The sequence below is a fragment of the Thamnophis sirtalis genome, unplaced genomic scaffold, assembly GCF_051295495.1.
Source record: "Thamnophis sirtalis isolate CommonGarterSnake01/CBP01778 unplaced genomic scaffold, rThaSir2_p1.2 scaffold_6, whole genome shotgun sequence".
Classification (NCBI taxonomy): Eukaryota; Metazoa; Chordata; class Lepidosauria; order Squamata; family Natricidae; genus Thamnophis; species Thamnophis sirtalis.
The window spans coordinates 38,208,654-38,339,617 of NW_028261386.1; the positions used below are offsets into that span (position 1 = coordinate 38,208,654).

The 130,964-nt window shown below is 38.3% G+C and overlaps 3 protein-coding genes across 13 annotated transcripts; 2 read left to right on the forward strand and 1 right to left on the reverse strand.

Annotated features, from left to right (window-relative positions):
* Window positions 1–7,541: 7,541 nt before the first annotated feature.
* Window positions 7,542–59,553, forward strand: PPP2R5D (protein phosphatase 2 regulatory subunit B'delta). 5 transcript variants are annotated; one of them, XM_014052365.2, is made up of 16 exons: window positions 7,542–7,681; window positions 11,726–11,812; window positions 26,889–27,096; window positions 28,567–28,766; window positions 29,979–30,089; window positions 32,000–32,092; window positions 33,101–33,231; window positions 34,046–34,105; window positions 34,440–34,548; window positions 37,915–37,968; window positions 41,283–41,453; window positions 41,872–41,999; window positions 42,518–42,619; window positions 50,957–51,029; window positions 53,843–53,959; window positions 56,446–59,553. In XM_014052365.2, the coding sequence occupies exons 1-16, from the start codon at window positions 7,655–7,657 to the stop codon at window positions 56,581–56,583; spliced, it is 1,809 nt and encodes a 602-aa protein (XP_013907840.2). In that variant the 5' UTR covers window positions 7,542–7,654; the 3' UTR covers window positions 56,584–59,553. The 5 variants fall into 5 exon arrangements, with proteins under 5 accessions (XP_013907840.2, XP_013907842.2, XP_087573763.1 ...); XM_014052366.2 differs by lacking the exon at window positions 7,542–7,681 and adding an exon at window positions 11,509–11,577; XM_014052367.2 differs by lacking the exon at window positions 53,843–53,959.
* Window positions 59,423–67,489, reverse strand: MEA1 (male-enhanced antigen 1). Of its 3 annotated transcripts, none has more exons than XM_087717643.1 (4): window positions 67,376–67,489; window positions 65,547–65,829; window positions 65,332–65,434; window positions 59,423–60,054 (listed from the first exon to the last, which is right to left on the reverse strand). In XM_087717643.1, the coding sequence occupies exons 2-4, from the start codon at window positions 65,817–65,819 to the stop codon at window positions 59,891–59,893; spliced, it is 540 nt and encodes a 179-aa protein (XP_087573769.1). In that variant the 5' UTR covers window positions 65,820–65,829; window positions 67,376–67,489; the 3' UTR covers window positions 59,423–59,890. The 3 variants fall into 3 exon arrangements, with proteins under 3 accessions (XP_087573769.1, XP_013907843.2, XP_087573770.1); XM_014052368.2 differs by having other exon boundaries at window positions 65,547–65,861; window positions 67,376–67,467; XM_087717644.1 differs by lacking the exon at window positions 67,376–67,489 and adding an exon at window positions 67,315–67,336.
* Window positions 67,490–68,817: 1,328 nt separating this feature from the next.
* KLHDC3 (kelch domain containing 3) lies at window positions 68,818–119,035 on the forward strand. Of its 5 annotated transcripts, XM_087717639.1 has the most exons (12): window positions 68,821–68,977; window positions 69,350–69,438; window positions 81,655–81,909; window positions 82,813–82,989; window positions 88,687–88,802; window positions 89,971–90,042; window positions 90,225–90,438; window positions 90,703–90,789; window positions 95,425–95,533; window positions 113,934–114,007; window positions 114,171–114,249; window positions 115,932–119,035. In XM_087717639.1, exons 3-12 carry the CDS (start codon window positions 81,756–81,758, stop codon window positions 115,996–115,998), a joined length of 1,149 nt encoding a protein of 382 aa, XP_087573765.1. In that variant the 5' UTR covers window positions 68,821–68,977; window positions 69,350–69,438; window positions 81,655–81,755; the 3' UTR covers window positions 115,999–119,035. The 5 variants fall into 5 exon arrangements, with proteins under 5 accessions (XP_013907845.1, XP_087573765.1, XP_087573766.1 ...); XM_014052370.2 differs by lacking the exon at window positions 69,350–69,438 and having other exon boundaries at window positions 68,818–68,977; XM_087717640.1 differs by lacking the exon at window positions 69,350–69,438 and having other exon boundaries at window positions 68,821–69,054.
* The last annotated feature ends 11,929 nt before the right edge of the window (window positions 119,036–130,964 follow it).

The following is a 130,964-nucleotide window of genomic DNA, read 5'->3' on the forward strand; positions in this document are numbered from 1 at the left end:
TGACAAAGCTTTGGGATGTAAATCACCCCTTCCCCTTTGGCCAGACTTGCACTAATGTAGGGAGGGGGAAGCCATTAAATTGCTCTGAGCATTAAGAAACACAAAAATGTGTAACATCTACACACTATCCTTATATCCTGTTTTCTTCTAATTTGACAGCACCGCTTTCTATTATTCACTTCCATTTGCTGCCCCATTTCCTCTCTCTCATTTGTACCTACCCTACAGTATATTTTCCCTTCATTCCTCCCCCACTTCCTTAAACCCATCCCTTGCAGATGGTATTCAAGGCTCTCTAATAAAATGTTAAATGTTATTTTTCCTCTTCCACTCTTCAACCATTCCTTTTCATCTGGCCAGAAAAACAAAACACAGAAAAGGACAGCCACACCTTGGAAGACACAAAGTTTCTTTATTGACAAGAAACTCAGACCAAGGGAGGTAACCTTTCTGCTCTGTTCAAGCCTTACATAAGGGAAGATGAAGAGGTTGGGGGTGGGGGTGGAATATGGGAGAATAAGAAGAATAATAGAGCACATGCTGGCAACCTGTAGGAGACTGGGACAGCTGAGAAAGTAACAGGAGAAAAGTTGGACCTATACAACCAAAAGATAGGAGAGACATTAATAGCTATTTTCATAGATGGCAGTCCAGTCCAGGTTTCAAAAAGCTAAGAAAAGAGATTTGAAATATTCCAAGGCGGTTCTGCTTATTGAATTAGATTGGGGAATGCCTATCATGATTTTCAAGATTCTGTACTTACCGTACTTAAAAGAAACTGGATTTTTAAAATTGTGCTCTGATGTGAGGGGTTTTATACATCCAGGACACATTGATGCTCTATTCGACATGTAACTGAATTAGCAGGTTTACATATTAAATAGCATAACGCAGACTTGGCAGTCCATGCCCACAATTCAGTACATAGCCCAAATGCTAACTACATACAAGCAAAATGTGGATTGCATTGGCTGGACGTTATTGTAGCTTGACACTGAAGACAAAGGCATCAGTGAAACTTATTCAGAGGCCCAAATGTTCACTCTCCTACCAGATGCTGTGACAATTGTTGGAGGCCCCTGGCTCCCATCTACTGTATACATAGGTAGCCACAGATACTATTTTCATTCTTCTTCCCTGCAAGCAGGGAGGTCCAGAACATCAGAATGTCACAACTTCACTAGACATCCCTGACTAGAGCATCAGGCTTAGGAAAATAGCAAAACACACTCTTGGCAGATTATGACTATCTCCAGTTATACATCCTTAAGAATTAGCACTTTTCTGGAATGCCTTCTTGCAGCCATCAAGCCTGTAGCACCATGCAATATCCGTAGGGTCGATGCTTGTTATATATTCAGGACCATACGTTTCTGAGGCCACAGCACAGCATATTTCCTATTAACTGAAAGCCTCCTCTTGAAGCATACATCCTTTTCATGCCCTACTTTGGCAGAATCTCACTCTGTACTTTGACTCATCACATTCAAGTTGTGTACAATCTAACAGAAAATCTAATAGGAAGTGTAATTATTCATGCCAAATGTCTGCTTAGGAGAAGGTGCTAGTTGTAGTAGCACCTAATTAGTAATTAGTAATAATGAGGCATTGTGGTTGATCATTTACACTTTCTGTGTGGCTCATTAGAAGGGGCATCCAAAAACGTTTTCCTGGAAAGTGGAGGTTTTCCTGTTTGTAATCTTTGTACCCGAATAGCTTCTAGTTATACAAAGGATTAAAACGTCTCATAATTACTTGATTTTGGTAGTCTCAGTGACAACTTCTGAATAACCCATTAAAATATGGGAATAGTCACTAGCAAAGGGTTAGTAGGGACTTTGCATGCTGACTGTGGAAATAGCTGGAAATTGTTCACAGGTCCATCAATGTGATATGTATGTATGTATGTATGTATGTATGTATGTATGTATGTATGTATGTATGTATGTATGTATGTATATTTTTCTAAGAGCAAAGCAAGTTTGACATTTCACTGCATTTCTCATTCACAGGAGTTATGCTCTTCAGGATTGGTCAGGATTCCCAACATAACACTAATGCCACCTGCTAACCTTACCTGAGTGTAGAGAAAGATTGTCAGGGGAAGATATAGCTGGAAAATATATGGTACCATGGCAACCTGTTCTGAGCAATATGGAGATAACCTTCAGGAAGAAATGCAAAAATGATTAAGTAAAGATCCATATAGTTTTGGGAAAGAAAATAGGTGAGAAAGAAACTCAAAATAAATCTCCCTTGATTCTCTTTGATATAAAAGCAGGGAAACTCTGTCAGGCTTTAAAAATTCTGTTTATAGTATATTTTATAATGATAATGTTCTGGTACCTGGCTTGCCTTGATCACCGAAACATAGATACGTGTTCTCATCAGCCTCCAAAGGCCAGGACCAGGGATCAGACAGGAAATTAGCCATTATTCCTATGAATGCTCAGAAATTGGGTCCCAACTGAGGTAAAGAATAAGAGGAGATCAGTTACACAAACCATCCATGGTGACTTGTTACCAGAACCATGTATTTAGAGATGTGATCCAAGCCATATTCAGAATGTTTAAAATAGCACCATCTCTATTAGTTTCGTGTATAATAGTTTGGAGATGCAAATTATGAAGTGATCAATCTTTAAACCAATCCATTTTATGAGTTCTATTGAAGTAGCTCCAGGCCATCTGGCCAGGAAATCATCCATTAGCCAAAGGAGTTTTGGTAGGCAGTGGGATCAACACTATCCATATGGAAGAGTGCATTGGCAAGGGCCTCCTCAGTCAGATTAATTGCTTGGTAAATGCATGTAGTAGTTTCATTGCAAAGAAAAGGAAGTATTGAGCATAAAATAACAAGTATCCTCAACATCCCAAATCCATACTGCTTGCAGGATGTTCTCTTCAGTGCCAGATGCTTGTTTTTTTCATGCCAGACATGGGAAGCCTTTGTTTCCATAATTGGGACTAGCAATTTGACATGTGGTAGCTAGGTAGCTCTTGGTTTTAGTCTCTTGTGGGAGGGAATGATGATATCTGGATATATATTTAGTGCTCTAAAACTGACAAACAACATTCATATGGGATACATGAAAGAGGAAGATGTTTTCAAATGCCCATCCATCCTAGACACTACTCTGCCCAAAGACCCTTATAACTGGTTGGCACATGTGAGACAGGCTGGCCTTGGGATTTGCATCATGCATAATGCAATCATTTTCTAGCCACCCAGCAGATACTGCTGAGCTGCCGAGCTGCCAGAGTATCCATATTTGGATGAAAGCCAAGCACACTGAAATCTATCAAGAAAAGTGGCAGCTGCTACTGTAATGCAAGCCAATAAGAGAAAGCTTGCCATAGCAAGCAAGAGCATCCATTGACGTTGTTGCGAGAAGTATTAGTGGGATCAAAGCATTTTAGAAACCCATAAATATGTTCCAAAGATTGTCAACATCCTGTCCTTAACATCCACAAAAATAGACATTACAGAGCAGCAGGAAGTTCTCTTTCTACATCTTTTCATATATGAGTAATATGAAGATACATTTGGCCAAAACAGAAATTGGCATAAGACTGTGGATAGAATGTGATATTTGTGCATAAATGCACATTTTTTATTCTTTTGATTACTATTCTACACAACCAAGCAGGAGCTCTTCACTTGACTTTTCTTTTTATTTCCTCTTTGGTAGATCCCCTGACTCTAATATTTGCTGACTTTTCTGTATTTTGGACCTCAGAGCGATATTTTGATCTTGGTTTTTATCCAAGAATGCCAGACAGATTGAAAAGATCAGGCAAAATCATGATAACCCAATGTATATCACCCAGTTGTGAACTTCTTTCTCTACATCTCTGAGGATGCAGTACCTTTTTAATCATGCTATCCTTAGTAATTTCCTTACTTAAGCCTGGGTCACAGAGTTTGATCTGTTTTGTCTATTCTTATGCTGCCCTGCAGTATCTGGACAATCCATGGGTGGCATATACCTTCCTTGTCTGAGCCTTCAGCCTTCAGAGATAGAGCTGCTATCTTTGTCATGCCCTCATATTAGAAGTTCTGCCTCACAGGGGAGACTATTAATATATATTCCTATGGTTTTACTCATTTCCTGATCACCAGAAGGCAGGGTATGACTGGTTTGTTCTTATTGGGACTTATCTGACAAACATATTGTTAACCTTAGATTCTATATGCTTCAAATCTCTCTATTGCGAATTGAATTCTTGGGCGCATTGTGCCTTATAAAGTGTCTACCTTTATAACTTTTGACAGCCCTTATTTTCAAACTCTGTTGTGGTCAAGTCATTTCAGCAATATATACTGAAATAAGTTCCCCCCTGGATGATGAAGTCATGGAATTTCTAGCATGAGGATATGGCATAAATAATAGTCTCAGATATCAAGCAAGAAAAAGCCTTCTCTCATTCCCCTTCCTCCCTTCAGTCCGAGAAGATCTGAGAATCCTTTGGCTGGTTCCATTTTAGAACTGTTGGAAGAAATGTCCTTCTGGGCTCAGTTCCAAGTGGGGGAAAAGACACTGGAAACATGGAGGCTGCTTGGAAAGATGGTTTAATGGTGGACAGGATCACATGGCTTGAGTCCTGAACAGAAAAGGTGATCACATGCTTCAAGATGTTGGGTGAAGAAGAAAAGGGGGACTGAGATGCAGAAAGTCCCTGGTTTTATGCCCTCTCTGGCCTTTGATCTGGAGCTTGTATTCTGATTGGTTGTCAGACTCCCATGGGGCCATGCAGGGGCAACTCTATATACTGCTTTGAGTCCAAGTTTGGTTGAGCATTGCTTCTTCCCATGTGCCCTGTGGTGAGATGAGTAAAGGTCTAATACTATCATGCCTTAATCCCATCACCCTGGAGATGAAGTGGGGAGATCTTTGTTATGTAGACTAGACTGACTCAGGCCTGTAATGACCCTTTGACCAAGTTGGAAGCTATTAAGAGTGAGTCTGTTTCCTGCCTAAAAATAAGTTTCTCCATTTATTATCCAGGGAAATATAATATTCTGCCTTTTCAATATTTCCCAGGATATTTCATTTTTCTAGGAGAGGGGTGGGTTATAACTTCCTACAGAACCATATTTAAATACTGTAGATGAGAGGTATCAAACTCATTGAGGGCTGCATTAGAGTTGTGTTTGACCTTGGAATGTGGTGTTGCTGGGGGTGTGTGGCCAGCTCAACATCAGTCATGTAGGGGGCACCAGTGGTGGCCAAGTGCCAAGGTAGGACTTCCCTCAGACACTCCCTCACTTTTGTTATAATCTCCTTCCTTCCTTCCTTTCCTCCCTCCCTCTTCATTTACCTTTCTTCTTCCTTCCCTTTTCTTCTTTTTCCTTCCTTGCTTTCTTCCCATCTTCCCTTCTTTTTCTTTGTCTTTCCTTTTTCCCTTTCTCCTTTCCCTTCTTGGATGCCCTCTGCAGTGAAAACGAGGTTCCTCTGCCAGTGAAAATGGAGCCTGAGAGGGCTACACATGGCCCTCCCAGGCTCCATTTTCAGCTACTGCAGCCTTCTGTAGCCCTTTGCCAGTGAAAATGGAGCTCAGGGGCCACACACGCCTCCCTGGGCCCCTTTTTTCACCGCAACAGCCTCCTGCAACTCTCTGGGCTCTGTTTTGACTGGCAGAGGGCTGTAGGCATTGTGACCAAAAACGGACCCTTGCGGGGGTGGGAACAGGCATGGCCCCCGAGCTCCATTTTCGCTGGCAGAGGGCTGGAGGCCATCATGGCCAAAAACAGAACCTGGGAGGGCCATGCGCAACTCTCCCGGGCTCCATTTGCCCTGGCAGAGGCACCTCGGCTGGTCCTTCCCTGTTCCTAGAGCGGCTCCACAAGCCAGATCTAAGTATCTGAATTCGGCCCACAGGCCTTGAGTTTGACACCCCTACGTAGATCATTCTGTTCAACCATTTATTTCTGCTAAGTATGCTTAAAAATAATGCTCAAGGACTGATCTTTCTGCCCATTCTTACACCATCCATTTTAGTATCTTTGTGATGTTCAGAATCTGTGCAAGTATACAATATTTGTTATAATACCACAGGAATATTACTGTTGATCATAACATTTTTGTGGGTTTATCTAATCATATAGCTATTGCTACGAATCCTTTTAAACTGGCATTGTATACTTACATTTTGGGGAATAAATTCTATTAAATATTATAGAATGCATATATTTGCCACATATGTTGCTGATCTAGTCCTTTGTATTTTTAGTTAGAAATAAATTTAGCTGAACTCAATAGAGTTATTATAAACTGCACATGCTCATTTAATTTCAGAAGGGAAAATAAGTTTCCAAGATTGTAATATTTATAAATCTTCACAATTTCTTCTCAAACTACTTTGAGTATTTCGATCTATTGTTTTTCATTATAATTTCTATACAGCCCATCTAAAGACTAGATTTCTAACTGACCTAATCATGTTGATGAAAAAGTCACTGAATAGCTTGGCAAAATTGTATTAATCTGTAACATTTATGATTTGGTTCTGTTTGCTTAACATGTTTTATCACAGCAACTGAAGTTTATATGGTAAATAATAGCACTTAATAGAACACATTTTCATGATGTGTGAATAATTATTTTAAGTGTAGATATACTTTTTCCATAACATTTGAATTCTATTTAATTTTATATTGCTTTTCTCCAATGAGTATGAGATCCATAAGCCCAGCAAAGGTGCTTTAAATTCCAGCCTTGTTTTCATTTTCGGCCCAATGAAAACCAAGGCCTAATGCAACCAACTGTGTAAATCCAGCCTGGATGACGTTTATTGAACCCTATACCAAAAAAGTGGGGGGAAATCATTTCCAGTGGGTATGGAATAATCTAGTTTTTTTTCTTATAAATTTCCATGAAATTTAAACTCACTAAAATTACTCTGCATAAATTTTAATTTGCATTGTATCAGAGAATAACTATAGGATACTTTTATTTTCATATTTGTAAGAAATGATTGTACCGAATTGGCACAGTGTCAACAAATCAGCAATACCAAAACATCACGAGATAATGAAGAACATATATTCATATCAAATTTGTAAAAAAAATGCTAGCAAAATTAACTGCAATGCAGTTGTCATTCTTCCCAGTAGCTTCCTGACGAATTTCTCCGAGGAATTTTGTCTATTGGGCTGTTTCTCCTTGACAATGACACAGAAAACCTGTGTTACATTGTACCGATAGTCCGCTATTTCACAAATGACTCCCGTGTACTGTACACATTTCACGCGCCCCTTCCAACTTCTTTAAAGCAGGAATGGCGACCCCGATGCACATCCTGCCAATCCCAGCACTGCCCAAAGCCGCCGAGCATTTTGTGCCCCCCCTCCCGCAATCACAATTGCTTTGCAAACTGGCAAAACCTCTCCCAGTCTCTCCCGCCTCTCTCCTGTCCTTCAAAAGCCTCTTGAGATAAGCAGCCAATGAGAAAATTCATGGCGATGACCTCTGGCCAATGAAGTAAAAGTGACGAATCAGTCGTCAGGCGGTTTTGGGGCAGTAGGCCCAATCGCCACGATCTGCCACTCCTGCGCAGAGGGAGGCGGCGACAGTGAGGACAACCGAGAGAAGGAGGCCGAGCCGGCGGGAGAGGCCGAGCGGGTCAGCTCGTAGTTCTTTCAAGATCCGGGATGCCCTACAAGCTGAAAAAAGAGAAGGTGAGGGGGGCAAACGGGTAGGTCGGGAGGATGCTATGTTAGGAGGACGGAAATGCCCTAGTGCAAAAAACATGCCCAGGCCTGGCAAAGACCGACTCCGGGGCCTCCGCCGGGAGAGGAGCCTCCCCACCCGCGCGTCTCAAGCCGCAGGCTGGCAGGGCGGGTACGGGGGCTGCTGCAGCACTTTTATGTGCAAGAGTCACGGCAGCCCTTTTCGGGCGTCGCAGGCAGGATCCGCGTCGTGCAACAGTTCCAGGAAGCGATCAAGGCATACCTGCGTGCAATCAGACCTAGGTTTGCCACACATACAAACGTCGCCCGGCGCGCTTATACTGACACGCACGGTGCAGACAATGCAGTTTAGATTACCTCTGGCGAAGGCCTTTGGCGGTGGGGTTTGTGTAGAGCGAGGCGCTTGGAGAAAAAGCCGGCTTACGGGCGCCGCTCCCGCAGGAACCTCCAAAGAGGAAAGGCGGATCGAAGTTGTGCGTTTCAGTGGCCTGTTCATAAATAAAAGGACCGTGGATGTACCTGCATCGCGGAATGGAAAATGCCGGGGGCTCGTACGATTACAGCTCAAGATTAAGATGTGCAAAAGCGGCGGGGTGGGGGTGTGTGGGGGGAGACAACTGCACGATGCATAGACAATTGCGGAGGTGGGGAACAGAGGAGGAGGGTTGGTTGAGGAAACATGAGAGAGGATTTAGTAGAGATTGGCCCGGTTTTGCAATACAGAAGATCATGCTACAAAGAGTGAAAACAAAATGCACATTCTCACTTTGGTAGTAGAGATTTTTAATAGGCGAGTAGTTGCAAAAGCGCTGTTCTCTTTGTTAGGCGTGTATTTACTGGCCTTCCACGTTCATGCAGGTTTTTGCATGAGATAGACACTATGGCATAGATAGGCCTTACATTCATCTTTATGGAAGGTACCATTGGTAGTCTTAGAGAGACTCTGCCCTCTTATCCAGCATTGCACACTTAGGAAGTTGTAGAACACATCAGAGCTATTGTTGCCATTCTTACTAGATTGTGCAGTACCTAAGATAGATATAGACAAAACTGTGTACTTGTTCCAAAAACATTGCTAAGTAAGGAGCTGGAGATTAAGCAAATTCAAGGGCTGTGCATGTGCAGGCTGACATAATGCTCCAATGGTGCACGTACTTGAATAGCATACAACAATACAAGTGTGTGGGCATGCTTAAGTTGGTATGTTTGAGAAAGGAGCATTTTGAACAAATAGTATTGATAGTATTTTGTGTCAGCAAATATTTTGTATGCCATATGTGCAGATAGATGCAAAATACATTGTGTAGATGCTGAGGATACTGGTATAAGTGGACCTTGATTTATGGTCACAGTTAGGACCTGAACTTCCATCACAAAGCAATGTGGTCATTAAGCGAATCTGTCATCCTTCCTAACTTTGCTTGTTGGAAACCCCTGGGAAGGTTGCAGATAACGATCATGTGACCCCAGGATGCTGCAACTGTCATAAACATATGCTGATTGCCAAGTGCTTGAATTTTGTTATATGACCACAAGGACACTCCAATGATCATTAATGTAACTCACTTTTTTCAGTGCTTTCGTAATTTGGAATGGTCGTTAAATAAATGGTTGTAAGTTGAGTACCTGTAGATTTTAAATGGGCACATGTAATGGACATTACAAAATCATGTAATGGACTTTACTTATGCAGTTGTGTACAGTTGCAAGTAGATGGTAGGCTTTGTTTCTCTAGGTGGCAGAAATCTACAAAAGGTACATCAGGAAGATGAGTATAAGCACAGATCTGATCAAATAATAAAAGGGCACACCAATAAAGAACATTAATGGAATGCAAGTTAATATCTGTAAAGTTCATGAATGCATATATAGTACATGGCAGAAATGCATTGATCAGTTGCAGAGAAGAGATACCCCTTGTAGAGTACATAGTCATGCTAAGTCTAAGATTGAGAAATATGGCATGTCCAGTAATGGAAAATGATCATGCTTTCCTTGCAGATTTCAAGTTTATGTCTAAAGTACAATAGTTCTGTCTAGAACTAGCAATAGTGCTGTCTAAGTTGTAAAAATCTGGATGTGTCCTAGATAGCAACAAATATGTCTTTGTATTATTTGAGGTCGGCTGTGTTTTTGTAATCCAACTGAGAAAGATAGCTGTTTAAAACCTGGAAAACTGCATCTTAGCAGTGTAAAAGAGACTACAGGTGTCAACAGTTTGAGCTGGCAACAAATGGCTTGATACCTTTGACTTTGTATATAAAACATTTTAAATTCAAACATCATTGAAAGTGCTTTCAGTGCTAAATGGCCATTTTAACTTTAAAGTAGGTTGGAACAGTTCTGGTAGGATTGGAAAAGCTTGTTTCAAACTTGAAACAGGTATTTCGAGCTTAATATATTTTTCATGTACTTAGTCTTGACACATTTACTTTTAGTCTTTACACATTTTTACAACTATGCTCAGTTGATTTCAGCAAGGCTTTTGTCTTAGAAGACATTTGTAGGACGTCTTCTGCTAGTATATTGTGTGTGTTCTAGAGTTTTCTTCTACATTTTATATTTTTCCTCTTTTAAATATGTTTCTAAATATCAACTTTGTAAACTTTTGCACAGTCTTAACATAATTTGGGTGCATCCTATTAGTTAAGAAGAATGATACAAGTCTAAATTAAACTAAGAAAAAAAGACACAATTCATAGCACCTAAATAACATACATGCAGTTTAATCCACTAGCAGGCTATGTAGTCTGTAAGGTGAAACACAATATTCAAATTTTTTGAACAAAATACAATAACATACATTATTAGAATTGTGCTGTTGCCATAAATGACAGATTTTTTAAAAAGTCATTTAAAAAACTACTGTACATCTGACAATGTGTTTTGAAAACTTAGGGGGTAGGTGGGAACTTTTTTGCCTTTGCTTGGAATGATGATAGTTATACTTTCTTTTTTCTTGTCATAAAAGTAGAATTATGTCAGTTCTAGTTTCTCTATCTCCACAACAACCAGTAGTACCAATTCAGCTATTATTATTTTCATTGCCTTGCTCTCTTTGGTAGCAAAACCTATCAAATCTCTTCTGGCAATAAGTCTAACAGATTTATTGTGGACTATATTTTTGTAGATTGTAGTTTACTTCAGAATATGCAACTGTTATGTACCTTGTGATCAGGGGTGGGTTTCAACCGGTTCGCGGCGGTCCCTGCGAACCGGTTGGTCGCCGAACCCGGAAGTAAGTAACTTCCGGGAACGGCAAAGGGCCCCCCCCACGCGCGCCCGCGCACCCGCTCCCGCTCCTTACCTGGTTTTGACGAATTCTGCGCTTCCACGCATGCGCAGGATGCATACAGCGCCTGCGCGATCCTCCAGGAGCAGCTGGAGCATCGCACAGATGCTAGTGCGCATGCGTGCGCCGTGCACGCGTGCGCCGTGCGCGTGCGCGAGGACGCCGCACACGTCCGCGAGGACGCCGCCGGCCTTGTTCCAACCGAACCGGTTGGAACGGGGCGAGAAACCCACCCCTGCTTGTGATATTTAGAGGTGACCAAACTTGATAAATAATGTTGATGTTTAAACCACCACAAATCTCTCTCTTAATTTTTACTGTCTAGGAAAATACAACTATCCCACGGGAAATATCAATTAGATTCACTTGTCTTGGCAGAGTCCAGCAGAGACTCAACAGTTTAGTTTAAAACTACAGTCAAAAGGCACTTTTGCAGGGTGGGGTAGAGGGAAGGGCTTAACAAAATTGGGTGACCATTCTAAAAGGAGAAGAATAAATCATTCTGGGGAACTGCCTCAAGAGTGATTTGCTTTGCCCAGATCTATCCTATGCTGGGAAAAGGATTTCTATTTGCATGAGTTTGTGCAATATGGTACAGTATAGCAGTTTTGTTTATAGGAAAGTGCCTGTTTTTCACTTGCATGGTACCTATCTTGAGGACAGTTTTGTGGATCACTGCATCTAAATATGTTTGGCTGGTTCTGCATTTGTATCTTTCATTTCTTCTGCCTTTCTTCTAGGAGCCTCCAAAATCTACTAAAAGCACTACAAAGGCCAGCAGCAGCAGTGGGAAGGATGGAGGTAATGCAACAGAGAATTCAGAAGAGGTAATGGATTGAATTAATATCTTTTTTACTTTTCTAGATTTATTTTCTGAGCCTCTGATTAGGGTGACAAATTGATTCAGAGAGAGAAAACGACAACTATTCTTTTTCTTATGCCTTGATAAGGTTCTAACCTACCTCTCCCTACATTAATGCTGTTTAGAATTTCTTGACTACAATTCCCGTAATCCCCAGTTTGCTGGGTATTACAAGAATTGGGGTCCATTACATCTGGAGTACATAGTATGGAGAAAAGAAAGCCAACAAAGAGACTTGTAATAAACAACTATCCTAAATTCTCTTCTAGTTATAGAATCAAGATTTGGATAACTTGTAGCCTTTGGCCTAAATTACAGAGTGGTTCACAAGCAGATAGTTCAGACCCCTACCAAGTATGATCTTTCTCTCTTTTAACAATTTCTGGGGCTTGTCTGTGCATCCTGCACTTTGGGGCTTATGGGCCTCTGCTTCTATGGACCTGGTGCTTAGTGCTATTCTTGGGCTGCTATGATCAGTGCCTCAGTGCTGTCTTTTAGTCCAGCCTTTTCCAGCCACTGATAGGATTTCCCAATGTCTGTTACCTCAGCTATCTGTCGATGGTATATCCCATGCAGGGTCTTATCTTGCCATGGCACTTCCTCTGCTTGATCTTCCTCCCACATCTGCTGCTGCCTCAGGCATTCTCTCAGCAGCTCATCTTTAGGTGCCATCTTACTGATGTAGTCGTGCGTGCTCTGGGTCTCATCTGTGACTGTGGCTTCGGCACTCACCAGATGGTGAGTGTGTGTGTGTGTGTGTGTGTGTGTCTTGTGTGTAAACAAGACACATTTTTTTTTCCAAAATGAAAATTATTCAAGGAAAAAAACCTACAACTGTTCATAGAGTCATAAAAGGTGTATCAGTACAATGGTAATCTCAGAATGTTTTCAGTTTTAGTGCTTTTTTGAAGATAATTAATGATAAGTTCAGAAAGGTACATGTGGCAGAATAAATGTATTACTTGTTGGTGCATGAAATATATTCTGCTGATAAACAGCAACCAATGTTTGAAAAAGTTTGGAATAATTTTCTTTGACTGCCGAAAATAGCACAAGCAAGTAAAGAAAGACTAAAAACTTCAAGTAATTCTAGCGGAGCCTTCCCCAACTTGCTTCCTCAGATATGTTTGAAGACTCTAGAACAGTGTTTCTCAACCTTGGCAACTTGAAGATGTCCGGACTTCAACTCCCAGAATTCCCCAGCCAGCATTCGCTGGCTGGGGAATTCTGGGAATTGAAGTCCGGACATCTTCAAGTGCTGGCTGGGGAATTCTGGGAGTTGAAGTCCGGACATCTTCAAGTTGCCAAGGTTGAGAAACACTGCTCTAGAATTCCCAGCCAGCATGGCTGCTGGTTCTGAGAAGTGGTAAGGAAAGCAACCAAAGCAGAGCAGTAGTTGAGGTAGAGATGAAAAATGCAATTAGCTCTGTGTGGTTTGAGGAGGCTTTTGTTGGACACTAATACATGCTAGCTTTATGTAGCTATCAGCCCTTATAAGTAAACTATACAGGAAGCAGGACAATATGCGCTAATTCTTTCTTGTAAGGCTACATTGCAAGTCTGAAGGCACAAACTTCCTGCCTTCACTTTTTACTATTTGAACCATTAGAGTGTATATTTCCTTTTTTTTTTTTCTCTTACTGTTAAGTGACTGCAGGCTCCTGCCTCTCGCAACAGAATATTTCCTTCACTCCCCGAGGTCATTCATGCATTTCATTACATCAGTACATGGTGTAGTTTGCTTATTCATAATTTGTTCATTAATCTGAAATTTGTTATGTTCGTGCTGCATTCTAAATTTTTAAGTCATTGTGCACAAGCTACAGTAAGTGTATGGGATTGAAGAACATATTAAACCAAAAACAAAGCAGCTACTACCTTATATTTAAAATAAAACAAAATACTTCCCTGCACTTTCAAAGCATGTGGTGGGGAAGGCTAGGCTAGGCCTTATTTCTTTGCCATGACCTTTCTGTCAATCAAATAATTGTTGACTGCTTTGCACTGACTTCTGGGTAGATCAACCCTTGAATACTCATTTGTTTTTAGAGTAAGTACAGCTAAGGAAAGTTCTTCACAGCAGAAAAGAAAGCTTGGCTTTTAAAAACAGGTATAAAAAGAACAGTGGATAAAGGCCCAAACGCACAAGTAAAGGGCGAATATTGAAAAGAAAGTCAAGAGAGCAAAGGCAACTTCAGAGCCAACATTGATAACAAGCCCTTTGTCCTGTACCCCGTAAGTGAGAGCAGGATGCTGGTAAAATGTAAAGAGTTAGAAGAAGGAATCCAGTCTCTGCCAGAAAACAACCATTTCTTACCGATTCTGTCAACTTCTGCATTCACAGTGCAGTTTTTATTTAGTTCTTTTATGTGGAACTAGGAATCTTCAACATTGCGTTGTACCTCCTTTCCCTAGCAGTGTACAACAAAGAATATACGGTACTCAAACAGGAGTGCTGATTATGTTTTTTGATTTTTCTTTTCTTTTTGTTAAAAAGAAATAGTTCCTTTTTCATACGTTAGGTATGAAGACGGCATAGGAAATACCCTTTCATATAAAAAGGAGTGAAGGATACTCTATCCTCTTTACCTGTTTAAATTGGGCAGCTTGTCACCCAAAAGGTACTCGTAATCTTCTGTCTAATTTCCAATGGCTTCTGTAAGAGATCATTAAAGAGGCTATTTGCCAGTTATTTTATCTTGAAATCCCATAGTTATCTTAATTCCTTCCAGCTGCATCATTATAGAATCATAGAATTGAAAAACATCTCAGAACTCATCTAGTCTAGTCCTCTGTTCAGTGCAAGGTGTTTTCCCAGACTTTTTCAGAAATTGGAAGAGAGAGTGCTGTTTACTATATTTCACCCTATCCTTGCAGATGAAATATGGGAAATAAATCTAATAATTAATGACATAAAAAATGAACTATTTCCCACATGCAACTTATCCTGATTAGAACAGTTGATCAGTGGAACAACTTTCCTCCAGAAATTGTGAATGTTTCAACACTAGCAGTTTTTAAAAAGAGATTGGATGACATTTGTCTAAAATGCTATAGGGCTTCCTGCTTGAGCAGGGGGTTAGACTAGAAGACCTCCAAGGTCCCTCCCAACTCTGTTATTCTCTTATCTGTCTGTTAGTGTGTGCTGCTTTTTTTAAAAAAAGAGAAAGTGGTAGGAGTCTCTACAGTTTTTAACAGTACCTGTATCTTTGGTTCAAAAGAGGCCATCCTTTCTATTTCTTCTTGTTCTCAAAATAGGACAGGGAGTATTTAGCCAACAAACTTTGAAAAAATGTATTGCTGAGCGAACTACAATAATTTACATGAAAACACTTCAAAATATTCTGAACATCTCTTAAAAATAATATATCCAATAGATGGGCTGACTCTATCAGAAATTCTCTGGTGAGGCCATATTAGTAATAATATTCCGGATGTTAACTGTTTGACATTTTGACTGCTTAAACCAATACAGTGTTTCTCTCCCTTTTTAAGGCACTTTGTTCAAGTTTCTGGAATTGAAAAGTGGCACAAGACCTCTTTGGATTTATAATGAATTGGCTGTGGTGAATCTCGTTAATATGCAGTGGGCAGCCCTGTAGACTGGCAAGCTGCCCTATTGTCCTTGGAAAAAAAGAGGAGAGCAAGTATTATGCAGGGAAAAAAAGAGGGTATATGCCATCCATTTCCTAATGTCACTGGAAAGCATCATTTTGTATCAATTGTTTCACACATTATTTTCTAGTCCAGGGAATCAATATGTTTCTCCCACTTTTTCTTATTATCTATTTTTCATTCTAGTTCCTAACCTATGATGACTTCTCTGCGATCCATTGTGGGAGTGTTTACAAGCTTATAGGGACAGCTGCTTCCATTTGAAATTTCTTTATTGTACTGCTTTGAATTAGCCAGCAAGTTGCTAAGGGATAGATTTGTGAGGGGAAAAAAATGAAGTCAGAGCCATTGGTATAATTCCAGTAGATGTTTTGTCAGCGTTGGTCACTGAGCCTCTGTTGCAAAATGAGGGCAGCATTTGGGAATAGATCCAGCTGAATTCTTTTTCATTTGGTGCTAGTATTTTTTGTCTCCTTAGTTTCCATGTGCCTGTCAGTTTCAGCCTTTTCTTTTATTAATGTACGGGTAGTCCTTGAGTTACAACCACAATTGAGCCTGACATTTCTGTTGCTAAGCCAAACAGTTGATAAGTGAGTTTTGCCCCAGTTTATGACCTTTCCTGCCACAATGATTAAGTGAATTCCTGCAGTTGTTAAGTTAGTAACATTAATAGCTCCCCCTGTTGACTTTGTCTGAAGGTCACAAAAGGTGATCAGACACTGCAACTATCATAAATACATGCCAGTTGTCAAGTACCAGTGGTGGGTTTCAGCCGGTACGTCCTGGTACAGGCGTACCGGTGGCAGCTGGGAGCAGTGGCCACCGTACCAGAATGGTGTTTTGTTGCCCCCTCGCGTGTTTCTTACCTGCTTTTAAGCCAACCGTGCCATTTGCACATGTGTGCGCAGCATATGGTGCCTGTGTGACCTCAGCCGAGCAGCTGGAGTGTCGCAGGGCGGTGGGTGCGCATGCATGCACAGGGTGCGTGCCCGAGGTGGATGCCCGGCCTCATCGCAGCGTACCGGTTGCGACGGGATCTGGAACCCACCACTGCCAAGTACCCGGACTTTGGTCACATGACCAGGGGGATGCTGCAACAGTTGAAAAAAACAGTTGAAAAAAAGTGTGAACAAGGGTCATAAGTAATTTTTTTCAATGCTGTTGTAATTTTGAATGCTCACTAAATGAATGGTTGCAAGTCGAGGACTACCTGTAATTGTTATGCCAAGTCCTCTTTCATTCCCTTGATTTGGCAGAATTTTGAAAAAGATGTGTGGCAGCAATACCCATTTCTGCATAGAATTTTGTGTTGATAATTCTCTTGTGTTATTTTATTAATATATGCATTGTTCTGGGAACCAACAAAGGAGAATATTTGTAGCTCAGGGTTGAAATGAGGGGTTCTTGATGCTCTCTGGGCTTGTTTGTTTTCTTGCAAATGTTTCCTTACCCGAACTAGGCAACATCATTAGTTGTCTAGCAAGGAGGACTGTTTGCTGTCGTTTTGTATTCTGGTGCCTTGCCTGTCTGGGTGGGCGGGGGAGGTCTTAGAGAATCTTTGGTTGGGCTGTTTACTGATGATTCTTTGGCAGTTTCTTGATTGGGGTATTGCTTATTTGATTGCTGGTATGGAATTAATCTATGCTGATCTGAGTGCTGATTACTGGTGGAGAGGTGCTGGAGTCTTTTTCTCTTTTGGGCTGGTTGATTATCTCTTTTGCATATGCAAAAAAGATAAGACCACCCCCACCCACACAGACAGGCAAGGCATCAGAATATAAACTGACAGAAAACAGCACTGATGATATTACCTAGTTAGGATAATGAAACATCTGCAGGAAACAAGCAAGCTCAGAGACTATCAAGGACCCATCATTGTTCTTGGTGTGAAATGAAAAAGAAATAGCAATCTTTCTAATATTGTTCCAAGAAAACCAAATAAATACTCACAACCTGGACAATGATGATAGGATATTGGAATGTGAGTTCCATTGGTGAGAATCTATCCAACAAATCTGCTATGGAAGAACCGAGGATCGTTATAAGGCACTGTATGTGTGTGATTGCTGTGATTGGGTTGATGTGTCCAAAGGCAAAAGGAAATATGCTGCTGAAATATATACCTGCTACCGTGTTACCGTGCTTGGCCTTATTTTCCGGAAGGTCTTAATATTTTAGAGGTGACAAGCGTGGTCACTTCATGGCTGCTGCTGTGTTGCAATATTTTTTGGGAAGGCTTATTTTAGCGCATGTGCTCAAAAGCCCGATTGGGCTTATTATCTGATGAGGTCTTATTTTCAGGGAAACAGGGTATTGATACATTGAAAGTCAGAACCATATCAGCGCAAAAATGTCAAGACTGAACGCTGAAATTCTGGCATTCAGTGAACTCCAATGGTTCACTTAACATAAGAGGAGCATCTACTGTGGATATTAAAATTGTGGAAGCAACAGTAGATGTCATGATTAATAAAGAAGTGCTAGACTCAATGACAAAATAATCTTGGTTTGAGTCATGGTAATTCTTTTGAAATTATAGTGATCCAGATCTGTGGTATAACTGCAGATGAAACTGATGCCCAACAGTTCTATGCTCCTTTGTGGCATAATAGAAAGTAGTACCTACCTATAGAAAGTTAGCACCCACCCCTCTTAGAAGAATGAAATATTCTAGGAAATATTATATTTCCCCTAAAAGAGAAATAGAAATATTAAAGAAGACAGAAACTCAGAGCTTCTACTTCCTGCCCCCAGCAGATATTTGGTGCCCATTGAGAAGGACTGGGCCAGCCTATCTACAAAACAAAAGGCCTTCAGCTCCAGGGTGATGGGATTAAGACATGACCCTCCAGGACATAATATGATTATCTAGCAGCAGGACTCACTGCATTGCAAAATCACCTGAGGACATTGCATCACCCTCCAGGCTTCAACCAAACTTGATTCAGACAAACCTGACCCCATGGGAATCTGACTACAGCCAATAGAATACATTTTTTGCACAGGAACAGGAAGCTTAAGGACAAGGCCCAAGAGAGGGTATAAATAACCCTCACTCCACTCCATGTGGTCAGCTGTCCAGGACCTCAAACATATGTGCTCCTGTTTATCAATAAACCATCTTTCCAATCAGCCTCCATGGTTCCAGTGTCTTTCTCCATGCTTAGAACTGAACCAGATGTACAAAGGTGATTAGGGGATTGGAGACTAAAACATATGAAGAACGGTTGCAGGAACTGGGTATGTCTAGTTTAATGAAAAGAAGGACTAGGGGAGACATGATAGCAGTGTTCCAATATCTCAGGGGTTGCCACAAAGAAGAGGGAGTCAAACTATTCTCCAAAGTACCTGAGGGTAGAACAAGAAGCAATGGATGGAAACTAATCAAGGAGAGAAGCAACTTAGAACTGAGGAGAAATTTCCTGACAGAACAATTAATCAGTGGAACAGCTTGCCTGCAGAAGTTGTGAATGCCCCAACATTGGAAGTCTTTAAGAAGATGTTGGATAGCCATTTGTCTGGAATGGTATAGGATTTCCTGCCTAGGCAGCGGGCTGGACTAGAAGACCTCCAAGGTCCCTTCCAACTGTGCTATTGTATTGTATTTCTTCCAACAGCATCAAAAGAAAACATAAGTAGTGCTTGATTTCTGACCATAATTGAACCTAAAATTGCAGTCATAAGTTGAAGTATCACATGACTGGATAAATGTTTTGGCATTTTTGTTTCAGAAATTTTTAAGCAAACATGATGGTAGTTAAACAAATCCGTTATACCTAATGGGCATTTTTTTTTTGCCCGGAATTGGAGGTAAGTGAGGAAACTGGCAAAAAAGTAAAAAATTGCAGTCATGTGACTGCAGAACACTACAAATAGTCATAAAGTTGAGCCAGTTGTCAAGCACCCAAAATGCGATCATATGCCCAGATTCTGGCATTCATTTCATAGGGAATAAATTAAGAATTTGAAAGCAGTTTGAACTGTTTTCCCCAGAATATGAGACGGAAGGACTAACCATCCTTTTCCCAAATAAGACACTGAAACTTCTATTTGTTTGTCTTTAGTAATGTATTTTGTTGTTGTTTAGTCGCTATGGTGTTGTATAGTCACAAAGACTAAACTTTTTGTGACCCCAGGGACCTCCCTAATTTGCCCAAATTCATGTTCATTGTGTCGATGATGCTATATCTAACCAATGTTTTATCTGTTTCTATTTATTTTCTGACCCTATTCAGCCCAAAGATCTCTGTTTCAGTATCTTGACTGAGCTGGAACCAAATATTTTAGAATATATATTTATTTATTAGATTTATAGGCTGCCCATCTCACTATCGAGGTGGCTCTGGGCAACTTAATATGAAATTAAGTGAACCCCAGAAAATATTGGGCAATTTGGAAGAGTTTTATGAAATTCCAGCAGAACAAGATTTTGCTTGTTTGTTTGTTCATTCATTCATGCATTCATTCATTCAATTTCTATGGCTGCCCATCTCTGTCAATGACTTTGGGCAACTCTAGATACTGCTCTTGAGATGCTGCTTGCAGTTTGTAAGGAAGAATGGAAAACACAGTGTCATCCTGTCTACCGGTATTTAGCTTATATGCAGAATATACCGGATAAAACTAGGAGAGAATCAGAAATAGAAATTAAAATGACTGGAAATAGTATTAAGATATAATGTTGATATCATTTGAATGGCTGTGAGGGGAACTTAAAAAAATCTCTTAATAGGTGAAAGATGGACGTGCAAAAGCTATTCTCCAATGATATTAATTTTTAAAAGCAAATGTTATATCAACTACTAGTGCCAATGCTGTCACCGAAGCAGTAGGCATGAGCTTAAATGGACTCTAGAGCAGTGTTTCTCAATGTTGATCAACTGAAGATGCGTGGACTTCAACTCCCAGAATCCCCCAGCCAGCAGAGATGGCTGGGGAATTCTGGGAGTTGAAATCCACGCATCTTCAGGTGGGCCAAGGTTGAGAAGCACTGCTCTAGAGGATGGTAGAGGACAGGAAGGCTTGGAGGAATGTTGTCCATGTGGTCGCGATGGGTTGGACACGACTTTGCAACTAACAACTATAAGTGCCAATGCCATGCAAATTAGTGAAGAAATACTGTAGGGAAACCAATACTCAAAAATCTATGGAGGTGGTAACTTTAACCATGAAATAAAGGTACCTGCTACTTGGACTAGATAGCTAAGGATTATGACAAATCAAGACAAAATATTGAATTGTAGAGAGATTATAGTACCAACAAAGTTACTATTAATTATAGGTAGTCCTCGACTTACAACAGTTCTTTTAGTGACCATTTGAAGTTATAACAGCAATGACAAAAGTGATTTATGATCGTTTTTCACACTTATGACCATTGCAGCATCCCATAGTCACATAGTCAACATTCAGGCACTTGGCAACTGACTAATATTTATGACCCAGGATCATGTGATCCCCTTTTGGGAACTTCTGACAAGCAAAGTCAATGAGGAAGCTCGATTCACTTAACAACTGTGTTATTAACTTAACACCTGTTATGATTCACTTAACTGTGGCAAGAAAACTCATAAAATGGAGCAAACCTCACTTAACAAATGTCTTATTTAATAACAGAAATTTTGGGCTCAGTTTTGGTTGTAAGTAGAGGACTACCTGTGCATGGTCTTCAGAAAGGTTAAATGAACTTTGAACTATGATGCTGAAGAAAACATGATATTTTGTATAATAATAAGAACAAACCAATACTGAATACAGTAAAACCAGATAACTAATTAGAAGCACTAACAGTGACAAATGATGCAGAAGGAAGCCTTTAGAGATGCTCCTGATGCTTAGAAAATTTGAAGACAATAGAAGAAAAGGGCTTGCAGAAGACAAGATGACTAGATATTTTCAGTGATATCACAAACTTGAATTTAGAGGAACTTAAATAAGTAGTTACTGATGGGTAAGCATTGCTCTTTAGAAGGCCAAATCCTGAAGATGAAACTCAAATACTTTGGCCATCTAATGAGGACTCACTAGAGAAGAGCCTAATGCTGGGAAAGATTGAGGGAAAAGAATAATGGGACAACAGAGAATGAGGTGGCTGGATGGAGTCACCGAAGCAGTAGGCGTGAACTTAAATGGACTCCAGAGGATCGTAGAGGATAGGAAGGCCTGGAAGAACGTTCTCCATGGGGTCGTGATGGGTTGGACACAACTTCACAATTAGCAACAACAACAAAGCATGGTGAAATGTTCATTGGTTCACAAGGATCACAAGTGAAAGACTACTCAACATTCTATAACTAGAATGCCAAGTTTCTTTTTTTTTGGTTTGGTTTGTATTACATTTTCAGAAGCATCTGTCTTGGGAGACTTTTAATTAGTTCTTTATGAAGTCCCAACTGAATTTTCACAGAGAAAAACAATATAAGAAGAAGAAGAATTCCTAACATAGTAAACACACTTTACTATTCAGTGACCTGAGTTGAAGGCCCTGGATTCAAACTTTTTCAAAATTCAGTGTAAACTGCTATGTTAGGAGTAGAGCAGGAGCTTTATTGTCCAGGGTCCTGGATTCATTTCTGGACTCAGGAAACCTAATATCAGTCAGTTTAGAGATGCTAGATAGATTAGTGATCTTGTATAGTATAATATAGCTTTAGTATGAACTCTGTTCTTACTATGATGACACTGTTTTTGCAATTTGACCTTTATAATTCCTTGGAGCTTCAACAGGAACATTTTTCTTATCCTCTGTGTAGGTAGTAGAGTTTTTATTCACACTTCTCACAGCTGACAATTCTTAAAGCAAATAGAACTTCAAAATTTATATTGTCTGTGCAATTTAGTTCTCTTTTTTTCTACTATATCTTTTCTGCTTTTGGTGTTATTTGATATGAAATTAATCTCTCAGATAAGAGACTGCTTATTAATAATCAGCAAGGATGAACTTAACACGTCATGGCTGAGTCATGCATGGGATGCTTGCCATTACATTTCTGTTGTTTTGATGACTTAGTTGGATGCATGAATTGTTGCCTTTTGAAGCACTGTATTTGAATTTATCTGGAGCAGTACAAGTATTCTTTCTATAACAATCTGATCATTCGTACATGCATCGGATAATGATGTGTTGTTTTAGATAAGAAATAGGGGATATGCAAATTTGAATCAACTGTGAAGAAAAAATACTGAACATTTTGATCATTGGTGAAGGGTGTTATTCTTGCCTAACCTTTTCCAAAAATACGGGTGCATTTAAAAACTCTTTTTAGCAGATTGATTTTGTAAGATTTTAAAAAGAAATACATAATTACAAAGTGAAATACACTTTTAAAAGAGAGGGCAGAAAGATGAGCTCATCTTAAAATTACCTTTCCATGCATATTTCAACATCATAACATGAAACCAAAGGCAAGGCAAGTAGGTAATGTGTTTTCTGATTTCCTTTTCTTCCCTAATAGGTAGCACCATGTGAGCTTCTTTTAAGGTGGGGGGTTTCTTAGTTTTGAATAAGAAAGGTAATGTAGAGCAGGCAATTCTGGATTACAAAATACCTGAATGTTGGCCATATGGTATAGAATTTGTAGTTCAAAACATCTGGAAGGTACTAGATTTGTATCACTAATTTAGAAGTTCAAATGTATACCTTGTATGTTTGCTGCACAAGAAAATAGGGTGTAAGTTGATTAAATAAATAAAATTCAGAGCGTGCTTTGAAATAATTTTATTTTTATTGTCTGTAGTGGCAAGAAATCAAACCTTATTAAATGTAACATGACTGAATATAACTAAAATCCCAAATTAATTAGCACATTTCTCATCTGTTGTGGGCATACCTTGATGAATACACCATATAATGGAACTACATATTATAAATATAATTTCAATGGTCATTTTTATAGAAGTATTGTTTTGAGAATGTAATATGCTTCCTGTTTGTATAAATAGCCCTTTGCTGTGCAAGTTAAGAAAAGGCATTATGAATTGTCTTAGTGCCATTTTTTTCAATTTGTTCCCTAATATATTTCAGAATCTATATCTATTTTACTTTAAAGAGATTAATAGGTCAAGTAACAAAATAAAAAACTATTTGTTAATAAGTGCCTGTTGTCTTATTAAAGATACCAATGAAACTAGAAAACTATTGTTTCCCATTTTATCGAAACCATAAGGCTGTGATTATTAGCATTAGATCATACCAATTTATTAAACCAACTTCAAATTATGTGAATTAACCTTCCCTTGTTCCAAAGCTGGTACTATAACTATATATGTTTTGGTTTGGGCAGGATAAAAATCAGTGCTTAATTAAAGCACAAAGAGGTAGTCTTTGGTTAATGACCATCTGTTCAGTGACAGTCAAAATTTCTGCAACACTGAAGAAATGGTATTTAAGGTCTAGTGTCTGTAAAGTTAGGTTTTGCAGCTCTCCTGGCAGTCATACTAGTCACATGTAAGAATTTGGGCCAGTGCTTCAGCCCCAGTGCTGGTTTTGCTACAGTTGCCATTTAGGGGGTGCCACCTCAAACCCAGTGCCAGCCTCAATCACCTCTGCTAGCCCTTCCTGTCCCAAATGACCTTCAACTACTCGTTCTTCCCATTGCTAATAAGGTGCCCTGTGAAAGGCAATTTCTGGCCACACCAGGCCTTCTGCCCTTCCCCATATTACACACATGTGCAACCTTCTTATGATACTTTGGAAACCCTCAGAAACCTTGTGAAGCAACACAAAGAGGCTGTGTACAATTTGGAGTACATGCAATTTGGAGAAGAGCACACACCGCCTTGTTAAAGATATGTTGGGCAGAGCCATTGGAGCACAGGGTAGCAAGAATGGCTAAGCTTTGTTCTGGGGTGGCTGGCTTGAGGTGGCACACCTTGGTAGTAATTGGGCTGAAATAGAGGCCTCAGGGTGGCAGCAAGGTCTTTTCTTCAGCCCAGTGCTGCTGTTATTACCACCACGGAGTGCTGCTATGTAGGGTGGTCAAAAGAGGAGAGATGAGGGACAAGATGAGGGGGGAGTTCAAGAGAAGGCAGTCTCCTACCTAAGGCTCAGGGCAGGGATTGACGAAGCTAAAAATGGCTTGGATTGGGGTCGGTCCTTACCTAATAACTGCTGGAATTTGGTTAATGATGGCAATAGGGACTGCCAGGATTGTCCTTGCTATGTGACGTGATCACGTGATGTTGTGCTTTATAACCACATTGCTTAGCAACTGAAATTCTTGTCCTAATCACTGTTGTTAACTGAGAACTTACCTGAATAGAAGAATGATTTTTCTGTGAAGAGCACTGATGAGTGAGATTTTACTAAAAATTACAGTCTTTGATTAACCTTGCACTGTTCCTACATTTTTCACTTACCGTATTTTTTGGAGTATAAGATGCACCAGAGTATAAGATGCACCAAGGTTTTGAAGAGGCATTTAAAAAAAAAAAGGTAGGTAGATAGAGGAATAGAAAGAGAGAAAGAGAAATACAGTATGTAGGTAGGGAGAGAGATAGAGTAGTTAGTTAGGTAGGTAGGTACTGTAGATAAAGGGATATATAGAGAAAGAACTAGAGAGAGAGAGAGAAATATAGTAGGTAGGTAGGAAGAGAGAGAGAAATAAAGAGAAATACAATAGGTAGGAAGAGAGAGAGAGTAGGTAGGTTGGTAGGTAAAGGGATAGAGAGAGAAAAATAGAGAGAGAGAGAGAAATACAGGAGAGAGAGACAGAGATAGAAATACAGTAGGTAGGTAGAGAGAGAGAGAGAGTAGGTAGGTAGGTAGGTAGTTAGATATTTCAGGTGTATTTATCCATGTGCTGGAGAAGGAAATCGCTGACAATCTGCAGCACCTAAGACTTTGTTTCTGCTGGCACAGCACTTGATCAATGTAATTCTCATCAATCACTCTAACTAAAGAGCTTTCCAAAAGGAAAAAAAAAGTTTTTGCACTCTGCAAACCTCCCCAAAATGGCCTGTTTTTTTTAAAAGGCATGAATAGCCTTTGAGGGGCTTGCAGAGTGCTCCTGGGAGGTGTGTGGGGGATGGGTGGTCAAAAAACGAGCAAAAAGCGGCCCATTTTTTGCTCATTTCTGCCCTCCCCAACCCCCAGGAGCTCTCTGAAAGCCTTCATACGGCTATGCATGGCCATTTTAGTGAAGAGGCGGGGCTTTGGGAGGCAAAAATGCTGTATTCAGTGTATGACGTACCCAGATTATCTGCCTCTTTTTTGAGGGGAAAAAGGTGTGTCTTATACTCCAAAAAATATGGTATGTCTATCTACCTGAGCTGTACCACTCACAATTGCAGTATAAAAGAAGTAGGCTGGGAAATTTGTCTTTGATTTAGAGTCTTTCTAGTATGATTTCTTGAACTATGAAAGGAGGAATGAATACATACATACACAAAACTTATTTAAGAATACCAATATTGTCTAGACTGGGCCTCCTGGAGCAGTGTTGCCATCTAGATAGAAATAATACCAAGTCTTTTTGGGTGTTGGTAAAATTAGTACTGTATTGTATATATATCTAAAATTAAACTCCAAATTGCCACCTTTTAGTAACTTTGTGTGTGAGAGACACAGTTATATATGTGTTCATAAATGTATTTTTTTCTATGTATCTGCTAGCGATGCCACACTAAAAACTGGCAGTGCTAGGGCAAAAAACTGCTGCTAATTAAATGTAGTTATCTATATGCTGCAATTCAGTAACAAAATATAACAATAACACAAATCAAATATACTGCACCAGGGAATGATAGCTTAACTATCCATTTCTGAGCTGGAATCCCAGCTCTCAAATCAGACTCAAAGTGGTTCGCTGTGGAAATCAGATCTTAATAGCTTTTCTGAATGCCAACAGGGTTGGTGCTGATGTAATCCTAGGGTGTGCTGTTACGCAGAAGGAGATAGTAACTGAAAGACATTTCTTCATGTTTGCAGATGTTAATGCTTTTTTAGAGGGACCTTTCAGATTTATTTATCAGCACTGATTCCTCAATACTGTGTGAGGGTCTTCCAATGGATCATTCCCTAGGAGATTTAATTCCAGGCTTTGAACCCCAAATGGCTACTACTGCACGTTCCACAAAGTAAATATTTTTGAAATCCTAGATATATAGTAATAGCAATAGCACTTAGACATATCCCGCTTCATAGTGCTTTTACAGCCCTCTCTAAGCAGTTTACAGAGTCAGCATATTGCCCCCAACAATCTGGGTCCTCATTTTACCCACCTCGGAAGGATAGAAGGCTGAGTCAACCTTGAACTGGTGAGATTTGAACTGCTAAACTGCAGCTAGCAGTCAGCAGAAGTAGCCTGCAGTACTGCACTCTAGCCACTGCGCCATCTCGGCTCTTAATTTAAATAGATAATTAAAATATAATTCAATTTTTAAAAAATATATATTAACAAAAGCCTACACTCTGTGTTTTTCTTCAGATCCAGCAGCAGCAGCAGCAACAACAGCAGCAGCAACAGCAGCAGACCTCAAATAAGCGTCCCAGTAACAGTACCCCTCCACCAACCCAGCTGAATAAGATCAAGTACTCAGGGGGACCCCAGATTGTAAAGAAAGAACGACGGCAAAGTTCCTCTCGTTTCAACTTAAGCAAGAACCGGGAGCTTCAGAAGCTTCCTGCCCTTAAAGGTGAGAACAGATTTTCTGGGCAGGGGCAACGGGTTGTTAGGAAGATTTCAGCAGAGGAACAGATGGCTTTAACAGCCATGCTAATTTGAGTGGCTGTAGTACAGGAAAGAAATACCTCTTGAGTCTGACAAGATATCACACTGCATTGCATTGTATTAAATTTTCCAGGGATTTGTCATTTAGAAGATATAAATAATTGTACTTATTCTCTCATGTGGTTAAGGAATTTACAAGGAGAGCATTGCTGAGACAATTAATCAGTCAGAAAACTGATGATGTGTAGTAGTTAAGGTTTAAGGTTTAAGTACCCACTAAATAATGATGCAGCTCATTGCATGATTTGGGGGTCAAACATTCTTAGTCCATTTTTTTCACAAAGTTAGGATAAAATGAGAGGAATTTCCTTTATGGATCACTTCAAGCTCCTAGAGATGGTCATAAATAAACTATATTATGGATTAGCCAAATTCCATACTCAGCACAAGTTGCTTCCATATATTTGCTGAGAAGTAAGGTAGTAAAGTGTATGAAAGATTTGGCTGTCAAGGGCATTTTGCCATGCGAAGTCCCTGGAAATCTCTATGCAGAAGATACTAGGACCTTGGATGGATCTGCCTCGTGCCTGGGATGTCATATGGGTTTTGTATTTGCATGCCATCGTTCCCATGCAGGAGACAGACTGTAACACCTCATTGCATGAAACGGACTAAATACTTTTAAGAGGTAATACATGTATTGATTGTGTTGAACCATATAGTATTTTGTGTGAGCTCTCGGTGCAGAAGTTCTGTGTCTTCGGCAAGTAGTATTTCCTTGCCATGAGCTCATTTGGTTTATCATAAAGATCATCTTCACAACCAAAATACTGAGGCCCTGCCAGTGTTACCTGATGGTTGTGAAAGAAATCACAAGTAGTACTGCTTTAATTATTTACTAAGATTTAAGGTGTGGTTCTGAAGGAAACATGGAATATTTAAGGTGTGGTTCTGAAGGAAATGCATGGAGGATAGGGAAATGAATTGAAAGAGACCTGTTGAGAACAGAATTGTTGACTAGACAGATGGACAATTAACTGACTTAGGAGAACTTCTTTTGATGATAAATAGTACAGATAAGTGATACATTTATTACTTGAAGTACTACAATTGTTTTATTTTCTCTTGCTACTATTAACTTATATTCCATGGCTGTTTAACCTATTTTGCAAGACCATTTGTTTCCCTGTTGGATAAGAGAGGGGCTGGGTGTAGGAGATAAAACTTAAATTCCCACATGGTTGATAACTGGAGAGCAATATGAACATCTTATCTATCACAACAATATTGCCTGTGAGCCTAGGGAAAGCAGAAGAGACCTTATAATGGTTCAAGGAAGAAGAAGAAAAGCTGCTATGTGGTCTTTTTGGATTTTGGAAGATCAAAATACTTAGAGAAGAAAGGAAATATTTTTGTCTTTTATCTTCTCCCTCAGATGCTCCTCCTCATGAACGGGAAGACCTCTTCATACAGAAGTTACGACAATGCTGTGTCCTCTTTGACTTTGTTTCTGACCCACTCAGTGACTTGAAATTCAAGGAGGTCAAACGAGCAGGACTCAATGAAATGGTGGAATATATTACTCATAATCGGGATGTTGTCACAGAAGCTATTTATCCTGAAGCAGTTATCATGGTAAGTATTGATCTGCTTCTTGCTGCTGCTCCCAGTAAAGCATCTTAAAAGAGGGACATGCAACTTTTTTTCAACTTCAGGATACCACTGTACCTTCTGGCTTATGACACTTAAAAACAGAAACAGGTAGAATTAAAAAATGATAAGGGACCAAAGACTAAGACTTATAAGAGCAGGCTAAGGGAATTGGATATGTTTAAATTTGAGAACAAATATAGTAGCGTGCAATAATAATTTAGGAATATAAAAATACTTTCCCAGTTCTTGAAGGGATGTTACCCAAAAAGAGGCCAAACCTGTTCTCTGTCATCCCAAACCATAGGACAGTGATCTTGAATTACAGGGAGTTGGTTATCAGTTGAAAAAGAATAAATTCTTAACAATAATACCAATTCAACAGTGAGAAGTGATGAGCTGCCCTTTTCTTGAGGAGAAGCTAAACAGCTGGTTGGAAACCAATCCCTTTTGTTGGAATGCTTTAATTTGGATTCCTATGTTGAAGAGGGAGATATAATGGCCCTCTCCTGTTTTAGTTCTATGAAGTCCCAAATCTTTTGTTCTGGGGGCTCACTTAAGCTCTTTTTATCCAGCTTTTTAAAGTGTGGAAAAGAGATAACAAAGTAAGCTCTAGCTCCCCTTTTCCACTTCAGACTTCTGGCAGAGCAATATGAAATGGTATTGAAGCCATCTTTGGTTGAATGAAGTTATAGTGAATCACAAAGCTTGTGTACCTAGTTACATAAAGCTGTTGTAGTTCCACTTCATACATTTTTGTTGAGACAAACTGGTGAATAGCTACAGGTAGAACTAATGTCTCTGATTCCATATTTAGAATTTGACAATAGTTAAAGAAGCTTATGAATAACATTCTAAAGGGGGAATTGGCAAAAGCAAACACCTAAATGTACTGACTAGATGATATTAATCATTTCTTGATAAGCTGAAGGTGATGTGCATTAATAGCATGAGAGATGGGTACACAGTAATGCATAGAAATAACCAGTAATTCATGGAATATTGAGAATGTTTCTCATTGCAGACTTAGAAAGTTTTTTTATTTTTAATGAAGATTTTTCCTTCCTGGAATTGGGGAGCGTGTATGACTCTAGAGACAGTTAATATTTGGTTAGCAGTTTTTTAATAAGGAGGAATTGCACTGAGTCATTGAGTCAATCTGCAGAAACACCTCAATTTTATTGTCACATTTCTCAGTTTTCAGTGAATCTCTTCCGGACACTTCCACCATCATCTAATCCTACAGGAGCAGAATTTGATCCCGAGGAAGATGAACCTACACTAGAAGCTGCTTGGCCACATCTCCAGGTAATAAAACAGTATTTTGCCATGTTACAATCCCTCTTTTCTCCTTATGGAAATGTTTAAGCAACACTTGAGTTAGTAGTTATTTAAGGTTTTTTAAGAGATTTTTTTTTTAAAGAAGAAATTGGACAACCATTTCTCTGAAATTGTATAGGGTCTCCTGCTTGAGCAGGGGATGGGCTAGAAGACCTCCAAGGTCCCTTCCATCTCTGTTGTTCTGTTCTATTCTAGAAATTTGATGTTTAGAGATGTTGCTAGCTCATATGAATTTAAACATAGTGGTCAATGTGAAGATTGCATCATATTGCTGGTCTTCTATTCAAATGTTTTGGCCTTTTTGCCCAGGAATAGCCAACTTTTTCCAATATGATTATGCCCATTTATTTGAGTTCAGCTGTTAGTTTGCAAAAAGTTATTTACCCTGCTTTAGATAATGACCTACTGCTTCTTGGATCAGTTGAGAACTAGCTTAGATAAGAAACTATGCAATTTTCTTTCATCAGCTGTGGTGTGGCATCAATTTAGTTCTAAAAGGGGACTAAAAATGTTCATGGAGGATAGAGTTTGACACAATCAATATTATTTGTTGGATATATAAAGCTGCCAAATCGAGGCAATCTGGAAAGCATACAGAATTAAAACTGTGTATTTGCCTATTAAAAGTATATTTAAAAGAATAAAAATCCTTCAATATGTTTGTTAAAGACAATCAGACCCTTATAAAACACTGTATAAAAATGCAACTATAAAATCCAATTGATATTATACAATGCATTGTATAATATCAATTGCATGCAATGCATCATCCACCGGCCAGGATCACAAATTATAAAGATGTTAAAGAAAATACAGGTTATAATACAGATTGTAAGAATGCTCCTGCCTCTTTTTTTACAGCCCTTGGAGGTACATTCTAATAATAATTGTTGAAAATTGGTGGTGTTATTTTTAGTACTTAATACTAAATCAACTGAATTCACTCAGACAAACTTGGGGTAAAGAAGGGATGCCCCGCCCATGGATGTGATTCAGCTTTACTAAATCACCCAACCCACTACAGTTCCCTTCCCACCCAAAATTCCCCAGCCCTGCTTGAGGGGAGTGGAGGAAATGCTTTAATGATTCCCATAAGAGCTATTTACTCAATACTTTGTCCTGTACTTTTCACCGTGTGGGGGTGGGTGGGTAAAATTGTGATTGTCACAAAAACTGGTCAAGCAGTACATAGTTTTGTTTCTGCTAAAAATATAAAGTTTTTCTAGGGTGTAATTCAGATTGGAAAGTGTGTGACTCCATAATGGATTAATGTTTTATATTTACATCTTCAGTCTAAATCAACAGACTGTCTTAGTCTACATACCACTTCTGCTTTGGCATTTGTTCAAGGAAGGGTTTCCATTTGCAGACTCGGTTATTTTTGTACTATAGAAACACAGCCCTCAGAGTTTCTACTAGAGAGAATGAACAGCCATTGGTATGAAGTAGAATAAGTAAACAGTAACAGAGTTGGAAGGGACCTTGGAAGTCATCTAGTCCAACCTCCTGCTCATGCACAAGACCTGTACTAGGGATTCGAACTGCTGACCTTTCTGATCTACAAGCTCAGTGTCTTAGCCACTGAGCCACCTACACCTGGTCTGCTATATTGAATTTAAAAAAATCCAAAGGGGTTAATACTTGGATGGGAGACCACCGGGAAATCTCAAGGCCCTAAGCCTAGTCTGTGCAGTTGAGAAAATATTCTAGAAGACAGCTAATCTTTTCACCATTGTTGGCAGGAAAAAACAAATACTTCCCTGAAATATGCCTGAGTCAAACTCACTAGTCATACTTGACTTGAAAAATATATATATATATAATTTTTCTATAATAATTTTGTAAATAATGGGTTTTTTGTGTCATTCTTTTTTTAGCTGGTATATGAATTCTTTCTGAGGTTCTTGGAGTCTCCAGACTTTCAACCAAACATAGCCAAGAAATATATTGACCAGAAATTTGTATTGTCGGTAAGTAATCATCATTTCCTTCCCCCCGCCTTCCTTTTAGCCCCAGTTTATTTTGCACCTCAGTTGAAAAGAAGTGATGAGGAGAGTGCAGAGAAGCAGGTAGAAATCTCTCTTGGAAATTCTGTAGTAGATAATTCTGTAGCTACAGATCCTATAGAAGATAATTTTTGGATTATGCTGCTGAGTTGCTTATTTTTCATTTTAGCAATAATTGACATAAAAAGAAATGTAGGCCATCCATGATTATTTTCTTTTGTATTTAGTTTTACAGATAATTTACCCTGATAGTAATATGTATTGTTTCCTAATGATTTTTGTTGTTGTACAATCAGTTAGATGTTTAGACTGGACCTCTAATTTTATCCACCTATTGAGTCATTCCCAAAGAACTGGGATAGGCAGATGTTGCTTGATATTCTAATTATAATTATTACTTAATTAAATTTGTATGCTGCCTAATTTTTAATGAGTCTAGGTTGTTTATGACAAAAAATTACAATAAAACCAAAATCATTAAAAAGTGTATAATTTTTCTTGATAACGATAAGGTTCTTATTTATTGTTTTAACATTTTACTGTTTTATATGTTTTTTTAAAAATTATGACTGTAAGCCACTTTGAGTCGTCTTGGTGAGATGGCTGGCATAGAAGTCTAATAATAAATAAAAAATAAAAAATAGATGAATACCTTGTCATATGAAAAGGGCAAAGGAGGCTAGAGGTACAAGATACTGTACTTGTTGATGTAGTATTTCTCTATTTGTGATCCATCCGAGTTTTAAGTAAAGTCACTTCATAAGAATTGCAGTTTGTGCACTTTTGGAGTCTTATGAAAAACTTCACAGTTTGTTTTCTGGGTAATTTAGAAATCTTCATGGCTAAAGATGTTGTTGCCTCCTTGCGCTAACACTTTTCAGCTGTGCTTATCTCCAGATTGTTAACCTAGCACACGATAAGAAATCTGGAGTAGGTTGGGATTATGGATTTTACTCAATCCTCCTTTTGCAGCTGCTGGATTTATTTGATAGTGAAGATCCCAGAGAACGAGACTTTCTGAAAACAATTTTGCATAGGATTTATGGGAAGTTTTTGGGACTCCGAGCATATATAAGGAGACAAATAAACAACATATTTTATAGGTAAGTAGTAGTCATAATAGGTAACTATTTACTTACTAAGTAGTTGAACTATCTTGAATGAGGAGGTGAGTTGAATTAGCTCCCTAAGTTAAATGAGAAGGTAAAAACCTGTTGAATAAGATGATGTTGGGCAGGGATAAGTAAGCTGAAATACCCATAGCCCTTTGCCATTGGTTATTCTGGCTGTACCTGGGAGATGAAGAGATAAGTTACTTAGAGAAATGTGACAATATAATTTTTAAATTGGATTAAAAAAAAAACTACTGATAGCAGCCAGGAATGGCATAGTCTAGTTTGTGGGCATTGGTTTGGACAGAGTAATTTTAAATTGGATACAGAATCATATACCAAATAAATCTTTCATCTTGAGGTAACATTCACCTTTATTGTCCATTTATATATTGCCTAACTGTTCAAAAGATGGCCTTACTGTATGAAGCATCTTCTTAGAAAAATCTCTAAATCAGAGCTTCAAATGAAAATCTTCAAATAGCTGGGCAGAACTTGACAGAAGAGTGAAGAGCAGAGCTATATTCTTATTAGTTAGAGTTCCTCTTTTCAAAGTTCAGCGCATTTTCCATCACTCCACTTGGTTCTTTTTGCCCCTTCTAACATCCTGTCTCTGGGTCTTCTAGTCTTAATTCCTTGTTTAAACATTATCATGTCCTTATATATATATATCTGCTTTGGAAACAGAAGAAAGTCAGCAGATGTGTTTATTTGGGTTTTCTGCACTAGAAAATGAGAATCATATCACCTATCTCCCTGAAACCTGCTTCTTAATAGCCTAACACATGCCTTCTCTATGTTCCAGGTTTATTTATGAGACAGAGCATCACAATGGGATTGCAGAATTGCTAGAGATTTTAGGAAGGTAAGATAATTCTGCATTATTCTATTTTTTTTATCAGCAGGTTTTTTTTTTGTAATTTTATGATTACTGCCAGGCAGTTAGGTGAGTTTCCGTTTGTCATGTTGCAAGAGGCTTTCCCTCCTGCACACCATGAATAATGCCATTGAGTTATTTATTATCAAAATTTATATGCCGCCCAATCCCGAAGGACTCTTGGGGAATTGTGTAACAATATTCTATAGGATATCCTGATGATGAGGCAACAGCATGGAGGGAGTTGGGAACAGTTGTTTTATATATGTGTATACACAGATAAACACAAGTCCTTGGTATTCATGATTCTTTCCTTTCTCAGTATAATCAATGGATTTGCTTTGCCCTTGAAAGAAGAGCACAAAATGTTCCTCATCCGGGTCTTGTTACCATTACACAAAGTGAAATCTTTGAGTGTCTATCACCCTCAGGTAAGGCATTCATTATGGTAATATGCAGTACATTCTGTAAGTGCTCTGAAATGACAGGTAGATTTGCTCCTGTTTGCCTGTCTTTAAATTTTAGAAGCATTGCTTCTAAACTTTTTGGACTTTCTGTAGGGAAGCAGTTTGCAACTTTGTCCAGAACTCCTGCTTTTGTTTTTCCGGTACACTCCCTCAGGTTTTCCAGTTGGCTTCTCAACTCCTAATATTATTTCAACTAATGTGATTATATTAGAACTGTAAGATAAGACCTCAACAAATTAGACTAAACGCCTATCTAATGGGCTATCTTGCTTTCCCAATAGAAAAAGTATGCATTTGTTCTAAAGATGCCATATAACCTTGATAACTGGTAGTTATTTTTTATCTTTGCACTTCATGGATTTTTTTTTTTTTAGAGATGTAAATCAATGTCTGTTACCCTGATGCTGGATTCTGTTCTTTGGATCCAGATCTAATCTTTAAACACAAGGACTGTCTTGTCAGTCCTTGTGTTTGACAAAACCGCGCCAACAAAACCGCGCTGACGAATGAGCGCTAAAGCGCGCCGACAACAGCGCGCCGACAGAAGCGCACTGTAACCTAACCCTAAACCTAACCCTAAACCTAACCCTATACCTTACCTTAACTTAAATCGTGCTTCTGTCGGCGCGCTGTTGTCGGCGCGCTTTTGACATCATGGTTTTAGCGCCGCGGTTTTGTCGGCGCGCTTTTGACGTTCGCGCTTTTGTCGGGTCACGGTGATATTGTATCTCCCCTGAAGGTGGAAGGCAGTGATTTTCTTTTAATGTTTAATATTTGTTACTTCTTAGTTGTTCTAAGCTAGGGGATCTGAGACAACTTTCTATTGGCAATTGTGGAGGTTGATCTATATCAGATATGGAATCTATTAATCATATACATTGTATACAAACAATATATATGATTAATAGATCTAGTTGTTCCCAGCCAAGTTCTTATTGTATAATCTCTGTTTTATTTTGGATTACCCTGCCTTAACAGAGAAGCAAGACCAGATTCTTTATGGCTGGAACCATATCCAGAACCTTATTGTTGAGAATACTATGACAGTAAAATTTAATTTAACAATTTAGAGGCTGCGCAATTCCACAAAATTCTGGGCAGTTTACAACTTTAAAACAAAAAACCAGTAATAAGAGAACGTAGTTCATAGACATCAGAGGGAAAACATTACAGATAATATATTCTATAAGAGGTCAACATTTACCTACCTCAGGGCCTGGGAGAATTACTTGGTTTTCAGCAATTTCCTGAATATCATCAGGATGGGAATAATATAGATCTTTGGGAGTTTGCTGTTCTAGAAAGTAGGTGCTCTAATGCACATTTCAAAAGTTCTACTAGATTTTATGGTTTAATCAAAGAGACCTGGAGGATGCCCACAGTATCCGATTTTACAGAACAGGTGGAAACTGTTGGAGATTTAATTGTTTAAATGACTAGTCCCTCTGCTATGAAGGGCTTTTACAGCTGAAACCAAATGGCAATCAGCACAGCTTTAGGAGCAGTGACATCCTACCAGCGATGGCAAACCTTTTTTGGCTCACGGGCCATAAGTGGGGGAGCGCAGGGGGGGTTGTGCATGGGCACGCCGCACTTATAATGCAACGTGCGACCCCCCCAGTGTGCATGCATGCATGAGAGGCCCCCCCCCATTTTTTGCATGCTTTTTTTGCCCTCCCCAGGCTCCAAAGGCTTTATAGGAGCCTGGGAAGGCCGAAAACAGTCCCCCCCGACCCGGAAGCCCTCTGGAGGCTTCAGGGGCTTTAAATGGGTAATTGCTACCCCCTCCAAGACTAGAAATGGAAAGTCTCCCAGATCAGGAACCCAAATATTCATAACCATTTGATCCTGTTAGGATTAAGCTCGTGTTTGTGCTTCCATAGCCAGACTTACATAGCATCTAAAGAATGGAATAGGGCATCCACAGCATCACCTGGGTGGCCTGGAATGTACAATTGAATATCTCTCGACCAGTGGGATTTTGTCCAGGATTGTTGGGTCCAAAGACAATGTTTTGAGCATACCACCATTCCTTTTAAGACTGCAGGAACCACTCCCTTTCCTCAAAAAGGCTGACATCGTCATGTGGAACCAAAACCACATGGCATTTCTCAGACAGTTTAACAATCCAGGAAATAAACAGGTGGCTGAGCCCACAGTTTTCAAGACTCTTCAAAGTTGCAGTCTCAAATTCAGGTACCATATCTTAAACTGGTCTTACCCAGTCAGAATCACTGGATCCCAGTGACTTTATCTACCTTATGGGTAGAATATTTTTACAGTGGCCTTCTAGTGATCTGGCCTTTTCTGACAAAGATTGAGTTGCCTTGAATTGGGCAAAGGCAAGAAGGGCAATGAATAATGATATTTTACTGGCCTTATTGCCATAATGTAATCCTGAATATAGGCTCTTGATCACATTTATTCTTTGTCTTCCTCTAGTGGAACTCCAGGTATTTTTTTTTGAGTGTTTGGAGCTTCTCAGAAAAATAAGGGCATTATGGAATCAGCTTACAGGGAGGGACTGCAATAAAGTAATGCAGTCCAAGGCCTCCGTCATCAGCGTGTTCGAGACTGTGACTTAAAGCCTTGGCCAAATTTTCTATCAAGTCCTCTGGGAAAACCCAAAGTTCCCTATGCAACCCAACAATATCTGTTAAGTTGCCAGAGGTGGGCAGTCTAATTGACCCTGTTTGATTAAACTCTTTTCTGGTAATCTGCAATATGTATGTTCCTAAATTACTGTGTCCTTTTTCTCCTCCAAACCCACCCACCCACCATATCATCCTTGGAACACTGGCCACCTCATTAGCCAAACATTTAATTAGTTCTCAGATTAAATGCCAAAATCATTTTTAGTACAAAACCGTCAACTCTCCAATTGCTTATCCATCTGGCTATAAATGTAGGCCTTCTCAAAAACAGTCAGTGGCTGGATAACTAACCCAGAGCATCCTCAACTGTTTCCAAGCAATGAGGTTTTTACCTTAAGGCCAAACAGGCTGCAATCCAGGTGGTTCGGAAGAAGGAGCAGAGGTAAAAAATAGAAATTTCTTTTAGTTGCTTTGCTGGTGTTTCCCATTGCACCTCCTCCTTTCTTTTGCTAGATGTTTTATGCAGAAAACATCAATGTATATAGAATTAGGGAGGAAGTTCATTCTCTGAGCTTGTGGGTATATAGAATTGCAGCCTTAGTCGGTTAGGAGACATAGGATGCCTAGGAACAGATTTAATTTGCAGTTTAATATCAAAAATTATAAATACCAATACTTAGAAGTTGTTTCTGGCCAGTCATTTTCATAATACTTGAACTCTGTGTTCTTTCTGCAGTTGGCATATTGTGTTGTGCAGTTCTTGGAAAAAGACAGCAGTCTGACTGAACCGGTAAGCTTTTCTTTGTGAAGCTGAGATGGTTGTAATATTATTTTTGTAGATTTTCATGGCTATTCAGGAAAATACAATTTAGAACAGTTTATATAAATTAATATATTAAAATTTTCATTTTCAGTTAATGAATAATAGAATGGAGCACTTTGGGAACGAGCATGATGGTGTTATCCATTGGGGGACTACTGGTTCGGACCGGTTTGGACTGGTTTGGTGGCTTGGGTTGCTGGAACTGGCAGCGCCCCAGCCTGCCACGCCCCTGAACTGGTTCTCTGTAGGTGCTACTGTTAAGTATACAGTTGCAAGAAAAAGTATGTGAACCCCTTGGGATTACGTGGAGTTTTGCATGAATTGGTCATAAAATGTGCTCTGAACTTCATCTAAGTTACAACAATAGAAAAACACAGTCTGCTGAAAATAATACTACACAAACATTAGATGTTGCCATGGTTTAATTGCACATAACATGTAAGCATTCACAGTGCAGGGAGGAAAAAATATGTGAGCCCCTAGCCTAATGACTTCTCCAAGAGCTAATTGGAGCCAGGAGTGAGCCAACCTTGACTCCAATCAGTGTGATGATATTGGATGTGTTGCTGACAGCTGTTCTGCCCTTTAAAAACACACACATGTTTTGGGTTTACTGGTTTCAAGAAGCACTGTCTGATGTGAACCATGCCTCACAGAAAAGAACTCTCAGAAGACCACAAATTGTTGACTTGCATGAAGCTGGAGAGGGTTACAAAAGTATCTCCAAAAGCCTTGATGTTCATGTGTCCATGGTAAGACAGACTGTCTACAAATGGAGAAAGTTTAGCACTGTTGCTACTCTCCTTAGGTGTGGTCATCCTGTAAAAATGACTGCAAGAGCACAGTGCAGAATGCTTCATCAAGTAAAGAAGAATCCTAGAGTGTCAGCTAAAGATCTACAGAAATCTCTGGCACATGCTAACATTTTTGTTCACACATCTACAATAAGGGAAACATTAAACAAGAATGGAGGACATGGGAGGACACCACGGAGGACGCCATTGCTGTCCAAAAAAATATTACAGCACCTTTGAAGTTTGCAAAAGAGCACCTGGATGTTCCATAGCACTACTGGCAAAATATACCATGAACAGATGAAACCAAAATTGTGTTGTTTGGGAAAAACACACAACACCATGTGTGGAGAAAAAAAGGCACAGCACACCAATATAAAAACCTCATCCCCACCCTAAAACATGGCGGAGGGAGCATCATGGTTTGGGGCTGCTTTGCTGCCTCAGCGCCTGGACGGATTGTTGTCATTGATGGGAAAATGAATTCCAGAGTTTATCAAGACATTTTGCAGGAAAACATATACCATCTGTCTGCCAACTGAAGCTCCGCAGAGGATGAGTGATGCAACAGGACAATGACCCAAAGCACACAAGTAAGTCAACACAAAAATGGCTTCAACAGCACAGAATATGCCCTGTGGAGTGGTCCAGTCAGAGTCCTGAAATGCTGTGGCATGACCTTAAGAGAGCGATTCACACCAGGCATCCCAAGAATATTGCTACACCGAAACAGTTTTGTGAAGAGGAGTGGTCAAAAATTACTCCAGATCGTTGTGCAGGTCTGATCTGCAACTACAGGAAACATTTGGTTGAAGTTATTGCTGCCAAAGGAGGGTCAACCAGTTATTAAGTCCAACGGTTCACATACTTTTTCCTCCCTACACTGTGAATGTTTACATGTTATGTGCAATTAAACCATGGCAACATCTAATGTTTGTGTAGTATTATTTTCAGCAGACTGTGTTTTCTATTGTTGTGCCTTAAATGAAGTTCAGAGCACATTTTATGACCAATTCATGCAAAACTCCATGTAATCCCAAGGGGTTCACATACTTTTTCTTGCAACTGTATCTCCTTTTGGAGACTAGAGTTGAGTAGCAGAAGGTAGAAAGGAATGTGCCGCTGAATAGTCACATTTATCAATCACAGTCGCCTAAGTTAAAACAAGGATAACTTTACTTGCGTTAACAAAAATAAAGTAGGATAAACATTCTCCTAAACAAGTGATAAGTAGTTTTGAATTATATACACAGTGTATGATACAACACGTTGGTATACAGATGCTCAACTCACATTTCACCGCGTAGACAGGTAACTAACATACAGAGTAGCCACCATCCAATATACAGTATTCAACTCCAATAACAAGCACGGAGAACATACAGGAACAAATAGTAGTAGTTCCTATTCCCTCTTATGGCTGATTAAAGCAACAGCATCCAATCACATCTCACTTGAGCATTTAAAGTGACAGATACATTATTTCAATCATGGCATATGTATGTATGTATGTATGTATGTATGTATGTATGTATGTATGTTGTATTTGTGCTGATAAATAAATAAAGGGAGACTAGTATAGATCTATTTCAAGCTATTTAGCTCTCATCAGCTAGCCATACACTTACTGGGAATCAAACTAGCTGATGAGAGCTAAATAGCTTGAAATAGATCTATACTAGTCTCCCTTTATTTATTTATCAGCACAAATACAACACACACACACACACACACACACACACACTCTTAAAGTCACAACCCCTGGTATGCCTAAATATGGGAGGAAGATCACTACTTCCATTCTCTGTCCTTCGGCTCGTCACAAGAGACCATCCAGACAGAAACCCAATATTTTTTACTGTTACCTTTAAAAAAACAAACAAAAAAAACCCTTTTCAAAAAATTTACCTCTTCAAAATCTTGGTACATCTTATACTCCGATGCATCTTATAAATCTGGTAATATAAATGCTTATTATTATTACAGTATTATGGTTGATCACACAGTCAGTCAGATCAAATTTTCCCCAACAATCTGGGAAATGAAGATGTTATTATTTAGATTTTTATCCCACCTTTTGTATCTATCTGTTTTGTCTGTCTCAAAAAAGTTAATATGCTTCATATTGCTGCCTCCTATAGACAATTCTGTGAGATGGGCTGAGCTGAGTTCTCCAACTGGATTTCATGCTTAAGGCAGGCCTAGAACTCAAGATCTCCTTTTTTGTAGGCCAGCACCTTAACTATTACACTGAACTGGTTCTGAATGGCAATTAATATTAATAGCTTTTAAAATAACATGGGAAACAAAGAGGTTAAAAATCCTGTTCTGTTACATACAGAAAGAGATATACAAGAGTTAGAAATGTTCTATAAAGGTATCTAATATGTTTCATGGGATATGTAAAAATGTTGTAAATTAAAGGTTTCTAGATTACAAAATTAGTTGCATATAATATATTTAATCTTCTTGCTTTTTTTCTTTCAGGTGATAGTGGGGTTGCTAAAATTTTGGCCAAAAACCCACAGCCCCAAGGAAGTTATGTTTCTGAATGAGCTAGAAGAAATATTGGATGTCATTGAGCCTTCTGAGTTTGTGAAAGTTATGGAACCTCTGTTCAGACAGTTGGCCAAATGTGTCTCTAGTCCACACTTCCAGGTGAGTTAAAAGCTAGGAGAGATGATAGCAGATTTTAGTATCAGTACTTGGGCAGTAGACATTTTCAATTTTTCGTAGGACATTGGCAAATAACAAAAAACGTATTGACTGCTATATACTTAACTGGTATTAAAAAAGGCATTTCTTTTCAGAGAAATAAAACTGTTTTCCACTCACCATAGTTTTCTATTCTGATTTATTAAAAAGAATGTAATTTCAGTTATAAACCAAGCTAACAAATACTCATATAAACAGATTGAATTTTAATTTTGATAAGCATTTACTACCGTAGCTTTTCATCTATTTAAAATTTATTGTCAAATTCAGGTGTCCATCTTATGATGGGCAACATTAAGAATTTTAAGAATGCCTACTTTTTTCTATTTTTGACTGAGTCTCATTTTCATTATTTATACAGGTGGCAGAGAGGGCATTGTATTATTGGAATAATGAATATATCATGAGTTTGATCAGTGATAATGCAGCCAAAATACTCCCTATCATGTTTCCAGCACTATACAAAAATTCCAAAAGTCATTGGAACAAGTAGGTATTTCAGTGTGGCTTGGGATGAGTGAAATTTCAAATAAAGGATCTTCAGCTTGCTTTTCTGTCAAGAATTATTGATAATAGGGTGATAATATTGCTATATTTAGTTTAGGCTCCTACGTTTTCATCATGGGAGTAAAAGGAAAAGAGTATCAATAGCAGTAGTTAGAGATATGCAAGTTAAATTCCCAAAAGAGAAATTAATATGTTGCCTATGCCCTATTTGCTTAACTTCATCTTTTTTTGGGTGGGTGGGGTGTGTTTAATGGAATATAAGTTTTATGCATGCACACTAACTTTGGAGGTAATATTTTTTTCATTCAGTTCTAAGAATTGTAAATTATTGTTTTTAGATGTTTTTGGAACACCCGTTTGACTAATAAATAAATGTGTACTCTCATGTGCTAGCAATTTAGAGCGTGAAACATCCTGTTTTCTTCAGGGTGTGTTTTTAATTTCTGCCAAAGTTTTTTGGAGACATTTATATAATATATAATAATTTATGTTTTCTGCAGGACAATCCATGGATTGATCTACAATGCACTGAAGCTGTTTATGGAGATGAACCAAAAGCTATTTGATGATTGCACGCAACAGTACAAGGCAGAGAAGCAAAAGTAAGTGTTTTCGTTGAGAAGTAGATTGATAGTAAGTAATCTGTGATTGCTGAGATTCTCCTGCAGATTTTTCATTCTGGTTATTAACAACTATCTTGAGATGAATGAAAAATCTGTAGTGATCAGCTTAAAACTCTCTGTAAATAAGACAGGGCAGTTATTCTTATGGAACAGGAAAAAAGATGGGCTGAAACAAAATACAGATCAAGAAGCCAATAATTAAAATACCTGATAAATTTAATCAGCTGTAAAAAATTGTGTAAGCATGGATTTTTGGAAGTAAAAGAAGCTACTAAAGAGTTTAAAAAATAACAATAAGTTTTTTTAATGTAGATCTTATCTGTAAAACTAAAAATATCCCAAAATATTGTTAAACAACAGTATAATTTTATTTATTTGTTTGTTTATTTATTTATTTGACTTATATTCCACCATCTTGCTAGAGGTGATTCTGGGCAGCTTGCAAACATTAAAATAACAGCTTATACCCCGTGGCGATACCTCTAGTACAATCAAACATCAACATTTGCCTATCAGAGGTCCTTGGGAAAGAGTCAATGGATACATAAAAAAGCTAAATCCACATCTGGCTGACTGTGCGACAAACCATAATAATAATTGATAATTTAAAGACAGGGAGGAAGAGCGTAAGATGTACATATGGAGAGGTGGGGACTTCTTTTAATCGGGTAGCCACCTCCGGAGAGATGTACCTACTTATACTGGCTGTAATTCCAGTTGAAGGTGTCCATATTAATAATACATAAAATCAATTTCAAATTTGTACTAACAAAATGTTTGATTGTTTATATTCCCCCTTTATTATTTATACAACTAACGCAAGGTGGCAAATATATCCAATACACTCCTTCTCTTATTTTCCCCACAACAACAACCCTGTGAGGGTATTGGGCTGAGAGAAAGTGACTGGCCCAGAGTCACCCACCTGGCTTTCATGCCTATAGCAGAACTAGAACTCATGTTCTCACAGTTTCTAGCCTGGTGGTGCCTTATCCATTAGACCAAACTGGCTGTCATTTTATTTTAAATGAAAATATTATTTAAAAAGTGCTGTCCAGAAAAAAAATTGGTCCCCTAAAAAAAACCTGTAAAATGAAAATCCCTTTGAAATCAATAAGAAAGGGATTCCACAGTCAGAACTGTGATTGAGATGGCCTTCTCTTTCATAACTGCTATCCTAGTTAATCTTTATAACAAGCCTTCACACATAGCTTCAATATTAAATATGTAGATGGAAGATTGATTAAACATTCAATATATTTATATTTATATAGAGATGAAAGCCATTTTCAAATAATATCCCAAATTATCTGGGGCTTTTTAAAAATAATCATTAGCTATCTCAGGTAGGTTTGGAAACATTCCTATATCCTTTCAAAAGTTGAACAGGTGCATTTTTCCCCAGTTGAATTTTGCTAATTCTCTTCAAAAGCAACCCCATGTAAACCACATTACGGTGGCCTAGTTTGCAGATAAGCAGTGCGTAAGTAATGGAGGTTTGATTTAATTTATCTAGATATAGTTGCAGTTGGCTTACTGATTGAAGGCAGTAAAAGGTAACTTTGTAACAATACCATCTGTACTTCTAAAGCATTGTTTGCAGGACATAAATTTGTAACCTCCTGCCCTTTGGGTAATAATGGTTTCCTATCTTAGTTTAGATAATTAATATTTATTTATTTACCCAATTTATGTAGTCACCCATCTTGTCTGAGGCAACTCTGGGTGGTGCACAACAATAGATGGGAAAAAGTGAAGATAAAAAAACAGCAAATTAAGATATAAAAACCATAATCATAAATATCATTAAAAATAATGCAAAAATGCAAAATATAGCCATCTAGGCAAGTCTGGTTCTGTGGAAACTCCAGGCCTGGTCATGTGATCAAGTCTTTAGAGTCTTTCAGAATAATCAAAGGGATGGACTAGTCTAAATTCAGGGGGAAGGATGTCCTGTAAGCTGGGCGCCATGGCAGAAAAGGCCTGTTTTTCTGGGACCCACCAAATATAGGTTCCCAGATAATGGTCACCACAGCATGCCTTCTCTTTGAGATCTAATAGCACAGGCTGAAGTAATTGGGGAGAAGCAGTCCCTCAGATAGCTCCATTCCATGCTGTGAAGGGCTTTAAAAGTTAAAACCAACATCTCGAATTGGACCTGGAAGCGAACTGGCAACCATTGTAACTTGTATAGCAGAATTGTAACATGTGATACTCTAGGAGCACACATAATTGCCCATGCGGATGCCAGCTGAAACTTCCAGATACTCTTCAAGGACAGCTCTATGTACAGTAGTCCAATCTGGAGATGACTAGGGCATGAGTGACTTAAGCGTGGCCTCCTGATCCGGGAACAGGCATAACTGATGTTTTCCTATCTGGTAGTATCGTGAATTATTATTATTTACAGTATGTTCTACTTCTCAGTCTCAAACAACCTCCATATACCTGTTTTCCTTGAAACCTTTGAACAGATATCAGATAGCAATTTTGCAGCTGCAAAAATAGCATATAAATGTTTTTAAAAAGAGAAATGGAATCCTGCGGCACCTACTCATGTGCTCAAAGAAACCTAGAAGCAGATCTTTAAATCTTCAGAAATTATTAATCAAGATTTTATAATGTGATATATAGTGGAAATTATAAGTGATATGACTGGAGCCCAGTCATATTTACTATATTTAATTTCATTTTAAAGGTAACTGAAAATTAAGTAAAACCTAGTTTTAGTTTTTCCCTCTGTGTAGCAGGAAAGAGCATTTCCTTCCACATAATTCAGAGTTCAAGTAAAGCTTTTGATTAAATAAAAAGGTGTATTACCTCTGCCATAGGCAGAAGATTATGGAAATAGAACATTTTGCAGCGTTACCTTTTATGACTATTTCTCCTGAAAGGACAGAAAGCCTGCATTTTCAGCTGAGCCTGCTTGATAGTACAGAAAGCATTATGGATAGTATGGAAAGCAGTGAGAATAACTTATAGCAATGATGGCCAACCTTTTCAGAACTGAGTCCCCAAACTGGAACGTCCATGCAAGTGCGCGCGCCAGAGCACCGGAAACCCAAAGACCAGCTGTCTGGCACGCACCTGCCTGTTTTTTTGCCATTTTCAGGCCATATTTCAGGCCATTTGTGGGGGGGGGGGGAAGGGGGTTTTCGGGGCCAAAAACAACCCAGAAAACAGCCTGAAAATGGCCCGAAAAATGGCCTGGTTTTTGGCCATTTTTTGGCTGTTTTCCGGTGCCCACAAAGACGTGATGGTGCAGGTGCCCACAGAGAGGGCTTTGCATGCCGCCTCTGGCACGCGTGCCATAGGTTTGCCATCATGGACCTATAGGATTATAATCTGAGTGAGCAATCAAGGAGAACAAACAAACAATTAAGGAGTTTTTTGTGGGAGTTCAGTTTAGGAAAAAAGCAGGAAGAGCTAAATAGAGCATTTGATATTTGCTCACACTTTAAAGAATAAAGAAATTTATTCAATAAAGAAATAAAGAAATTCTATTCTATTTCTTTATTCTATTCTATGCTATGCTATTCCCATTCCCATATTCTGTTCTGTTCCATTCCATTCCCCGTCCCCCATGCCATTCCATTCTTACTCTATTCTCATTGCTTAAACTAGCTGAGGCAATTTCAGGGAACATACAAAAAAAGCCAGTTTCCAGAAAGTGAACTTTATTTGATCAGGCAAATAGGAATTTGGTGGTGAGAGCATAAAAAAAAACCCCATGTTTTCTCTGGTAATCTAGCAACTAGGGACAGTATATGGCCATTTTATGGATCATTGTGCAGAGAATTCTGTAAAGCTAAAGTTTTTTCTCCTTTTGTTCATCTGAGAAATATGGGAGATGGAGATAACTGTGTTCTGCAGGGACTGTGCTTTATTTGTTGCACATGCGTGCAGACGTGTTGCTTTCGTGTAAGAAAAAGTCTAGAGACCCCATTCAATTATCAGGAAAGAGGAAAATTATTGGATTAAACAAAGTAAGTGCTTGCAAGAGGATAGAGAGATGGGTGAATGTAACTCAAGGAAACCAACTTTATTTAGAAATATCTTTTTTCTTTTGGAATTTCAGAGTAGATTCCACAGTCTCTGTTGTTGCAGTTTCAGGACCATGAATGAAGAGCAGCTGCCACAAGCCTCAGAGACAGGAAAAGAACTTTATAGGCTCTTCAAAGGGAAGGATTCCTGTCTCTACCTTAAAGATGTGTTGGGGGGGGGCAGAGGAGGAGGACTAGTGACTCCTTGCTAAGAGGAACCAAATCAGTAGTCCAGTTGTCTGTCCAGAAATGTTCTCCCCTCCCTCCCTGGGTTTATATTTGGCATGGTATAGAAAGACTTTCAAGATCCCTTTTGTGGGGAAAATGACACAGTCAGATCCTGTGAACAAGCAGGAGAATGGAAGAGCTGGACCCACAGATGGGGTTTTCTTTACTCCTTCCTAGCAAAGGAAATGGCTCTGGAAGAAAGACAAGAATTTTAGAAGCAGGATGTGCAGATGGATTCAACAGGAATGGTTGGTTTCAACAGGAATGGCTTTGATCATAGGATAGATTTCTGCTATGAGATGGGCTATGCCTCATCAGAGCTGGGAAGAACGTGTTTGTAAAATGTCTTATAAATCTAACTCAAAAGTATTTAACCTGTTGGAATATGCCTTAGTTCACCAAACCAGATGAATGATGTGCATAATATTTTCGTGAGCCATATTACTGAACTTTCAGGGAAGAGCTAATAATAAGAAACTGCTCATATAAGTTAAAAAACCAACACAGCCAAAATTGTGATATCCCATTATTTTCTAGTTCAGAACCTTGTTGTTGTTATTCATGAAATTGTATCCAACCCATCGCGACCCCACGGACAACATTCCTCCAGACCTTCCTGTCCTCTACCATCCCCGGGAGTCCATTTAAACTCACGCCAACTGCTTCAGTGACTTCTTCCAGCCACCTCATTCTGTCGTGCCCTTCTTCGTTTGCCCCAGCATTAGGCTCTTCTCCAGTGAGCCTTCTGAGTTCAGAACCAACCAAAGGAAAACCTGGTTGAAGAGCTGAAAGCAGTGGCACCCCAAGCCCTTAGGTGGAAGTAATGAATCATCTTAATTTCCAAATGCCATGAAGAGGAAAAAGGGAACATTGGCCAGTTTCATTAATCTTGGACAATTATTAGGCAGGCAAAAGGAATGTTTGGGATGTCTCAAAAAGAAAATATTAAAATATAACTGTACACTATTACACGTGAGACAAAACATGTTGATGTATAGGGAGCTTTTGATTGAACCAAAAAATTAAGAAGGACAGGTTTAGGAAATAAAATATAGATATAAGGATGAAGGTATGTGAGAATGGTCTTGGAAAAGCTACAGCAGAGGGACAGTTGGATAAGAGGCAGCTCAACTTGCAGAAGGAATATGGGCATGATAAATGTTTAGGAAGGGTCCCCTTCTAGTTTCCTGGGCTGTCAAGGCAACAGGGAAGAAATGCATTTAACTTGCAAGAGTCTCTTTCTGTAACCTTACAATAAAGTAGAATTAGTTCCTCTGGGTGTGCTTCCTGTCTGGACTATCTTGCAAGACTGGCAGAGGACCAAGAAAGCACACCAGCAAGTAGCTGATGTCTATAGAAAAGCTAAACCTCAAAAGGAACTTAGATTTGCAAGTTGCAAGTGACAATGTAACTATTTTGGCTATGTTAGTAGAAAAAGGAAAGGGTGGGCCCGTTGCTTGGATAAGATGGCAGGATGGTAAGAAACTATGGGGAGAGGGCAGAGCTCCTCAATTCCTCCTTTGCTTTGGTCTTTTTCTCAAAGGGGAACTGTATTCAAATGGACCTAAACAGAACAGTTGACACAAGAAGGGAGTGGCAACCCAAGGTAAGTAGAGATAGTTAGGGAGCACCTGACTAACATGAATGAATTTGTTTCCAGAGCCCAATTAATTCCACATGAGACTCTTAAAAGAGCTTGTGGATGTTATCTTGGAAGTCCTTTTTATGATGTTTGAGACATCATATAAAATGAGTACAGTGCCAGTGGACTGGAGAAGAGTAAAAAGGACATGAGTCCAATTAGCTTGTCATTGTTACCTAGCAAATTCTAGAAAGGTTTGTAAGTATTTGGCAAAAACTGTATTGTTTTGCTGTGGCCACTATGGATCTACTAAGAACAATGCCAAACCAATCTGTTCTCCTTTTTTAAATAGTGTAACGAGTAGACCATAAGAATGAAGCAGATGCAGTGTATCTTGGCTTCAGGGTCTTTCATGTGGAGGAAAATAGCCAAATATGGACAAGACCATGTTGTTATTGTTATTGTGTGGGTACAAAAATGGTTGAATAATCATACTCAGTGAGAGGTCCTCTGGGTCTCCACACACTGGAAGAAAATGTTGAGTGGCAAACTGAAGGGATTTTTTTCTAGGCTTTATATGATTCAGTGTATTTATAAATGACTTGGATCAAATATGTGGATAACACAATGCTAAGGCCACAGCAGATATTTTATAGAAAACAATATCGGGATTCAAGACTAATTGTTTTTTGTTAGTCAAAATCCACATTTGGACTATTTCATTTAGTTGGGAATGCCACATATTAGGAAAGGACATTGATATATTGAAATGTAGCAAGAGCAAAACAGCCAAGTTGATAATAAGGAGCTACAGAGGGGAAACATTGTGAGAAAACAAGCTGCCCTCCAATATTTGAAGAACTAGCAGGGAGGGGTTGTTTAATATAGTTTAGAAATCAAGTTAAGAAACAGTGGTCTTAACTTGTGATGAAGCACATTTATTTTATTACATTTCTATTCTGCCCATCTCTTCTAAAAAGTGACTCTGGGTGTCATAACATTTCCTGATGTCACTTAAAACATCAGGAAAATTCCTTCAGGGTAATAGCTCTTCAGCAGTGAAATTGCAGTAGAGTTCATTGGAAGTACTGAACAAAAACTTGATGGCCATTTGTTGGGGATGGTATGGTAGTAAATACATTCACCAGAGATGAGATTGGAATAGGTGATCTCAAATATTAGTTTGAACTTCTACATTTTAGGAATCTAATTTGTCAGTATAAATCATATTGTACTATTATCATGATGATCTCCATATAAGAACAGGCTGGAAATTGTATGAAGTCAATTTGAATATTACCTGCTTTCTGAGTGACCTAGGTTGTACCCCATGGTGGCTTTGCTAACATGAAAATCTTACACGCATAAAATGTGCCAGTTTTCATTGGTGCTTTATATTGTGCATGTTTTGGCAGAGTTCCTCAACCCAAATAAGAGGAATAGGGAAAGAATGGGTTTTTCACTTTGCATATTGGAAATGTATACCAGTATTACAGTGGTGGGATTCAGGCAGTTTGCACCACTTCGGGTGAACCGGTTGTTAACCTTCTGAGCAATTTGGTGAACTGGTTGTTGGAAGAAATCATTAGGGCAGAGAACCGGTTGTTAAATTATTTGAATCCCACCACTGCAGTATTATAATGTCACCAATAGGTAGAAAGCGAGCAATTCTGTGCATCCCTTATTCTGAGTACTACCCATACTAAGAAGCATAAACTGCAAATCTGTAAATGTTTCTTGAGAATAAGAAATATAAATGATCTTCAGTCAGCACTTTAAAAACAGTTTCAAAGTTTTTAATATTTATTGCAGGGTAAATTATTTTTACTTCCAAGTAAACATTTAAATTTCTGGATTTAGTAGCTTCATGGTCTTTGGCCTGCTCAGTTCCATAACACACTAAATCAAACTCGCTGCGTCACATTGCTGTCACCTGACATTTCGCAATATTTTTCCCATTCACGGAGCTGGGGTGGGGTGGCCTGCACGTGATGCATCCAGACCATGGACCGCCAGTTTGACACCCCTGCCTAAATGGACATTTGATCTATGATGTCTTTTGAAATCTGGGATAAGAAGTTCCACCAAGAGGGTAACCCAAAGATGAGGAGAGATGCGGGTTAATGTCTGTTACCTGCTGAAGAATTTAGTTAATAGGATTGGGTGAAATGAGTGAACTGCTTTTTTGGGGGGAGGATGGGAATGATTATGGTCACTCTAGAACCTGGGATGAAAGTAGAAAAGGTATTACTTTATGACATACATGGGAAGGATTTTACATTTTTCTAAGCTATTTATAAAGTGGGGGAGGGAAAGAGGTACTTATATTTGAATCTGTGTAGCATGGGATAGTCTTAATGCTTTTCAGGCTTTGTATTTAGAATGGTGTAACATGATCTGACCTCTAGAGAAACGATAAACTAGAAGTTTTAATACAAAAAATAAATTTCTCTCCATCTTCAGAGGGCGGTTCAGATTGAAGGAAAGAGAAGAGGTGTGGCACAAGATTGAGGAGTTAGCTCGGCAGAATCCTCAGGTAATGATTATTATGATCAGATGAAAGGTTCTGAAATACCCTCACTTTCTTCTATTTTTAGGTAATATTGCCAAACACTCTTAGGAATGCTGAACTAAAACTTGTGTTTAAAATTGATTGTGACTTAAGTGTGTGGTGCAATAAATGTTACTCTCAGCTTTTGTTTCCAATGTATAAAATTGAAGTGTAAAGACCAAATGCGGTCACATGCTTTATCTGATGGAATTTTGGTACTGATAAGCATGCATCTAAGCAGTTACTAAAATAAAATAAACTACTCTAGTTTTTCTGGGAGACCCAAGTACCTATCATAGCTCTGTTTATTGCCTTAGTCTGGCACTAGATGAGTGCTTCATAAGTTTGGTAAGTCATTACATTAAAGGAATAAATGTCAGAAACTGCCTTTGTAGTCCACCAGGTGATTACTGTTTCTGCTAACAGCAGGGCTTGTAAGATTTCTTAGTTGGAGTTTCTAGGGACAAAATCTGAATTTCTACATATAGCATGGACAGTACCGTGTTTCCCTGAAAATATGACATGTCCTGATAATAAGGCCATGCCACATTTTTTTCGTGGGCAAAAATATAAGCCCTCCCCCGCAAATAAGCTCCCTGGACAGCCTCCCACCTCCGGCCAGGCAGAGCACCACTCACCAACCAAGCGATATCCTGAAGGCGCCAAGCCACAGGAGCTGGGGGGAGGGGGAGCAAAGGCGCTCACATTGCTTGCTGTCTTCAGGATACCGCTAGGTTGGTGAGTGGCGCTGTACCCAGCTGGAGTGGGGGTTTGCTGGGCAACTGCTCTCACGAGCAGCCGCCTGGCAACCCCCCTTTCCAGCCGGACAGAACGCCATTCATCGACCCAGTAATATCCCAAAGGCGGTAAGCCAAGTCGCGCTCTGCCCGGCTGGAAAGGGAGGTTGAACAAGCACCTGTTCTGCCCCAGCTCGCGTGCCTCCCAGCGTCACCATGCCCTGGCCCAAGCTCCGAGCATAACCGGCTTCCAAATTCTGGAGATCTGCTGCCGAGTCTTCCGGCAGCGGCCGCTCTGGGACTACACTCTATGGTTGTGGGTCAGCTGCCGGAAGACTCTCTGTCCCACCAGTCTTCCGGCAGCCGGCCCACAACCATAGAGCGTACGCCCAGAGCGGCCACTGCCAGAAGACTCAGTTTGGAAACCGCAGAAAAGGCCATGCGGTGACGGCGGCAGCAGAGGTGCCCTGGCTCTGCAGGGAGAGCTGGGCCAGGGCATAGTGAGGCTGGGGGGCGCATGAGTGAGAGTGGAACAGCCGCTCGTGCAACCCCCCTCTCCAGCCATGCAGAGCGCCATTCACCGGCATTTCAAAGGCGCCAAGCTGCGGGAGCCGGGTGGCGGTGAACAGGCGCTCACGCGGCAGCAATACCACTGCCGCTGCCCTACTGCTGCCACCACCACCATGCTCCGAGCATAACCAACTTCCAAACTCCGGAAATTTGCAGCCGCGTCTTCCGGCAGCGGCCGCTCTAGGACTACGCTCTATGGTTGTGGGCTGGCTGTTGAAAGACTGGTGGGACAGAGAGTCTTCTGGCAGCCGGCCCACAACCATAGAGCATAGTCCCAGAGCGGCCGCTGCTGGAAGACTCGGCAGCGGATCTCGGAGTTTGGAAGCCAGTTATGCTCAGAGCTTGGCAGTGGCTGCAGTGTGGCGCCGCTGGAGCTCTGGCCCTGAAGGGAGAGCTGGGCCAGGGCATGGTGATGCTGGGAGACACGCGAGCTGGGGCGGAACAGGCGGATGTGCAACCTCCCTTTCCAGCCGGGCAGACCACCACGTGGCTTAGCGCCTTTGGGATATTAGTGGGTCGGTGAGTGGCGTTATGCCCGGCTGGAAAGGAGGATTGCCAGGCGGCTGCTCATGAGAGCAGCCACCCAGCAACCCCTCACTCCAGCTGGGTTCAGTGCCACTCGCCAACCTAGCAGTATCCCGAAGACAGCGCCTTTGCTCCCCTCCCCCCCCCAGCTCCTGCGGCTTGGCGCCTTCAGGATATCGGTAGGTTGGTGAGTGGTGCTCTGCCTGGCTGGAGGGGGGGGGGGTTGTCCAGGGGGCTTATTTTCAGGGGGTCGTATATTTTTGCCCAGCCGAAAAATATGGCAAGGCCTTAGTTTCAGGACAGGTCTTATTTTCAGGGAAACATGGTATTACCTGAAAGACAAGAATAGCTAACTTTATAGGAAAACCTTATATATAGTTATGGAGTACCACATTTCAAATGAATCTGTTTAATTTTTTTTTCATCCAACTTAATTTTAAGAGACATAGAATTGTTTAAAGGATAATGTTATAGTATTACTCCTATATCATTGTACCATTTTATGTGAAATATAATGCAACCCCCAGTATTAATTCTTGTAGAAATTCAGACTTTTTCATGCACTGATTCCTTTAACTCAAAACCTTTTTGAATATTGAATAAATTTCTAGTTTTGAATAGGTAATAGCTGCATAGGAGCAATTGTGTTGTTAGGTTTTAGTTAAGATTGGATCTTATGTCTTGATACTTTCATTATTTTAATTGGGATTTTCACCATTGCAACAAAAAAAATGAATCAACCCCCTTTATTATAAGAGAATATCTGAATTAAGAATGAAAGTGTTCGGTAACTTTTATATCCCCAAACCTATTTCACAAAGGGATGATGAATTGTAATTGAAAACATTCACATTATATCCTTTTTTTTTCTTTTTGGGATCTGTGTATATGTCTAAACATTTGACGTTCTAGTACTTAAGTTGCTGAGCTTGCATTCCCATTTTTCTGTGTGCTGTGTTCCTGCAGTACCCCACGTATTGCGCACCCCCACCTTTGCCTCCTGTTTATTGCATGGAGACGGAGACCCCCACTGCAGAGGACATACAGCTACTGAAGAAAACGATGGAAACAGAGGCTGTACAGGTGACTTAATTATATAAACCCAATTGATCCAGAGCCTATCTGTAGCATGTAGTTCCTGGTAATTAGTTTCTCTTAAGCAAGCAAGCAAATTTTGACAGACCCTTACTTGGCTCAAAGGCAAGCTAGTCATAAACGATTGGCACATGGTTTCTCTGTGGAAAGGCAGAATGGGTGGAAAATAATCCTTAATTCTCAAATAGCTTAGGAAATGTGTGCAAGGATTCGTCGGCTACCACAACTTAAAATAGAGGGACAGTGGTTTTTAAAACAACATACTGGATGTATTTCTGACTACTGCAGATTTATAAACTAACCCACAGTTTCTGAGTTCCAAAAACAAAACACCAAGTCACAGAACCTTTCCAGTTCATTCCTCTTAATAGTTTGTTTGCTTTACATGGCTTTTTGGAAACAAATATACAATTATTCTAGTAACTGTGAAATGAGCTAACAGTCACTTGGATGCACTTAGGACTAAATAAATACCTATGGGTAGCTGGAACACTGACTACTTCGTAACTTAATTACATTTTGCATGAAAGGACAAAATCAACAGTTCAAGAGGAGGCATAAGGGAATCAATCCCATAGTATTTGGGATGGTTAAGTTACATTCTTAACATTGCAACAAAAGCATTTGTCCTTCCTTGTGGTGATTCTCCTTGAATTATGTAGGTCCATGACACAACTCCAGTATTCATACGCTTCATGTCATAATTAGACTTGGCTTTGGAATGGGCACAGTTGGGATATCCATTGTATTTTGTACAGCAGGAGAGTATAACTTTTTACTCCTTTGCTCCTACCTTCTGTACTTCCTCTGTTTCCTCTTAATTTTGCCTCTTGCTAGCATACTATTAGCTATTTTTTTTCCAATCTGAATTTGAAACACCAAATTTGAAAGCTCTTTGAAAGAGTTTGTATCATACCTTCTCTGTCAGGAAATAGTTTTTAAAAATTGGGTGCCCACAGATTAAGTATAGTATATTTTATTGTTTAGTCAATTGACCATATCAAAGCATGAACATCAACAACAGCAAGGTACAATAAATAAGACACAGTGAAATGCAATAAAATAGATTACAGTGGGATAAAAGAAACTATGCCCACAGGCTTCTGTTGTTGCATAAATCAAACCGAAGTAGAGTTGAAAAATAGCAATCTCTAATAATATGAGTCAGAGGCGGAGTTCCCTTTGTTTCTTATGAAACAAATGGTCCTATTTTGTAAAAGATAAAACAACCACACAATATATGGTTGTATTTCTTTAAGATACTTTGACTGGTATTGCTTCTTAGTTTCTATGTTGCTGATTTGTAAACTAGAGTGTTGTCTAGATTGTTGCTTTCATGTTGAATTTCATTATCATTGTAGTATGTGTATATTGATCTATAATCATTGACTCAGCTTACCCTACTGTATTTTTTGGCATATAATACACACCTTCCCCCCCCAAAAAAGGGTGAAAATCTGGGCGCATCTTATACACTGAATACAGCATTTTTGGCCTACCAAAACCCCGCCCCCCCTTGCAAAAATGGATGTGCAGAGGGTTTGGGAGGCTTGCAAAGTGCGCCTGGGGGCTAGGGAGAGTAAAATTGAGCAGAAAAACAGGCTGTTTTTGCTCATCCCCGCCCCCAGGAGCATTCTGCAAACCTCCCAAAGCCTCTGCATGACCTTTTTTTTTTTTGCAAAAAAGGCCCATTTGTGCAAAAAAGAGGGGGGCATTTTGCTCATTTCTCCCCCCCCCCCAGCCCTCAGGAGCACTCTACAAGCCTCCCAAAGCTCTGCATGCCCCCCTCCTTTTTTTCTTCTTCTTCAAAAACCGATATATGCAGAGGGTTTGAAGCCTGCAAAGTGCAGAATTTTTTTTAAATTTACCTCTTCAAAATCATGGTGCGTCTTATACTCCAGAAAATATGGTGCTTCAATTATTCGCTTGCTGCACACTTTGTTAATACTTAATTTCTGACTGTAGTAATTCTGTTGTTCTCTTGCTTGTGTGACATTGTGCCTGATTATTATTACTTGAAAGCTGATGCCTTAAAGGAAAATGAAACAGTTATGTATCTTAGTCAGGGATTTAATTGGTCACCTTCCAAAAATTGCTAGAGCGTAGTTTCCCATCATCTCTGATAACTGTTGCCAAGGTTGATAGGTTTTAAATCCAGCATCATATGAAAAATTACAGACTGCCCTGTCCTGCTTGCTTAGCAATTTCTACATTGATTTTTATTGTAAGAGTTCTAGAATTTAGTGGCATCATAGACGTAGTGGCATCTATCTGTGTCATCATTTGAAAACAGAGATTGGGTACAGTGAGCAATTAGGTATTATATGGACTTGGGAGATGGCCCTAATTAAACCCAATTTGGCCATGATTTAGTAATCTGTATATAATACCAGAGAGAAGAGAGCAAGTTAGCTCTTGGGAGAAATTTGCAAATTCTACAAACTACCTTTAATCTGTTATGTGTTTGTGTTTAGATGTTGAAAGATATAAAGAAGGAGAAGGTTTTGCTGCGTCGGAAATCAGAGCTTCCTCAGGATGTCTACACCATAAAGGCTTTGGAAGCACACAAGAGAGCAGAAGAATTTCTCACCTCAAGCCAGGAGGCACTCTGACGGGCTAGGGAGACCCTGGAGGGTACACAGAAATGCACTTTGTTCTAACGTATAGCTAGGGAATGAACATGGTGACCTGTGCCTGTCCTCCACTCCATTCTCATTCTTTCAGGTTCAGTTTGATTTTACATTGTACCTCATATCCCACCACACTTTCACTTACTCCTGCTTTAAATCTTTTTAAGGCTGTGTTTTGTGTGCACGTGTGATGGGAGCCTAGGAACCTGTGAGAATATCATTCCATTGAAAGGAACATCCCAATTCCCGAATTTGTACAAAAAATAATAATAATTCTAAAGTCCCAGGACCAGGGCATTGGGAATTTATCTGTTTATCAGTCATCCAGAGCCCTTGACTGATATTCTCATTCTCTTTCCACCTATCACACAACTGGGTGGTCTGCATAATGGAAATGTTATGTTATATTGACTAAACAAGTCGGTATAGGCAATTTTCTCTTCAGAAAACTCCCATAAGACTTAGAATAAATAACTAATCTGATGGAGATTGCAGCTGCGTTTGGTTGTTATGAGTAAGGGTGATATCGTACATCCCCCCTCCCTGAAATTGTGTTTGCATTAGCAGTCATGCATAATTCCAAATCCAGTGATTTAGATAATGCTTTCAATGAATTTTCACCTTCCAAATAGAGGCTTGCAGTTGATCTATGTGCCTGGCAGCTATTGTGCAGCTGCTGCATGAATGTGTTACTTGAGTCTTGCTTTCTGTCTATCTTCGTTAGTACTGGAGGGAGAGTAGCTGTTAAGCACATTCTCTACTAATAATGCCAACTTTCCTTTCAGCTTTTGGGTTTTAAGCGCCAGCAAATCTTAAATAGCTTTATGCATTTTGCATATTGAAAATCATAGGAAAAATTAAATAAAGAATGCAGGAAACTCCAATTTCCATTTATCAACTGAGCTAGTCTTTCCCAGTTAATTCCTCACCCTGTTGTTAAATTTATGCTCCCATTGTCTCTCAGCTAGCATGGTTTTATTTTCAGTGTTTATGTGGATTCCAGCTGTTCTAGCACCATTTGTCAGTTCAGGAAACCAAATATCAAGTAGCAGAAATTCACCTTAGGGAATATATAATTTGGGGTATACAGATTTCTTTGAAGTATGGGTAGCCAGAATATAATAGTTACATTTATTTAACAGCTTCTCATAGTTGAAAAGCTGCTGACTGAATTTGGATCATGGTAATCACAGAAGGGGAAGCCTACAGTATACTATGCTCTAGCTTTAGAAAAAATGTTTTTAGTGAGTCGTCTCCGCCCCCCCTCCACATTTAGGGTTTATCCATTTATTGCTCATTTAGGCAGGGGGGCTTATTGGGAAAAAGTGGAATATCAGAAAAGTAATAATGTTGGACTGTAAGACTTTTTTTCATGTTCTTATTTAAATCTCCATATGCTGTAATTTTGTCTTGTCTGCTTACTTATACCATTCTGTTCCATTGTACCTTTAATGACTTGACTGAAGTTGATTTGTAGCATATTTCATTTCAATATTCACCGAATTTACCTCTTCAGATATATCTTTTAACTCTTAAAAAACTGCAATTAAAGAGTGGACATTTGCCAATTTTCCATACTGATACTCAAGCCACAGGCTGGGTACCTATATCATGCTATTCTCTTTTAAACCATGAATTATTGAATAAATCACAGTGCCTGGGCTTACCCATCATTCAAGCCAAACAAATTTCAGTCTGATACATTCCTCTTTGGTATTTTTCTCTGTGGAATTCTTCATTTTTCCACCATTTTTGTCCCTTTACTAACAGTCCATCAGCATTCCGTGATCATTAAGCATGCTCAAGCTTCACTGGCCTATTTCTGGAGTTCTGAAAAGCTTTTTTCCTTCCCCCAGAACATTATTACTTTGGCAACCCATATTTTGCGCATGGTAGTATTTTAACTACACGAGGACAGGCACTTAGAATTGAGACTGACGTTAGAATATATGATGATGCTAACCTCCACTGTCTGCTGTCAAAACACTTTCAATATCTGTTGTTCAAGATGCTCTGTCTGGCTATAGTTCCTCATACTATGGATGTCTTTTAATCTTCTTGCAAGGTTCCAGTTGAAGCATATGTGGAAGGAAGTTAAACGGGAACTTATAATTGATTTGCAAGATGTTCCTTGGTTCAGTGACAGAATCAAACAAAATGAAGGTTCACTGAGTAGCTTGCACATTCAGCTACTGGTTTTTCAAAGTGTGGTTAGCTGTGGGAGGAACAAAAGAAAACTTGGAACTCCTTAACACCAATGTGGTTGTCTGCTTATATATTCCCCCTCAAGGTTGGGCTCTGTAAATGAGAAGGACCATAGGAAAGTATCCTTCATTATCCACATGTATGCTACACACCACTTCTATGCCTGTTACAGTTTTGCATAGGTGGAGCAGGGCTGTAATTGAGCATCATATGCTGTACACTTAGATGTAAATATAGGCTTTGTCTAATTTTTCTTTGGGATCAGGGAACTTGTGTTTGGGATCTAATATTAAATTTTAGTTTGCTCCCAATTCATTTGAGTGTCCTATATATCTAACTATCAGAAAAGCTGTATGTAAAGAGGTAAAAAAATAAAAATCACACTTCAAGCCAAATGAGCACCTCAGCTATACACAACTTCCAGTTATGCTCTACCTTAATCTAGCTCTACTTAAAACTCTTGCGTTTGTCCCTATTTCAGCTTTTATCTTTCCTTACTTTTACATGGATAGGGATGGAGCTGCCTCTTTCGTGTCTTATACAGCCCTTCCCAAGAGGGGCGGGGGGGAAGCAACTAAATGATGCATTCACTGCCTGGACACAAGTATTAAGCTGCTTTTCAATTCATTATGTACATATGGTGTACTTTATTTTCAGTAGAGTATTACATAGTATGACAGTGTTGGATTTTGTACAGATGTCCCTGTATGTACAGAACTAAATAAAATGGATCTCTTGAAAAGATGATACACTGGACTGCACCTCATGGCCACGTTTAGCTCTTTAGCCCATGTGTCACAATAGGTAGTGGGGAAGAGGAGAAAGAACAGACTAAACACATATCCAAAACGTTTTTTTCTTCTCAGGATTAAGAAAACAGCCTTACGGTCACCACCACTAAGCATTTATAACTAAGTACTATAGACAACTAGTGAATTATTTGCAGTTTTACCAGATGAATTGACAGGTTCAGTGCTGAAGAAAAGTGAGATAACTACCTAATCACTTTAGAACAAGATAGTTTAAAGTAGATTAACTCCAGTTTAGATGTTTTCTTTGTAGACAAGAAGCTCCCTGGGACTCTTCATTTCCATTCTGGCTTAAATCCATTCTGACTTTGTCTGTCTTGTAGTGTTCGTTGCACCATATCCTGCCACTGCTCATCCGATATCTCATTGGCCCATGCAGGAATGCTCAGTGTAGGGAGCTTGACTCCAGCCATGGTCCTTTTCACTAATTCCACATGTTCTAGAATTTAAAAAAAGGGCAAAGGATGAGAACTTTATATATATATATGAATGATTTGAACTTTCCTGAGGCTGGTAATTGGAGCTGCTGGCTACAAAGGGAGAGTCAGAGAGACAAAGAGGACTAGGTAGTGGCCCTTTAACTCCATTTCATTTGAACTTTCCTGAGGCTGGTGATTGGAGCTGCTGGCTACAAGCGGGGAGTTAGAGAGACAAAGAGGACTAGGTAGTAGCCTGCGTGCCCAATGGCACACGAATCATATATCTATAAACCAAAATAGCAATAATACATTCTGAATTAGTGCGCTTGATATTGTGATTTTATTTTATTTCAAAATGACCAGCTTAGTTCAATGTAATAGCTGTTTTGCACCTGTCTTTCGCAGTACTCTTTTCAAATTTGGATACTGTCCCCTTTGTAAACAAATTACTAGTCTACATAGACATATTACCTATCTAGAATCTCTAATCTCTGCTCTCCAAGCAGAAATTAGGTGCCCAGTTTGGCCATTCCACACTATGGAGATGCCATGCTATCAGCCCCCTCTACCGCAAAGATCCTGCAGGAGAAGAGCAGTCTGGACAACTGTGGGATCTGTCACGGTGAGAGCTGTGAACCATAAACACGCAGCTTTTGCTGTAACCCAGCATAACAGATGTAGCGCTCTTGCTGACTTTAATGGGACAGCTCAAGGTAGTTGTGATAATGACACAAATAAGCAAGAGATCGTGGTCCAAACTGAAGAACTTTCTTTGGAAAGGCGAAATGGGGACCCAGGTATCACACATCAGTAGCATAAGAAGATCAAGGTATGTAAAAAGAGAAGTCAGCTTCTGGTTGGTGATTCAACCGTGAGGGATGCAAATTTAGGAAAGGATATGGAGGTTTTAAAAGAGGTCAGGTGACTGCCAGGTGTTACTGCCAGCAGAGGCGTATTCTTAAAATAGTCAAGAATGCAAGTGAGGACTGTGATGTTGATGCTATTATACATCTTGGCACAAATGATCTGTCCCAAAAAGATGTATTTTATGTGAAGAATGATTTCCAGAGCTTGGGGTATGAACTTAGTAGTGTAGGTTATAGGCTTATCTTTTCAGAGGTTTTACCAGTATATAAGGAACAAAAAGGGAAGGGCCTGTGTAGCAGAGTTTAATGTGTGGCTAAAGGAGTGGTGTAAAAGGGAAGGCTTTGGTTTTATTAGTCATGATGTCTGCAGCTGGTCCAATGAAAAACTGTACAAAAGAGATGGTTTGCACCCATCCAAGAAAGGGACTGAGTTACATGGCATTAAATTCACAGATTTTCTGTATAAACATTTCAACTGAACAGCAGGGACAGAGAATCAATTGATACAGAACATTTCTGTCCCCAGAAATCTAAAACTCAGGGTTATCAGCGCATGTAATATAGATGTTTGTGTGGGTAAGTTTATCATTCCTGCTGTCAAGCAAAACTAAGCATTTAATAGTGCCATACCATGTGCATGAATCATACTCGTGGCAAGAAAATAGGGGCAATCAGGCATAACACAGGTTATGTAGACAGTAAACACAGGGTCAATCAAAATGGACTCAAATGTCTATACACCAATGCACAGAGTATGAGGAATAAACAGGGTGAATTAGAAATTCAAGTAAATGAGGGCAGATACAATATTGTTGCCATTACAGAAACTTGGTGGGATGAAACCCACAAATGGAACATACAGCTAGAAGCATTTAAATTATTTAAAAGAAATAGAAAAATAAAAGAGGAGGTGGAGTTGCACTATATATAAGAAATAACTGCATCTCTACAGAAATAGAGCACAACAATGATGAGAACTATCTTGAATGCATTTGGGTCAATATTAAAGGTTGGGGGGAAACGACATTGCCATAGGTCTATAATACAGGCCACCCAACCAAGCAGAGGAAGTAGATGAACTTTTTGCTAGTCAGCTAACTAAGGTATGTAGGAAGCACACCACAATAGTAATGGGGGATTTTAACTATCCTGACATCAACTGGGAAACAAACTCTGCACCAAGTGGAAGATCCAACATATTCCTAACGAACCTAGCAGACAACTTTGTTTCCCAAAAAGTAGAGAAGGGAACAAGGGGCTCAGCCATATTAGACTTAATTCTCACTAGCAGAGAGGAAAAGATAGGTGTTGAAGCCATTGGAACTCTGGGGGCAAGTGACCATGCAATATTGGAATTCAACATTATGCAAACACAAGTAGTAGAACAAAGTCAAACTAGACTCTTGGATTTTAAGAGAGCTAATTTCGATAAACTTAGAGCTTGGGAAGAATTCCATGGATGAGAATCCTCAAAAGGAAAACAACTCAAGAAGCTTGAGAAATTTTGAAAAATGAGATTACAAAAGCTCAGTCTAGCACAATACCAATGAAGAAGAAAAATAACAGCTCCCAAAAGAAACCAGCATGGCTGCATAAAGAATTCTCTGACAAATTGAAAGACAAAAAAGTTTAAGTATAAAAAGTGGAAAGAGGGGGAACATAACTAAGGCAGAATATCAGCAAATAGCCGGAGTCTGTAAAGATGAAGTAAGGAAAGCTAAGACTCACAATGAAAAAGGCTTGCCACAAAAATAGGGAAAAAAAAGCATTTTCCAACATGTTAAAAACAAGAAAAAGGTTAAGGAAGCAATTGGTCCATTGCTGGGAGAAAATGGCAAGAAGGTGACAAGCAACAGGGGGAAAGCAGAACTATTTTAACTCTTTTTGCATCTGTCTTTACACAAAGGGATAAAACAGTCCAACCTATCAAAAATAAGATTAGGAACAGAAATTGAAATAGGGAAAAATGGTAAGTGAGCACCTGTCTATCCTAGACAAGTTCAAATCACCAGGACCAGACAGATTATACCCCAGGGTTCTGAAGGAACTGGCAGACGAGATCTCAGAACCACTGAACTATATCTTTCAGAGATCCTGGAGTACCGGGGAACTATCAGAGGACTGGAAAAGAGCTGATGTGGTTCCCATCTTCAAAAAAGGGGGAAAAATAGATCCAGGAAACCTATTAGCCTGACCTCAATACCAGGAAAGATTCTGGAAAAGATAAGCAACGAACTTGTGAACACCTAGAAGTAAACAAAGTAATAGCCAAAAGCCAACATGGGTTGTTAAAAACAGATCATTCTAGACTAATCTTATTGCATTCTTTGACAAAGTGACAAAATTAGTGGACCAGAGGAATGCCATCAATATAGTTTACTTGGACTTCAGTAAGGCATTTGATAAGGTAGACCATAACCTACTACTAGATAAAGTAGAAAAATGTGGGTTGGACAGCATCACCACCAGATGGATTTGTAACTGGCTGACCAACCACACTCAACGTGTAGTCCTCAATGGAACTGCATCTACATGGACGGAAGTATGCAGTGGAGTACCCCAAGGCTCTGTTTTAGGTCCATTACTCTTCAACATCTTCATCAATGATTTGTATAAGGGAATAAATGGGGAACTCATCAAATTTGTAGATGACACCAAGCTGGCAGGAATAGCCAACACTCCAGAAGACAAGCTTAAGATACAGAAGGATCTTGACAAACTTGAACCTTGGGCACTATCTAATAAAATGAAATTCAATGGTGAAGAGTAAGGTTCTACATTTAGGCAAGAAAAACGAAATGCACAGGTATAGGTGGTATCTTCCTTAATAGTAGTAACTGTGAGAGGGATCTTGCAGTCCTAGTGGACAACCATTTAAATATGAGCCAGCAGTGTGCAGCAGCTGCCAAAAAAGCCAACACACGTCTAGGCTACATAGACAGAGGGACAGAATCAAGATCACATGAAGTGTTAATGTTAACCACTTTATAATGCCTTGGTAAGACCACACTTGGAATACTGCATTCAGTTTTGGTTGCAACGATGTAGAAAAGATGTGGAGACTAGAAAGTGTGCAGAGAAGAACAACAAAGTTGATTAGGGGACTGGAGACTAAAACATATGAAGAACATAAAACATATGCAGGAATTGGGTATGTCTAGTTTAATGAAAAGAAGGACTAGGGGAGATATGATAGCAGTGTTCCAATATCTCAGGGGTTGCCACAAAGAAGAGGGAGTCAAACTATTTTCCAGGGCACCTGAGGGTAGAACTAATCAAGGAGAGAAACAACTTAGAACTGAGGAGAAATTTCCTGACAGTTAGAACAATTAATCAGTGGAACAGCTTGCCTCCAGAAGTTGTGAATGCCCCAACACTGGAAGTCTTTAAGAAGATGTTGGATAGCCATTTGTCTGGAAAGGTATAGGGTTTCCTGCCTAGGCAGGGGGTTGGACTAGAAGACCTCCAAGGTCCCTTCCAACTCTGCTATTGTATTGTATTGTGTATATTCTGCCATTCAACATAAATAAACTAGTATGAAGGGCTAGTGATCATATAAAAGGAGATCAAAATTAACTGGGGGGGATTATATTATGAGCATCCAGAAAAATCATGCCAGAGCTTATTTCCAGTTTGGTCTATTTTCAGGGAAACACAGTATTTACATGCTGTTCTGATAAATAATGTTCATTCTGCTATTTAAAATAATCAGGCAATTGCCAAAGACTAATTTGAACAACTGGAGATGAAGTGGCATAATAGTAGGATACAAGACTATTTGCTCATGTTAAACCTCAATACAGTTGGATTAGGATGACAGACAAACCTATTCTATGCCTGACTAAAGGAAGGAAAAGGAATCCTGCTAATGGCTATGGTTTCCATTAGGCCATCATGCCTGTAGTTTTATTTCCAAATCAAACAAATAATAATATATGACAAACCACTACAAAAGTAGATGTGATAATATACACTGCATAGTGGCTTCACATATTTCAATAAGACATAGTTTATTTTTATTACTGGACTACAATTAACTATGTTAACATATAATCCTACAAAGCACATGGCAGAGTCCTTAGACCATCCTAAGCTAAAACCACACTATAGCTTAACGTGAAATGTATATCTACACAAACATACCAATACCAAGATTAAGAAAGAAGAAAGCAGGTTTGCACATGGACTAGTTCTAGATTGATAAAATCTAAATTTAATTCAGAGAATTGTAGAGACAAATGGAGTAATAATCTTGGCTAGAGAGGAAAAAATGCTAGGTGATCCTGAAGAAGTAAGGACTGCAGCTTTTTATATGTATAGTGATGAAATAGTATAGTGTGTCAGACTATCTGCATCAAATGTCTAAAATAAAGTTATAAATATCCTTATACAATATATCAGGACACAAAGTTGGAAGTTTTGATATATTACCTGGATCCATGGGAATTGAACTGTGGCTGCTTTGAGCTACCAGTCTCTCTTCATCCTCGTTATCACTTTCGATAGGTGGATCAGGCAGATGTAGTCTCATTGCCTGCATATGATACACAGGGCCATTAAAATTAATCAAAATGTAAAGATACATGCATTAATTTTCTTCTGGTAGCATTACTTCCCATATAGGGTGTTTGAAACAAAACTGCCACCTGAAGTCGCTGATTGATGTCAAGAGCTGGCTCTGTGCTAGTTGCTGATGATTCATGTGTTGTTGATCCCTGATCCAGTTCTTGGTTCAGTGGCTGATATACATAGCCATTATTAATATTCTCGTCCTCCTCGTCTTCTGGTTCTTCACTACTCCATTCGCCAACAGGATCAAGGATCGCATCAGATGGTTCTTGGAGCCCCAGCTGCTCATGCTCATTTGGACAGATCCTCTCTGGACCCATTCTCTGTGTAACTACTGTCTCTACGGCCATGCAATTGGATCTGTACAGGAAAAAGAAACTTGATCTCAGCACCTGGAATCACAAAAGTAATGAATGTAAAGAAACTTAGGAAAGAGTCTAGGGAACCAAGAAATATCAAATGTCCCAGCAGATTCCATTCTAAATTAGCACACACAATTATAATTATGCTTAAGTACTGCATGGTACAGTAGGTATTTAGCATTTTCAGAAACTTTGTTTCTGTCACTGGTGAAACTTTTACTTTGTTACCTATTTTACACCTGCAATACTATAGTAGTTAATCATTTATTTAATAAATCACAACAGGCAAGGTTCACATAATATGCCAGTGCAAAACCAAATAAACCACCACATATGATTGCAGCCTCTAATAAAATCAATAGTCCTGCCAAATCTGTGATACCATTCTAAGCGAACTCTTGATCAGAGTATCAGTCAAAAGTTAATTTATCATTAATAACATTAATAAATGATAAATTATGTAATGGTTATATAAAGTTATGTAACCATTACAGATAATTCATCTTAATGTTTCAAATTTTACTCTGGGAAAATAAGTGCACATGAATAGGGACAGAATAAAACCTGTCTTATTTACTATAATAATTGGAGTAGAATCTATGTCAAAACCTCTCAATATATTTTATTTTCCTATTCGACATTAGAAAATAGGTACAACTCATCCTATAGAAAAATGGTGAAAATCCCAGATAAAAGACAGATATGCATAATTTTTTAAAGAACCTCAGCAGTAGACAACAAAGCCCAAACAATTTTAAAATACATCTATATAAAATTTTGCATTAAATATCCTGCAAATTCAAAGCAATAAAATTCCTAGGTACCATGTAATTATAAAATAGGCTTCATTCAATATTTTAACGCACTATAAGACATAATTAACTTTTCAATATATTAATACTTCTCCCCTTATACATGTACCCAGCAATCTAGCCTACAAGGGTAGAATTAGACCAAAGTTTATTTCTGGCAGCCAATGGACATCAACAAGCACCATATAAAAATAATAATAACTACCCTGCCCACCCTCAGAATAAAGATGCTGGACCAACATTTTACCATTGACTGTCTCCTTTCCCACAACTCTTATTCCGTTTTAATACCATTCAAATTGATGGCAATTATTGCAGCTTATGGTGGTTTCTCTAGTTTAACTACAGTGTGTAGCCTTTTTTTTAATCTCTTCGAATTTAGCTTATCTAATTACTCCCAATTAATTGGGCAAAGAGAGGAAGCCACGAGTCGATTCTATGATACGTTGCTTTATACCTCTTGGCTAGCTCTTTTTATCTTAATTGAAGAGTCTAGTCTACCTTTCAGGGTTGCTCTAGATATTAAAACAAGGTCATTCATGAGATATTTCTGATGCTGAAAATTGCCTACTATATTCCCATATTACCCCTATGATAACCTCCATTTCCAACAGCGCCTGCTCATCCCATTTCACGCTGTAGGATCTGGCGACATAAGTACTCCCTTGCACCTGCTAGGAAGTGCTGTCAGCAATCACCATTACCACCGCTACAAAAATCTTCTATCCTCACCAAGACAAATTGCGCTCTCTTGCTATAAGACCGAACTAAGAAATCTTCCACGGCCTCAATCCCCGGAAGCAAAGCACATCCGGCCATTGAGAAAATCGTCATAGCTAAGCGCGGCTGGAGGATTCGTAACTATGACGACGCGAGCCAACGCCGTACTCTGAGGAGACTTGACAACGTCGTTCACCATGTCTAGCTGCGCCCTTCTCACGATTAAGTCCTTTCCCCCCTTTTCTGTAGCCTGCAAAAATGCTCTGATAAGTGCTTTACATGTTATCAGTTCTGCAGAAAAGAAAAGGCAGGGAAAACATCCCCGTGAACGGGGCGCAGCTAATCTGTATTAGAAATCCATGGCAAACTATTTCTCGAGATCACACTGAAAAAGTCAACTATTAGCTTTCCTTTTCCCTGATGAAAAACGTAAGCCTTGTGCTGCAAATCATACCGGTCTCTTAAAAGGCAACAGAGGGGAAGCTTTATGATTCAGCTGCGAGCTTTGTGGGCAGAAGTTGTGCTTCAGATCAGAGCACAAGACATGGTTGTTGGCTTATAATCATTTCAATAGGCTACATAACTTTCAAAGTTTATTTGATTTGGAACACTATTATTAGGTATTACTGTCTTATTTGCCACAGAAAAAAAGTAAAAGTTGTTTATTTTTCAGTTACCTTAAAATTATATATCTCTCAAAATAGTTACATAGTAGAAACACTTAGATGCAATAGTGACACAACAAACAAAAATAAAATTTAAAAAATCCTAGTTAATAACATCCAGTCCAATTGGTAGTAAAATTAATGCAAAGCTGCTAAAGGTTAAGGCTTGAGCCCATGTTCAACAACATATGCATATTATTGTTATAGATTTGTCAATAAGGACAAATACCCCGCCCCCACCTCACGTTTCTTCCCCCATTTAAAACAAAATCAAACTGGGCTAAAAAGTCAGCTTCTCTTTCATCAGTTCTTAACCATTATATTTGTACAACACATTCACTGCCTAATTTTGTGTGACTAATCCATACCAAATGCCTAAACTATAATTGTATACAATTATATAAATGGGAAGAGATATTCTGAGTAATATAATCCAGTAATTGCTACATAGCAATCTATTAAAACTTCTCAGACAAAACGGTTGGCTATCGCCTCCCCCTCTTTAAAAAATCAAGGAAAGGGGAAGGGTCCAACACTTTCTAATCTTAATTGTTCTTTTACTCAACAGTTTCATTGGTGGTTAAAGATCAACTTCATTCAATTATGACAGTTAAAGAGCGATAAATGGGTGGGCCTCCCATCTTTCCAAAGCGCATGTGTGAGGAGAAAAAAGAGCTCCCCCACAAGCGCGCTTGAGATCTTTTCTCGCGCAACCTTACACTTCAAACGACGCGCAAAAGGAGAACACTACATTTCCCAAGCTCCCTTAGTGGGTGGGACAACCCCCGCGCTTACGCGCCGATGCTGAACTCAGGCTGGGCCTGGATGAGGGAGAGGGAAAGAGAGAGATTGAGTCGCCTGAGGAGAAAACTGGACTTAGCCGGGCCGTTAGAGCGGGTATGACCCTTCGGGGCCGCAGGTCGGCCCCGCTTCCCTCTCTCCCGGGCAGGTAATGAGCGAGAAGGAGCTCCTTCCGAGCCGCTGCCGAGAAGGACGCGGGTCCACCAGGGTTCTGCCGCGGGGCAGGTGGGCAAGATGCGCGTTGGGGGGCGCTGGGTATTGGAGGTGCAACCAGAGATCGTGGCTCCGCTCGGCAGGATGTGAGGACGGCCGAATCCTCGAGGCCGTCAGGTACTGGGATGGCGGTGGAGGTCCGCCTCCAGGGAAAAAGAATAATTATAGCGCATGCCGATATGAAAGGGAGATCAGACCACTGAGGGGTGTGACAGGACAGGCACCTTTTGTGAGCACTGAGAATCCTTCGCTAGAGTCTTAATTAGTTCGAGGCATCTTGGCCTTGTTTTTCCCTGGCCCCTTCCAGGTAGCCCGAACAGGAGCTCCCAGCATGTGCCCTCGAGGGTCACGTGTCCTGACTGAGGCGGAGTAACAAACATCCCCTCATAAATCAAGGTATGAAATATCCAACGTCGGAATTCTTTTACGAGTTAGAATATCTAGGAAATACTTCATGCACGCAAACACAAATACCCGAATATAACAACAACTACAATAATAATAATATTTATTTATAATATTTATAATATTAGCACCAGTCAATGGTATTTGTGACACATTTTTAAATGTTCAGTTGACTGAGTTTCATGTTTAATGAATACAAGAGATAATAATAACCTATGACATCGACAGGTTGTACCTGCCAAGAAAAATAGGGGGCAGAGGGCTATTGCAAATCCATCAAATTGTAGAAGAAAAATGAAGTTTGAATGATTGTGTGACCCAAAGTACAGAAAAATTGCTGCAGGCTGTGAAAACAGAGAACGTTATAAAAACAACAGAAGTAAAGACAGAATATAAGGAAAAACAGCTGGATGACAGATTAAATAGATAAAAAACAAAGCTTTGCATGGACAGCACTTGAAACACATTGAAGGAAAATGTGATGACAACTACTTGGGCATGGCTTAAGATGGGAACCATCAAGAAAGAAATTGAAGTTTTACACTGGCTGCTCAAGAACAAGCACTACAAACTAATGCCATGAAAGCAAAGATACAAAAACCCACTGACAATCCAAACTCCTGATTTTGCAACAACAAAGTCAAAACTGTTTCACATTTAATATGTGAATGCAGCAAAATTGCACAAACTGATTAAAAAGCTAGAGACAACCGAGTTGCTGAATTAATCCACTAGTAGTTATGTAAAAAAATATGACTTACCTGTATCCCAAAAGTCATGGGAACATAAAGTGGAAAAAGTTATCGAAAATGAGAAGGTGAAGCTCTTGTGGGACTTTTGAATACAGATGGATTGTCATTTGGAATACAACACACCAGATATCACAGTTGTCGAAAACTGAAACGTACAATTTATTGATATCGCGGTACCAGGAGACGTCAGAGTCAAAAAGAACTGGAAAAAAAAATGAAATATCATATCCTGGGCATCGAAACTACACAGCTATGGATGAAACATGTAACAATAATACTCGTCATCCGGGCACTTGGTACTATGTCCAAGAATTTTATAAAACACATCAAGACATTGCAGCTTCCTGCAGTAACACCAGCGGAACTGCAAAAACCTGCTCTACTCAGAATATTATATATTTTAAGAAGATACTTGATTTGATACCTAGGATGCTGGCAGCAACCCATATCAATCATCAGTATCAGTCAATGATATTTGTGACACATTTTTAAATGTTCAGTTGACTAAGTTTCATGTTTAATAAATAAAAGAGATAATAAAAAAGAAAGAAATCACGATTTATTGGCCAGTGATGTCAGCAATAGTAGATGCCTGTTGTGGGGAAAATCTGTTCTTAGATGAATGGAATCAATTAAATCAATAGCAATAGCAATAGCAATAGCAGTTAGATAAGACCAGGTTTTTTTTTAATCTTATTACAACAACTCCATAGATTTACAGTAGAAATTGTTTTCTTTTTGGCACCTGACATTCCCAAACTGCCGTTGCTTCGTGATTTATGGGAGATGTTTTCTTCCCTGTTTTATCCCCCCCCCCCGCACCTTAGTCCTCTCTTTGATTCCAAAAGAGGACAGGCACAGGAAGTAACCTGAGCTCCATTACCTATAGTAGAAATTCGTTATCTATGCGTATGGATGCATTATCTATAGTAATTTGAGTTCTTTTGCCTATAAATATGTAAGCTTACATCATTTGTTACTTATGGATTAGTCTCTCCTGCCTTTCTGAGATATATAATTATGAGAAAATCTGCTCTTTTATGTGTACATGTGTACATATGTTTGTACAATCTCAGACAAAACAGGTCTGCAAACCTTGATGTTTAAGTATTATTATTTTTCTGAAATTTGGGAATGGGCTACAATCATAAAGCAATATATATGTAATCTCCATATAACTGCAAGTGCAGTTGAACAAATATAAAAATTGGTTCACAGTTTAAGAAGAACCAAATGATGCATGTGTGAATTATGGTTATATTTCTAGCTGATGGCAAATAACATATCTAATATGAATATTTGCACTTCTCTATTTTTTTTTATTTAAATCAAAGCATAAATTTATTTCTATTACCTCTGGAAATCAAAATCCAAGAACAGTATTTTGGATATCTTAGTTTGTTTTACTGAAAGTAGAATTTTTTGAAAGACGTTCTTCTAGAAAATACATTACTTTCATTAATTTCCATTTTCCCCTGAAATTTCTTTTGTTTCTTATAATTGCTGTGGAACTAATAATAACATTAATATATTTTTATTTCATGCTGTGTACTAGTTTGATTCTAACTGGAAATTTTGATTATAGTATATTTGTATCTGGTTTTCCCTGTAGTTTGGTCTTATTGTGAGCTTATATGATACATTGTTAAGGAAAACTGCAATATAGTTGAAATGCCAAGCTATTCATCAGATCAGAATGCTTTGCTGAGTTGGATTTGAATGAAAATTTGGGACAAAAAGGACTCTTAGAATAAAAATAATGTTTCTTTAATAAGAAACCATATATTGGTATATGTGTGTATATATATATCCACATCCACACACACACTTCCATTAAGAATTGTTGTACAAAGTAGTCAATAATTTTTCATTAAGAAATTTCAGTAGAGAAATATAGTACCAGTTAACATATATTTTATTATGCTTTTTAAAAATCTAAATAAAATGTTAATATATACTGCAAGTCCATGAACAATATGTCATACTCAAAATTAATAAATCAGTTGACTGTACATGTCTAATATATAAGTAGTTCTCATTTAATAATTATTCATTCAGCAACCATTTGAATTTTTGAGTCTGAGCAAAAGAGATTTACAACTGGTCCTTATAGTTTGGGCCACTGCAGGGTCCCCACAGTCATGTGACCTTGATTCAGGTGCTTAGCAACTGGCTTACAATCACAATATTCCAACATTCTGCAGTCACATGGTCACCATTTGTAACCTTCACTGCCAGCTTCTGAGAAGTCAATTTAATGGGGAAGCTGGCAGGGCATTGCAAATGGTGACCAATGGTGACCTCAGGATGCCACAACCATGTGGGGTTCACCTAATGACAGCAACTGAGAATATTGAACTGCCTTTTCCAACCATATGGCTTAGCGATGATATTCCCTATCTTAGCTATCATTGGTAAGCAAAGACTGCCTGTAATAATATACAGCAATCTCTGAAATATTGGGAATGCTAATGCTGGTTTCTATGAAAGGTTGGATGGGTCTCAGAAATATTGATTTTTGATCTACAGTATTAGAGTCAGTCATACTTACTGAAGAAAAATCAAGTCAGTAATTTGAGACATCAGTATGTTGTCCCTGACTAAATTTTATAAAGATTATGGTATTCTGAAAAAAAACCTATATTTTAAAATGTTATGCCAGAAGGAATAATTATAGATAATTTGTACATTAAGTACACATGGGCAGCACAATCTAAAGCTATCTCTTAAAGTTTTGCAACCTATTGCCTGGTTAAACAAGATCATGGTTATATTTGTAGGACCGAAGTGAGCTTGAGAGCTATTTTATGGGGTGAGGCAATGGCTAATTGAATTTAAACAACTGCTTCTGTGTTTAGCAGGAAAAAAACAGGCAATAGTTGCTTTTTTACACAATTGTTCAAAAAGCGATGTTTGTAGAATTTCTAACTTTATTAAACATTTTGAGGAAAATTTGTATATATCTTGCTTTTAATTGAGCAAATGGGTGACATATGAGTTCAATAAATGAATACATATATAAATATAGATCTATTTAAGATATCTAGGATCTTTAAGGAGAAACAGCACTGAATATAAAATAATAATAGAATTTGAGGTTTTTTTTAATAGAAACTTGATATTCTGATTGAATGACACTTGGCAGTACTTCCAAGCTGAATTTTTTTACTGTTTCGCACCTATAGACAATATCTTGCCAGACTGAAAACTATTACCTGCTGCAACTACAATTTAGTCTGTCAACTATTACAAGGAGGCTGTCTTTCTCTCTCACATGATATCTGGGCTGAGTTGTTGATGTTATTACTCCTCTGGAATGCACCCCTTCCCTCCTGGGGATCCACCTCCTTAGTACTTTCCATCACATAGTTAACAACTATGTGTTTAGGTTAACAACTCCTTTGTTTAGTGACCATTTGAACCTACGATGGCACTGAAAACGTAGCTTTGCAGTTGTTTCTTAAAGTTACAACAGTCACTTTGATCACCATTTGCAAGCTTCATAGCTAGCTTTCGACAAGCAAAATCAGTGGAGAAGTCAGTAGTCAATTGTAAGTTGTGGTCATATGATGTTGCACTTAACCACCACAGTAGAACTGTCAAAAACTCTGTTTCAGTCTTTTGATATTTCAGTTAATGACTACATTACTGAGTTACAAAGTTGCCAGTACCAATTGCAATAGTTAAATGAGGACTACCTATATATGTTAGCATACTATAATGAAATAATATCTAAAAGTCAATGAAGATACTTTCATTTTATCAAAAGGATATTGGTGGCAGCTAATTTTAATAAGTTCTGTGATTATTATTTGAGAACCAATTGAAGTTTTTCTGTAATCTTTTAGAGCAGTCTGATATACAGTAGATCGTTTTAATTAAAACTTTATATTCTCATAGCTTTTAAAATTCCTAGGAAGTTCTAGAGCAATATTTGTCAAACTTGGGAAATTTAAGATAGGTTGATTTTAATTCCCATTGTTTGGTTGGGGAATTGAATTCCTCACATCTTAAAGTTACCAAGTTTAAAAAACCATTTTAGAGCATTCACTTACTTCTAATGATAGAGTAGCCACATAACAAACAGATAAGAGACCAAGAAGGGATAAAACCTATAGTGCCAAGGCACATGTTAGTATTGTTTAAAGATAAGTATTTGACTGGCAGTTATTACTATTATATTTTATCCTGTCTTTTAAAAATATATTTGATTGTTTGATGGCAACCTCTAAAAAACCCTGCCTGTTTTCCTAAAAACAACAACAACAACAACCTGTGAGGTTGGTTAGGATCAGAGACACTGATTGGCCCAAAGTCACCCAACCAGCTTTCATGCCTGAGGTTTAGAATTCATCTGGTTTCTAGACTAGTACCTTAACTAATACATCAAACTAACTGTCTTTTCTCATTGGAAGCTAGAATAACTTATGAGATAAGAAGTGGTTGATTTTGTGAAGGCAGCCTGTGGGCTTAGTTTGTTGTAAACTTTTTGTTGTTGTTAACTCAGCTTATATAAGTTGTAGTGTAGGAACTTTCCTTTTGTTTGCCTTTCTGTATCTGGCATTCTTATTGGGCTTTATCAGTTTCTGTTTCTTGTGATATGCCATTTTAATGACATTTCACTAAAGGGAGACATTGAATAAGAAAAGAGGATTCAAACACCTGTGATCTGTTGCCATAAAATCTGTCAGTTTTCAACCAGTGGCAAATTTGCAAGGATAGAACATCAGTAGTTACAGAGATGCCACATGACAGGAGCTGATCTTAGATCTTACTTTGAATGCAAAATTGGCAGTACTTTGGCGGACGTGAAGGGTAGATGACTTTACATTGACAGTTTTGTGATGGGTTTCACTTTACAGTATGAATAGGATATAATAGCCAAATAGTCACAAGTCAGGTTGTGCAAACTTTCAGATGCATTTCCAATGTGGAATTGAGAAAATTGACTTAATATAATGTTTTGTAAAAGGAATTAGCTTAATTAGTATATTTAAAAAAGAAAAACTGTTGAGGGATCAGAGACCATACTGCAACCATACAATGCTTTGAGGTTTGCAAGAGGCCTTCTGCAAACCAGGATTTCACTGAAAGAAGCTTTATTTTGTTGTTTGTATTTTAAACTGTGAGAATGGGACTAGAAGGCCTCAAGAAAGCAAACTATTTTCATTCTTACTTGAAAATCATCTAACTCCTTCCATAATGATCCAAAACAATACCAAAAAATTCTCAAAAGTCTTCTACTCACAATTACCCTCATATTTTTCTTAAAAAGAAAAAAATGCAGTCATTTTGCTGCTGAATTTTGGAACACTATCTCTGAGAAAACTACAAATGTGGTGCTAAAGGGAACAAATCACTTGCTCTTGTTCTATATGGATATGCTAAAATATTGCAATAATTGTTCCGTAGCATATTTCACAACATGCAAATGATTTTCATAAGTCATCTTAAAACTTAATGGAAATAAAAAAGAAGCATCCCATTCTTAGAACTCTTATTATGGTACTCTAATTCAAATACATGTTGATCCTATGCTGTCTACATTTGTGGTTATTGCACTAAAAAGGATATTGGAGATAAAAATAAAACAAGAAAACCTTTAGGGTTTGTTAATGGTTTGGAGTAGCTTCTTATGAGGTATATTACAGTAGTTGGAGCTTTTATCTGAAAATAGCAAAACATGAGATGCAAAATCATACGTGGCTTAGGCTAGTGCTGGTGAACCTTTTGGGTTCAGCATGTCGAAAGTTCAGAAAATTCCTGATTTTGCTGGCATGTAACCCCCTCCACCTGAACAAAATAAAACCTTTTATAAATCCATTTATTTATTTATTTTTTAAATACAGTCCAATCATGTGTAATTCCCGGGATCTGCTCTGCATCACTTACCTTCAGGCAGTGTTCCCTTTCTTTTAACCGGCCTCTGTGGCTTAACCAAAGCAGCTCTGGGTCACATGAGGCCTTCATTCTTGAACTGGTTTCAGAGAATGCAGCCTTTGCAGCTTCCAAAAACTATGCAAAAGCATGCTCCATTCTTGCACAATTTTCAGAAGGTTTGGAGGGAGTGCGAGAGCACCACCTGCTTGTGCAACTTCTAGAGGTTGCACGAGAACACACACCATTCTCAAGTGGCCTCCACAGCCTCTAATAATGACTCATGAATGGCGTATACTTTTGTCAAGGGATGATTAATGCTTGTCATCCAAAACATTGTGCCTTGTCACCTTTGACATATGTGTCATAGCTTCAGCATTATTGGTTATACTAAGAGAAGAAGAAATAAGAGAAGAATCATCTGGTATACCACAGGTAAGAGGAGGAGAAATAACTTTTTCTACTAATAATAAAAGTTTAGAATTTATTGTTAGCAATTCAGCAGACTACAGTATTAATGTCAGCTAATAAGTGGAAAACTATTAATGTCTCCTGAATCGCTAGCCTTACGTGGATACTTAACCATTGTGTGCCACAAAGCAGGATTAGATCTGCCTATAGCCTAACCCAGGAAGACTGCTCTGATTTTATGAGAGTGGTAGCATAAAAGTAAGCTCTGGTTTGTTGTACCTCATGAGTTTTCTAGATGTTTACAAATTTTCTGCCTTACTTTATAAGTGACTCATATTAGCTAGCTATCGGTCCAGAATTTTTAGTACTGAACCTTATCATAGATAGTCACTACCTAGGCTTCTGTAGATACTGGCTTCTATCCTGCTCTCTTGGAATAATTAGCCAAAAGAATAAATCAGGAGTCAGGCGTGAAAAAAGGAACTGGATAGTTTTACTTATGAATGTAATAGTGTGTTAGATTGTGCCTAAAATAGAACAGTCAGCATAGACTGCTTCAACCTGTCTGGATCTATTTTTAATACTCTAAACCATGTGGTAAAACCACAACCTTTCGCATTTTATATCTGGAAGAACTAAAGTCACAGCATGGTAGGGAATTTATATATATATTATTGAATATATTTGAGATATTAAGGTTTTAGAAAAGTAGAGGTTGTTACTCCTACAAATTATTAATAATATCAACATAGTTTAACCCCTGGTCTAAAATGAAGCTGAGTTAATATTAATCACTAGGACTGAATATTTACAGCCAAACTGTTTAAATTATTCAGAAGATCCCAGACTGTTTAAATTAAACTACAAGTCTGGGTACACTTGTACTTTTCTATGCATTACTTTTATTTTGATTTTTTTCTGTATCTTCTTGGAGTTGAAAAATCAATTATAAAATGTAATATCAAGTTCATTTTGTTTGGTTTGACTTATTTTAGAACTGGGTTGTGGGGTTTTTTGGGGGGTTATAACTTTTATTATCTATATCCCCTATATACAAAATTTAGATTTTAAGGTCATTGAAAAAAGTTCCTACTATCTTATACTTTTTAAAACATCAAGAATATTGTTGTTCCTATATGACCAGAGAAATATGCTGAGCACTTCAGGCTTGAATAACATTTCTAAATGTTGCAACAACTAAATTATGTTTTTGTGTGTCATTATGATTTGCGTAGTTGAAAGCAGTTTTGAAAACTTTTCATACTTAATCCTAAATAGAATTTATAAATTAATTTTTGAAACTTACTATGTAACCAAAATTGATTTATTTGTAACGTCACTTTCTCTCAGTTGAACATGTAATTGAGCATGGGCTGTCTCTCAATTAACCATGTAATTGAGCATAATATTTGTGTTCCAAGGTTGGCAAAATAATTAAATTGTCAATATTCCAAATAATTTGTAATATTGGGGCAGTATGGATATTACGATAAGGGTACATTTCTTGCTAATTTCTAGTTTTGATCAGGAGAAGTTGAACAAGCTTGGGAATATCCTCTATGACCCTATGGTTTATATAGCTTTATATGTGTGCATACCCATACAATTTTATCAAAACATGCCTGACCACTCAACCCATTACAGCACAACCAACACAAGCTATAAATAGAATATCACTGCCATACATTAGAAACATCTCAAAAGCAACCAAGAGACTATTGCTCTCCATATCACCATAGTATCACCATAGTACACAAATAAACTAAAATCCTCCAAAACATCTTAAATAAATTAAAAGCCTCAGTAGCCCAAGAAGAAAAAAACAAGAGTCATTACAGTATAACAGTGTTGGTGAATGTTTTCGGCACTGACTGCCAAAACAGGAGCACATGTGTGGGGGAGTGCCGGAAACTGTAAGAGCAGTTCCCCGATGAACATGCATGGGAGTGCCAGAAACCGGAATAATAGTTCTCTGGCATGCATGCGTGCACAGGAAGCTGAGTTTCTGGTTTCCAGTATGCGCATGCGCGCCGTTCACTTAGTCTTCTGGTTTGTGATGCACCAGCTGGTTGGTGTGCATGCGCATGGCAGAAACTGGAAGCTCAACTTCCTGGTGCACATATGTGCGTGTGCACCGGCAAGCTGGTGCTCAGCTCAGTTTCCTGGGGCACACGTGCGCCGGGGAACTTGCCTGCTGGTTTGCGGCACTCGCACGCATGAAGACCAACGGAACCCAGAAGAGCAACAGGCGATAGCTGGTTTGCCCGGAGAGATGGCTCTACATGCCACTTCCAGCACGTGTGCCATAGGTGCGCCATCACGGCAGTATAAGAACTGTAACAGCCACTAGGTAGGAAGCATAAGACTAGCAGAAGGCACCCATGAACATCAATTACAGTCAGAAAACATGATAAAAACTGCTTAGACACATGGACAGACTCAAACATAATTTCAACTGGAAAACTTTGAACATCCTAGACCAAGCTAAATCTAAAAACAGTAGGAAATTTCTGGAAGCTTGGGGCTTAGATATGTTAGCCATCAACAGAGTTATTTAGCCACCATTCAAAAAAGACAATAACAAAGCTAGGAGAGAAACAAAAAGGCCACAACACATCTTCTTCAGCAGCCAACATCCAGACAAGTAGAGATTAATATCAGACAAACGATCAAGAAAATAGCCTAATCAAAAAACTACTATGGAGAAAATAACACCCGCAACAATACTGGCAAGACATGCTGCGGTATATAAACAGAGAGCAAAAATCACATATCAAATATTGATAGTTTCATTTTAATTATTTATAAAATTGATAGACTATCCTTACCACAGGGTAACTTTGGGTATCTTACAATCATAAAAGATAAAATATTTATATAATTACCTGTTATAATAATATATTGCACATTTTCTGATTGACTACAGGTAGTCCTTGACTTACAACCATTTATTTACTAACAGTTCAAAGTTACAAACGGCGCTGAAAACCATGACTTATGATTGTGTTTCACATGATCATTGCAAATCCACATGGTCGCATAATTTGGATGCTTGGCAACTGGTTCATATTAATGACAGTTGCAGTGTCCTAAGGTCGTGTGGTCATCTTTTGTGCTCTTTTGACAAGCAAATTCAAGGGGGAAGCCCAATTCACTTAACAACTGGGTTACTAACTTAACAACTGCAGTGGTTCACTTAACAACTATAGCAAGAAAGATTGTAAAATTGAGCAAAATTCAGTTTACTATGGTCCCAATTAGCAACATAAATTTTGGGCTCAATTGTGGTCATAAGTCGAGGACTACCTGTATTCAACTTGATTGTTTATGTGTCATCAAATTGAAAACCACATTTTCTTCATGTTGATTAGCCTGCTAGCGTGGTGTCAGGAAAGAACAGGAAAAGGGTGACACATGCATCTTGATATATAATCACGGATCTTAATGATTGTCCGGTTACACTTATGACCATCATTATGAATTGTTTTGAAAGGATGATAAAGAACTTTATTGTATCCAGGCTCCCTCCAGCGTTTGACTCACTTCAGTTTGCTTATTGCCCAAATTGTTCCACAGAGAATGCTATTTCCTCTTTTCTCCATCTGAGCTTGGCACACTTAGAGGAAAGTACTCATGTACAAATGCTGTTTGTCGACTTTAGTTCAGCATTTTATACAATCATTCCTCAGCATTTAGTAGATATACTGGGCCTTTTACGCTTCAATACTCCTTTGTGCTGGATTCTTGATTTTCTCACTGATAGGCCCCATTTTGTACGAGCTGTAACTAATATTTCTAACACCATATTCTTGAGCACAAGTTTTCCTCAGGGCTTTGTTTTAAGTTCGCTGTTGTTCACCCTGCTGATCCATAACTGTTGTGCTAGTTTTGCGACCAACCATATTGTGAAGTATGTGGATGATACAACAGTGGTGGGTTTTCCTTATACCGGATGGCAATGAGGGTGATTACTAGGAGGAGGTTGAGGGTTTGATGAACTAGTATAATAAAAACAGCCTGGTTTTAAATGTATGAAAAACAAAATAAATCATTGCCAATTTCAGAAAAGGCAGGCATACCCATACATCTCTGTGTATTAACAATTCACCTGTGGAGGTGGTTAGTACTATCGGGTTTTTGTGTGTGCAGCTGCTGAGGTTGTTTTGGTGGCTCACTAGTGAGACACTGGTGAAACAGGCAAAACACCTGCATTTTCTGTGTCAGATAAGCACATCTTCATTCCCCTATTCCTATTACTTTTATAGGGGGATGATTGAAACCATCCTGTCATATTGTATTACTGTGTGGTTTGAAAGCAGTAATGTTTTGGACAGGAAGATTGTGCAGAGAGTGGTGAGGATGGCATAAAGATTTATTGGAAGTTTACTTTCTTGTACAGGTATCCAAGACATAACATATAAGCGATGCCTGGCCAGAGTCTGCAGTATTGTCAGGGATGCTACACATCGTCTCCATGACCAGGTTTTCTTTGTTACCTTCTGGGAGGAGTCTTCGCAGTATTCAAAACAGAAGAGCTAGATACTGTAATAGCTTTGTACATATGGTATCAACCTTGTTAACTCTCAAGATACTATGTATTCAAAATGGATTGTAATTAGTTGTGTTTGTGTGTGTATGTGTGTGTGTATAGCATATGTATGTATATATATACAGGTATGGATATGGATATTATATATATATCCATCCATATCCATATCCATATCATATCCATATCTATATATATATACATACATATGCTATACACACACACACACACATACATACATATATATATATACACATACATACATACATACACATATACATACATACATACATACATACATACATACATACATACATATTGAGAGCGGGCATCAGAATTTCATTTTTTAACGTGTGCCAGTATGTTTACAGAAAAAAGTGACAATAAAGGTTATCTTAGATTCATTTGTGATTATGGTATTATATGTATGTTACCATTTTGGTGTCATTCTAATGTCTGGTACTTACCTTGGAGTGTAAATTGTTTTGAACTGACTTCAGTACTAATGAAAGAAATACATAATATTCAAAGCAATTGTTTAAAACCTTACTTTGTGTGACAAGTGCTGTATTCAGATTCAGACTGAATTTTAAACTCTCTGTTTATTTTTTTTATTTGCAGATTTCTGTGGTTATGAGCTAATATGATTGGTTAGCCTTATTGGCACTAAAATCTAATGCCCCCACCAATAACTTGCAAGGATTGAACACTCACAAAAGGGAATGTTACGGTGGACAGTTCATTTAGAAGGTGGGCCTCGAAGAGTAAACCACGCTGCTGTGGCTGTTGGACATAAAGTCTACTCTTTTGGTGGTTACTGTTCTGGTGAAGATTATGAAACTCTACGACAGATTGATGTTCATGTATTTAATGCAGGTAAGTTGTTGAATGTTAAGGTTTAGAGAAATGGGACTTAATTATGCTTTATTTTTTTAAAACACACACACACACACACACACACATATATATATATATATATATATATATATATATATATATATATATATATATATATATATATATAATGTTAATTAATTTTAATTAATATGTCAGCCATCAAACATAAATGAGGCTACTGAAAATGTAAAAATATTCAATTATGGGGATAAAGAAAGGAATTTTTCATATTAAAATATTACATTATTCTTTTTTAGTAAAATTATATATTTGGGGAAGCATATGTAAAATAATACCATGTTTTGGAGAAAAAATGGAGGTGCCAGGTTATTAGTATATTTCAGGAAATCATTTACTTATTTTTAATATTATTAATTATTTATTTGCCAATTTTAAATTGTGTAATACATCAGATTGTATCTCAAGAAAGTCAAAGCTCTCCTTATTGTTTATTTAGTAAGAAATGTTTGATAACTTCAGAAGAGAATCCTATGTAGTTTCCCATTATCTATATAATCCTGAAGTGACAGTACTTGGCATATACATTTTAGTTTTTTATGAAATTTATTTGCAGCCCATCTCATATCTAATGACTCTGGATAGTAATTTAGTCCGCCCTAACCCTAAACTGAAATGATGGAACATGTTATTTTGTATTGTTCCTTCTACCCAGATGGTCACAATGAATTTTAACACTCCTTTCCATTAACCAGTCTGGATATTCTGACATACTATTATAGTACAATTATACTATAATTATGGAATTACTTCCATTTTTTCTTACATCCTTTAGAATGCTACATGTTTATCTTTTTTATCTTAATTGTGATTTTTATTTTTGATCGATCAGTTGATAAAACTTTCTGATCTTTTTTCTAATAGTCTCTCTGCGTTGGACCAAACTACCACCAGTGTGGACGAACAGCAGGGACCATGTGAGAGAAGTTCCTTATATGAGATATGGGCATTCTGCGGTGCTGATTGATGACACTATCTACATCTGGGGAGGCCGTAATGATACTGAGGGAGCCTGCAATGTATTATATGCCTTTGACGTCAGTAAGTGGTGTCCTGCTTCCATAACTTTCACTATCACATGCTTATAAAGGTGAATAGGCAGGGAAGACAAACCTTTAAGCCATTTATCTCTTATTGAGATGATATTGATGGAGCAGTGATGGCACAATAGCAATGGCCATGATATTAAACTGAGTAAGCCGAGTGTGTTAACTATAAATGAAGAATTATTGTTAATAATTACTACATTTATTATGCTTTTTAACTTTAATTATATATTTTAAATATTTATATTTTTACATGTAAACACTTCTAAATTATATACCCAATTTATCTCAATGTGTTGCCCATTAATAATAAATATTACATTTATTACCGGTATTTTTAAATTAAGCATTTAGGAAGTATTTATTAATGTAATTGCTCTCCATTTTATTTCATTTTTGTTCTTACTATAAAATAAGCTTCATTAATCTTATCATTACTGAAATTACTTTTCCTTTCAAGTTAAAATCAGCTTCTTTGACAGTGATGCTAATAGTAATAATGATGATTATGATTATAAACTAATGAGATTGAAACGATTTGTGCTTAAATTCATTTGAAACCAATGTTCTCTGTGTTTTTCTATTGACTACATAGTAGTCTCTTTACCTTGGCACAGTAGAATTCTATGCCTCCAAAATGTTAAATGCCTGTTTTTGGAAGCCTAACAAGCTTTTTGTGAAGACAGCCTCAAGTACACTGGTACAAATGGAGTAGCATGAGTTTGTGGAGGAAATGCACATGATGCAGTAGCTAATGCATTATTTGTATTAAGGTATAAATACCCTAGTATCAAAAAGAGAATAGATAAAATGAGCAAATAAGATATGTTAATATACAGTAGTGATTAAAAGTTGGTGAATCCTTTTGAATTTTAAATATATCTGCATAAATATGACTTAAATTATGATCTGTTCTCTACCCAAATCTTAAAGCTAGATAAAGACAACCTAATTAAACAAGTGAGTCAAAACATTATACTTGTTCATTCATTTATTGTGGAAAATGATCCAAAGATCTCCTTGCTTAAATGGTTAATTAGAGGCAGTTATATAAGTTCTTCATTAAATAATTGGGGGTGTTTTAGGACATACTGCTCTAAATATGACAGACTTTGACCTACCACGACAATAGAGTTCTCACCACAGAGATTATGAAGAAATTTCCAAAAATTTTTATAAATCTTAATGCTAAAAATATGGAAACATTACAAATCCATTTCTAAAGCTCTGCAATGCCATTGGTTCAGAAAACAAAAGCATTGTGAACAGTTATGAATGCATTTATCCAAGAGTGCTTTCCTATCATAATTACTCTCATGCTAACTTGATTAGAGTTTGCAGACATGATTCCATTATTAGAAAATCACTGGTTCAAAGTGGGATTCATAAGAGAACAGGAAGGTAGAAACCATAGCCTTAAGAGGAACATTCATGTTCATCTCAAGTTTGCAAAAAAAGCATTTACCGTATTTTCAACCAAAAAAGAGGGTGAAAATCTGGGTGCATCTTATACACTGAATACATCATTTTATGCCTCCAGAAACCTCATACCTTTCACAAAAGTGAATGTGCAGAGGTTTGGGAGGCCTGCAAAATGCTCCTGGGGGCTGGGGATGGCAAAAACAAGTGAAAAACAGGCCGTTTTCTGTCCCCCCAGGAGCACTTTACATGTCTCCCAAAGCCTATGTATGCCCTGTTTTTTTGCAAAAACGGGGCATGCAGAGGGTTTGGGAGGCCTGCAGAGTGCAAAAACTTTTTTTAAAAAATTACATCTTCAAAATCTTGGTGCGTCTTATACTCCAGTGCGTCTTATAGTCTGAAAAATATGGTAAATGATTCTTCAGATTTCTATAAAAATGTTGTATGTATAGATGAATCAAAAGTGGAAGTTGGGAGCATATAGGTATTGTTTTGTTTGATGGAACCCAAACACTGAATTCCTAATAAAAACATATACCAATGGGCAAGCATAGACATAGTAATGTAATGGTTTTGGAGTATTTGGCTGCCTTGGGGGCTAGTCAATTTTTCATTATTGGCAGGAGCATGAATGATGTTTGGTATAAGAAAATTCTATAGGAAAACATTTAGTCATCACTTAGATCCGTGTTTCTCAACCTTGGTGACTTTAAGTCCTGTGGACTTCAACTCCCAGAATTCCCCAGCCAACTGGTTGGGGGATTCTGGGAGTTGAAGTCCACAGGACTTACAGTCACCAAGGTTGAGAAACACTGACAGATGAATCTGAAGTGCAAATGGGTCATGCAGAAAGACAGTGATCCCAAACATACAAACAAGTCCAGAACAGAACAGATGAAGATAAATAAGATGAATATTTTGGAATGGTGAGGTCAAACTCCAGATTTAATTTGCAGAATTATTATCACAGGATCTGAAATGAGCAGTTCATGTTGAAAATTCAAACGTTACTGAGTTAAAGACGTTTGTCATAGAGGAATGGAACAGAATTCTTACATGGTGAAGTGGGAGCCTGATAATCAAGTGTAAGGAACATTTAAGTGCAATTTTTGCTGCTAAAAAAGTGGTGCAGTAAGTTATTGAATCTAAGGGGAAGCATTTTTTTCACACTGTCACATATTGGATGACTTTATGAAATAAAACAAGCTTCAAACTTTGGGGCTATTTTTTTTCACTTGGACTACTCGTTTGTATCAATAAGATTCAAATGAAGCACCGATAATATAAAAGTTCAGAAAAAATCCAAATATAGCAAATATCTTCCTAAAGATGTAAGTTAACAAATTATCTAAGCAAATTGTCTTAAGAAACAAACAAGAAAATGTGTACCAAGTTGATCTTAGCAGTTGGGTTCATTGTCTAATGTGAAAGAGGGGAAACATGGAGAAATAAATATAAGTAGAACTCAGTTAGAAAACTGGAAAGACACATTAGTTCCCACTATGGAAAAGTGGATGATAAAGATGATTTTGTTGGTTTTTATTTTTAATTTATTTTAATTTATTAATTTTTAATGCTACTTGTTTCTCCTACATAGTGACTCTGGACGGCTTTGTAATTTTATAATTTTAAAAATGGCTCAAAATGTTGTGAAATGTAAAGCAAAAGGTTAAGGTGAGGTTTTTTTTTGCATTCTATTGCACTAAAGAAAATTGGAAATCATTCTTTCTCCTCTTTGTTTATTTTTCTCATTTTTCTAACTTTTAATTTCTTCCATATTTTTATTTTTTAAGGAAACTACCGTATTTTCACGACCATAAGCCGCACTAAAAATCCTAAATTTTGATCCAAAATCGGCAGTGCGGCTTATAACCCGGTGCGCTTTATATGTGGAAAAAGATCTCCCAGCTGCTTTGCTCCTCGCGACTGCAATAGATGTCCAGAAGCGGCCCCTGGGGCCAATGGGGACCGGACCCCCAGCTCGACAGCCCCTGTCGCCTCCTGACGTCCACCGCAGCTGTGAGGAGCCGAGGAGAGCGCGGAGAAGAGCGCGCGACGGCCCCCGGCGCTCCGGGAAGCGGGAGAGGCGCGCGGCCCGGCCTCTCCTCCCTGGACGCCGCAGCAGCAGCCCCAAGCGCACCGATCCCCGCGCCCTTCGCATCGGGGCATGCTCTTGCAGCACGCCCCGATGCGAAAAACACAGAGATCGGGCGACGTCCAGGGAGGAGAAATCAAACCGCGCGCCTCTCCCGCCTCCCGGAGCGCCAAGAACCGTCGCGCGCTCCCCTCCACACTCTCCTCGGCTCCCCACAACCACAACAGACGTCCAGAAGCGACAGGGGCCACCGAGCCGGAAATCCAATCCCCACCAGCCCCAAAAGCCGCTTCTGGACATCTGTGGCTCCCGGCGCTCCAGGAAGCACCGAAAGCAGCTGGGAGGGGCGCGCGGCTTGGTTTCTCCTCCCTGGACGTCGCAGCGGCGGCCCCGGGCTCACCGATCCCAGTGCCTTTCGCATCGGGGCGCGCTGCAAGAGCATGCCCCGATGCGAAAAACACAGAGATCGGTGAGCCCGGGGCCGCCGCTGCGACGTCCAGGGAGGAGAAACCAAGCCGCGCGCCCCTCCCAGCCGCCCTCGGCGCCCCCCGGAGCGCCAAGAACCCTCGTGCCGCTCCTCGCGATGTCCAGAAGCGTCGGGAAATGTGCGGCTTATAACCCGGTGCGCTTTATATGTGGAAAAAGTTAAAAAAATTAACGTTAATTGATACTGCGGCTTTTAATCCGGTGCGGCTTTTGGTCGTGAAAATACGGTACATAAACAATGTATTAAAAAGAAAAGAATCCAGTTAGAAAATTTGTGGGTAGCTTCTTTGAAAATGACTGTGGTATTGAGTTTACTGTAATGGGCTCCCATAACAAATTTAATAAATAATAATAGTAATATTGAGAGTGCTAATACTTCTATGTTTTTTGTAAGTACCAGAAATCATTTCACTATATATCACATTAGACCTGAGATAATGTTCACAAGGAGTATTTCAAAGCAACATAGGAACTGTCACAGTTCAAAATCCTAGGCAGCCTTCTACCTACCATTTCCTATCATCCCTGGAAAGCAAATGTTCTTGAGGGAAAATAAAATCCCATATGAGTCACTTCAGGCTAGACAAAGCCCTGAGCCTATTATGCAGGGCACTGTCCTTTGCTGGCTTACAAATGCCATCTAGATTAGATGTCACAGCTCTATTTTCATCTGTTGCACTTGGTAAAGGTCCTTAGGGATAATACACAACTGAATTTAGAGATCTAAATATGGTCAACTTATGACAACAATTGGGACCAGAATTTTTACTACTAAGCAAGGCGATTGTAAGTGAGTGTTTCCTAATTTTATGACTTTTTGCCACAATTGTTAAGCAAATGATTGCAGTGGTTAAGTCAGTCATGCAGTCATTAAGCAAATCTGGCTTTCCTCATTGACTTTGGATGTCAGAAAATGGCTGTCACTGTTGCAAATGAAAATCACATGATCCGAGATGCTGCAGTTCTTATAAATACATGCTGGCTGCCAAGCAACCAAATTTTGATCAGAATGTTAGGTTTCTTCTAAATGCAAGAATCAGTTGTAAGTCATTTTTTCCAGTGCGTTGCAACTTCAAACAGTCACTAAAGGTATGGTTGTAAGTTGCAGACTACCTGCATATACTCACATAGAACAAGATTTGGCTTCACATTATGAACTTTCATTGGAGTGGAGGACAAGCCTAGCTAGTCTGGTTATGGCTATGATTGAAAGCCAAGTTATGAGAGACCTTTGTGGGATAGAGTTTTTATAGGACAGTCTGTTGCTGCTTCCTGCACCAAGGCTAAAAACTGACTGCCAACTTTGCTCAAGGAATCTCCAAGGATTATCTGTGCTTTTGGGGGGGAGGGAAATGGGACTTTTCAGGACAGATGTTGCCTTAAAATTTACACACTTTTCATTGCTGATGTTCTCAGAATTATATGCACAGGATACTTTTCATTTGTGAAAAATATCTCTTCTTCATTTAGTCATTTTCCCAAAGGATTCAAGCCTCTCTGTGACATAGTTTGTAATGATAACATAATAAAGTCAGATAACTAATGGGTTTAGAGAATTTTTAATGAACTACTGTATAGCTTTGGCACATACATTGTTTGATATGCCTTATACAGCCTTTAAATGCAAGAGTTATGAATTTTTGTCCACTAAATACAGTTGATGTATCTCCATTTTTTATTTTTATGTTTTAGGCACACACAAGTGGTTCACTCCAAAAGTTTCTGGAATGGTTCCAGGAGCAAGGGATGGACATTCAGCATGTGTTTTGGGAAAGAGCATGTATATTTTTGGAGGATATGAGCAACTGGTGAGTTGTTCTAAAGTTTGTACCATTTATATGCAGATCTACTTGCGTTCAATATTTAAATACATCTGTGAAAAGTAAAGTCAGCATTATTATTATTTTTTTGGTCAGTTACTGGTGATAGCCTAATGTTTCCAGTCTGAAAATAATGCTAAATTGCTATTGAAGTTAGAAATAAGACTCACTAAATATAGTAAGATTTGTTTCAAAACATGCAACTCGGAATAAAATAACTTGGCTTTGAGCTAAAATCTGTTTGTTAATATTTTTGCAAGCTGATTGTACTACTGAGAAACAGATGAGTAACAGTAATAACGGATAACAGATAATTGAGTTGTCTAGAAACATTTAGGCATTTTTGTCTTTATTGGTCAGACTTATTAGGTCCTGGGGCTTATCAAATATTAAGCCCATATCTATCAAATAATCTGTTGGAACTTTCTGGTGTTTCTGATGACTGTATGTGGATCATAATTATAGCTAGGTTTAGCAATAGCATTTTCAGTGAATCTGCAGAATTAACATGCAGAATGCTGTGATGCCCTCTGAAGGAAACTGCAGAAACAAAGTAGTAATTTAGGATACTAATCTATAACCCCAAATACTTTGTCTTCTTTTATGGTAACTCTAAATTTCCCAAATCCTTGACAAGGACAGCCAAATTGTATCTTTTAAAAGTTAGTACTAATTCCTGTCAGAATATTTGGCTTGAGGTTTGGGGGTGGGGGTAACCTAGTGAGTTCCATTAAACTTGCATTGCTGGGAACAAATTAGATTCAGTTTTATTATTTTAAAAGGCAGTTGATTTAGAGAAAGTATTCAGAGCCATGGATATTACTGACAATGGATTTAATAGTCATTGCTTACTTTTGATGGCTGTAGAATGGAGATAGTTTTATGATGACAACAAAGGTAAAGCCCATGCAGCTTGTAATTCTGTATTCATTTTGAGATTTGGATAATCTAACCTCTGAACAGGTGCTTTGCTTTTTACCCACTTCTTATAGTTCCCTGAATATATTCTAATTCCACAGGGAAATCTTGAAGAATTAAATTCAAGAGTTTTCTTGTCTGGGAACAAGGTAACCAATATCTCTTTAGGAATCCTAGTTTCAGTTGGCAATTTTGTTTGGACATGTCAAGTAATTTAATCACAGCTTTTTTCTTTCAGGCTGATTGTTTTTCAAATGACATCCACAAACTTGACAGTAGCAACATGATATGGAGTTTGATCTGCACTAAGGTCAGTATATATGCAAAAAGTGTATCTTTTGCTCATTAAATGATCCAATTTCTAGTTTAACATCTGTATGCTGTGGGTTAAAATCATCTGGATTATGAATACTCAAACTCCATACACTTCCACTTCTTTTATTCCAAAATTTAACTTTCCTTTGAGTGCCTCTAACAGGATTTTTTTTTCAGGGCACACCAGCTCGATGGAGAGATTTCCATTCAGCCACAATAATTGGGACAAAGATGTATGTGTTTGGGGGAAGAGCAGATCGCTTTGGGCCATTCCATTCCAACAATGAGATTTATTGTAACCGAATCAAAGTATTTGACACAGACACAAACTCTTGGCTGGATTCTCCTCCCACTCCTCTTCTCCCTGAAGGCAGACGAAGTCATTCAGCATGTAAGCTATAACACTCCATAGACTATATCTAAATGGTAGCTCAAACAAATGTCTTCAGAAGGTCATATACTGTTCTGTGTTTTTTCTGTCTATATTTTTCTGTCTTTCTATAATTAGTCATGTGCATCTGTTATGAGGAAAATGCCAAAAGCTCAACTGAGTTGAAAGAACAGTGAACAAGAACAAAAAATCAATTGCTTATCTTTCTGTCTATCATTCCGGCTTTTGGAGTTATTCTGACCTGTCTTTTCTCTGATTTTACAGTTGGCTACAATGGAGAATTATACATATTTGGTGGCTATAATGCACGCCTGAACAGACATTTCCATGATCTTTGGAAATTTGATCCAGGTATTAAACTTGCTCCTTTCATTGGTAATTTTATGTTCAGAATTATAATGATGTACTGAGCTGATTACAGGTAGTCCATGGCTTACTACCACAATTGGTATCAGAATTTTTTTCGTAAGTCCTTGTAACTTGAGTCTCACCTATTTTTATGACAATTTTTATGGTGGTCATTAAGCAAATGACATGGTGCTTAAACAAATCTCATACAAATAATTAAAAAATTCCTATTTCCTCAATGGTTTTTTTAAAAATCAGAAATCAGCAAAAATTTTTGCAAATTTGTGATCACATGACTGCAGGCCTCTGCAGCCAGTTGTAAATGCAAGATGGTTGCCAAAAACACAAATTGCAACTTGTAACTGTCAAAATGGTGCCATGGTCATAGGTTCAAGTGCAGCTGATAAGCCCAAAACCATTAATACTTTGAACCATTGTTAAATGGCCATACGTCAAAGACTACCTGTACATGTTGTATAAAATAAATGGGGGCACATAAATGTAGCTAGAGATTCCATCAGTATCAGCTGTTTATGAGTATCTGGGGACCAATTCAAATTATTAGCTTTGTTTTATTTACCCACATTCTTCTACCATAACCTACTAGAAGAAGAATGTGGGTTGGACAGCATCACCCCCCCCGATGGATTCATAACTGGCTGACCAACCGCACTCAACGTATAGTCCTCAATGGAACTGCATCTTCATGGAGGGAAGTATGCAGTGGAGTACCCCAAGTCTCTGTTTTAGGCCCAGTACTCTTCAACATCTTCATCAATGATTTGGATGAGGGAATAAATGGGGAACTCATTAAATTTGCAGATGACACCAAGCTGGCAGGAATAGCCAACACACCAGAAACTTGAACATTGGGCACTATCTAATAAAATGAAATTCAATGGTGAAAAGTGTAAGGTTCTACAATTAGGCAAGAAAAATGAAATGCACAGGTACAGTATAGGTGGTACCTTCCTCAATGATAGTAACTGTGAGAGGGATCTTGGAGTCCTAGAGCCAAGGTGGCGCAGTGGTTAAATGCAGCACTGCAGGCTACTGCTAGATCAGCAGTTCAGCGGTTCAAATCTCACCGGCTCAGGGTTGACTCAGCCTTCCATCCTTCCGAGGTGGGTAAAATGAGGACCCAGATTGTTGGGGGCAATATGCTGACTCTCTGTAAACCGCTTAGAGAGGGCTGAAAGCCCTATGAAGCGGTATATAAGTCTACTGCTATTGCTATTGCTAGTGGACAACCATTTAAATATGAGCCAGCAGTGTGCAGCAGCTGCCAAAAAAGCCAACACAGTTCTATGCTATATAAACAGAGGGATAGAATCAAGATGACGTGAAGTGTTAATACCACTTTATAATGCCTTGGTAAGGCCACACTTGGAATACTGCATTCAGTTTGGTCACCACGATGTAGAAAAGATGTGGAGACTCTAGAAAGAGTGCAGAGAAGAGCAACAAAGATGATTAGGGGACTGGAGACTAAAACATATGAAGAACGGTTGCAGGAACTGGGTATGTCTAGTTTAACGAAAAGAAGGACTAGGGGAGACATGATAGCAGTGTTCCAATATCTCAGGGGTTGCCACAAAGAAGAGGGAGTCAAAATATTCTCAAAAGTACTTGAGGGTAGAACAAGAAGCAATGGGTGAAAACTAATCAAGGAGAGAAGCAACTTAGAACTGAGGAGAAATTTCCTGACAGAACAGTTAATCAGTGGAACAGCTTGCCTCCAGAAGTTGTGAATGCCCCAACACTGGAAGTCTTTAAGAAGATGTTGGATAGCCATTTGTCTGGAACGGTATAGGGTCTCCTGTCTAGGCAGGGGGTTGGACTAGAAGACCTCCAAGGTCCCTTCCAACTCTGCTGTTGTATTGTATTGTATATATGGGTCTTAGTCCACAGTGTTCCCATTGCACTACTGTAGTGAAATACGGCAACAGGGAATAACCATCTGCAGCATGCCCTAAGGATTCTTTGAATGTGCAGAAGGGATGTTTAAAAATATTAGAGTGGGGTTTTTTTTTGGTTAAATGATGTGATCTGTTAAAATGGAATTTGCACAGATGGAAATATGATTCACAGCTCCTACAACTTCAGTCTGTAATTAACTCAAAATTACTTGTAAAAATTCATGTTTGAGAAAATGTAGGAATATATATATATATATATATATATATATATATATACACACACACACACATACATACATACACACACATATATACACATATATATACACAAGAGAAAATTTGTATGACAATTGTTGTGATTTGGGGAGTGTTAAAACTGGATCAATATAAATGTGCAGATCCCAATTATGTATTACAATGGCACACAGATTGTGCAGTGAACAAGATTACTTATTGCTGGTTATTGTCTACAGGTTGGACAAAATAGGTAAGATGAAAGTCACAGCATCACAATCAAAGTCAAGTGTGCAATGTCAGTATACATTGCTATGACTGATAGGAATCTAGGCCATATTGAACTTACTGGCTGTAAATTTTTATAGATTCTACTCCAGTAACAGCAATGTCAACTTGCAGATCACGTGACTGCATCAAGGATATTTCTGAATGGGGATTAAAATTGTGGAGGTTTAGGCATGATAAGGCAACAGTCTTGTCTGCAGTGTACTTTCGATGAATAAATTAACTCTATGAATTATTCGATTCTAGCTCTATATTATTATATGTGATTGTTCTGTGATGGCAGAGAGATATCATCCATTCATGGGTTTGAAAATGGGAGAAGGAGGATTCTAAATTTATTCAGGAAATATGTTCTACGTGATAGGTTAATGTTATTATCCTAAAAACAATGAATGTTACTATTTAGGGATTGAGCCAATAATTTCTAATTACAGATGAGCCAGGGAGACATAGTATAGAAAACTGATCAGTATCAGTAAAAAAGCTCACAATTTAAAATCTCAAAATATATAACTTAATTATATCATAATGTTCTATTTTTTCAGATATTTTAAGTTCATAACAATCTCAGTACTGTATATTAAACCCACTTTAAAATAATTGCATCAAAGAGGACAATTAACTGCCAAAAATTAGGAAAATAAAACTTTAGCTTATTTAACATAGTAAACACCAAGCAAATATTGCTGAACTGAGAATTTTATAATGAAGGACCGACTATGTAAAATATAGTTATTATTTACTTTTTGATTATATATATTAGAAGAAATACAACAATGGTAGAGTTAATATTTTTTTCATTATCTGTTTTTTTAATTAGGCATAACTTAGGTGATTTGGTGTCCTTAAAGTAGAGTAATAACAATTGCATGAACCGAACACTTAGCTTTAAGACATTAAAATCAATAAAATAATTTTGTTGGATTTAGTTAAGGTCTGTCTGATCCATTATCCTGAAACCCCATAGCCAAAATCTTTCATATGTCAGTTGTTTCTTGGAATAAATTATTGGAACAAATACATTTTTCTGTTTACTTTGTTCTCCTTCCCATGCTATATTCAAGAAATATCAAGAAAAAAAGTTATTTTCTTTTGATAATGAAATCATTTGGGGATTGGAGGCAAAATAAAGTACTAACATCAGCACAGTAGAGCGGCCCCAACATTTGAAAAAGTATCAAAATAAACTGCAGCCCAAGGAAGACTGCTTAATGATAACTGAATACTGCGTTTTTGCGGGGGGGGGGGGAGATCAGAAACGTAACACCTGATATATAGGGCTGGCTACCTGGAAGATTGAATAGGAACAATTTAGTACTCTGCACAGCTCTTCCTTCCTCCCTCCCTCCAAATTTATTTCCGTGTTATAACCCAAATCAATCCCAAAAGGTTTTTCAAGAGTAACATCTATACAACTCTTTGTCTTCTGAATTTGCACATTTCTTCCCTCAAATGAAGAGTAACAGGCTTCTCTGGCTTCTATACTTCATGTATTTACCAAGAGGTGGCACTGTATCTACATGTATTCTTCAAGAAACTATATATTATAAGCCTATTTTTTGAACATTTTCAAAGAAGCTGTATGGATTCTTATTTACAAATTCTCTTTTACCCTCCAAAGCAATTTATGTTTCAAGGATCCTTATGTTGTAAAGATCTATCTAAAATGAATTTGGGGCTAAATGATCTGGAATCTTTGAACTGTGCTATCTATGACTTCCCAAGGAAATTTATAAGAGCTTGCAGTACTTTATTTGAAGATATGTAATACAGTGTTAGTTTACACCAGCTTCTAAGAAATTGAAGGTATGAAATCTGAATACATTTTCTAAAGATGTTTAACCCATACCAAGACTATATAATTGGAGGGTTTGTATATTGTTGAAACACAACTCCTAATCGAGTTGTGCATCTATCAATAAACTATCATCAGAGAACTAAAGCTCACAAACATAAAATACTACAAGACTCTGTTTTCTGTGAAACAAGGGATCTGGAATCTAACCTAACCTAAAATAATTTATTCTGGTTAAGAAATTAGTAAGGAAACAGTGGAAGGAAAGATAAGATGCTTAAGCCATTGGTTTAGGTTCTATATGAGACAAAAACTCCCTTCAACTTGAGTTTGTCCCTTTGACTTATCTATAATAAAATACCTTGCAATATTTGTATTTCATGGTCTATATGTTTTCTCCAGTCTCTTTTACCTGGAAGAAAATTGAACCCAAAGGGAAAGGGCCATGTCCTCGCCGTAGACAGTGCTGCTGTAGGGTAGGGGACAAGATCATCCTCTTTGGGGGCACCAGGTAAATAATATTTTATATTGCCTTTATTAATGTTCTGTTTAATCTGTAAATTTGAATAAAATGTTTCCTAGTCTTAAATAATGTAAAATTTGTGTATGTGAATCATATATACATTATTAATCATTGTAAAGCATCTATGGAGTCTCTTATCATACAATGGTTCTAAATCCTAGATATCCTAATGCATGCAAACTTCTAAGCCTATATATATTCATATATATATGAACCAGTTGTTCCTAATTTCATATCCTCCAGATATTTTACACTGTATTTCCCATCTTGAAATAGCTGAGTTGGATGGAAACAGTAGTTGTGAGGATCAAGAGAACATTGCATTTAAGAAGGCTGTTTTCAGGAACCCCCTAGATGTCATTTTCAGTAGCTAATACTTTGTGAAATAATAATTGTTCAAATACCTCTGGGATACAGTATATCAGACAGTATTAAAATGTCATTGTGATTGAGTGGTAGAATAGCTACCTATCCTGAAATGCCAAGATTTATAGACAAACTGAACATTTTTTAAAATTTATTCAGCTATAGCTTCATTCTGTGAATCAAATTCTTTGGAATAATTTGCTTTTTACACAGCGATCCTATAGCATACACTGTCTTCCTTTTATTTGAGGCAATATGGGGGGGGGCTCCCCCCTAAAATGCAGCTTATCAATGTACTGTTACATCGGAGCACAATATTTTAGTCATCCTACTTATCAGAACTAATATGAATGTCACACTAGGGATGTATTTAAAATAATTTGGTTATCTTCTGTTGTGAATAGTGTCCATAACTTTGTCTTGAGTCATTTCTTAGGCAAATAGGCAATTTCTTCAAGATAGTCTTCCTGTGTTTGAGCTCACAACTTAACCTTTTAAATGTCTTTTCATTCTTGAATTTTACTGAAAAGGTCAAGTGATTCAAAGTCATTCAACATGCTCTGAATAAGATAATGGACTCTCATATAGAGTACATGCTTGATGCTGCTCCTGTATCAGCAAACATCTTCTTTCCTACATTGTGGACTGATTTTGAAAATTGGGTTAGCATTTCTGGTTCTGTGCTAGAGTATTTATACTAAAGCAAATAACTGTTATTTGCAAAACTGGGGTTTGTGATTACTCTGTTTTTCTATTACTTTTTCCCCTCCTTACCTTATCACACATCCCAGATCCTGAATTCAGATAAATCCTTGCTTAGAACTGTTTCAAGCTGTGTTTTTGATTTCTATAGCTGCCCATCTGAATAAATGAGACTAGTAGAAAAAAAAATCAAGCAATCTTTGACAAACCCAGTCTTAATCCAATTTAGTGAGTTTCTGGTTATTGCATGATATCTGTTTAAAAACAAACTAAAGATCTTGATTTTTTCCAATTTATATAAGCAGCGTGCTCTAAATTCTTCACTCAAACTGTCCAGTTTCTGGATTCATCATTCTGTCTCTCATACCAAGAAACCTAAGTGAATATGTGTTTCTGTTTGCATGTGTATATACATAAGTGTATGGCTGGAATTATTGTGAAATCACCTGGTTCTAAAAATGGCACCATTAGTATATTGGTTCCCTCCTGTAATTGCTTTTCATATTTTTGAAAACATTCATACACTACATATTGAAAATGGATGCTAGCAATTTATTTGGTTTTTTATGTTATGGAATTCAGTGGATGGTTATCGTTCTAAGAGATGTACTTCAAGAGGCAAGACATGGTCCTTTTTGTAACATATCTTGTTCAGTTAGAGAGAGAATTGATAGGCTTATAGTTTTCTAATACTATTTTAGAGTTTTGAGTTGACAGAATGTCAATTTCAGGTTGGTGTGCATGTGCATTAAAAGATGGAAATGGAATGAAAATGATGCTGTATGGAAGAACCTAGGATGTGGGGCAGAATTATTTTACCCCGTTTTTTTCTTTGTTTTTCAAAAAAACAATGATCCTTTCAAATGAAATTCATTTTGCTTTTCTATTTTTTTGTAACTTTTTATTTTATGTTATTTAAAATAAATATACAGCTGCCCGTTTTCTGACCAACTCTGAGCAGCTCCCAATCAAAGTTAAAAATATATACTGCCATTTTCTGAATTATTAGCTTCTGAAATTTTCTTTTGCAAATTTAGACATGAAGATATTTCATAATATTTAGTTGCAAAATGAGATATACCATTTTCAGTTATATCCAGTACTGTGAACTATTCTGGTACAGTGGTTTTTCTTTCCCATCTTCATTTTTAAAAAAAAATTAATCGTGCTTGTACATTGTTAATACTTGCAACTCATCATGGTTTACACTAAGCCATTTAAATAATAGAATATAATTAAAACCATAAATAATAACATAAAATGTATGCTTATTCTTAAAGAATAAGCAAATACAAATACTGTACATTGCTGCAGCTATCAAGCAACACTAATTGTTGATTACCCTGTGGAAAAGTTTGTTGGCAACTTTGGAAAGGGATTCGCACCAACCCGTTGTTCAAGGGGAAGGCTATTCAACAAGGTCAAGTTCACCAAAGAGAAAGCTCCTTCTCTCTCTCTATCCCCCACTCATTTTTTTCATTTCTTACATTTCTTTCCTTTCTTACATTTCTTTTGTATCTGGAGAACATTCAGCATCCTTTACCAGGGAAAATATACAGGATGAGTCATTCCTATCTCATTTCTAAGCCATTTTGGTATACTTGTAAACCACCCAGAGTTACACAAGTGTAATTGGCAAATATAAAAAATTGGCAAATATCTAAGTAAGGAGAAAGGCTCTAAATGCCAAAAAAAGCATTTGGAATCCACCTCAGAAATTATTAGCCAATGCAGCACTGCAGTATATCTGTCTCATGGCTATAATGGTTCTTACTGTCAGCATATGGGAACTATATTCTGCACCATTTGCAGCTTATAAGTAATATGCCAAGCAGCAATTCCATGTCAAGGGCATTGTGGTAGTCTTCCCTAGTGGTGATTTATTTATAAAATTTATTGGCTGCCCATCTTACCTCAGGATAACGCTGAGCAGCTTATAATTTCTGTTGCCAGAAATTGCAGTTGGCAAACTAGTCAAAACTAGCTATTTTTCAACCTCCTTGTGCTTGGACTTAATTTTCATAAATGTTAATCATACCTATATTTCATGGAGTATTTCCTATTAATAGATAATAGCAGTGTACTTTTGAAAATTTTGGCTAGTATGCCATAATCATACCTTGAATCCACTTCTATGCCATATACATTCATGCTATTTTATACAATCTAGGATCTCAAATCTAAAAAGTGTCTTGCAATCCAGTGTAACGTTGCCAACACTCATCCACTAGGAGATAAATATGATGCTCTGAATCATACTTAAGAACACCTACACAGATTGGGAAAATTTCTACTTCATAAAAGTGAAATGCAAAATTCAGTTTAAGGTTTTTTTCACTCACTTCATATATTTTCTTTTACTCCTTTCTTTAGAGTACCTCTTAGTACTTCATTCTAATCTGGCAGGAAGAAAACATTAACTCCTGAAAACAGAAAGGACCATTTTCAAAGTACAAATGGGCAATGAAGATAAAGATATGTGGGAAAGGGAAGGTGGTGTTAAATTGCTAAAAAAGCTATGTGGGCTGCAGGGTACTCATAGGTAATATAAACAGTAGATATCTGTATTCTTGTCTTATTTCCTGTTTTGACATTTTTCTCTTTTTGGTGAATGCTATTGACTGCCTGGGGCTTTTCATACAACTTGCACATTTCCCATACTTTAAGGAATAGGTTTCATTCCAGCTCTAATAAAACCAATGAGTCTCATTCCACCCTTATTATATGATATTCATGTGTGGTAGTGGTTTAAGGTACTGCTTTTCAAATACAGGTAATCCTCAACTTACAACAGTTCATTTAGTCACCGTTCAAAATTACATAACAACTGAAAAATGGAACTTATGACTGTTTTTCACAGTTATGACCTTTACAGCATCCCCATGATCATGTGATCAGATTTCAGGTGCTTAACAACTGGTTCATATTTATGACTTGCTGTGTCCCAGGGTCACATGATCTCTTTTTGCAACCTTCTGACAAGCAAAGTCAATGGGGAAGTCAGATTCACATAACAACCAGGTTACTAACTTACCAATTGCAGTGATTCACTTAAACAACTATGGCAAGAAAAGTTGTAAAATTAGGTAAAACATGTCTCACTTAACAACATAAATTTTGGGCTCAATTGTGGTTGTATGTTGAGGACTACCTGTATACACGTTTTTAAAAAAATCCTAAGGAAACAAATTAACAGTCTACCTATAGCAGGATCTTGACAAGATTTATTATTTATTGCTGCAAATTTTAATCTCATTTCCCAGAATTTGTGAGAAGAATGAGGTATTTTTATTCTTTTCTAAAGAAACGATGAACAGTTATTTCCACACTTACATCTGGCAGTATTATCTAATCTAGGAAATATCATTGGGTCACAAAGGGAAATTTTACTCTCACCTCCGATTTTATATAAGGATGCCAAAAAAAAAAGCAGAAGAAGCTAAGCTAAGACAGCAACAGTTGTTACAGTACTTTGCATATATTACATCAGGGGTGGGTTCCTGTCAGTTCTAACCTCTTCTATAGAAGAGGTTCCACAAATCTACCGTGCCGTTTAGAACCAGTTCCAGCTCCCTCCCCCCGCCCCTCCACACCACACTTGCCCTGCCCGCTGCTCACTGATTGGCTGACTTACCAATCGCCCCACCCACTTCTAAGAGTCCTATCTAAAGCTTAAAGTCTTAAAGCTGTCAAGTTTGAACACCCCTGTTTTTTTTTTCTAAAGGTTTAGGGGTGCAAGGGTCTTGTAACTTGACAGCTTTAAGACTTGCACACTTCAATGCCAGAGTTATGAGCCAACATGACTGGAGGAGGAATTCTGGGAGTTGAAGTCCACAAGTCTTAAAGCTGTCAAGTTTGAACACCCCTGGGTTTTTTTTTCTAAAGGGTTAGGGGTGCAAGGATCTTGTAACTTGATAGCTTTAAGACTTGTGTGCTTCAAATGTCAGAGTTTCTGAGCCAACATTTTGGTTGCTAAGCAAGAGCGTTGTTAAGTGAATTTCACCACATTTTACAAGTTGGCCATGCCCACCCAGTCACATGGCCGGCAAGCCACTCTCACAAAGCAGGCACCTACAGAAGAGGTTCTAAAAATGTTTGAAACCCACCACTGTATTACATTTGCTATACTGTTTCCCTGAAAATAAGACCTCCCCGAATAATAAGCCCAATTGGGCTTTTGAGCGCATGTGCTAAAATAATCCCCCCCCCAAAAAATATTGCAACATAGCAGAAGCCATAAGGTGACCACTCGCCGCCTCCTGCACCTCAAAATAATAAGACCTCCCTGAAAATAAGGCCAAGTTCTTATTTCGGGAGTCAAAAGAAAATAAGACCCTGTCTTCGTTTCGGGGAAACACAGGATATAAGTACCTGTTGCAGTCATGAATAGCATTCCATAAAGCAACACTGGAGAACAATATTTTCCAAAAACAAAATATTGAGGCTTGAACAGACAACTATTTTCTGATTCTAGAATTAAATACATACCGCTATTTACTATATTATAAACAATTTAGAAAGGCACAATAAAGAAACACTTTAGGCTGTATAAGTATAACAATAATTGTAATCTACAACTATAAAACAGAATTGTACCTGAAAGACAGAATTACTTTTGTCTTTAGAACCAAATTTTTAGAACAATTTTTTTTTCAAGCATCTAACTTGATAAAATGTAGAATTAGAAGATTTATTAGTGGTGACTTCAGCAAGATATAAGTCAGCTGAAGTGGTCAAGATAGTTATCAGCTGCTTCAATTGGAAAATTTGTGAATGCAACAATACCTTTCTTGCATAAGTTACTGACCAGTGCAATTAAACCTATATTCTAAGAGACGAATGTAACAGATGTATTCATTAGAAATTAAGTTTTCTAAAATAATCTGTTTACCTGAAACTTTAAAAATATTTTAACCAATTAAAATTAATAAAACATTTGTTGCCTAACAGTTAAGCATATGAAAGCTAAATTTAATAAAATTTTAAGAAATTGAAACCAAAAATATGTCCACTAATTCATTACAAACTATAGATCCCTCAGTTTGGTTAATATTTCAAGCTTTTTAGACTGATTTATGAAACTCTAACCTCAGCATGATGTCTTTCATTCTTACTATATTATATCACTAGCTGTATCCGACCACGCGTTGCTGTGGCCCTGTCTGGTTAAATGGAAAAGAAAGAAAAGAGAAAGCGCAAGTTTCTAATATGTTTAATTTCACAATGCTTGTGGGTATACAATATTTTTTGTTGTTCCATTGTCTGTGAATATATAGAGATTGTCTGGTTTGCCGACGCTAGAACAAGCAACATATAATTGTCCATGCTGGAAAGACGTTGGACCGGGCACATTTACCAACAGCATGTGAAGAAATAAACAATCCCAGGGTGGTTCCCTCCGGGCAGGGTCATGCCGTTGCCAGCAGCGGCAAGGTTTGTGAGGGTCTTGCCCACTTGGAGGGCCCTGCCAATCGCTGCACTGGCCACGGCTCCCCCGGCAGAGGTGGCCCCCGCATGGAAGTGAGCCACGGTGGCCCCTGCAAGAGCCACCACGGAGGACGCTCCTGCAGGCCCTGGGGCCAGCGGGAGGAAGGCCTGCCGCTGTCACTGACAATGATGATGTCTCCCTCAGGCATCGGCCTGGCCCAGCTGAGGAGGAGAGGAGGAAAAGGCCACCACCCCCGACCCAGGTTCCTTCAGTGGCGGCGGTGAGAGGAGGCAGCCGGCATCCCCTGAGGAGCAGGAGGAGGAAAAAGCCGCCTCTGGTGACGCGACCGCAAGGCCGCCTCCACCAGCCACGGCCCCATCCAGAGACGCTGCCACCGCTGCAGCCACTACCTCACAGGGCACTCAGCGGCCACTCCAGCCCTGCTGCGCCTCAGGCTGACACTGCCACCACCGCCACCCCATCGGAGCCGCCTTGGCGAGGCCGTAGCTAGCTCGCTGTGAGGAGGGTGGAGAGTGTGCGCAGCCAGCCAGGCTGAGGAGACGCTCTGCCTCCGCCTTCTCTGGAACTCCGCTGGGCTGGGTGGGGAGAGGCTGGCTTAAGAGTGGGGGAAGGTGGCCGAGGGATGGCGCAGGCGCCGCCCCACCGCAGACAGCAAATGCACGGCAGGCGGGAAGGGGAGAGAGGAGAGGGGAAGGCCGAAGGACTTTGGCTCCCCTTGGCGGAAATGGCCGAAGCTTGTTGGAGGAGGAGCAGAAAGGGGAAAGGGTGCGGCCGCAGCCCAGCCACACATATAAAGGGACCATCGGGATGAAGCTGGAGAGAGGCCGAACTGTTCCGAATATACTATACTCATGAAATGAACGCTATGGTAAATGACACAGCTCAATTCCAGCACAATGTCACATGAAATAATTAAATCAAAATGAAAATAAATCAAGTCTATGAAAATATAACAATGCAATTGGAAATATTGAAATAGAATCGTGAAATATTTAGTATAGCGTGTGTTGCTTTTACGTCCAACAGATGGTGCTGGTTTTTTAAAAAGCATGTTTTTACCTGTCACAGGTGTGACATCTATATAATATAGGTATATATAAACACACGTATTCGAATGCAACGTTGTGTCAAAATTTCAAAGCAATCAGTGAAGAACTTATGGAGATTTAAGATTTTGAACAAACGAACATTTACATTTTTATTTATATAGAAGATTTGACTAAATAACACTTAACACAATAATATCCCTGATTACTTTTCCAAGCAGATAGATACCAAGCAAATAGTTTGGGACCAGGTGTAGGTTGCTGCCGGTCTTACTACCAATTTGCATCCAGCGCACTATGTGCGCTGTTCAGTGTAAATTGTTTTTTGCATATGCGCAGAACAATTTACAGTGAATTGCGCACGAACAGTCACTAAAAAACAAAATGGCGGCTCCCAGCAGTGGCAAGGGAACCAGTTTTGGGGCATGGCAGACTTGGGTCACTGCCAGTTCTGTGACCCAGGCCTAAATTCCACTACTGGTTTGGCCGATCCGGCAGCAACCCACCTCTCTTTGGGATCATTTGAGATGCAGGATTTCTGGCACTAAGCAAGTAGATTTGGACAATTCTTTTGATATAGTACTGCCTGAAAACCCTTCTACAAGAGAATGTATATCGAAAGTATGTAAGAAAGCTGGGGAAGGGGGTGTTAAGTAGAAGTATGTTGCTATGACACACTACCAAGTATTCTAACAGGAATCATAGAGCTCAGATACAAACATCAATGTTATTAGTACAAATCAGAGGTGGCATTCAGCAGATTCTGACCAGTTCTGGAGAACCAGTAGCAGAAATTTTGAGTAGTTTGGAGAACCGGTAAATACCACCTCTGACTAGCCCCACCCCCATATATTCCCTGCCTCCTGAGTCCCAGCTGATCAGGAGGAAATGGGGATTTTGCAGTAACCTTCCCCTGGAGTGGGAAGGGAATGGAGATTTTACAGTATCCTTCCCCTGCCATACCCACCAAGCCACACCATGCCCACCAAGCCACACCCACAGAACCAGTAGTAAAGAAAATTGAATCCCACCTCTAGTACAAATGTTTATTATTATTAGGTTCAAGATGTTCATAAAAACAGATTGCCAGAAACTTAAAATTAGTCAACTAATTTTATTTATCTTAATTTATTCTTAACTTCCCTCAGCTGTTTCCTTCTTCCGTGACCATACTCTACTATCCAGGGTTGGAAAGCAAATATCTGATTTGATGAAATGATCCATTGGTAATGATTCTTTTAAAATTGATTGTTCATGTTATTTAGACCTTGTTAAATCATAAGATCAAAAAGAACAGGAAAGTTATCTAGTCAAATATCTATTCCTGAAGCACAGTTTTCTACATATGACTGGATTAGCTCTTAATATGCCTTGCTGATGCACACTAATTCACATTTATGTATATGGGTTACTGTAATTAATACTAGTGTATTATTAATTATTAATAGTATATTAAATTAGAGAAGAGCTGCTGCAAATTTGTAGACCTTGAAAAAGTTTCTCACAAAGGAAAAATGTTTCTGAGAAGTAGATCTATGTAATAAGTGCAATATTTAATTGTATCACTTATATTAATTTACATGTATAGTCTTGAGAAGTACCTTCATTGTTGTAAAGGCTAATCAAATATGAAGTACAGTTATAGTAAATATATTTTTCTTTAAAGTATATATTTCTTCATATGATTATTCATTAACAATCACTTAATGAACTAGATAATTAAGGTTTGTATATTATTGTTATAAAAAAGAAAAGACTTCTTGTATCTGTATTTCAGCTTCCTAACAAAATAATGATAGTTATTTAATAATAATTATAATATTGATTTTAAAAAAACAAAGAAATGGGAAATAAGATAACTAGAAAAAGTGAACAGATAAAATACTATATCAAACAGATGGAATATTAGAATACTAATTTGAAGAGTTTATTTTGATTACCACTTTTGTTTCTCAGAATATTAATGCATATGAAATGTCTCTTACTATTTTTCATTGCATGCTGCAATTTTCCATATCATTTGTTGATTTGATAGGACTGTTTATCATGCAGTGTCGGATAAGTGGCTTAGAAGAAGGGGGTAGGGGAGCTGGACTCACTTCCTCTGAATAGCTATCAAGTGGAGCTGGCTAGACTGATAAGATGTTTTCCAGGAAGTTGTTGTAAAAGAAGAGGTTCCTGTGTATTGTATTGTCCTGAAAGTGACAGGTCACCAGGAAGTGAGGGCAAGAGCAAAGCTGTAGATAAAACCTCAGCATGGTGTAAGGATTAAAATACTGATGGAAAAGTTACATCCAATTAATCTTTGGTTCCCTTATAAAATGGAACAATAGCATGGACATAGGGAGGGACCTCTCTCAGTTTTATTCAGATTTAAAGAAATCCTTATTTCTCTTCACCTGCATTTCAGATATAGTTTACAGCCCTATATGCCCACACATTTCTTTTGTTCAGCTAGAGTAAATCAAATAAAACGTGGAGATTTTAAAGCAGAATAAAAACATTAAAAATCTGTTTATAAGAAATAATAGTGGAATAAAAATGGTAAATGGTTTTAGGAATTTATCATCTTCATCTCAGGGTGGGGGAAATGCTTTGCAGTGTTTTTATTGGATTACCACAGGGACAGACAGATCCAAAGTATAGTAGAATCTTCCAGTATTGTATATCTCCTAGTCAAAATATTTTAATCATAGCAAGTAAATTGATTTAAAGAAAATGTTTTGGCTTTCATTGTTAAAATCAGCGATCAACACTGATCATTAATATTAATTAATTGAATACTTTTATTGAATCTCTTTGTAGCTTTGGTAGTAACTTTGAAAGTTTTGTCAGATCTAGAATGATTGCTGATATAAATACAATATATGTGCTGTATAGACCCCTTTAGTGCAATAAATTATTTCACAGCTCCCTTTTCTATACTTTGTTCTGATTAATATACCCATGGTTCTAATGAAAAACAAAACGAAAAGAAAATAGAACTCATAATTTCAAAGTCTGCTTCAAACTGATATGCATATCATATTATCCAAAGAGTAAAAAACTATTAGAAATGAGTTGTATGTATAATGTAACTTCCATGAGTCTTGAAAAATATGTTTATATTTGTGTAGAAACTTTTATTGAAACCTTGCCATGGTTGAATTTCTAGCTGGAAAAAAATTAGAAAAGTTAATCATCGCTATCTCTCATCTTTCCATTTGCCAGTGAAAGAAAAACTCAATATCACTGTAAAGGTTTACAGTATCCCTATGAAATGGATTGTGCATTCACTTCTTAAACAGAAAATAAGTTTCCATAGAGATAGTGGGAATTTCATTTTCAGGATATCAGTTTTACAACATATGGAATATTAAACAGCAAAAACATTTGACGTACATGGTAAATTCTGAGTATGATTGAGTTCAGAAAGTGGTCAAAATCTTTCCATTATAGAATGCTATAAGTTAATTGGGGAAAAAAAGAATTGTAGTTAATAATACTGAACAACAAACAAAGCTGGATTCCAATTAATGTTTCATTCTTGAATTTACTGTCTGTAAAATATTTTGCTGTTTCTCTTGCTGACAGTCTTACAAACTCACTCAGAACAAGCAGTGTGAAGCTTGCCTTAGTGTATGGCTGATAAAAATAGGTACCCTAATACAGCCTCCCACCCCCAATTCCCCAGATTCCCCAGCTGTGGCCTGTTCAAAACCAGGCCGTGGAGAAATGGGCACACCTGTGTACGTGAAGCTGCAGTTGTGTGATCAGAGGGTGCTTGTGCACAACACTCCATTCATGTGAGTGAAGGGCGCACACATGCCGCTCACACAAGTGGAGCTGTGCATATATGTGTGCTCCTGTCACTCACACGTTCCCCCCCCTTCCATGCTGTAGTTGGAAAGTTTGGAGGCTGCTACCCTAAGATATTCCTTATTGAGGGCCACTCACCCAGGAAGCCTGGTCTTGCTCTTCAGTAGTCAATTTGGCTTAAACCCTAATATCTCCTAGCCCTGAAAACATGTCTGTAAAATAGAGGTTGTCTTACAGTCATTTGTTTAGCGATCATTCAATGAGTTACAATGGCACTCAAAAATGTGACTTACAACCATTCCTCACACGTATGAGTGTCCCAGCATTCCCACAATCAGGTGTTCAAAATTTGGGGACTTGGCAACCAGCATATATTTACAATGGTTGCAGCATCCTGGAGTCACCTGATCGCCATTTGAGACCTTCCTAACTCTTTTCCAGCAAACAAAATCAACAAGGGAAGCCAGATTTACTTAATACCCCCATGATTCTCTTAACTGCAATGATTCGCTTAATAACTATAGCAAAAAAGGTCATAAATTTGGGCATGACTTATTTAACAACTGCTATGTTTGGCAACCAAAATATTGGTCTCAATTGTGGTCATAACGTGGGGATTACCTCTATGTTACAAATTGCCCTTTTCCCCCCAACAAAGATAGGAAACTCATGGTTTCCTGATTTGTGGTTACAAAATAAGATTAGATTATTCTGCCTAGAAAGCTTCAAAATTGTGGTAGTCTTTGCAAAGGTTTTTTTAAATGCACAAGTATATGACAGACCTTTGCAAGAAGTATCAATTTTGTCAAAGCTGAAGCTATAAGGAAAATGGAAATATGTTGGTATTATTACAGTACTGTGTTTTTGCTTCTCATACTAGGAATGATTTAAAGCTTCTCTGTGCTTTCATTTTCTGATGAAATAATGAAAATTTTCACTGATGCATCTCTCTTACCCAAGACCTAAAACTGAGTAGTCCTGCTATTAAAGTAAACCTTTATCTACCTTAAATTTAAATTTAACGTTCAGTCCTGCAGTGCAGTTTCTAAATTGGTTAAACAATCTATAATATAATTTGTGATCCAAAGCATCATTTGCTAAGCTATGCTAAGATCAGTGCAGGCAGACTATTTCTACAATTAATTTAGTTCTGTGGCCCCTTTTCTTCAAATTCTTGTTTAATCACACTAATTTAATTCAAGTCATGTTGTTCAATAGTTGTTGGAAGATTTTGAGTAAAAGTGTTTACTTTTTACTGTCTTTACTTTTCTCTTACTCCCCCTACTTTGCTAATTATTTAAGCTTCTCCTATGATTAACTTCGTTGCTTTCTTTTCCATTCATCCTCTAGCATGGGCCTGTGTTGCTCATGCATCAATGGTCTTTCTTTTTTCTGCCTTGAATCCTGTCTTGATTTAATTAAGAGTTGGTGATTGAATGGTAGCAGGATCTATTTCTTCTGAGAGTGGTTCCAAGGGCCTCTAGAGAACTGAAAATGTGAATATTTTTCTAATGTTACTGGATTTATGTGAAAATATTCATTAAGAAGTCTAAAGGAGTTGCTGTTTGCTGAACAAGCTAACATTATAATTTATCTGGTATCACATTGCTGTTTTGTATTTAAAAGTTGTTAAAAATAGGAACTAATGAGTAAAAATGTGTAGTACACTGTTTGATGTTAGAGGTTACTAGTGACATGTTAAATACTGTGTACACTATTAGATCCTATTAGATACATAGTGTAATTATCTGAAAACAATAGGTACAATAAATTCATATTCTCTAAAAGACATTTTATTCAACATTGTTATCTGGAACAATGGTATACTTAACAGCAGAATTCAATCTCCTAGAAAGAAGTCAGAAGGTGCAATAAAGTTACCATAGTTTAGATCAGTGTTCTCCAGAGTTGTTTCAAGTTCCTAAACGCAATGCCTATAAGCATACATATACTACCAACACTTTATTTGGTGTCCTTGTAAAAGAGTATGAGCTAATTAATTTAAAAAATTGTTATGGAAGGTTGTTACCCCCATTCTCTGTTCTTCAGAGGAGATATTCTTCCTGTGGCCTTTTACAAATACCATCAATCCCTTTTTACTGGATATAAAGTAAAGGAAATTTTCACTTCAAGATACTAGCTTATGAAATATAAGGTTACTTTGAGATGGAAGGAGAGCAAGAGCATAGGAGGAGGAAAAACAGAAACTGAACAGCTATGCAACAGAGCATGGCTCTAGATAAGACCAAACAAACAAAATAATTGTTTGCTACCAAACAAATGGCAATAGATAAAGTGATCCCTCTTTCTTACTCTGTGTGAGGTGTAGTGTTGTGTTAAGTTTCTTTCAATCCAGTAGTACTGGATTAAGAGGTCTCCGTCTTTTTTGTGCGGATAGACGAAATCTTGTGCTTTCATTTTATTTTTTACTTAGAAGCTATTTTGAAATATGCCACTTTCCACAAAGCCACTATTTAGTGACCTGTTCCTACACCACTTTCAAAATTTCATATGTGCACAAATTTTCAGAAAGTGCCATTTTATATTGTCAATTGACTGACTGGCTTGTGTTTTCCCCTCCCAATAATTGGCCTTGTATTCCAACTCTCAGGCTGGGGGGTGAAATTATACGCCCCTCAGACAGGGTTCGCAATTTGGGAATCCTCCTGGATCCACAGCTGACTTTAGAGCATCATTTGTCAGCTATGACCAGGGGGACATTTGCCCAGGTTCGCCTGGTGCATCAATTGCGTCCCTACCTGAACCGGGAGGCACTCAGAACAGTCATTCACGCCCTTGTGACCTCAAGACTGGACTACTGTAATGGCCTCTACATGGGGCAGCCCTTGAAGAGCATTCGGAGACTTCATCTTGTTCAGAATGCAGCCGCGCGAGCGATTGTGGGTGCACCTCGGTACACCCACGTTACACCTATCCTCCGCGAGCTGCACTGGCTGCCTATTGGACTCCGGACACGCTTCAAGGTGCTAGTAGTTACTTTTAAAGCCCTACATGGTATCGGACCTGGGTACTTGAGAGACCGCCTTCTGCCAATTACCTCCCTACGACCAATTAGATCTCACAGATTAGGCCTCCTCCGGATTCCATCAACTAGCCAGTGTCGACTGTCGACCCCCCGGGGGAGGGCCTTCTCTGTGGCTGCTCCGGCCCTCTGGAATGATCTCCCCGTGGAGATTCGGACCCTCGCCACCCTTCAGGCTTTCCGCAAAGCCGTAAGACCTGGCTGTTCCGGCAGGCCTGGGGCTGATGAGTTCCCAGCCCCACTCGAATTGTTGTGGCTGTTGACGAGTTTTTAATTTGTTTTTTGTATTTGTCTTGTCTTCTTGTTTTTTGTACTTCCCCTTTCCCTATTTAGTTTGTTAGCCGCCCTGAGTCCCCTCGGGGAATAGGGCGGCGTACAAGTTTAATAAAACTAAACTAAACTAAACTAATTGTATTTTTAATGATCTGTTTTTAAATTTTAAACAAGTACATTGAAGTTGGGCAGCCAATAAAATTTAATAATAATAATTTTAATAAATCAGAGTATGTTTGCATTGGCTTAATGAGGATGTTAGATGCTATTGAGTCAGACTGATTCAATTCCTGTGTGGACCATTATTTTCAATTTCAACCGACCTGGGCAACAACCCACAGTTACTGCATTCCAGTGATACTTTTGATCCCATCCATCCATCTTATCAATTGTTTTCATTTTCTTATACTTCCAAGATGTAAGATGAAAGTGTAAATTTGTTCAATTTTATGCAGCATTATACACAGCTTGAAAGCATTTTTTTGATGAAAGCAAGGAAAACTTTTCACTGTGCCTTGATTAAAATGTTGTATGCCAGATACAAAATAAAATTGTTTAGGAGCCAAATCTAGTCATTGCTACTGTAGTTGCACTTCTTAATCAGAAACTCTAGAAGGTATCTATATACTACTAAAACTCTTGATTCCTGTAATCTTTAACTGCGTGAAACAGTGCACTACAGAGTAAACCCTTTTGTATCTATGTACCTCAAATGGGCTAATTTATAAAATGTCTCCAACATTCAGGATCCAGGACTCAATTCAAAATGTCATAAAATATTTCCTGCATTGATGTTTGACTCTGCTACATAGGTAGATACATCTTTTCCAGTGAAGGCAGTACATTAGGACTTCTATTATTGTTGAAAGCTTTGAGGAAACTGGTAAAGAAGGAACATCTCTGAAAGGATGACCCAAAGGGTAATGGATTGTCTAGTAAGCAAATAACGTTATACACTAGGTAATTGCTGCTGTTACTCTGAAGGTTATAAAAGTCTTCTTATAATGTTCATTTATCCAGACTCACAGCACAATCTAGCCATGTGTCAGCTCCTCTAGGTAACCAGTCTAAGCAATCAACTCCACAGGAACATTAAAACTATTTTTATTGAGACAGAGCCAGTTTGATCCAGAGGTTAAGGCACCAGGCTAGAAAGCTGGAGATCTTAGGTTCAAGTCCTGCCTTAGTCATGAAAGCTAACTGGGTGACTTTGGACTAGTCACACTGTCTCAGCCCACCAACCCACCTCACAGGGTGGTTGGAGGGGGGGGGGGGGAGAAGGAATAAAATGCATCAGATATGTTAGCTGCCTTGAGTTATTAGTAAAAAAAATAAAATAAAGGTGGGATATAAATAAACAAATAAACAGAATTCCATAAGTCTTCTTATGCTGTACTTTGTCCTCTTATAGTTCAGTGAATTAGGGAAGTTTCTTTACCCCTTATCACTTTGGCAGTGGGGCTTGCGTATACATATCTCTTCAAGTTCATCTTCATTACTCTCTACATCAGGCCAGGAGTGATAATGTATAACTGAGTATCAGCTTATGGATGACACCAATCTCTTTGGCATCCCATAAAATAGCATCTCCCAGCTGGAACCATATATTGAGGAAGGAGCTTTTGCTTTTGATCTGTAAACTTCCTGCAGGCGATGTAGAAAGATACCATGACCAATGATAACTAGGAGGAGTATTCTATCCCTAGCAAAGATTACCAAGTAGAGCAACTCAGTCTTGGGTCTATGCCCAGGCCTGAAACTAGACTGAACTTTATCTAGATGATCTATTTCATAGGGTATTTTGTGGCTGAATCCCTACCAGATTGTCAGCAACATTTTAGAGAAGGTTGAAGTGATATTTACTAAACTCAACTGGATCCAGAGAATATCAAATGTGTATTTTTCCTAAAAACCTTAAACGTTGATTAACTGTAATTTAATTCAGTCTGGCTGTTCCTCTACCTTGAACGTAGTACAAAGCAACAAGAAAAAAAATCTGCTGCTTGCTTTGCCTGCAATCCTGTTTTCTTAATTACTTAACTCTTTAAAATACATATATTTTAAAAAGTGTGCCTTACATATTAAAGTCTCTTGCTTTAGATCTTATTTGATTTTTTTAAAGAAACAATATTCTTATACATGAATGAATTATTTCAACTTCAGAGAAGAAAGTAGATGTTCCTGATGCCTGGGAGTAATCTAATATGATTCCACACACACCCCACACCCCCAAGTGGGGAGCCTGCTAGGAGTCTCTACGACCTTCTGTGATAATGAAATCTCCAGATGGTGCCAGAACATCCGGTCCTGCCTGTTGTGGGGGCAGTGACGAAAGTTTTGTTTGTTTGCTAGGGTACCAGAAAGGCTAGAGAAATCAAAGTAACAGTGTAAGTGATTCTATAAACAGATCAAGCAATATATTTCCTTTTTCTGACATTGTTTATGCTTCTTCTCTCTTAAGCTATGGTTGCTGGATCCTCTGCTCTTACTTATTCTGGGCATTCTTTTGTGTCCATTTAGAAACTTATGAAAACGTATTATATAATAATCATTTTTAAATTGGATAATTAAGATAAACCTTTCATCTTAATATTACAATTAAGTCTAGTAATATTAACAAAGAACAGAATCATTCAAATATATCTCTAAAGTTAGACTAGAATAGATATCAATGGGAAGTTCACATATAAATAGTGCGAACAAAGGTTTTTTAGGGAAAGATCAATCTGTATATGAGGAAACACATATTGCTGATAGCTTTCCAAAATGCTGGTGGGAAATAGCAGGCGGTAGGCACATGGCAGAGAGTAAAGTGCAATATCTACTTGGGTTATGCAGTGCTTCAGATTCAGTCTTTAAAAGGTACTTCAGAGTGTGCAGGAGGACAACATATCATCTGTCTGCAATATTATGAAGCAATTCCCTTCCCCCCCAGGATTCTGCAGCTGTGCAGCCTCAATATCCACTGTATTTAAGAAAAAACATGCGACACAAATGCCAGGCTTGCAGAAGAAGCAGGAGGTGTGGGGAAGGCAATGTTATGTGGGTAACTAAAAGCAAAGCAGTGAAGATCCAGTAGTTGTTTCACATTTAGAATTTTTTTAGCCCATTGTCTAAATGTGCTGAAAATTAAATCCTTAATCCCCTCCTGTATTTATTCTTGCCTATATTGATCCCTTGGGAGAACAGAAATTGGTGCAACTTCTCCCATTCTTCTCTTGGGGAATTTTCTATTCTCTAATTAATTTTACAAGCCAATTTTGTAAAATAATTTGATTTCAATCAGATTTAGTTGATTTCAGACTTCCATAAATAAATATTATCAAACACTTAATATTCTGTTACTATAAACATATAGAACTCCCAAGTGTCTGCATGCTATAATTACACCAAAGAAGTGTTACAAATTTTTTTTTGAAGGAAGAGATACAGACAGGATATAAAGCTCAGGTAAATTCTTTCCAAAATTGCTTTTCTATGTTTGGAAATTCTTCAATACCACATTTGATACTATGGCTTGATCAGTACAATTTCTTATTCCACCTTTGTTTTTTCTTTGGATTTTTAACAGTTCTGGCAAAGACTCCTTGGGAATTCAGAATCTTGCAATTATTTAAAGACTTTGGTTGTCTTAATAAAAGCACTAGCTTTTTACATCCCCATTAACAAAACTTTTTCAATGATTAACAAGGTTCTTTTTTATTTCTACAGCCCATCTCCAGAAGAAGGCATGGGAGATGAATTTGACCTAATGGATCACTCAGACTTGTACATCTTAGACTTCAGTATGTGAATATTTTCTCCTCTTTAATTACTTTACCTTGTTAAAACCTCTTGCTTTAAAAACATGTCTGAGGTAGAGCTGGCTCATTGAAAAATCTATCTCTTGTAGATGTTTTAGTTTTTCCTTTATTGGATATCATGTATTATATATTACTCTTTTTTCAGGTCCCAGCTTAAAAACGCTGTGTAAACTGGCAGTGATCCAGTACAATCTGGACCAGTCTTGTCTCCCTCATGATATAAGGTAAAATATTTGTCCTTATGGAGATATTTCAGTATCTTTGATCACAGAGCCTTAACAGTGTAAGTAGATGTCCTAGCATAATATTGTGTGCTCACTACAGATGTTCTGACAGATCCAATTTGAGACTTCACATATAAGGCACATACTCTGCAACTTATGCTCTCTGCCTGCAGACATTTATGAAAGAGAGGAGCAACTTGCTTTCATTGTGACATTATGACAAAAATTCCATAGCTTATACACTTACTTCCATCTTGACACATTTCATCACTTTTTTGCCATCGTGGTTTATAGCAGATCTCTGTGCAGTGAGCATGAATGTTTTTAGTGTTATCATTTCTCCATTATTCAGAGATTGTTGGACAATCTTGTCTGTTGCTCTACTGTTACTATGCTTGTGCCCAAGTCATAGTTCCTTGTCGGTAGCCATGACTAGGGGAAGCTTTGCACAGATTCAGTGTGTGAGCGAATTGCGTCTATTCCTGGATTGGGAATACTTGCTCATGGCATTCACCCTGTAATCCTAGCTAATGAGTTGCAACATGCTCTATAATGGACTACCCTTAAAGACCATCCACAAATTATAGCTGGTCCAGTTTTGAGTACTCCATGGTTTGCCCATGTAACGGTGCTGTAGGAGCTGTGCTGGCTTCCAGTTTTTCCCCAGGTACAATTCAAGGTACTGATCGTCTATAGCACAGGTGTCAAAGTTGATTGCGTCACGTGACATACCGTGATGTATTGCAACATATTTTGCCTTTGTGGAGCCAAGGTCAGAGTGGTCTGCGTGTGACACATCCGGCCCACAGACTGCAAGTTGACACTTCTGATCTATATGCTTCTCAAAATCTGATTCTTGTAATCTTTAACTTGGTGAAACAATGCAAAATATTTTTGAACCAAGGTACCTTACATGGGCTAGCTTACAAAATATGTGCAAAATGCAAGACCTATAACTCCTAGGGAATTGAAATTTGATAAACTTTATAAAACATTTTATGATATAAACATAAAATGTCATAAAACATTTCCTATGCTGATGTTTGACTGTTCTATACAGTTCAACGTGAGCTATTCTCCCAGTGAAGGCAGGATTCTAGAAGCTCTGTTACTGTTGAAGACATTGAAGAAGACATTGTTGAAGACATTGAAGAATCTGAGTAAGGAATTATCTCTAAAAAGATAATTCAATTGGACATAGGTGTCTAATCACCTTTAAAATTCTGAATGGTACAGGATCAGGTTCATTGAGGGACCACTTCTTCCTGAGGGTATCTGTCTATTCCACTAGGTTTGATAGACCCTCAAATCCCTTCCCTTAAATGTTGCCATCGAGTAGAACCTACGTAGTGTGATGAGTAATGGCCCTGCCTTTTGGAATACCCTTTCATCTGAAATCAGGCATTTTGATCTTCAAAAAAGCCATCAAGTTCTGGCTTTTCCCACCAGCCTTTGGGTAGTATGAGATTGGAGGTCACTAAGTGCCTAGCTTTTTTTTTCTGAATACAGTATATGAGAATGTGTTGTGCTTGAAGACATCAGGAGTGACTTTTTTATTTGATTTTTATTGCTTTCCTATTGCACCTGAGCACCAAGAAAAATGCTACAGAAGACAGGGCGGGGAGGGCTCTATAAATCTTATATAAATGAAATAAAATAGATCTGTTCTGTTGTCTTTTCAGGTGGGAGCTTTCAGCAATGACAACTAATAGCAACATCAGCCGCCCAATTCTCTCTTCCCATGGATAATTTGGTGTCGTGCTCCTAGCTGCCTTCAACTCCTTGCCTTGCAAATGTCACCTTCTGTCTTCCTCCCTGTGCATGAACGTTCAGCTTATTCAAAAAAAGGAGCACTATTTCAATACAAAGATCTCTTTACTGACCAATAATGGGAAGGTTCTTTTTGCCTATCCCACCGACACACTAGTTGCAGCTATAACTTTGCCAAAACCTTGATTTAAAGGTAGCATGCACGCAGAATCAGATAATGCATACTACAAAAAAGGACGCCAGATGTGTTTTTGCTCTCATAGTTGAAGGTTACATCTGACAGCCATCTACTGGTATAATATCTTTTCATGTAATAGAGTCAAAGAAATATAAATCTCAGGACTGTTACAAGACCAGCATATGTTTCATATGCGCTACAGAATCAAAGGTGAACAAAGCAAGGACTCATCAGAATTCAGCTTCTCTATGTCTCAGCAATTTTGAGTGCCTAGCTCTCAGTATTAATGTAAGGACTGAACTAAACTGAACTGAACTATCTTAAGCCATTTTCTTTGCTTCTCTGAGCACAGAAAAAAAATTGCCTAGTCTTACACATTTTGGGGGTTGACCAACTTGTTTTCTGCAATAGGCACCCGGACGATCTCCATAAAATACTTAAGCACTTGCCACCTTTACAGTGGTACAGATCAGAGTCTTCAGTGGAAGAAGATAGGATGAGTACTATCTGGCCAAGAAAGGAGTGGCATCCAACATTTTGTAAGACTGAATCAAATTTTTTTCCTGCGTGTTATGGGAGTATTCATCACAAGATCTGAAATGCTATCACCCAGTTTAATATGTACAAGCAAAAGCTCTGAATTTATAAATACCAGGGTGGGGTTAGACAAACTTTATATGGCTAGAGGACAAGTGATGGACTAATGCAAAGGGTATGAGGATTTAGGGTCTGTAATCCACAAATTAAGACTCTTAATTGAAAACAAATGCATACATTAGTGGCTAAAGGAGGTGAGCTGGAGTGTTATCAGTTCAAATCTTGGTGGGGCCATGGACTTGCTAAACACTGCCGGGCAAGCCACACTTGGTTTCAGCCTCACATCAGAAATATAGGAGTAACACTTTCTTGCCATATGGGAATATTGTAACAATTACAATATACAATAAGTGAAATGTTTTGAATATTCAAAAGTGCTATATAAATGCTGCATATTTATTAAAATTGGGTTTCTTCATTACTCTTATTAAACAAGGTTTTTAACCAGTCAGGGTAATCCAAGTGCCTTAAAATTCCCTAATTCAATTGCTCCATGAGATTATTTAACCTAGTATCAAAACAGCACAGCATTTATGTTAATCTTTGAGGGGGGGGAGTTATTTACTGCAAGATTAATTTCATCCATCCACAAATTAACATTTGTGTTGTGATGCATGAAAAAGATGGCCTTATAAACAGCAGTATAAGAAAAATAAAAGTTAATATAGCCAGTGCAGTAAACTTATATACATGTATGCATAGATTAGATTTCTTACAAATGCATGTATATTACATTAAACATGGATATGAATGAGGCCAACACAAAACCATATGATAGAGGCTTTCTGGTGCACATGCAGCTTGTTCCTCAATTTTTACGTCCTTAAAAAGTATACAAGTTTATCACTTGGTAAAAGAATAAGCTGTCATAGAGCTAGGCACCTCAGGATAATGTTTATAGTTTAAAACATAATGCACTTCATTTGTCCAACTACCCCTGAATTTATGTCAGAACTAGGCAATGTTTCTTACATCATGATAAAGAAGGACTGATCCAGGTACCCTGTCTGGTTTTTTTCAGTTTTCTTTTATCATATATCTTTCATTCTTGAATGAACTTTGGTTAAATGAAAGCAGAATATTTGTAGGCTGATTCCACCACCGCCCTGGATTAATCATTCGGTGTCTCACACAATTCTTAAAAAGTATTATCAATTGTTTCAGATTTATTTAGTAGGAAAAAAAGTATGATTTAGTATATGGAGACTCACAAACCTGGTCTGCAAGGCAACCTCTGGAGATGCTGTTTACAGTTTTTTCCAAACCAAGAAGACGTTTCCCCCCCTCTGTATTTGCCCAACAGCGGACAGTTGAGTTAGGTTAAGAATATTTTTATTATAGTAAATAAACTGGGTGCCTTTTATTTATTTTCAGTATTTTTATCTCCAGTTATGCACATACTATGCTTTTGTCAGCCATCAGTTTTTCAGTTTTGTTTTTACTTTCGGTTGTCAATTTAAAAACATAGATCTTTTCATTGGAGCGATTTTAAATTGAAATTAGAATATAACCGAGTGAAATGCTTGTTTAGAAACCCTGGCTAGCTTCACTAAACAGATTATTTGGCTCTGTGCCAACACAGTTACAACTGTGACTCAAGTAACTATGCCTCCAATTCATGCAAGGAATATTAGTTTCAGATGAATTTAATATTGATTACCTGAATTTATGGTAGTGGACAAATTCCTGTTTATTTTTTAGTCCACTTGGTACTCTGCAAATGTATTTGGGATTATAACTTCCCAAATTCCAAAATAGCATAATAGAACATGTTTTCTGGGAATCCTTGTAGTATCAATACATCTGGAAAGTGTGAGATTAGAGAAGACTAGAATGTTTAATTGCATTATCAAACTACAAATTTCAACTTTTGCTTCAAAAAGAAGGAGGGGCTCTGTGTAGTATGCACTTCAGATCACATAATATTTATGTTGAAAATGAAGTTCTTACCAGAAAAAGAAAAAGGCCAAACTCATTTGAAAACCGATGCAAAATAAAATACAACCAGTATTTATTGAAAAGTGGGAAAAGTCATAAGGAAAATTATCAGTGGAGTTTGGGAAACAGTGCACACACTCATAACGTGTTCTGGAATAAAGTTTTCACAACTTTAAAAATAGAACAACTTTGGAGACTTATGAAAATGGCTTGGGGGAGACAGTTACAATTGTTGGCTCTGCTAAAACAAATGTATCATGTATTTATTGAAAAAAGAAAAGAAATAAAAACTTACAAAACTTGCTTGCCAGAGATGAAAATGGAATGAGCATCAGAATGCTTCTTCCATGAGACCAATGCTTCAAGTTGAGGGCATTTTTCCCGAGTCCTGGCCCACTGCACATTCTTGCACAAAGATGCATGCATCATAACCTGCCTCAGCTTTGTGCAGTGCAGAACAATGATATATCAATAGTGAAACAAAATCATTTGCCAATTTAGTTGCTTTTGTAAGTGGGCAGACATTTTGTTCCTTCCCTTTTCTCACAAAAAAAAAAAATACATTTTTAAAAATAGGTAATACTGGAGAAGTCTGAACCCTTCATCCTTCTTGGGAAAGTTTAAGAGGAAGCTACTCAACATACTCCTAATAATCAGGAAGGTTTGTGCACATTTTAATTAGCGGTCCTTCCAATCCATGCAATTTTAAAGATCACATTTCTAAAATTGACATTTTCAATATATGCTCCTCAGAGTTCTCTGATTAAAACATCCCAACCTAAAACACATTTTTTCTAAGTAGATAACTCAATCAGGATGGAGTAGGCTTGACTAGAATATTGTCTGGTCAAGATACAGAACCCATAGCATTGAGATTCAGGCCATATGAGATTTATCACAAATTATAATTCTAAATAATAAATACAATTGCTGGTGAAAACTGGCACCCAACCCACATTTCAGTGTCAGCTTGAGTATAGAGTTAATGGAAAGATTATGAGAAAGAGCTGAACTTTTATTCCTATAGAAGCACCATTTAGAATAGCCCATTGAATGAAGAAATGCTCTATCAGGGTATCTAGTCCATTGCTCTGACACAAATAGCAAACTTATCCAGGCATGGAACTTCCTGGGAGCCTAAACACCTTCATATATAAGGAGATAGTAACAAGCACAGGAAATCCCACAGTTGTTCATTTGATTTATATTCCATGTTCTGCCAGAGGGTGCCTACAGAAGGTCAAGTTTTATGTCGTAATAGACATCTTTAGAGAGGGAAGCCTAAAAGAGGAAATCTCATAATCTTTGAGGAATAAACAGAATGAGCCGTGGATACTTGAGAGAAGAACAAATGACCAGGGGTGAGGGGAATGCAATCGGAAGATCAAGAAAAAAAGACAATATGAGAATTTTTAAATACATTGCAGAATTTAAAAAAAACAACACTGTATTCCTTTGGAAGAAAAATTGTTTTGACTGAGCTTACTGCAAGTACCAACTTCAAGTACTAAAATTCTGACACAAAAAGGGGGAGAAAGCTTGCACTTTCACCTTGCTGCCTCAATATTAATTTCTTACACCTCCATTACTTTCTTTTCCCCTTAGATCACATTCTAACTAAGCAAAGCATCATTGAGTTTTTGAAAATTAGAACATTAGGGAAATGTCTGTTGGCGGATATGAATATTATCCATATCTGTATCTACAGTAGTAATTCTTGTTTTAAGTGGCATTCTATTAAGATAATTTTTTTTATAAACCATAGGGTGAAAATGGCATTAAACCTGCGCCCACATTTTATGAAGGAAATCCTGAACCATACATAAATTTCTCCCATCAGAAAATTGGATAGACTTTCTCTCGCCTCAACCTTTGGAACATTTGTCAATTTATCTCACTGTGAAGAATCTATCTAAATATTCACTCAAAAGTTATCAATTAAGCCCACTAGATTTGGGTTTGCCATCCGAAGTAGTCAAGTCTAAGATCCTCCAGCCTCTCCTTAAAAGGCCTGTTTTTCATATTCTATGCCCATCTCTGAATTCATTTCAAATTCTCGATAGATAGATAGATAGATGATAGATAGATAGATAGATAGATAGATAGATAGATAGATAGATAGATAGATAGATAGATAGATAGATAGATATTAAGGCACCATGCAGTATTTAGGTAACTACAACTGAAGGCAACCTGAAAATCATTATTGTAGGGTATTACATATTTAACAAATGACAAACACTTGCTTGGGATTTAAAAGAGAAGGGGAGGCTTTTGCAGATTAAATGAGTGCAGCAGGCCCAGGATAACTCCAGCAGTGCGTAAATAGCAGAGAAGCTCAGGTAATTACGTCTTTAGTCTTATCTGCAAATTTGGAGGATAAGCAGCTGGTGAAGCTTTTTCTACGCTGATTTTTCATAATAGAGTCTAAGAAACATCTTTCAGATCAACATAATAACCATTTATGTGATCATGCAGTGTTGATTCATTTTTAAAGCTGTGAAATAAAGTCTTGTTGCTAACAGCTCCAGAAGAAAACATGACAAATGCAGTAAACTTCTGAGACCTGTTAAGACCATGCTGCAATTCAGTGTAACATTATTGTTTGGGGCAATTGTTATTTGATTTTCTTCCTTGACAGCTATGTTATCAGTCATGTTATTTGATATTGCTCCTTTTTCCTAAACAGCATCACCAAGCAGGCAACCTGTTATCAAATAATATTTTGTCTCTAATACTGTACCTTCCAGGTGAGCTAACCACCTTCACAACAGCAATTATGCTACCATTTTGTTGATTCATTTACTTCACTTTCTTTTCATTTTTTATTTTTACAATGTCAGCTTGTTCACAGGGGAAATTACTAAGCTGCAAATTATTTAATACCCACATACACACACTGACAGGCATTATCCTACCATTCACTACCCAGGTGTCTTCTAAATGAATTAAAAGACAGGTTATCATGTATATGATTCTCCTCTAGCAGAATGTCCAGGCCCAACATGATGAAAAGTCTAGAAAATTCAGACCCAACGTATCTGAAAGGTGCCTAGACTGGGCAGGCTTCCCTCACCAAACGAAAAACAAATGTGTACAGAAAAATGCTGGTCACTATTTATTTCCTACTGCTCATCTTGTCTGCACTTAAATTGCTTGAGTCTGCACCTTTTGAAGAAGTACATCTTTATCTATGCTACTAACGCTGCAGATAAAGGCCTTGATTCCGAGATGCATTTGCTATAGTTTTATGTTGTTTTTGGAGATGTCCCTTCCCTAGGGTGTTTAATTTACTATTATCTACTTTTCAAAGCCATTCACTACATTAAAAACAGCATGGTTCATTAAAACCCATAAACTTAATGGATTCAAACATAGCTCAACAGCAGGGGGAAGAGTTTCCACTGAATCAAACTCAGTTCCTAGTAACTTCATGAAGATGTCCTTGCTGTTTTCTATGAAACATAAAGAAATGGTTCCCGGTGCTGGTTTCCAGGATGCTTTTCATCTTCCCAGGCTAACCTTCAGCTTTGGAAATCAAAAGATAAATTCTTGGTTAAAATGTGCCAATATCTGAGCATAAAACATATTACTCCTTTGAGGAACTGTACTCCCAAAATTGGGACGCATTGGCTCAGTGGCTAAGACGCTGAGCTTGTCAATCAGAAAGGTTGGCAGTTCGGTGGTTCGAATCCCTAGTGCCAGGTAACGTGGTGAGCTACTGTTACTTACCCCAGCTTCTGCCAATCTAGCAGTTCAAAAGCATGTAAAAATAAGTAAAAATAAGTAGAAAAATAGGAACCATCTTTGGTGGGAAGGTAACATGCACGTTCCATGCACCGTCGGCGTTTAGTCATGTTGGCCACATGACCACAAAGATGTCTTCGGACAGCGCTGGCTCTTTGGCTTTGAAACAGAGATGAGCACCACCCTCTAGACAGTGGTGGCTTTCAAAAAATTTTGGAACCTCTTCTGTAGGTGTGGCCTGCTTTCTGGGTCCACTGGTGGAACCTCTTCTAACCGGTTCAGTAGATTTGACGAACCGGTTCTACCGAACTGGTGCAAACTGGTAGGAACCCATCTCTGCCTCTAGAGTTTGGAACAATTAGCACATGTGCAAGGGGAACCTTTACCTTTTACTCCCAAAAATATTTGAAAATTTAGGCCTTTCCCATTTAAAAAGAGGTCTTACACTGCATATAAAACATACTGATATCCAGCAAAATTGTTGGCAGAATCTCCACTGACTAATCAAAATGCAAGCAGCAGGTTTTGCACCTACTACACTTTCAAACAGTCTTCAATGGCATCCCCCATGGAGTGCCTCAGAAGGGTCTTCTGAGAAATTCACCCATGTTTATTTTGACTCCAAATAACAATAGAATTCCAGGCTGCAGTGTGTGTGTGTTTTGGAAATTCAGAGTCACAAAAAGTTTCCAGAAAGCAGAAGCACTTAGGGAGGGTTTTTTAAGTACAATATTCAAAATACATCAGGAATTCATATCTCAGTTTTAGATGGGTAAGAGGCAAATGTTTTACTATTTTGAATAAAAAGAAAACAAAAAAACTTAGGGAATTATACTTTTGCTAGTTTAAGGTGCAGTATACTCTTTTATAGAACTGCATTTCCCAGATATGCCTTGAAAATGATATTTTATGATGAAATCAGTTTAATGCTGGATGTCTTGTATAAGTGTCCCTTAAAAATGGGGCAATTAAAAAAAATCTGGCAGTTGAATTCCCTTGGAGATAAAGTGGTGGAAATACATTCGAAAACTAGAAATAGTAAAGCATAAAATATGTAGAGATCAGATATTTTCCTGATTTTTCTCTTTGAAGAAGCAAGCTATCTGAAAGGTAAAGATAACTTATCAGAGACATGAACTTCTGAAAGTATTTAAGCTCCTGGGCTGCAGGTTACTGATTTCTGTCCTATATCATCAAGGTGCCAGATACTTTCCTGAGAGGAGTTGAATAATACAAGTTCAAACATTGCACTTTTATTCAAAAGACCTCAAAGTAGTAAGGGAAAGAGTAAACTTCCCTGATAATCTAAAGAGAATTTGTCACCAGAGCAGGGGAATTGGGACATGAGAGGTGCAAACATTGTAGATAAGGTACCATTGATAATGACTGCTATATATGGTGAAATTTAACTTCAGCAATATTGCTATCTGAATAAAAAGGAAGGAAATGAAGCTTCTGACACAAGCACTAGGAAATAACACAGAACCAATCAATAAAATTGTCACCTTATTTGTTGTTATCTGGATGGAGCTTTCCTTGGTTAAAAAAAAGAATTGCCAGTATACTAATCTTAACCTCGATCGCTGAACTTGGTTGTCAATAGCTGCAATATTTTTTAAATCACAAGTTTAATTGGATTTGCACTTTATGCCTGATTTATATAGAATATTATGTCAGATGTGGATAATGATGATAGTTCAATTTGCAAATGCTAACATAAAACATAAATCATACAAGCCACATTACAAAACAATGTGATGGGTAACTCAGTCTATGCAGTGGACCTATTTGCCTCTTCTGTGATGACTGCTTTTCGTTGGCTGTCAGGTGGCAAGGACTCAGCAGGAGGAAATAAATTTTAAACTTCCTTTATCAGATTCTCATTTTTATTGAGTCAATGAATCAACTATTGTTCTCTTATCCTTTCCTACTGTCTCAGCTGCAAAAGAAACTTTGGTTGAATGTATGTTAGGAACAGTTTAAAAAAAACCCTCAGCCTATAAATAAATCAATTTATATATTCTGTATTGAACCTAAATTCAAAGCTGAAGATTCAGAACACAAAATATCAGTAACAAACAGTAGAAAAAAACAGCGGAATTATTTACAGTTTGAAGATCTGAGCCTTTTTTATATGGAATTTGACACTTAATGGAACAGAATATTGTTAATACATGATCCTAAAGTATGTTTGTATGTATGTGCATTTGAATGTTGTTGGATATCAAAATCGTGTGGAATCAAAAGCAAAGCAAGGTGGCATTTATTCTACAGAATTTACTGGAACCTAAACTTTAATACTGTACCAGTGTCACTGCAAGAAGTTGGATGTTATTCTGCTATATAAGCAGATGATCAGGTTGTAAATACTATGTCCAACTGATGACACAAGCTTATCACAAATGAAAAAGGAAATTGCACACTGTCAGTTTGTGCACTTTTCCTCAAAGATATTAACCTTTCGTTATGATCATTCTGAAACGCTGCCTGAATAGGGAAATGAATGGGCATTTGCTTCATCAGTTCCAAAGCCACCTTTTGAATGAAGCAGTATTGAATAGTATCCAAGAGCCTCTAAGCTGTAAAGCAGCAAATTCAAATCTTTTATTTGTTATAAACATTCTAGACTTAGCATAAATCTCTAGTGCTATGATCCACTAGACTAGACCCATTCGATTGTCCTCTCTCAGGGACCACTTTGATGGGTTCCAGTAGGACCTGGGGGTTGTTCTTATTGTTCTGTAAGGTCATCAAAAGTCTTGGTGGCCATTTGGAATAAACTGAGTCTTTAGATTGGATCATGCCGATACAACCTTTCTCTTCTGAGAACCCTGCGCTGAGAACCCTGCACTGTTCGTGGTAGAAAGAAGACCTAAGAGAGAGAAGAGCTGATAGAAATGAGAGAAGAGACATCTAGAATGTCACTGACACTTGATGAGAGATAAACAAGACAGAATGTGAATTAAACCTGCTATTAAAACCTACCTGGTGGCAACGAGGGATGTGTGTGAAGCGTCATTACTCTCCACTCTTATCATAAAAAGCTGCTCAGGGGCCATGTTTGGGTGACAGGAGCCTCCCTGGATAAGGATGGCTTGGAGAACCTTTTGCAGGGCTATGTGGAGGAATTTTCCCAGCATCCATAAAATAAAATCATATTTGTTCTCACTTTGACACTAGCTTTGTTGTAGATGTGGTGAAGTTGCCTAGAGAAGATTCTAGTCCTGCTATCTAGGAATAGTTTGAACCTCTAGGATCACAGAAAGTGGTCAGGGTTCTTAGGGCTATGAGCCTGGCCACCTGGTCTTTAGATCCACGCCCCCACCTGTCTGGTGAAATGGCATGGAGTGTGTGGCATGTGAGTGGCTTATAGCAATGGATGGTGCTTCAGTGAGTGAGGGGATTGCTCCTTCACTTCTTGTGGCTCACTTCCTCTTTAAGAAGCCATTGCTAGACCCCACTATACTGAACAATTTTTGTCCAATATCTAATCTCCCTTTTTGGGGAAAGATGTTTGAGAAGATTACTGCACAGCAGCTTCAGAGGGTCTTGGCTAAAGCAGATTATCGGGATCCCTTTTAGTCAGGATTTGAGTGGCATGGTGCTGTGCTAGTTTGCTTCCTTTTTTTCAGGACAATTTCAAGTGGTGGTGATTGGTGAGGCGAGATTCTTTATTCAACCTCTGCTATGTGGTGTTGTAGAGTTTGATATTCTTCCTCTTCCTATTTAACATTGAAAGGAGGCTGCTAGGTGAGCTGATCCATTGCTGTGGGATGAAGTATCAGTGGGCTGTTAATACACAATTGCATCTCCATCAGCCGTTACAATATGTCTGCCCTGGTGAATTAAGTAATGTTATGAATACCTTATCTCATGTCTGGAGGCTGTGAGGGTCTGGATGGGGAACAACAGGCTTCAGTTCAACCCTAGCAAGACTGAGTGACTCTGGGTTTGGGGGCCTTCTGGTTCTAGTACTTGTCACCTTTGATGCTGGATAGGATGGCACTGGCCCAGACAGACCCTGTTTGCAATCTAGGGGTCTTCCTGAACTTAGGACTTCTGCTAAAAGAGCAAGTGGCCATTGAGGTTAGGAGGCCCTTTGCCCAGCTTCATATGCACCAGTTGCACCCTTTCCTAAATTGAGAGTTCTGTTCACTGTTACTCATGCTCTAGTCACCTCTCATTTTGATTTCTGTGGTTTAGTCTATATGGGATTGCCCTGGAAGAGTATCCAGAAGCCTCAACTGATTCAAAATGAAGCTGTGCGGGCAGTCATGTTTGCCCCCTGAGCGGTACATGTTAACATATCTGGTTCACAAGCTGCATTGGTAGTCTGCTTCTGAGTCCAATTCAAGATGTCAGTTTTGATCTTTAAATCCCATCATGGTGTGGGACCGGGTTATGTGAGGGACCACCTCTCCCCAATTACATCTGTGTGGCCCATCAGGGCTGGCAAAGGAAGCATGCTGCAGGTCCCTTCTATGAGGGAATTACATGTGGGCGGGTCTTAGAAGGTGAAACTTCTTGACATGGTATCCATCTTATAGAATCTTTTCAGCCTGGAAGTGAAATTAGCTCCATCCCTCTCAACTTTCCACAATTCCCTCAAGACCTGGTTATGTTATCCATCTCCTAGGACCTAGAGGTCCTAGGGGACTGGGACAATTTCTGATGCCTCCCTTACTGTGATTAATATCATCCTCTCCTGTTTTGTGTATCTTTTTAATAATTATTTTTAATTATGACTGTTTTTATGTATTTTAATTAAGTATTCTATGCAGCCCAGAGTTACTTTCACGTGAGTATACAGTATAAATATAAATAAATGAATTAGTCATGCTTCTGTTATCTTTAGGTCCATTGGTCAGAGATTTTTGGCCTGTAACTCAGGCTGGAAGAAAAAAAATGAAGTGGACTCATTATGGACACCACGTAAGGACTTTTTCAATGGCCGCTGCGCTCCTGACAGGTAGTCCTGATGCAGATTGGGATAACCATTCAATGACCATTCTTTGCAATTCCTTTTGAGTCACTCACATCTGCTCAGAATGACACACAGCATCCCTTTCACACCCTGTCCAATTTATGGGGGCACCACTGATCAGAGTTTATAAGATCAGTGGCAATTGCTATACCCACAGGACATAGAGAAGAAGGGACTAGTTAAAATCTAGTAGGGTCTAACCGGATGGGTCCAGGAAGTAGTAATTGCACTTTTCAGTGAGAGAGATAGACTACCAGTTTGAAGGTGGCAGACTCCCTCCTTGAACTCTGGAGCTTTGAATAATTATTACGACGTGGCAAATCTTCCTTTCTTAGGCAAGATGCTTTAAAGTAAACAGTATTGACCATTTAGCTCCAAGCATGCTTAAAAGAAGCCAATTAGCTAGAATATTTTCACCCTGTCTTTTCCCTGAATATAGCTCTCTTTTTGCTGGGACAGAGATATGCTACCATGAAGGTTTTTCTGGATCGCTGAACAGCCTTTGATATTACTGATCACAAGATATTGAAGGTGCATCTGCAGGGATTGAGAATTGGAGGCATAACATTTACAATACTCTATTCCTATCTGTGGAGCCATCACAATAAAGTACAGCAATAGCAGGAAATTTTAGTTCGGTCCCAAACTTCTTTAATTGGGAGGGCAAGTTCCTTAATAAAATACAGGACACTTCCTGAATATCTTCTTTTGAAAACCATGTATCCATAGTCCTCCCATCTTATCTAGGTTAAGCTTAAGCTTGTTGGTTTTATCTAGTTCAGAGCTTTCAAACTCCTGGCCCGTGGGCCAGATGTGTCATGCGCTGGCCATGCCCACACCCAGTTTAGCAAGGGGGGAGGAGTCCTGATATGTCATGGGATGCCGCCCTGGCAACATGAGTTTGACACCCTTAATCTAGCACCACTTCCAGGCAGTTATTGAGCATATGTTTCTGATTCAGGTGGAAAAAAGTATCATGGGTATACTCACAACACTATACATCAAGTCTCCAGTTGATCATTCTCAATGACTTTAGTGACTCTTTTAACATGTCTGGTTGTTTATTTAAGATTGTTGTTATTCTCTTTTAACCCTCCTGGACTTTGTGAGGGGAAGTAGAATTGAAAAACAACAATAACACATTGATTTGTCTACAGTTCTCAGTTCCCTACAATTGGCCTAATCATTTTGTTATCTGAGGAAATGGACAAAACAGCACTCTCTCCTCTCCATATACAGAAGCTGACGAGAAGCAATTCAACCATGTTTCAATGTACACAATGGGAGAGCTTCTAGTACCACATTTGCAGAAAGCAAGCCGTTTTAAGGGATGCAGGGGAATTATATTAATCTGCCATCTGATCACTCTGCCTCTAATATTTATCTCATTTCCCTCACAGCTTCTATTGCCTGATACAGCCACCTCATTCAGCTGCATGGTAGGCCCTACCTGATAATAGTGTTTTCTTACTTTATAGGACTGTAATAAGCATTATAGAGACAGCACCCATTAAAAGTTTTTCTAACAGCCCCAAAAGCTCAACTCAGCTGCTAAGTATATGATTTCGTGCATCCTTCAGTTCTCTGCTGGAGAGAATGCCTTTCAGAGCCACCTCCTCTAGGGCCTCAATGCCATCAGGTCAGCATCACCAGCCACATCACTGGGATTAGAGAGCCAAAAGTGACGATAATTCTCTTCCACAAGCAGCAGCTCCCAAGCCACCCCATAACCCCAATTCCCCGCTGAGATAACAAGCCCCTTTTAAGCAGCCAGGCCTTTTCTTTATTGCTTCCCCTATCAGATTACAGGCATGCTGTATATGTGTGTGTTGAGGGGAAAGGATGCTATTTTTAGAAGTCTGTTTTCTAAAAATAGTTCAGAGATGTTTATAATTGCGTCACAAGAGGTAATTGTATCCCCTGTTTGGCCCCATAACCCCCCCTTTCCCACCCCCTCCCCCAGAGGGGGTTATTATAAAAGAAGGAGAGACAGAGGATGTCGGGTCAGCAAGTTCAGACCCTGCCAGACAGCAAAGAGGTAAGAGATCATTGGACTGAAGACAGGGTGGTGGTGGTGGTGGTAACACCCCCCCTCCAAAAAAATAAGGGTTTGTCTATTGTGGGTGGGTAATTTACATCATTATTATTTGAAAAGCCAAGAACTGTAAGGATTTCAACTCCCTTAGGTGTGGGTTTTCTTGGCTCTTAATAATAGGATTTAGCTAGGGATGGCAATCATTCTAGCTTCTGACCTACTCAGAGATGGGGTCTGTAGCTCCAAGCAATTCTGTCTCATATGGTCCACCCAGTGGCCAGCAGAAACATTGAAATGATAGGATTCATTACCTATCATTCAGCACCTTGGAAGGAAGGTCATAATTTGAATCCATTGCCCACCAAGCCTAGAAATCCTAATCCATAGAAGGCATAGACGTTGCCTTCCTATTTATGCATTAGGAAGGGGATTTGGCTGAATCAACACAAACTATCACTTATGTGGACTAAACTGCTGCTGCTGCTGCTGCGGCTGTGGAAAATATTTTGGGCCACAGTTAATTTTTGAGATGGGAAATTTGGTGGCTTAATTAACTCAGGAAGTAACGTCTTTTGTTCTTTTCCCTAATCACAGATAGGCTCCCCACGATCACTTAAATGTAAAGATGTGCTTTATTGCCTTTTCAGATGTTGTAGAGATGGCTTTTGGATTAAAAGCAATTGTACTGCTGAGCCACAGCATAGATTAATGTTGCTCTTGAATGGTGGATTGTCTCAGAAGTACGTAGGTGCTCCCTTTACCTAGGATTTCTACATATATTCCTTGTAAGAAAAACCCTTTTCCACACAAGAGTTCAGTGTCCTTTCCCAAACTCTCAAAGTAGCCCCTTGTTTTTAATTTTGATGTAATTCTGAAGTATGAATCTGATTGAAGTTTTCTCCCTTGCCCCCAAATAACCTAAAACATCTAAGCAGAGAGCATCTTAGAAATATGACAATTGTTTATTCCCTTAGGAGACTGATGCTCTCTAACTGCTGCTGAAAATGTAGTGTGGGAATCAACACAATATAATAATAACTTGAAATTAATTTTTAAAAAAACAGTAACTGCTGAAAAAATGATCAATCAATACAGAAGAATTATACAGAAACTGTTTATATTAAATCCTGAAAAAGTAAGGCCAAATGCTAAAACGCTCCCTGGGAAGTTGTGTGAAATGTTTGTATAGCTGATTATTGGGTGTACAAATTGTTACCGTTTAGCATGCTTCTGTTTGGGTATCAATCTTTTTTCATAACTGTCTATTCCTTTATCTTGATTTTCTATTCATCCTCCCCACAACATCAACATGTCCCAAGCCAACGGTACCTCTTTCTAAGGCAGGAATAGAGTTATTTTATATATAAACACTAGAGACTAAATTTTCAATTAGCTAAGGACAAGCAAGGAGACGTATTAACTGGACAGACAGACACATACACACAAAGAGAACAATGTGTTCATTA

Excerpts from the sequence above, each read along its gene's own strand:
- PPP2R5D (XM_014052365.2), top strand. The coding sequence starts at position 7,655 with ATGCCCTACAAGCTGAAAAAAGAGAAG. Across the intron at positions 34,106-34,439 it reads TTGCTAGAGATTTTAGGAAG|TATAATCAATGGATTTGCTT; the intron begins GTAAGATAATTC and ends TTCCTTTCTCAG. Across the intron at positions 42,620-50,956 it reads TACAAGGCAGAGAAGCAAAA|AGGGCGGTTCAGATTGAAGG; the intron begins GTAAGTGTTTTC and ends CTCCATCTTCAG.
- MEA1 (XM_014052368.2), bottom strand. The coding sequence starts at position 67,462 with ATGGCCGGATGTGCTTTGCTTCCGGGGATTGAGGCCGTGGAAGATTTC. Across the intron at positions 65,862-67,375 it reads AGAGAGCGCAATTTGTCTTG|GTGCTGAGATCAAGTTTCTT; the intron begins GTGAGGATAGAA and ends TTGTGATTCCAG. Across the intron at positions 65,435-65,546 it reads ACATCAATCAGCGACTTCAG|GCAATGAGACTACATCTGCC; the intron begins GTGGCAGTTTTG and ends TATCATATGCAG.
- KLHDC3 (XM_014052370.2), top strand. The coding sequence starts at position 81,756 with ATGTTACGGTGGACAGTTCATTTAGAAGGTGGGCCTCGAAGAGTAAAC. Across the intron at positions 82,990-88,686 it reads ATTATATGCCTTTGACGTCA|GCACACACAAGTGGTTCACT; the intron begins GTAAGTGGTGTC and ends TTTATGTTTTAG. Across the intron at positions 90,790-95,424 it reads TCTTTGGAAATTTGATCCAG|TCTCTTTTACCTGGAAGAAA; the intron begins GTATTAAACTTG and ends TGTTTTCTCCAG.